This window comes from Eptesicus fuscus, chromosome 3 (genome assembly GCF_027574615.1).
Source record: "Eptesicus fuscus isolate TK198812 chromosome 3, DD_ASM_mEF_20220401, whole genome shotgun sequence".
NCBI lineage: Eukaryota > Metazoa > Chordata > Mammalia > Chiroptera > Vespertilionidae > Eptesicus > Eptesicus fuscus.
The window spans coordinates 91,161,711-91,285,627 of NC_072475.1; the positions used below are offsets into that span (position 1 = coordinate 91,161,711).

At 37.0% G+C, this 123,917-nt stretch overlaps 1 protein-coding gene across 1 annotated transcript; it reads left to right on the forward strand.

Annotated features, from left to right (window-relative positions):
• The first annotated feature begins 23,422 nt into the window (after positions 1 to 23,422).
• Positions 23,423 to 99,807, forward strand: LOC129147519 (mitotic spindle assembly checkpoint protein MAD2A-like). The gene is given in 4 exon segments (XM_054710016.1): positions 23,423 to 23,543; positions 24,536 to 24,670; positions 99,060 to 99,323; positions 99,326 to 99,807. Coding segments are annotated over 4 exon segments (1,002 nt in total).
• The last annotated feature ends 24,110 nt before the right edge of the window (positions 99,808 to 123,917 follow it).

Below are 123,917 nucleotides of genomic sequence, written 5' to 3' on the forward strand. Positions count from 1 at the left end.
ACTCAGTTCATAGTATTTGGAGGGAAAAATCAAAATATTTAAACCCAATCATGAAATAAGATCTGTACGTGCATAAGTTTTCTAAACCAGTGTATCATTTCTTTTATGTTAAAACTTTCAGAAAACTTAACCTCTCTAACATGTTCAAGATCCAACAAAGTATTTAAAAATGCATGGCATAAATATGTAGCATAGGTTTGGAAGATGTTAGGATGAATACCGGAGAGTGTTCTCTAATTGGGAACAGCATTTCTTATCTGGAGTGACATCAGGTGACACCGTGAATGTTATTTTTAAATCATTGGATATGCTTGTTGTTCAACTGCTCCAGCACCTGGTGAAATATGCAGCTGAGGGGACATGGAAATTTTAAAATAAGTGAATCAGAGATTATTTTTAATTTCAATTTCAAATGCTGTAATCACCTGTATTTAATATTAGCCATATTTAGACAAGCTGCCTGTCTCCACTTAAACGTATCCTCTTTACCTCTGTCATTTTGCAAGTCAACATTTTAACTGCTTTCTTTCAATATGTAGATTTATCTTCTCCCATGGCTGGGTTGTAATTAAAACTGTCACAAACTAATTATTTATGTATACTTATTATTACACCAGTAAAATCTTCACCCCCAACTGACTGCCTTTCTCCTAGGTCACCTTGTGAGAAAAACTTTGCATTTTTCAATTCACTGTTGGTTTCCTTTCCATCTGTGTGTAAATTAAAGCTGCTCTACTTTCCAATGGCAAGTCTTATCAGACTAAGTCATACACCTTTCAGTATTGCTACCCTTTTGTTGTAGTCTCACTATTGTACGTTTATTAAAACATTTCTAATAACATTACATAAAAGAGTGTTATAACAATCATAAATCATAAAATTAAATTTGAATTTTGAATATCTGTGAATTGACCTAGAGCCTAGAAAATTTAGGTCATATAGAGAAGGACATCTCAAAACCCAAGCATATCAGTAATGCAAAAACACAAATCACTCTTTTTTTGAAATGCTAATAGTCACTTTGGATGACATTTGTGTCATCCTACAACTAGAGCATAGACTATATGTAAGGCATTATGTGGTGGGCATTGTCAGGGCAGCAAGGATGACAAAAAACAGTTTATTAGAAGAACCTACAGTTTATTAGAAGAACTGAACATGTATCTAACTACAGTAAAGGTTAATAATAAGAGTAATGCTAATAGTATCGGAGATCCATTAAACAAAGTGGAGGAAGAATGGAGAGCTCTTATACCCAGGTTTTTAAAATGTCTTACAAAGAGATGTAGTTTACTAACTTCTTAAGTTGAGCTTATAATAACTACAATTATCAAATGTTTGTCAGATTGAATTATGCCAGTTGTTTTTCTTATTTTGAAGTGACTCTTTCTGTTATCCATTCCCTTAACTGGACTTAAATGTCATTATTTCTTTTACACATACTTTAAATTATATTCATTGTTCTTTTTCAGTCACTATCAAACCAGTAAGGACAGTGATTGGGAAAAAATGGTTGAGTATTCTTTATAATTCTGATTTATAATTTTAAATTTTAGAATTGATGGCTGCTCAAAGAATAGTAGTGAGTTTTGGGATTTTTCTTAGAATAATGTTAGTACCACTCAGCCGATATGAAATAAAACACAAAGACATAAGAAGCATTTCTAGATATCATATATGTATATATAAATATGTTTTACTTTAATAAACTATAGTTCTTATAAAAGAAAATGTCAGTTACCCAGTATGTAAAGCAGAGATGCCTGCAAAAAATGAAAATAAATATTCAGAAGATGAAGCAGATAAGCAAAGCTGGCCCATTCCATTCATCCATCTCCTGAGAGATTTGGAACAGCCAGATTGGATGAACATCATTGGGGACAAAAAGGGTTATCCTTCACAAAGGAAATAAAATACAACATTTGTCATTTTATTAAAAGGTTATGAATTTGCATTAAAATATGTGCCATATAAATATTTAAATAAATGGCATATAAACTCTCAATTTTGAAATAAACTGCTATTGTTTAATAAAAAAGTGATTATTTTAAATGATTGTGCGTGTGCGTGTGTGTGTGTGTGTGTGTGTGTGTGTGTGTTCCTAAGTGACTGATTCTGCCTATTACCCCCTTCTCTTTAATGTATTTTCTCTGCAGGGTCTTAAATATTTTCTTAGAGGAATTTAAGACAGTGACAAAATTCCATTTCAAATATTATGATTGTGAAGTTAATTAAAAAATACTTCTAGTCCAAGTTTTTTCTTTTTTTTAGCAACTTAATATTATATATAATCTTTAATAATTTGTATGTTCATAAGTCCTAAAATATGGAAATGTATTTTACATAATATGTCACCTAATATAAATTAAATTAGATTAAATAAAATTAAGAATATATAACTAGAAAAAGAACAATGAAAAAAACTTAACTTTAGAAAAAAAAAACTTAACTAATTAATTATGACTGGCTGAAGAAAAGCCACTTAAATCAGTTTATAAAATGACCTATATCCTTCTATTGTGATTTGATTGTGTAATTTGAGAATTTAAAATTTCACTTATAATAAATGACTTCAATAATCATATATCTATGTGTCTGTTTTTTTGTTTGTTTGTTTGTTTGTTTTTTACAGAGAGGAAGAGAGAGAGATAGAGAATTAGAAACATCGAGGAGAGAAACATCGATCAGCTGCCTCTTGCAACCCCCTACTGGGGATGTGCCCGCAACCAAGGTACATGCCCTTGACCGGAACCAAACCTGGGACCCTTGAGTCCACAGGCCAACGCTCTATCATGAGCCAAACCGGTTTCGGCTATGTGTCTGTTTTGACAGATGAGGAAAATGAGGTCAAGAAAAATTAAGCAATCTCATCAATAACGAAAACAAAACAAAATAAATCTGGGGCACAATAAGTGACAGAACTGAGAAATAGAAAATTGAACTAAAATTGCAGAAGTCTTAGACTATACTGCATTGAGATGTCAGTGTTTTGTTTTCCTGGTTTAGAAAGTGTTTATTTGTTATTGTTTCATTTGGGTTTTTTATTAGTTTGAGCTATTTCTTAAGGAAAATTATACATATTGGATATTAAAGGTCATAAGAGTCACAAGAGCTGTCTAAAGATGTGAAAAAACATCCAATTTCAATAATTAGAGGTGATCTTGATTTGAGTTGAAAATTAAATATTCATGTACTGTGTTGTTGAGCCTACAACAACACACTACATGAGGGCATTACAAATATATTGACATTGGAAAACATAAAGTTTTTAATAATATTTTACTAGAATCAAATTATTTTTATAAGTACTCTATTCCACTTGCTATAATATTTTAAACTACTCCTTTTTTTCTCTTTAAACATCCTTCAATTGCTAGTTCTAAAAAGATGACATATTGTAATATTAGTATATTTTTTCTTTAGATAATTTAAAACCTCCAGATCTCAGTGGAAACATTTTCATGTAAATTTCTACACAGATACCACAGAAATACACAGAAAACTCCTGGAGAACAACCTAACAAAATCAGCATTATATACAGTTTTGTAATAATGTTTGTTTATGGATTTAGGTAGAAATTCTGCTTCAAAATTTAGGGAGAAAGTTGGACACATAGATAAGTAGATATATATGAAAGGAATACATATATTTGTATTTTATATATAAATTTCATAAATAATTACACATGTATTTTAACACACTTTCAAAAATATGGTTAAAATTAAGTGTTCAAAGATATATGTTAATATTATCTGGGATATCTATGAATTTTATCATTGATGAATAAGTTATAATTGCAAGATTATTTATCAAATTTTTATTTTATTTTCAAAGTTATTTTTTGTCATTTGCTTTAAACTTGTTCTATTTTTTAATTTAAATGTCCCTATAACTTTCAACTGCCAAAGGAAAGGTCTTAGTCCAAACTTTCATGCTACCTCCAAATTTTTGTTAAGCTCTCAAAATATCAGAATAAGATTTAATATGCAAAATATAATAAAAACTCCAAGCACATTGTTAAGCACAAGTGCTTACTTAGTTTTTAAAATGCTTGATTAGAAGTTCAATTGGTGCCAGAGATAATTTTTCAAAATATATTTTTATTAATTTCAGGGAGGATGGGAGAGGGAAAGAGAAATAGAAACATCAGTGATGAGAGAGAATCATTAATTGGCTGCCTCCTGCATGCCGCCCCCCACTGGGGATCGAGCCCACAACCCAGGCATGTGCCCTGACCAAGAATCACACAGTGACCTCCAGGTTCATAGGCCAAAGCTCAACCACTGAACCATGCTGGCTGGGCAGTGGCACAGATAATTTTTGAATATTATGACTAGATTTTTCAAAGAACATAAAAGAAAAAAAAAATAGATGTTGTAGGCTAGTAGGGGGTCAGAGAGTTAAAAAATAAAAAAAAGAAAGAAACATTAATTAGAGCATAATGCAATTTTGTAAGTGACATAAATTGTGTAAATAAGGAAGAGTAAGGAGTAATTAATCTCCCTCTGTAGCTATAAAAATGATCTTCATGGAAGGTCCATATCACTAGAATGTAAACTATTAGCAAGGCAAATACTTAAACAGGAATTTATTTATTTATGTCTTAATTTGGCACTAAATAAATAAGATTTAATCAAAATGAGTTATAAAAGAAAATGCAACAAATTATTTTAAACCAATTTTCTTATATCTGTACCAATATATGTATATCCTATTTACATTGAATGCCAAAAACATTATTTAAAGAGTCATAATTTTTTTCATTTTTTTGCATGTATCTGTCAATTTTCCCAACACCATTTATTGAAAAGATTGTCTTGACTCCATTGTATGTTCTTGCCTCCTTTGTCAAATATTAATTGAGCATAAGGGCTTGGGTTGATTTCTGGGTTCTCTGTTCTGTTCCACTTGTCTATATTTCTGTTTTTGTGCCAGTACCAGACAGTTTTGAGAACAGTGACTTTGTAATATAGCTTGATATCCGGTATTGTGATCCCTCCAACTTTGTTCTACTTTCTCAGTATTGCAGTGGCTATTCAGAGTCTTTTTGGAAATTAGACCACCAACTTAAACCATACAGAAAAATAAACTCAATATAGATAAAGGATTTAAACCTAAGATGGGAAACCATAAAAACCTTAGAAGAATCTATAGGCAGCAAAATATCAGACATATGTTGTAGCAATATCTTTATTGATGTAGCTCCTAGAACAATGGAAACTAAGGAAAAAATAATCAAATGGGACTAAATCAAAATAAAAAGCTTCTGCACAGCAAAAGAACACAACAACAAAACAACAAGAAAGCCCACTGCATGGGAGAACATATTTGCCAATGTTATATATGACAAGGGCTTAATCTCCAAAATTTATAGGGAACTCATATAAGTTAACAAAAGGAAGATAAATAATCCAATCAAAAAATGGGCAAAAGACCTAAATAAACACTTTTCAAAAGAGGACATACAGAAGGCCAAGAGACATATGAAAACATGCTCAAAGTCACTAGTCATCTGAGAGTTGCAAATCAAAATGACAATGAGATGCCATTTCACACCTGTCAGAATGCATATCATCAACAAATCAGCAAACAACAAGTGCTGGTGAGGATGTGGAGAAAAAGGAACCCTCATACACTGCTGGTGGAAATGGAGCCACTGTGGAAAACAGTATGGAGTTTCCTCAAAAAATTAAAAATGGAACTGCCATTCGACCCAGTGATTCCACTTCTAGGAATATATCCCAAGGAACCAGAAAGGATATATGCACCCCTATGTTCATAGCATCACACTTTACAATAGCTATGATTTGGAAACAGGCTAAGTGCAGATGAGTGGATTAGGAAGCTGTGATATATCTACACAATGGAATACTATGCTGCTGTGAAAAAGAAGGAACTTTTACCATTTCCAACAGCATTAATAGACCTGGAGAGCATTATGCTAAGCAAAATAAGCCAGTTGTGAAAGATAAATATCACATGATCTTACTCACTTATTGAATATAATGAACAACATAAACTGATGAACAAAAATAGATCCAGAGACATAGAAGTATCAAACAGACCATCTAACCTCAGAGGGAAGGTGTGTGTGTGTTGGGGGGTGGGAGTGGGAGGGGTAAGAGAGCAACCCAAAGACTTGGATGAATGCATATAAACATAACCCATGGACACAGACAGTAGGGGGGTGAGGGCATGTGCTGGGGGATGGGAGCCACCGGGGAGAGGTCAATGGGGGAAAAAGGAGACATGTAATACTTTAAACAATAAAGAATTTTAAAAAGAGTCACAATTTTATACAACACTAGTTACAATTTTGTGCATGCGCGGGGCGGGCGGGGGTCCCTCAGCCCAACCTACACCCTCTCCAATCTGGGACATCCCTCTTACAATCCAGGACTGATGGATCCCAACTGCTCGCCTGTCTGCCTGCCTGATTGCCCCTGATCACCCCTAACCACTCCCCTGCCAGCCTGATTGATGCCTAACTGCTCCCTTGCCAGCCTGTTTGCCCCTAACTGCCCTCCCCTGCCAGCCTGGTCACCCCTAACTGCCCTGCCCTGCAGGCCTGGTTGCCCCCAAATTCCCTCCCTTGCCAGCCTGGTTGACCCTAACTGCCCTCCCCTGCCAGCCTGATCCCCCCAAACTGTCCTCAACTGCCCTCCCTTGCTGGCCTGATCCCTCCCAACTGCCCTCCCCTGCAGGCCTGGTCACCCTCCCCAACTGCCCTCCCCTGCTGGCCATCTTGTGGCAGCCATTTTGTGTCCACATGGAGGCAGCCATTTTTGACCACATGGGGGTGGCCATCTTGTGTGTTGGAGTGATGACCAATTTGCATATTATCTCTTTATTATATAGGATTACTTTAAATCAACAAACAAAATTATTAGGGACTTCCTAAAATTATTATAAAACCTACCATGATATAACCATGAAAGACAAAGTTTTTATTCATTTTTGTTCTAGTGAAACCCTCACTTTCCATTTTAACATAACCAAATTATTTAAAAATTTTAATATCAAAACTTCTTATAGGTGTTTCTAATTCCATTAGCATCCTTTCACTTACCTAGTGTTCCTATTAGATGAAATAGAAAAAAATGTGTTTTAAATGGGCTATAAAAATACTTTTATTAACAACCTCATACTTGTCTTATTACCTTGGTTTGACTTTGTTGAGGAGATGGAAGAGGGGTAGGTAGTCAGGAAGGGGAACTTGGGTGAGGGAAGAGAATGGGGAAATCCTAAAATAGCAGGACCTTGTAGAGGTGGACAAGATTCAGCTTGCTAAGTGTGCCCTGTCCCAAGAAAAACCACAGGCAAAAAACAAATTACCTAGATATGAACCCACCTAGGTGGGAGTTGCTAAGGCAACCCAGCTAGGTGGGAAGAATGACATCACCTCAGACCTTAAGTGGCAGTCCTCAAGCATGTCCTCCCCTCAGAGGAACTAGACCTTTAAAATGTACGGATATTGCTAAGTCAGAATTCTTTGAAATTACCAATCAGAAGCCAGAAAAATATATATCTACCCCTAGACAGAGAATCTTAGCAGGCAACCCACTTGGGCTCCCTCCCTGCTGCTCCCTACTGCAGGGTGTCCATATATTTATCAATAAACTTTGCTTCTGCTTATCGTTTTTGTCTGTGAACTCATTCTTCAAAATTTTGTGAGACAACAAACTTGGAGAGGATCGGAAAATTTGGAATCACTGTCAGGACTTTACCTCTTGATATAGCAAAGAGTCAGAAATTATTTGACTGATCTCTTCTAGAAAGACTTTCAGAACCACTGTTCTGTTATTCTTGGCCCAAGTGAGGTGCACATCCTCTCCTTATTTCTAAGCATTTCTCATTTAATCAGCCTTCTTAATCTCCTAACCAAAATGTGAACTCCAATTATCTTTAGCCCTGTGTCCTGTGTTACCAGTATCTGGTAAATAATAAGTACTCAAGATGCTCAATGAATGCGTGAAAATGTTTTCTCAGGAAGAATTACTTAATGACCTTAATGACTAATCATGGAAAATGAGTGGTTTTGCACACCACTTCCAATACTTTCCCTTTGATACTCATAATACTTATCTCAAAATGCCTTCAAAGTGATCCTTATTACCTTCTATTTTATAGATGAGAGACACAAGTTTCTAAGAATTTAGAGATTTGTCTAAAATCACATATCTTAGCTAAGGACTACACAGTGAACTTTACTACTACTCTCAATTAATGCTTGAAAAGAGGAATTATGATACAAAATAAATGTTTTATTACAACATCAATTATTTGCATGTATGTTTTATTAATTTTGAGAGACAGAGAGAGATATCAATGTGAGAGAGAAACATCGATTGATTACCTCCCCTATGTGTCCTGACCTGGGACTGAACTTGCAACCCAGGCATGTGCCCCGACTGGGAATTGAACCCACAACCATTTTTGGTATACGGGACGTTAGTCTAAACCAACTGAGCCACCTGGCCAGGGCTGCATTTTTTTTTTTTTAGAGTTTACTAAGCACCGATGCATGCATGATATAATTTTATATGCATAAGATACCAAGAGTTTGATAGATAAGATATCATAAATTTATCTATTCTTCAAGTAACTGAATGCTATTTCAACTAGACAATGTTACTGATTCAGAGTTGATCACATCTTCCTCTACAGTACATTTTCAATATTTACATATCTCAAACTTGGGCTTTTGAAGATTAATTAAAATTACTTGATTCCAGGTTTGTTTTTCCCACTTGATCATGATAAGTTTGATGTTAAGAATCTTATGTAGTTTCTTCTTGTTTTATCCAATTAAGAACTAAATCTGAGTATTGCTGTATTTATCAGAAAATACATTATGATTAAATTCCTTCAATATATATGCTAGAAATTTATAAATTTAATTCACCTGTATTCAAGAAAACATTTGCCATGCACATGTGCAAAGCTAGACACTGAAGAAAGCATAAGAATGAAAAATATGTTTACTTGTAATAGTTTGTAAATTTTATATCTAATAAAGATAAATTTTAAAAATATATAATAAAATCATTATTTTCTCTATGTTTATCAGTTTCTAACTATTCATTTTTTTTCTTTCTCTTTCTCCTTGTTTCTCTCTCTCTTTCAACACACACATACACACACACACACACACACACACACACACAGACACAGAGAGAGAGAGAGAGAGAGAGAGAGAAAGAGAGAGAGAGAGAGAGAGAGAGAGAGAGAGAGAATTAATTCAGGACACAGTTTCTGGCCCCTCCTCACTCCCACCCTGATAATCCATAGTTGTAAAATTACAGATATAATAGCTCACACATTATAACATCAGTATAAGTAGTCTGTCTCACAAATTGCTCATTGTAAATAATTTGATATTTTATGCACACTAAAGTGCATATTAAAAATGCCAATAAGAAAAACATATACAGTAGTTTGGTAGTAATAAATATAAGACAACATGAATCATAAAAAGACAATGCATTGTAATGGACCAGGAAATAACAAATGATGAAGAAAATCTAATGGAAGTTAAACCTATAAATAACGGCTTCCTGCAGTGGAGGAAAATTAAACATAGAGCAATTAAAGAAAAGTGGAGACAACATTTAATTCACATGGGAAGAAATAAGTGAACTTATCTAAATGTGGTCAAGAACAATAAGAGAATCAATACATTTTGTTGTTCAGAGATTATAGAAGTGATTAATGCCTACTATTATGATAGAAATACATATGTATAAATACAGATATAGATTTACTTGATAAAATAGCCAGTTAAAATATAAAACAAATGAACAAATTTTAAAAAAGTCAAAGTGCAAAATCATATGTGAACATTAAATAATTTTCTTGTAGTTTGTCATATGAAGTGAGCCAAATGATAATGCTAGTGTGTTCTGGGCCTAAATTAGGGTATGCTACTTATTGAGGGTTATTATGTAAAAACTAAAGAAATAAACATTACTAGTATTGTGAGTACATAGTAGATGTAAATAAGGTTGTGAACAGGCACAGAAAGAGGGTATATCACCATATAAGTAATCATAATTAGAAGAAATCCATCCTATACTGCACACCAATGGGCATTTTAATATTGCTAAAATATTATACTGACAATTATTTTGAAAATGTGAACTGATAAATAGATTATAAGTGTTGGTAACAATGTTAGGATATTTCAGAATATCATGGTTTCTCCAAATATTGGAAGAGAATGATATATATAAAATTAGAAGTTCTATGAATTAGACCAATTGCTTCAATATATGTGTTTTGAGTACTATTTGTACAAGGCATTGGGCTAAACACTAAACAGGATAAGCATAAAAAAGAAGCAGAGTCTGATAAGTCATACTGGCAGCTGCATTGAGGTAATTAAATAGGGCACATCAAGATATCAGGGAAATAGTTACAGAAATAAGCCCTGGGGAGAATTTATGAGAAGGGCATTGTATTCGGCAGTACTACCTGTCCTGAGACAAAAGACCTGGTACAAATGATGAATCTAAGACCTGTTTCCAGCAGGAGGAGGCCCTTCAGACATTGAGAATAATCACTTGGGCGGATTACACTTTTATCCATGTAAACATATGCTATGTGCTCCTAGGAGGCACTCTTTAAAAATAAAGCTAATATCTATGGTAGCATCCTGATAAGAAATACATAGACCTCATGACATTTGAAAAACATAATACCCGTTATATAATTCTCTTGTGCTGACTTGTGTCATTTACATTGGTCACATTGAATGGCCAGAGTGGAAGCATCCCTAAATAATGCATGTCCAACTTTAGTGTCTGAACAAATTAGAGAGCAGTATAATAGAGTCAAACATACTTGGATTAGAGTCTCAATTAATTAATTATCTCTATGATTTTAGGCAAGAAACCTAATCTCTTGAAGCTCTCATTTCCTTGTAAAATGGAGACAATATATAGGTATAATGTTGTCTCAACCTGCTTATCTCTCCTAAGTGTATACCTTCTGTGTCAAACAGTGGCCCAAAATATACACTAAATAAAAATTTTTGAATAAAAATACTTATAAAATTTTGGGTACATTGTTTCCTGCTTTGTAGGGTTTGAGGTTAGGTTAACCTTTTGAAGCTTCCATTGTACATTGCATTAATCACTGCTGTGATTATAAAACTATTCATGTAGCATTTTTCCTCTTCCTTTAAACTAGACATAAGTCCATGAGACCAAGATCCATGTCCATTTTTTCAGTAACTCAATAAAAATGTTAAGAATGTATAAGACAGACACTTAATACCTTTGATTCTGTGTTGTTGTTGTTTTTACAAGATTAAAAGACAAACAAACAAAAAGAAACAAACAGAAAATATTCCTCCTACGTTAGGGGTATAAGAATTTGTGTTATTGAAAAATACCAAGGATTGTCCTAACACATAGAGAAGATTTTTCTCTAGTCTGATTAAAATTTCCTTCTTCACTAAAGCTCACAAAATAAAGTTTTACTAGTACCGTTTGTACCTCACTTGCACATTTATATTGAGTCATTCATTAACAAACACTGAAGTACCTATTATCTAATAGGGAATTAAAGCAAGATGGTTCTTGCCCACATCATGCCCACAATTTCACAGGAAATTGAGACACTTGATTCTCAAAGAACTTGTGATATAATTAGGACAGCTATTCTTAGTTTCAAAGTACAGATTAGTGAACAAAATTCTAGAGATGTTTAAATGACTTTCCCCAGATGATAATTAATAGGTGTCAAGGTCTTCTAAGAATAGATTCTTCCTACACTTCGAGTTTTTCTATGTATTTTTCTGATTTTTCTGATCTGTCATCAACCAAAGCAAGCCTTCATGTACTTCAAATAAAAATCAATACACTGCTTTATTTTATCTTTTTTTTTTAGTATAAACCATTTTAAACCTGTAAAACTCTTTATAACTTTTCTATATCCTTTCAGCTTTGCCAAATATTATAAAAGTTGAACTATTCTTCTGATGAGTAATAATTTTAAAGTATAGGCATCTTATAGATTACTAGAGTCCTTGTGCATGACATTTGAGCACTAGAGGTGCGGGGCGGGGGGAGGGGGGCTCTCAGCCCAGTCTGCACTGTCTCCCAGTCCTGAACCCCTTGGGAGATGTCCAACTGCCAGCTTAGGCCCAGTGAACTCCTTTCAGCCAGAAGCCAGACTCACTGCTCCTTAGCACTTCCTTGGAGGTGGGAGAGGCTCCCGCCACACCCCTGTACTCAGCAGCCCAGCTTCTGGTTGAGTGGCGCTCCCCCTGTGGGAGCACACTGACCACCAGGGGGCAGCGACTGATCATTCTCCCATTTGTTCGATTTGCATATTAGCTTTTTATTACATAGGATGATAAAATGGGAATTTGATTACATTTTTAGTTGTAACTCACCACAAACTATAATAGAAGAGATTAAAAAACTACTTTTTAAAAATCTGAATATATTGAGCAAGCAATAAAAATTATACCTTATTTTTATTTTTCATAACACAGAAGAAAAGCTCGTACAGGGTGTTTGCCCATAAGAGTTAATGCATGAAACCACCTCATGCTTTTGGCATTCATTTTAAATCGTGTTCAATAGCAACATGTTTAAAATGAAGGCAAGCTGTCATAAGGCAACCTGGGGGTAAAAAGTGTTTGGCAATTAAAAAGCTCAAGCACATTTACCAATCTGAATATTCAAGAATTGAAAATCATTAATCATAAGTAAACCACCTGCTGGGGACACTCTAACCCAGCAAAAAGATTTTCCATGTGCATAATTGTCAGTTTCATATTTATTTTTTCCCAGGGAACAATAGTGTTCAAGATGATTTGGGTGCAACTTTTGTTAATTTTGAAAATAAAAATACTTGTATTTCTCAGTGTATTTCAAATATTGCAATAGCATTATTTAAAGTTACTATTGTTTTATTGTCCATTAAATGTTTAACAATAATTAGTTGACTAATATAAGTGATAAAACTATTTAAATGCTCACATTTTTTAAACAAATCTATTATTGCAAGCTGAAAATAAGCTGACTTGTTATAAACCTAAGAATTTTAGGTAGTCATAAATTTGTTAGTTTTCTTAGCACATATATGTAAATTTGTAGCCTACTTTGGTACAATCTTAGCTCTACTGACAATTTTGAATCAGTTACAAAGTGTGTGTGTGTGTGTGTGTGTGTGTGTGTGTGTGTGTGTGTTGGGCTTCATGGTTTATTTAAATAGTCAAAAATGCATACCTCTTTATAAAAAACTAGAAGCCCAGCACGCAAAATCGTGCATGGGTAGGGTCCCTAGGCCTAGCCTGCAATCAGGCCTATCTTCTGCCCACTCACCAATTCCCAGTCCCACCCCACCTCCACCAAAAGCCACCCAGTTCCTCTAGCCGGCCCCTCACTTCATAGCGACTGGTTGAGTGGTAGTCCCAGTCGTTATGCTTATGGTCACTGGCCTTTTATTATGTAGGATGGCTAAGAATTTCTGGGTGGTATTAACCACTTGAAAAACTTGAAATTGCAGTAGGAATAGAGGAGGAGAATCTCCTTCTTCGTGATGCTTTATGCGTCAACTCTAGTTTAAGTACTTCCCACATTACAGACGGGCATTTTGCTAACAGAGTGCAGAGGCCCCCAGGGTCTAGCCTCCCATATATTAGGTCTGAGCTTAGATCAGAGGCACAGAGGTTTCACAGATCTGACCTGATGGGACTCAGAGAGACTGGCTTTCCCCAGAGCTTCTCACAGAGGTGGGTGCAAGACCAAGAAGGGCATGGGGCATACTTTCGACTAATGAGAGACAGGAGACTTGAAAAAGCAATACATACATTCTTGATCTGAAATCCACAAAAGTTAAAGAACTCATAAAAGGTTAGTCAGTGAAACTATGCAGCTATGATCTGAAGTTCAGTCTGTCGAAGGAAAGGTTTCCCTAGGTTTTGAGCATGTACAATTTTTGATATGTGCTATACTTTAAACTTTTGACATGAAACCCACACTCCAGTGTGTTTTCACTATTTATCAATGTTTAAATTCCACTAAGAAGACTAATAGGACTTGATAAAAATGTGGTTCTCCAGATGGTTTTATGTTTGATGCTATCAATACAGGTAATTCTCAGATTAAACTTTAAGCAAATGTGATACAGTGCCTCCTGGAAAGAATGGGATTGCAAAGCTTCTGGCAAAGCCGCTAAGACAACTCTGATTTCTAGGTAGCAAGCAGGATGGTTCTTACCCACACCATATATACCTGGCATTTTAATACTTGTTTTGCCATACAGAATTGATTAGGAATATAGGCCATACTTCTTTATTTACACTAATATGATTCGTGGAAACTTGAAACTTCATCTAATGGGTGTGGATTCTAAATTTCCAGTAATAAGTTTAGATTTCTTTCTGCCTCAGCCTCTATGACTTTCCAGCTTCCCACTCATCTTCTTTCTGTCTGCTTATTTTTTTATCCTTATTCCTACTGCTTATCTATATTTTTCCTTAAATTTTGTCTAATGACTGCTACATGTTAGTCATCAGACAATAACTTCTTTTTAAAATTTTAAGATCACCACTATCATAGCTATTCTAGCAAGCACTCGCTGGTCTGTGCCGATTGATAGCTCCATGCCAATCCACCATCCTTGTTCATTGCTAAGTGCATTTCTGATCATGCCACCCTCCTATATAAGCTATTTCATTCGTTTCCAATGTTTCAGAATAAACTCACTCATCTACATATCCCTGTGGTTTCTATTCCCTCTTGAGCCTTATTTTGTGACATTTGGTCCACACACTCTCTGGTCCAGAATAACTGAAAGTTTATGTCCCTCTCACCCAGCATATTTCTGCATGCAACTGGACTGCAAATGCTCTTCTCCAAATAATCCTACTTATGAATCCCATTCTTCTCTTTTTCACTAAGCTATTCCCCAGTCTTATCCCCTAGCCCAGCGGTCACTAACCAGTGGTCTGCAGACCTCTAGTGGTCCATGAGACCCAAAAGGTTGGCGACCACTGGCTTAAGGACCTAGCCTATCTCCATAGGGCATCTTCTGGGACCTCCCCCTTGGGTAACATCCCTGTCATACAATCTCACAAACTCCTAGATGACACGGCTCACAGCTGCAGTTTTACATTTTTATGTGATTATTTGATGAGTGACAGCCTCCTCCACTGGACTCCAGGTGCCGCAGGGCAAGGATCATGCCAGCTTTAGCTTTCCCAAGCTTTCCTAGTGAGTGCTTGGCACATTTTAGGAGTTCAGTCCATACATTTGTTTAATGTATAAAGGATTTAAAAGGTGCTTTATGTCTCTCGGGAATGGGGAATTACTCTACGGACAAGAGGATAACAAATTTTGTAGGCTGGGCATGACATGACCAGATCTCTGATGTGGAAACTTATTTCACAGCAGATAGAGATTGCACTGGTGTGGAAATAGACTGAACGTAAAGAAAGAGGTCAGAGAGTCACCTAACCAGAGGTCAATCTAGGCTAGAAACAACGAAGGTCCAGATAAGGAGAGTGACTAGGGGGTACTAGGGTTTTAAAGAAATAAGGCAATAACAGGAATCATTGTTAAGTGTGTATGCAGAGACAAGGAGAGTGAGATTTCAAGAAAGTCTGTCATATAAGGGGAAGCAGATTTTTGGAGAAAAGGAAAAATTCATGACTAAAAACAATAAGTTGTCCACAAGAAGCTTTTACAATTATTATGGATTAGAGGCCCAGTGCATGAAATTCTTGCATGGGTAGGGTCCCTAGGTGTGGCCTGCAATCAGGGCCAATCTGTGGGGTGACCAGTGGGGTGATCAGGGGACCCCTGCTGGCACCTGCCTTGGCTGGCCTGGCACCGCCCGCTCACCAGCCTTACCCCCCACCATCACCACCTGTCACCTTCCTCTGCAGGGCGACCAGCGGGGCAATTGGGGGTTCCACTCGCACCCACCTTGGCTAGCCTGAGGTCTGCGGGCTGAGGGCAGCTCTTGCATTGAACATCTGTCCCCTGGTGGCCAGTGTGCATCATAGTGACCAGTCGTTCCACCGGTTGTTCCGCTGTTCGGTCGATTTGCATATTAGGCTTTTATTATATAGGATAGGTCTGCTGTTTAAAATTTAGCATCATCAGCCTAAAGTTGAACATTGAATCAAGGAAAATGAGCTATTATAACCTTGGTATCATCCTTCTTCTAACCATCCAGTTCAAAAAAAATGTAATCATACCATTAATTTACAAAGTCATATGAATCCTACAAAAATTGTCTGACCCACACCATATATACCTGGCATTTTAATACTTGTTTTGCCATACAGAATTGATTAGGAATATAGGCCATACTTCTTTATTTACACTAATATGATTCGTGGAAACTTGAAACTTTGTTAATTTGGCCATAAAATGCTGAAGTGTCTCCCTTTCTAGATAGCTTCTCAGTTTCTTAAGCCCATCATTCATTATCCTGCTAGATTAATCTCCTTAAAATACCACCTTCATCTAAAAAGAACTTACAATGGTTCTGTTGTCATCTACATCTAAGTCAAATTTGGCTTCTTTAAGGCCCTCAAACAATATACCTGTCTTAACTCTGTTCTTCACATGAACCCTGTTTAAGTTAATCTTATGGTCACTTGCTGGCCATCTTCCTTCCTCCTTTTGCCCAGCTTCCTGTCTGTTATTTCAGCACTTTAGAGCATGATAAAACCCATACTTCCCATCTCTTCCACAAATCCTTTCAGATTTTTCTATTTCACATTAATCCCTATGTCTCCACTTTCTATGGCACACTTTTATTTTGAAAGCTTTGATATATTTCACTTTTTAACCCCTTTGAGGTTCCTTCCTACTCCTCCACACTTTGACCTCCCACTGGCATGTTAGCAAGGCATGTGGAGCATGCCAGGCACTCAGTGTGCTCCCTTTGTGATGACTAAGGGAAGAGGAGTTCTTATGAAACAATGACACTCAAGAAAACAACGAAAACTCCAGGATTTGCCAAGTGATTTCATTTCAATGTTAACATGAAAGATAAAAATCCACTTTTTCATAGGTAGAGAACAGACTGGCAGCTGTCAGAGGGGAGGCTGGTTGTAGGGCTAGATGAAAAAGGAAAATGGATTAAGAAAAATAAAACATTGATAGTCACAGACAACAGTATGTTGATTACCAGAGGGAAAGGGAGATGGGGAAAGGTAGGAGAGGGTAAAAAGGGAATAAATGGTGATGGAAAGAGACTTAACTTGGGGTGTTAAACATGTAACACAAAATACAGCCCAGTCAGTGTGGCTCAGTGGTTGAGCATTGACCCACGAACCAAGAGGTCACCGTTTTGATTCCCAGTGAGAACACATCCCTAGGTTGCAAGCTTGATCTCCAGTAGGGGGTGTGCAGGAGGCAGCCCATCAATGATGTTTCTTTCTCATTGATATTTCTCTCTCTATCCCTCTCCCTTCCTCTCTCTAAAAAGCAATTAAAATATATACAAAATACAGATAATGTATTATAGAGTTATACCCCTGAAAGCTATGCAATTTTATTAACCAGTGTCATCCTTTTACTGATTGGGGTTACTGACTAGGACCTCCATACTTTTTATTGGCACAGAAAATATTTTAATGTCAAATGAAAGTAAAGCAAAGTGGAGTTTCTTAAAGATACATTCCAAATGAGGAGCAGGCTAGTCGAGAGAGATTAGAGAGAGAGAGAGAGAGAGAGAGAGAGAGAGAGAGAGAGAGAAATGATCCTGCTGCTTTAGCTCACTGAGAGGTCAGAGTAAAAGGGGACCTTGGAGACAGGTTCAAGGGGTTAGCTGGGAGGAGCTTCAGCTGCCCATTTCTCCCCTGGTTGCAAGTTTCTTGGGGGATATGTGCCTGTAGGGGAAAGGAAGGGGATAGGATATGGTATGGGTATGCTCCTTGGAAGTAGCGTGTGCATGCACAAGAGAGAGAAAGCATGGCCTCTAACTACTGGGTTTAAATGAGGAATTTTCTGGGTGGAGACTTTCATTTGCATTCAGGGATGATTGACAGAAACTATGTTACTTCCTACCCTTAGCATGCCCTTACCCAAAATGCACAAAGAAAAGACTATGGGGGATGGGGTCAAAACCAAAATGCAAATTTTATTAGACTTAGCCCAGGACCTAGTAAGGTATCATTGAGGTCATGTCCCTTTCCTCTGAGCTTGCACCAAGAACCAGCTCGCTCTGAACCTGCCTGCTGGGGGTCTGCTGGCTGCTGGCTGCCCACAGAGATGTGATCTGAAGGCAATGTTGGTCCCACTGCTGTTCAGCCCAGGGCAGGCTCCACTCCAGCTGCTCATGTCTTACTTCCTACTTAACAACCCTAATAAATTCTACCTAAAAATATATATATATATAAAGAAATACACTATTAAACAAAACAGGAAGATGAGTGCTGTTTTTACTGAATTCTGAGGCCTTTGTTTTAAAAGTTCATAAAGGAGCATTAAAATTTATCAGCAAAGAACTGCTTAAGATCTTGAAAATTCAATTTTGTGTACCATAATAGTACCATTTTTTACATTCTAAAGTTTATTTGATGGACCTCTAATTTCTGCCCATATTTCTTGACAATGTGATCTATTTTCCCTTATTATGAATGATCCTATATAATAAAAATGTAGTATGCAAATTGTCCCCTCCACCGGGAGTTAGTTCGGGAGTTCGACCAGGGGCCGGGGCCAGTCAGGGGAGGCCCTGGCAGGCAGCCAGCAGCTGCCAGGGACCCTACCAGTGCAGAGTTTCATGCATTGGGCCTCTAGTTTAACATAACTTGTCAATAAATATGCATTTTATAATTAAAATCCCATTTCATCTGAACAATTGAGTTTATGAGACATTGTGAAAACATGTTTGATTGAGTTGAGCTGTATGTAGCTGCTAATGAAAAATAGCAGCCTCATCTTAACATATCTATTCAGAATCTGCTCTCCCATGAGATAAATGTAGTGACTCTGCATGTGGAAGTTGTTCACAGACTACAAGTTTTTGAGCCAGTTCAACAGAAACACCTTTGGAAATTAACTAAAACAATTTTTTGATGACTGGTATTTGAGAAAATGGGACCATCACTGAGGCTACACATTTTAGCTCTTTACATACCTATGTTTTGACTCTCTTTTAAAGATCAAGTTCAATGAACACTAGTGATTTTATATGTACTTGACTAATTAATTTGAATTCAGCCTTATACTCCAGCTAACTACATAATATATTTATACATTTATTTATTTACTCATTCATTCATTCAACATCTATTTGAATATATACTTATATTTGAAACATGAAATGGATGAAGCTTCTGCCTTATGGGGCTTTTATTCAGAGCTATCAATTTACATTGGTCACTATGACTTTGTAATTAAATCACAATCTACTTAAAGCACAAATCTCAAACCAAACTGTATAGGTTGACAGTCCCAGCTGTGAGTAAATTACTGAAATTATTTGTGTCTCAGTTTTCTCAACTAAAAAGTGGGGATTATAACAGTATTTTTGTCAAAACATTTTTTGGAGGTTAAATAGACTAATATTATTAAAGTATTAAGAAAAGTTCCATCACATAGTATATAGTAAATAAATGTTTACTACAGTTATAGTTAAAATATTATAAGATTGTTATAAGCAATGTGCATTCATTATAAAAGTAAGTTGCTTACTGTTGGTGAAAAATAAAATATAATCTATATCAAAATATAAGAAAATGTGAGAAGAAATGAGACTTTGGATTAGGCTGTATAAAAAGAAAGCAATAGGCAAATATTGAAGAATGTAATTTTACCTAGCAATTATTTTTTAAAATATATGTTTTAGCTTCCTGGCCTACACCTTCTCCAAGGACTTCCATTTGCATATTCATGTTTTACCCATAAAATAACATTCATCTATACCAATTACAAGCAAAATAAACTATACATTTCCTTTTTCTAAAAACAATTTGAAATAAAAATAGTTGCTACACATTTTAGCTCTTTACATATCTATGTTTTGACTCTCTTTTAAAGATCAAGTTAAATGAACACGAGGGATTTTATATGTACTTGACTAATTAATTGGAACAGTTACCAATTTCATTGCATTTATTAAGAAAATTTTATGAGAATAATAAATCCTAGTTCATCAAGGGAAATTAAAACTTCTGGAAGTTGGTGCAAAGTAATAATCACTGCATGCTACAAGTTGAGGATGGCAGTTCATAGGAGGACACATCCCCTTATTACAATCAATGATTCAGAGCCAACTTAACATTAATTTGCTCAGTACTCTTCTACCATTTCTTGTTCTCTGCCATCTCCAAAAAAGTCCCGCACAATATTATCACCTGTCTTTTAACTTTCTGCCGGTGTTGATTTTGTGTGAGTTTGGGGAATAATAGAATTTCATGGGAAAATTTCATTTATTAATTTCCTTAATTCCACTTAAATCCACCTGAAATACAGCCATGACATTCAGACAGACTCCAACACTGAATAAGGCAGAGAGTATCAATTTCTACAAATGAATGTACCTGCTAAGTCTCACATTTAAGATGATTGACACAATGTGTTTATAAAACTTTATAGAACATGGAAAAAAAGGACATGGAGAAGGAAGAAAAAACTATATCCATTAGCGGGGAAAAGAACACAAACACAAAAAAAGAGAGATAAAAGAAAAACTTCAGCTTCGGAAGAGAACTGGCATCCTATTGAGAACTGGTCCTGTGGTGATAGCCTTTAAAATGACCCTCAGCGGTCCTTTCCTCTGAATATTCATGCCTGTTTTTGTAATCCTCTCATTCGAGTGTGGTTTGGACCAAGGGACTCAAAGAACACACTATGGCTAAAGTAATGGGATGTCACTTCCAAGATTAGGATACAAAAGCCTCTGGCTTTGGTCTTGCTCACCCTCTCTGGCTCTCTCTCACTCCTGCTGAAGGAAACCAGCTGCTAGGTGTGAGCTGCCCAATGGAGAACTGAAAGCTCTGGACAACAGCCATGGAGGACCTGAAACATGCTAAGAGCTTGGACGTGAACCTCAGCTGAGCCTTGAGGTGGTTGTATAGCCCCAGTCTACACCATGGTTGCAATGATCGAAGCTTTGCAAGAGCCTCTGAGTCACATATCCCAGCTAAGACTTGCCTAGATTGCTGACTCACAAAAGTTATGAGATAATAAATATTTGTTATGAATCCCACACTTACCTATGCCAGCACACATCCGTGCATTTTCTGTTAGAATAGTAACCTTCCGGAGGACAGGCAAAGCAATGCCTAAGCTTTGTACATTATTTCAGAGAATAAATGCATATCAATTATTTAATGTGTTCTCTTGATGAGCATAATAGGATTTTCTATCAAAATTAACTACTGATTGAAACTTCAATTACCTAAATAATTGCTTCAAATCTCTGGTTCACTTTAGCTCTGGATTATTAGTTATGAAAAATAATTTATCATGCTTCTGGTCTCTTTTATTTCTTACTTAAACACACACACACACACACACACACACAAACTCACAACCTAACTTGAGAAATGGAAAACTGATACCAAATCATCTGTGATCTGTCAGAGAAAAACATCTCCCTTTCAAATCACAAGAACCATAAGCATAAAATATCTTTCTACATGCTTTCACTTACTGTTAATTCCACAAATTGTGATTAGTTTGAATATATGTAATATTAATAGCTTACTTTCTGCATGAGCAGATTCAAACTAAAATTACCTTGTCTATTTGCTCTTCATTTTTAAAATGCTTGTTTAAAAGATATAATATCAAGGGCTTTCCATGATTAGAAAAAGATAACCAAAAAAATAAAAATAAAATTTAAAAAAAGAAAAAAGATAACCAAATGTAATCTATGACAATATACCTGTTCAAACCAGGTTATAATGATTGACATGTGCAGGAATTTTTGATGGATATACAAATGTGAAGGAAATGAAAGCACTCATTGAATACTATATATTCTGAAAATATAATGTGTGACTATGCAATTTACATATCAATATAGTAAATTCCTCTATTAATGAGATAAAAAAACAATAGGCCAAAAATATCCTGATCAAACACAAAAATATTTATAACTATGTACAGTATAGATATCATTCTCTTTTTTAAGTCAATACACTTTGAATACAGATAATATGTCAAAAACCACTATTGTAACTGAGAAATGTATTTGATATATATGGCATTAAAACAAAAGCAAAAGCATATAACTTGTAAAATATGACAGCATAAAAATGTTATGCTGAAATATTTTAGAAATATATCTATTTTACAGGCTTCTGCCCAGAAATAATATATAAAAGAAGTTACAATCAGCAATTAATATTATTATTTAAATTATGTGATATATGAGTTATTTCTAGGATCAAATTTTTTTAAATATATGTTTTATTGATTTCAGAGAGAAAGGGAGAGGGAAAGAGAGATAGAAACATCAATAATGTGAGAGAATCATTGATTGGCTGCCTCTTGCACGCCCCCTACTGGGATGGAGCCCAAAACCCAGGCATGTGCCCTTGAATCGAACCTGGGACCTTTCAGTTTGCAGGCTGACACTCTCTCCATTGAGCCAAACCAGCTAGGGCTAGGACCAAAATTTTAAGCATCAACATGTATTGATATGTTTTTTTTAATATTTTATGTTATTAAATCTAAATATCAATTGTAACTTGCATCCTTATTTTATGTACATATAAGAGAAAAATACCATCAATTAAACTCTGACACACCATGGATTTTAAGATGCTTCACAAATTCAGATATTTCAAATGAGAAAAAATGTTCATGTGATTTCAATGAAATATGATAATTACTTTACATGTCTATACAAAATACTGCAAAAAAGCCTCAATGTCTGCAGAGATTTGACAAAAGAATATGTTTATTCTTTTAAAAAATCCACTAAAATCACATTTTCAACTACCTTTTTAAACACAAAATTATCTATTTATGCACATGTAAAAATCTACATTGATTTTTAATGAACATCAATTATACTTCAATTTTTTATATTACTTATGAAAGAAAATAATTTAGACTCATTTTCAAAACTGCCAATTGCAATTTATATTGGCTCTTTCAGGCAAGAGAGAGTTCAGAAATTAGCAGTTGAACATTTAGTGAATGACAAACAAAATTACAAATATGTAATATAATCCAATATTTTTCTACAAATAATAAATTTAATATAGTTTTAGTAAAGAGCTTCCTACAAAATTATGAAGTGACATTTCTTTTTTGTACTCGAGTTACATTATTGTCAAGACTACCAAGAAAAACACAAAAATGTTTGGAAAATCATTAATATTAAATTGTATTAAAATTTCAGTGAAGGAAATGGTCCCAAACTACTGGGAAATCTTTAAAATAATAACAGTCAAGCTATTACTTTGGAGACCTACAAAAAGTAGACATGCCAGAATATTTTCTCACGGCTTCCTACACCATGCAGTATCAGTGTGGTGACCTGGAAAGGCTACCTGTTTTAATAAGAAGAGCTGACTCTGAGCTCTCGCTGTGTGACCTCCGACAATGTAAGTCCCACAGACATCAGCTTCCTTACTTGTGAGATATACATTCCATACATACTTGTTTTGGGGGAGATTAAATAATACGTATAAAAACTCTACTTCAGGGCCTTAAGTTTAACTGCTGTTCATTGTAAAAGGAACTTGCATTATTTCAAAAGAACACACAGAGAACCTCATTCAGTGATCGATCGATAAATATTAGAACAATAGCAATTGCATTTTTCAAAGTATATGAAAGCAAAGAAAGCTCACCTTCCTTAGCTATATCTTACAGAACTTATCTGTCTCTGAGTTCACAGTATAAACACACAACTAAACAGAACTACATACATGTAATTTATCAGTTAGCCTATTCGGTGTCCCTTAGGGGCCATTTGGCAATGCCCAGACATTTTTGCTCATCAAAACTAGGGAGGGCCTACTGCTGGCAGCTAATGTGTATAGGCCAGAGATGCTACTAAACATCCTGAGATGTACAAGAGTGTCTTCAAAACAAGGAACACCCAGCCCCTCAGCTGTGCTATGGTTGAGATATGTTGCCTCGGTGTTTCTATAGGCAGTCAGTATACCATGTAAGTAACTTAATTATAATGAATATGATGAAAGAAATATGTCTGCAAAGGTAAAAGTGTGCGACAGGTTTTTCTTTCTATTAGGAAAAAAATAAGCTTTTTTAAAAGTGGTTTGCTAGTGTCATTATGTTATCTGCTCATTAGTTGCGGAGCTTTACGATTGGATCCTAGTTTCTATTTTTAAAATCAAGTTTGTAACCAGCAACACTATTTCACAACTGTGCTGGAAGGCCATTTGCTATAGGCTCTTTCCTAGTTGCTTAAGACTTGATAATTTCCGTGGCATCTGTCTAATTTCCTACCCTGAAAGTAAAGAGAAAAAAATAACATTCATAATGAACCTAAGCAACTATTATAAGTTAGAAACTGTCGTATTCTTTGTTTTTGTTTAAAATATAAATTTTTAATCTTGCATATTGCCAGCAATTATGTCCCTGCAAGCATATCCAAATGCCTGTGTCATAACCAATTCCATGCTGAAGCGCTGCCTTGCTGTTGCAGGACTTCCCCCTACCAGGCCTCTCCTGAATGCTACACAGATCGAGCTAAATAGCCACAGTACCTTCCTTCTAAAAGCTCCAGCACGGCTTTTGTGGTTGAAAAATAATCAATTCCTTACTCAATTCAATTCAACAAATATTTATTAAGCATTTATTCATTCTTATATTTCCCTCCCTTGTGGGTTGCTATCCTTGAGAGCAGTTGAGGAGCAAATGACTTCCATTTATTGAAGACTTTATTTTTAAGATGCCTAAGTGCAGTTCACAGCTCTCCAATGGTTCTTCCTAAATCCCCAATGGCTCCACGGTAGAAGAAATTCATATGCCACCATACAGAAGCAAGAGTAGTGTGTTCCTTTTTCATATGTCAAGAAAATATCACTGTTATAACTGGGGAAGGGATGTGCAGAGTATGCATGGCGTGTCTAGATATGTTATACATTACTACTATGAAGAAGCTTACTTATATACACATACTAAGATAAACACTGTAAATTTACCCTTCAAAATGCTACATATAAGTGTTTATATTGCAGATTATATGCAAAAGCATATTTTGTTTATTACATGTCATTGTGTTTTGTTTATATCAAAGTTTAAACAATATAAAAACCTGTTATATTTTGGGAAACATAGGCTCCTATTTCTAATAAGTACCACCACATTTTTTTTCTTTTTCTCCTGAGAAGTAGAAAGAGTAGCTCCATGCCAATCTTAAAATAAATATTCTTTATTTGGATCAATATATAGATGATTGCTTCCAAGAACATTAGTCATAGTACTGCTGGGAACTGTCTCCAGATTCATCCCAGCCAAAAAAGATAGAGCATCCTCTCTTGAGAACCTTTGTGGGTTCTATTTTCCCCACTGTGGGACACAAACCAGTACTCCAATACATTCTCCCAGGAAAGTAAAAAAGAATACCCTATCTGTCATCTGTCTCGGAGCCAGGGTTATGCTTCTCTCATAGGAGGATTAACGCTGCAGCACTTTGTAAGGCTGTTTCAAAGTCAAAGTGCCAAGTCTGTCAGAAAGTACTACTGAGGATACCAAAAAGGGCACTCATTTCCCCTTAGTTAAGCACAGCCTAACTGGACTTTTTGGACAGCTCAAAGTTCTGAACAGACCTCAGACTCCTGGTACAAAAGGGCTGAGGTCTAGGATATATATCTTGACCAGTTCAATCTTTGTTCATTTTAATACCACCCACAGTGGCTGAGAATATAATTTGTACACAGTAGAATTGTATCAAATACTTTACAGAGTACTGGACATAAGTGAAATGAAATGAAATACATTGGTATATTATCATTACAAAAAAAAAAAACAAAAACACACAACAACAAAGAAATAAAATATTGATCACTTCTCAGACCTAAAAGGTAATCAGTAGCTGCAGGAATACTGACCTTAGGACAACAATCATTTTTCTGCATTATCCAATTTACCAAAATACATGCCTACTCCTGCATTTCTTTGCAAACTACTGACTTCTTAACTATTAGGAAACATGTTTATAAATCTATTGAAACTCTTAAAGCTAAGGTCACATAATCTCTCAATCAAAAATCCAAGTATCAGAATACTCCTGATCTTGTTTGATCTCAAAAATGCAAGTATTTTTCTCACTTCTCATACCTTTGTCAGTGTGCTTGCTATGTTTGCTTCTCACAGATACATATTAAACCACTTTCATTTCTTGGCTTCTGTGACATCGTACTTTCTCAAGTCATGCCTTCACTCTCTGATCAACCACTTGCTGTTTTATTCAGACCCTCTCATTTAAACATGAAAATAACTAGTTATTTTTAATTATTATTCTCATACCTTTTCCAGCTAACACAATATTTTAATTTATCTATTACTTTATGTAAAAAAAAAAAGGCACAGCCTTTATTGTTTCTAAAAGTCAAGTTCCACAAAGTAAATGTTTATTAAATTAATTTTACTGAGTGCATCATTCTCTTGTATTTTCTCTGTCACAATCATAAAACCCTCATTCCTTACTGGAACTGTGTTCTGCGAACAGGTCTCACATTATAAGCTCTGCAATCTTCAGGGTTTAGCTAGAACTAATATCTAATAAGTAAATATTTCTCATTTCAACTGTACAGCTCAATTTATATGAAATAGTGAGATTTATGAACATACACAAAATAGCCATTAATTCAAAGAGCTGTCTCAGCAAAAAGCTTTCTGGAGGCTCTGGTCGGATTGCACTAATCCTCAACAGGTTAGGAAGTGTCCCAGGCATGGAAATCACTGGGCAGCTGGCTTCTCCAACACACAGCTACTTATATATTGGAATGTAACATATTGCTTGCTCTTTTTATTTTTGTGAACTCTTTAAATAAATTTGGAGAAGATATTATCCTATCATGCTTTCTCATGGGATAGTATTTCACAACTGCAATTACAGATATGAGCAACAAAATGTTGTGCACAAACATGCTCTGTTTTTCTTGGTATTGATAGTCATGTGCAGCATTCATTTATACAAGTGAATTTTTCATGGAAAATAAAAATATATCCATGGTTCAGTAAATGAATCTCAGATGCATAACCACACTTGACAGGTTTTAGCCCTTAATGCCTTAATCCTTCCCCAGTATCACTGGTGCAATTTCTGAGAGGCTAAGTATTAATTGAGAGTATCATTTTTCTTTACATCATCTGGAAAGGAGGATTCAGAGTGCATCTTGTGTAAACTGCAAATATACATAGCATGCATGTTAAAGCCATTTTAATGTAACAATTACATAATTGAACTGTATTCACTATTTTTTACTAAGGGGAATGAATGATAAAGTCTAAAAATTAGTCACTAAAATTAAAATAATACAACTTGGCTTCAAAATAGCAACATAATGCTTGTAAAAGTTATCAGGGAAAGAAAATTCCACATCCCAGATTTCAAATAAAGGCTTTATTGGAAAAAATATATACAGAATTATAATTTTAACTAATTAACCATAGAAATTGCTAATTTTAAAATTCTTATTTTGAAATAATTTTAGATTAACAAGAGAGATGCAAAGTCAGTAGAGGGGGTCCCATATACCCTCTCAGCATTTTCCCTAATGTTAGCATGTTACATCTGTAGTACACAAATCAAATTTAAATTTTATATTCTTAGGCCCAAACTGATATGTTACACATAGTTTCACATTTTCTTAGTCTCTTCCAATATGATTCCATGTAATCGATACTTTTGAAAAGTAGAAAAGTAGTGGTCAGCTATTTCACAGAATGTCCCTCAATTTTAGATTGCCTGATGTTTTCTCACAATAGATGAGGCTCTGGATTTTAGAGAAGAATTCTACAAAGATGTAATGTCTTTCCCATCATATTATATTACTAGAGGCCCGTTGCACGAAAATTTGTGCAATAGGCCTTCCTTCCCCTGGCTGCTGACACTGGTTTTCCTCTGGCACCTGGGACCCAGTCCTTCGCTCTGGCCGGAGCCTTCAGTGTTCTCCGCTCTGGCTGGAGAGCCGCTCCTGTAGCTCCATCTGCCCCCCACCTTCTCCCTCATAGCAGGCGTCCCACGTGGCCCGGCCACTCCGTGCCTATGTATGCAAATTAACCCGCCATCTTGGTTGGGTTAATTTGCATACTCACTCCTGATTGGCTGGTGGTCATTGCGGAGGTGTGGTCAATTTGTGTATTTCTCTTTTAATAGTGTAGATAGACTGGTGCACAAATTTGTGCATGGGTGGGCCCACCCCGATAGGTGCTGATCGGGCTGGGCCGGCCTGGGGGTGGGGACATGGGAGGTTGTCGGGCTGGCCTTGCCCTTGATTGGGGTGGGAGGGCCGATTGGGGGTGGGGCTGTTGGGGGGGAGGGGCTGCAGTTGATTGGCTGGCTGGCCCCACCCCCTGGTTGAACTCCCGGTTGGTCAAACTCCTGCTCGAGGGGACAATTTGCATATTAGCCTTTTATTATATAGGATGGGTACACATTTCAATGTGACATTACTGTTAATTTAGATGTCTTGGTTAATGTGGTATCAGTCAAGTTTCTCCAGTGTAAGGTAATTATTATTTTTTCTTTTCAGACTCCATTAGAAGTGGGTCACTAAATCCAGCCCTCACTCAAGAGGAGGAAAATTAAGCTCCTCTTCTTGGAGGCAGAAGTGTGAAAGAATTGTGGACATATGTGAAAGCACCACAGTCATTAATAAATACTTTGGGGCAGATACTTGAGGCTATACATATAACCTGTTTTTCCTTATAGATTTGCCATGATTTAGCATTCAATTTACCATTTTGTTCCTAAAAATATTGACTTATATATGATATTTATTATGATGTATTATTTAATATACATAATTTATTATAAATAGTGATATTAAATATATATAAATAAAATATATATTACTTTAATTCTTTTATTAGCTATTTGATTTATATCATTGTATTCCCATATTTCCTAAAGAATTCTTATGTGGTGAATTGAGAGCAATGTTCTATATATAGAATAAATGAAATATTGTTAAGGAAATCAATAGAAAAAATTGTTTATAGAATTTTTGATATTTCTATCAAAGTTTAAGAAAATAGTGATAAAGTAAATGCAAATTTGCCCATGGAGGAACTTTAACCATCCTTCACTAAATTTACACTAAATATACCCTTATGAATAAAAAGGATTTCCCTAAGATTTTCAAAAGAGCGATTGATAACTTTACATTGAATTTTCAACTCCTCAAAAAGTTTCATTAATTCTTCAAAGTCACTCGCTCTCTATTGTCTAGCAATTATTACCTTGTTTAATTTTTATCTCAATGGAAGATAAGCTCCAGAAGACCATGGATCCTCTTTATCTTTTTCATCTTACCCCATAGTTGTCTTTCAATATATGTTATTGATTAATTGAATGAATTAAAGAACCATAAAATGGGTACCTTGGAAGATTTTTTAAATAAAACCTCCAGTTGCATTTTCATCTTATAAAAATCAACCTCTCTTTCCTCTGACAGCTGTCAGACTGTTATCTGTATCTATGAATCTGTTTCTATTTTGTTTGTTCATTTATATTGTTCATTAGATTCCACATATAAGTGAAATCATATTATATGTGTCTTTCTCTGACTGGCTTATTTCATTTAGCATAATACTTTCCAGGTCCATCCATGCTGTCACAAAAGGTAATATTTCCTTCATTTTTATGACCAAGTAATATTCCATTGTGTAAATGTACCACAGCTTTTTTATCCACTCATCTACTGATGGGCACTCGGGCTTCTTCCAAATCTTGGCTCTTGTAAATAAAGCTGCAATGAACATAATGGTACATATATTCTTCTGAATTAGTGTTTCAGGTTCCTTTAAATATATTCTCAGAAATGGAATTGCTGAGTCATAAGGAAATTATATTTTTAATATTTAGTGGTTGCTTGGAGGGCTGGGTAAAAATGGTAAAGGGATTTAGCAGTATAAATTGGTAGTTGCAGAAGAGGCATAGACATGTGGTTAGCAGTGTGTGGAATACAGTCAATAATGCTGAGGTAACTGGGTGTAGGACCAAGTGAGTTCTTGGGGCAGCAGGCACCACTTGGTAGAGTGTATGGTTTTCTGTCCATTTTCTGTATATGAAATGGTATTGAATGTAAAATGTGGTTGAAAATGAAATAAAATATCTTAAAAATCAACCTATATGACTTTTAAAGTGGATATGGCATGCTTATTTGTTTGCATATGCTACTTTGCCCTCGTAAAACTGTCAACAGGTTATTTCTTATATTATTAATCAGTGTTTCTATTCAGAATTACTACATTCATTTAAACCCTTCAAGTGAATTTTTGGTAATTCTTTGTTCAGTTACTGTTATTATTTTATGTACAACTTTCTCAGAGATGAAACATGAACTGTCTATTTTTCCTCTACTTAATTCCATGAAAATTTTCCATCACATTTTCATCTAGGGGTTAATCTCTTATACCCTGGAAGTAATAGTATCACAAGTTCCCCCAGTATTTGTCTCTATCTCAGCTAAAACTTTCTTTGGAATTACATTTCAAATATTAGATGATAAATGAAAATTTGGATTACATAAAAATAGCACTATATACTTAAAGTCTAAATTGTATTCTCATTATTTATTCTTCAACCAAACAATTTATATGTATCCACTCCAAAATTTTGATACAGGTATTGCCCAATGTTGCCCTCCTGAAATATTATAGCCCGAGATATTCTTTCTAATAGTGTATTAGAAATCCTGTTGAACTTTGTAAACTATAAATGGCAATAGTAAAAACTAAACATGTGAATTAGGGGAAAATGACATCGAAGTGTTTAGAAGTTGAACACTGAGGAAAGAGTAAGGTGGGCTCTTTACCTTCTTTTTTCAGCCTGAAGAAATTTTCCAATTCCACACTTGTTCCAGATATCAAAAGTAATCTTGCCAATGAGGCACTTAACCCTATATAATCTATTATTTTGTACTTTTTTATTATGCTTGTCTGTCTGCCCAGCTACATAACGTATAAGAGGAAAAAATATATTATTTTATTATGTATTGTAATATAATATTTAAAATGCATGCAAGATACATTTCTATATTTCCATGACCGTGAGATAGATAGATATATATATATATCTGCACCCCCAGTGCTTATGGCATTGTTTTTGCATATAAGAGTTGCTCAATATATTTTGGGGGACTGTAAATGCAAATAAAGCACTAAGGTGTTCTCTCAAATTATTGAAGCTGAATTTGTACATCCTATTAAATGAAAAAGTTAATCTCACATAACACTAAGATGTCTGATTTAGAATTATATATTCAAAACAGAAACCAAGTTTAGTTGTGGTTTTCAGGTTTTATTACATATGTTTGACCATTTGGTGTCAATTTCTAAGCATATGTGGAAGGAATCTATCCAAAGCTATCTTCTAAAGATTCCGGTATATGGAGTTGAAATAGATAACAACACCTTCTAACTATATCCTTCTACACTTAATCGATTAAGAAAAAATACTATCCTAATGACATGACCCTAGAAACTATATATTGGGAAAACTTAGAGCAAATTATATTTTTTTGCACTGACGTTGCATTCATGTTTAAAAAGCCATCTATTTTTATATCGCAAATGTAAGAAGAAAAAACAGAAAAGCATCAAAGAAAAACCCATTGATATAGTTTGTTATAAAAGTCATTTACTAAATATTATACTCATTATAGGAAGCCATGTTCTTACACAAACATATCTTTCCCTTAATTTTACTAAAGTCACACAAGTTTAAATATGTATATTCTCCATTCACTGATTAGAAGCAACATCTAGAAAGGAAAAGACGCTGAGGTAGATCATTTCATTTACTGCAGTTTATAGGGTCACTGAAAGGCGATCCAAAAAGCTTGAGAAAACAACTAAAATAGAACAAAAGTAGTATCCACACATTTTTATAACATATGGAGAAGAGAAGACATCAGGCACTTTCATAACTAGGTAATGCATCACTGCATTTTAAAAGAGCTCACTTACACATTAGTAACAACTGAACTATTAGGAAAAGTCAGATTATATGATTTAATTTTTTAGTCATGGAAATTTATAGTGTACGTATTTTAATTGATTGGTGTAAAAATTAGTATTTTGTATTCAAAAGTATAATTTAATGTTTTCAAAGTATTCAAGTGTAGCATTCCAAATATAAATAGTAAAATATGTGCTATGTTCCTTTTGTGGAAGTTATCACAGTATCACAGCATTTATTATTCACAAAGAAACATTCAGAGCTGAATTAGATACCTGAGTTTTAAATAGACTAATGGGTTTTTAGGTTTTTTTGTAACTAAAGAATGCTTAAACATATACAAATGGGATCCATTTAAATATTCAAAAGTAAGGGTCATTTTTAATTTTATTTAATCTTAATATTTTTTTGGTGACTTAAATAACGAACATTTGTTTCTCACAGCTCTGGAGCCTGGTAGATTCAAGATCAAGGAGCTGGCAGATCTGGTGTGAGGGCTTGCTTGCTGGACTGCAGATGGCTCAAATTTGTAAATTCCTTTGTTTCCATAATGTCCCAATGAAAAGAGATCGGTATTACATTAAAACTCTGGATTTAAACATAAGCAAAATAACCTTTTCTACAAATTTCTGCAGGCTTTTATTAAAAACCTCCAGAATTAAGAAATTATGTGATACACGGGTCTTTACTGTTAGAATTTTTAAATTTGTCTAATTTCTTATTTTTAAAAATGTATAGCATAATGTATTACTGATTAATAGGTAAAATGTTTCTAAAAAAGATATAGTAAAGAACATAATTCAGCAAATAATTTATTAATAACTTATAGTTATTATAATAATCTAAAGGTATTATTCCAAACAATATTTTATATATAAATGTTTAAATTATCTAGTAATTAATAACTCACACATATAATATCTAACAATTATGAAAGTCCAAGAAAAGTGCAAAATGTTCTTCGGGTTATAGTTGGTTGGACTCCCTAAGTCATTGAAATACACATTACACGAAGTGTTGCATTTATTGCTCAACAGCATATATAGAGGAAACAATACTGTCCTCTATGTTTATATATTATGTCTCCTAGTGTCAAAAAAAGCTTGTTATCATTCCCATATTATAGCAAACTAAATACAGAATATAACATTATGGACTTATCTGAACATTAATTAGTATTGTCAAATTATTTCAATGTCTAATATTAAAACTCTAATCAAGAGCACATAATGAAAACTTAGCTTGAAAGCAAAGGACCCCTAAACCCTGCACCACGAGGGGCTAATGAGGTCTTTCTTTCTCCCCCAGTGGTTTTAGAGTATCACTTGGTACATGGAACAACTGAAAAAAGGAAAATGATTGTATTTTATATAGAAGTGAGTCACAATAGATGAAAAAATGTTCCTGTTATTTTTAAAACTCAAGCAGCTCCTATTTCTCAGGACCTGTTAGATCTAAGCATGAGAGACAAACTACTGCCATGGGTAGATAAGGAGCACATACTGTCTTGTACACACAGGTCCTCCTTTAGCCAAAGTTCAATTTGTCCCAGATGACTATAGAGTCTGACTAATGGGCCATAAGCCTTTAGTTTTAGAAACATAGTTATCATACATTTTTAACATCAAAGATAGCTGTTCCCCTAACCTGTTTGGCTCAGTGGATAAAGCGTCGGCCTGCAGACTGAAAGGTCCCAGGTTCGATTCCAGTCAAGGGCATGTACCTTGGTTGCAGGCACATCCCCAGTAGGGGGTGTGCAGGAGGCAGCTGATCAATGTTTCTCTCCCATCGATGTTTCTAACCCTCTATTCCTCTCCCTTCCTCTCTGTAAAAAATCAATAAAATATATTTTTTAAAAAAGATAGCTGCTAAGTTTGCTCTCTATTCGAGGTAGCATCTCATTACTTCATATTCATTGGGTTTCAGAAAGTCATATCTTGCCAACTATACTCTTATATGCGTATCTAAAGAAGAAAATAATTTTTCTAGTTTTATCTTTTGTGATAGTTTCATCAAACAGATATCAGAAGCCTTCAAAGCATTAGTCAGGGACAGGGTGATTAGTTTCTCTCTTTATGATGGTTAATTAATATAAAAAGAATGGAAAAATCCTTAATCCCATTACACTTGATCCATCATTTAGCAATGCTTTTTGACTCTTCAAGGCAAAATCTGCATGTGAATTTCCCCAAAGCAATCAAATCATCAGTTTCAGAAAATTGTAAAAGCCCACAGCAAACTGCACATCACTGATAGAAAAAAAGTGAGGTTTCTGACATTCATCTAAGAGTATCTCATTGAATAAAACCGTCTCAAAGATACCCCTTTAAAATTATTCCTAAAAGAATTGACCTAATTTTGCTTTAGCATATATAATTCAAGAATAAAGGCAATACCTGCATAACAAAAAATATATAAAAATAACTAGATATAAATCTACAGATAGTCCTTATAAATTGTCAAGGGGTTGTGGCTCGTAGAAATACATGTACTGTTGCAAACTGACCAAGCAGCCTATTACACCACAGAGAAAAACCTTGCTCAGAACGCTCAAGACAATTTTCAAAACCCCTAAAAATGGATCTATCAAGATTGTGTATTGGCCTGACCCACAGTTTGAAATGTTATGGATTTTTTTTCTTGCCTATTTCCATTCTCTGATGTTGCAGCGTCTTTATAATATCCATCCTAAGGTGGTGAAGTGCTATCTCCTTATGGTTTCAGTTTGGATTTACCTAATTCCTGGTGATGCTGAACATCTTTTCACGTGCTTACCGGCCATTTTTATATTTTCTTTAGAGACGTATCTATTCAACTGCTTTGCCTGTTTGTTAATCGAGTGTTTTGCTTGTTTGTTTTGATGTTCTTGTTCTTCTTGAGTTGTAACAATAATCTCTTGAGAACAGAATCACAAAGCAAACTAACATAGGGCCTAACTGATGTACTATTGTCTCCGCTTTCTGGTACTGACACATCATTTTATTAGATGAAATCAACCTCTGTCTTCTCTGTTTCTTCATATTACATTTTGACGTGACTATGAAATATTACTCCAAATCTCATGTCACTACTGAAATGCAGTGCAGTTAAGAAAGAGGTGATTTTTATAGTAAATGTATTTTCATATTAAATAAAGGCTAATTAAAAGGCAAAAATAATAAATATTAGATGATAAATTCAATTCTGCTGTTTGGTTCTCTTAAATTCTCCATTATGCCTTTAGTTGAGTGCTAAAATAAATAAATAAATAAATAAATAAATAAATAAATAAATAAATAAATAAATAAGAAATGAGCCAGCTGGTGATAAGAAACTCCAGCAGAAATTTTCTTATGAGGAAAAACCAACCCACATTAGTGCAGTGTACACCAATAAAAGTTTTTTAACAAACAGTGAATCCCATTTTTCTGAGGATTTCTAGCTGGAAGGCAAATAAATAAGTAAGCAAAAGAAGACAAACAGCAAACCTGTCACTTTATCACTCACATGTACTATTCACTTTCTTCCAGGGCACTGACAATAGTCCTCAACAATTTGGAAGCCTATTATATAAAGAAGAACTAGACTCCTGTGCTTCTTGAGAAAGCAAAGAGCCAATGTTTAGAAGTTAAAATGAGGCAACTTCCAGCTCAATTAATAATGAACTTTCTAATCCTGAGAACTGCATAATAATGAGATGGGCTGGAATGGAGGGAGCTCACTGTGCATTTTCAAGGATAAACACAAGAATCAGAAGCCAGGAGCGTCACAAAAGGTTTTTATTAGCCAGGAGGTTGAAATAGATAACTTTCTGAGTTCCTTAAAATTCCCGTGTTTCTCGGATTCTAAGGCTCTCCAAAATATTGTGTGGAATAATAAAAAGATAAAGATTTTACCCTAAGGAACAAACAGTCCAAGTCAGATACAAATAAAATGATCGCTAACAGCAACACAACTAAAAAGTGTAGGTATGAATGCTACATACAGAAGAATCAGACACTATTTGGAAATAGATTTTAAGAACAGATTTTCCTTGTAGCTGTAGCCTTAAAAATGAAATTGTTTGTATTACTGCAGGGCTTAAAGCCCTCATTCCCTTATGCTTCAATAGATTTTCTTTAAATAATGTAAAATCCCTTACTCTTTAAAATGTCTTCCTATCATTTTTATTTGTGGACTGCCAAATATATATGTACATGTGTATACCATAGTCAAGAAATTTATCAAATTGTCAGTTACTCAATAAAAACATACTCAGTATCCTAAAATGTCACAGAGACTTACTATATTTAGTCAAGAGAAAAACTCAAGAATCCTTAACAGAATGATTAAATGAGGAACACTGAGATCAGAAAAGAAAAAGAAAAACTTGATAAAAAATAAAACAGTCTATCTTTTTACATGAATGAGTTAAAATCATTAGTTATAATTTATAATTACATACAATATTTATTTTAAAGTTTTGAATTGATTTTTATAAACATGATATAGATAGGTATAAACAGAAATAGAAATAGATATCAGAAGTTTCAAGGTTCAGAGGTTGAGTGGTTCAACTGCTGAGTATATATTTAGAGGCTAAAATATGTATATATTCAGAGGTTGAAAAACGTATATTTATATAGTCTTTCAACTCTTACTGCCATTGTCCTATTTCAGATCTTTAAATCTGAAAGCATGTTTCAATAGCAGCAACCCTATCCTATATAATAAAGAGGCAATATGCAAATTGACCTCACGCCCTCACACAAGATGACCCCATGTGGTCAAAAGATGGTCACCACAAGATGGCCGGCAGGAGAGGGCAGTTGTGGGCGACCAGGCCTGTAGGGGAGGGCAGTTAGGGGCCACCAGGCTGGCAGGGGAGGGCGATTGCGGTGGAGGGGGGGGACCAGGCCTGCAGGGGAGGGCAGTTAGGGGCGACTGGGCTGGCAGGGGAGCAGTTAGGTATCAATCAGGCTGGCAGGGGAGTGGTTAGGGGGTGATCAAGCTGGCAGGCAGGAGCAGTTAGGAGCAATCAAGCAGGCAGGCAGGCGAACAGTTGGGAGCCAGCAGTCCCGGATTGTGAGAGGGATGTCCCAGATTGGAGAGGGTGCAGGCTGGGCTGAGGGACACCCCTTCCCCCCAGTGCATGAATTTCATGCACTGGGCCTCTAGTATCAGATAATTATCTACATCCACTCTTAAAACATTCCATTTTTAGGCATTGCCTGGAAAATAACTTTTAAACTTTTTAGCTTGGTCTGTCTTCAAAGACTTTCACAATTAGTTTCAGAATGTTCTTTGCAATCCACACACCCCATCATTACCATCACATGTCTTATACTTGTCAGGTTCCTAGCCTTTGCTGATGCCCCACCACCTACATTCTTCCCCTTATCACTTCTAACAATCAATGTCCTATCATTTTCAAAATCTTCTAAATGCCACCTTACTTCCATTTACTAGTAGGTATATTATCTCTATTATCACTATCTTAAAGTTACCCCTGCTCTTTAAATTCTATAAATTCTATGATTTTATTAGAATAGTTGTTTTTATAATGAATTCCCAGTAGATACTTGGTCTCTTAAGGAGGTTACACTTTGTGTTCATTTTTATATCCCCGTTATTCCCTTACATTATTTTGCCAGTAAAAAAATAAAAAATATATATATATGTGTGTGTGTTTAATTGAACTCTATTTTTACAACTTAAGAAACAAAAGTGAAGACTGTTAAAAAGTCTTGAAGATTAGAATGGGCATTATTGGGTGATTCTAAGAATAGAAATGGGCTCACCCATGACTGCCGTCTGGTGATCTTGCCATTAGAGAGTACTCATCCCCAGGTAACCTAATTTTTTTTGACAGTAGGCAATGCTCCACAACTCTAGTACAAAAATAATACTTAAAGGCACACTAATGTGAGACTAGTTTATTAGAACAGTACATTTAACTTTTACTTTTATTTAGATTTCTATAAATTGCACAAGAAAGTAAAAATATTTGTAGTTTAAAATGAAAGTTATTGTGTAATGTCAGTTTAATTACATACTCTTCTTGGAATGTAAATTCAGACAAATCAGGGTTTTAGAGACACAAAAATAAGTTGGGTACTGTACACATAATATAGTTATGCAATCACCACTTGAGGCTCAACATCTCACAGGGGTCACCTTATACTGTTTGTTTTATTTTAAATTATATTTCAATGAATATGTAAAATATTCATATTTGTGTTGTTAAATTTTTGCTAAAATAATAAAAAGTTATAACCGCACATAAAGTATTCTTTAATCCCTAAATCGATTCATAAGGTTGGCTATTTAGATGGGGTTACCTAGGAATAAATAAGAAATAAATATAGATGATTAAACTGCACGCAATCTCTTCATCTGTGTCAATAAGCAGGTAGATAAACCATTCTGTGTCTCATCTCTATAATAAGGATTACTTCAGAGAAAGGTCATAAGGATTAATTAGTATGTATAAAGCATTTTAATTTTGAAAACCTATTTTAATGCATATATACTCATTATTTCATTTCTAAGAATAATTTGTATTTTAACATATACTATATAAAAAGAAACCCTTAAATATACAACATATACGAAAAACAATGATTCTCTTATTTTAATGGAAAAATCTCAACATATTTTAGTTAATTATGAATATAGCAGTCTCTCAGAAAACTCTTTCTAGACACGGTATGTTTCAATGATATTGGCTGGTTTATTTTTGACCATATTATAGTAGCTATTCAAGTTAAGAATCCTTAGGTGCAAGTCACCTAATGTGCCAATATACACTCACTCAAACAAACCACTAACATTACAGTGGAAAACGACAATTCCAATTTTATTTAAATGTAAACCCTTCTGACTTCAGGTTATTACCTTTAGAAGATATTACCTTTATTTTCCAATTTGAATAATATTGGAAAATAAAGGTAATATATATATATTTAAAACCCAAGGAAAACAATTGTTTCAGGGACCGAAACATTTTAACCTAAAGTCACTGCTGCAATGCTCTGTCTTGGTCTCACTATAACTTTTTGATTAGTTAGGGAAATAAATTTACTATACAAAAGTACAGGCTTTTGATACTTGAATAAAACAGTCAGAATGTTTACTAAATCATAGCAGGTTTGTATTAAGTTACTAGTGGCCTGGTGCATGAAATTCGTGCATGAGGGTGGGGGGTGTTCCACAGCCCGGCCTGCACCCCTCTCCAATCTGGGACCCCTCGAAGGATGTCCTACTGCCAGTTTACAGGGATCGGGCCAAAACCGGCAGTCAGACATCCCTCTCACAATCCGGGACTGCTGGCTCCAGCCTCTCACCTGCCTGCCTGGTTGCCCCTAACCACTCTGCCTGCCAGACTGCTCGCCCCAAACTGGCCCCTGCTGCCGGCCTGCTTGCCCCCAAATGCACCCCCTGCCAGCCTGATCACCCCCAACTGCCCCCTTGCTGGCCTGCTCACTCCAAACTGCCCCCTCCTCCCTATCCTGATCACCTCCAACTGACCTCCACTGACGGCCTGCTCACCCCCAACGGGCTCCCCTGCTGGTCTGCTTACCCACAATGGCCCCTGCCACCATCCCATCCTGGCCAGATCACCCCCAGCGACCCAAGGTCCCAGCCCCTCCTTTTTTTCTTTTTCTTTGTTTTTTCAGCACCTCCTTGAGTGGAGGCCAGGGCCAGCTGGAAGCAAGTATCTAGGATTTATTTATCTTCTATAATTGAAATTTTGTAGCCTTGAGTTGAGGCCAGGGCAAGCCAGGGCAGGCAGGAAGCTTAGCTTCCTCCATTGCTGAGGCAACCCAAGCCTCCTGCTTGCTCCAGCTCCGTGGCTGGCTGCCATCTTGGTTGGGTTAATTTGCATACTTGCTCCTGGTTGGCTGGTGGGCGTGGCTTGTGGGTGTAGCAGAGTGATAATTAATTTGCATGTTTCTCTTTTACTAGTGTAGATGGTCTTGGAAGCTGGAGATAGCATTAAAATCCGAATTTGTGATATAAAATATTTTAATGAAAATTTATAATCAAACTAGAGGCCCAGTGCATGATTGAATCATGCACGTGTAGGGTCCCCTACACACTTTTGCTTTTCGCGGTGGAGCTGGGTGCCTGTCCGCTGGTGCACCAGGCCTTTCAGAAGTCTCCGGCTAGGCAGAGGCTTCTGAAAGGCCTGCTGCCGGAGCAGACAGGCACCCAGCTCCCCACTTTTGATGGTCCGCGGATGCTGAGGGGGGCTACCCTGCTCTTGAGAGGCGCAGGGGGCGGGACTCCCGCCCCCCTGCGCCTCTCAACGGCCGCTGAAGGGGGCTGCCGCGGACACCTGGCTACCTTGCTGTTGAGAGGCGCAGGGGTCAGGAGTCCTGCCTCCTGCGCCTCTCAACAGCAGGGTAGCCCCCTCAGTGGCAGCGGATCTGTGCCTCTCAATGGCTGGATAGGCCACCCCAAGTCCCGCCCCCAGCCTCCTGCCGCCCAATCGTGGGCGTAGCGGAGTGATGGTAATTTACATGTTACTCTATTATTAGATAGGATATTAAACTTATTCAGGTAAATGGGCTTAGCAAGAACTGGGTGAGCCTAGAATTTTTTGCCCTGTAAAAGCAGACCTGTGCCCTGGAGAGGTGGTTCAGCTGATTGGAGCACTGTTCCATACACCAAATGGTTGAAGCTTCAATTACCAGTCTGGGCACATACCTAGGTTGTTGGCTTGATCCTGTCAGCGCACATAAGGGAGCAAACAATTGATATTTCTCTCTCACATCAACATTTATCTTTCTCCCCAATCTCCCCAATCTCTCTCCATCCCTCTCTCTCTAAAAAAAAAAAAAATAAAAAAAAAAATCAATAAACATATCCTCAGGTGAGGATTAACAAAAGAGAAAGATTTGCATCAGCTACATACAATATCCAATGTAAGCACAGATAAATATACAAAATACACTAAGCCTGAAAGGTCAGCATTGCAGAGAAAGGGCACAGAGAGTTTCTGCTGGAAAATAAAAAACAGGTGTTACCAATCTACCATCCTATTCATTGAAAAAAATCAGTATTTTACCCAGGATACATCTAATTTTTTGCAGTATAACTTACTCTAAACGACTATAGGGTAAGTTGATTGCAAAATGTATTACTAGGTAAATAAATAATTTGACCCATATGCACATAGATTTTGGATAGATACCAAATAAATAGCAGAAGAAAGCTAAAAACAAAACAAAACAAACAAAAAAAACACCTGGTTTTAATTTGAAGTATTTGATCTCAAATTATTATTCTGACTGTTTTTCTGTTGAGGATCCTTTAGTCTGTGGCAATAATACCATATCAGCACAGGAGAAAACACATCCTTAGAATTCTCTATGGCAAAGAAATATAACTTGCCCAACACTTTCTCTAAATGGATAATCCTGACCAAAAAAAAATAGTTTTCACAATAAAATAGTATTATCATAGTCTTATTTAATGAACTGTTTTCTTAATACACTAAAAGTCATTCTATGTTTTTAGTAATCTTATTTCCAATTTCTTTTGGTGGTCTTCATAGAAAAATATGAATACTGAGATGTTTTACTTCCCATAGCATGATCATCTTACAATCTAATCCTTATAAAGAGTGATAAGAGGTTGGTTACTTTTCAAGTTGTTATTTTCATCTATCACTAAATTGTCAATATATTTAATTTACTATAAAGACTGAGCTAGAAAAGGGGACTCTTAAAATAGCCCAAGCATAGACTTATGAACCCACTCTTTGAAAGAAACAAAAATATAATAAAATTTTAACAAAATTCAACAGTTAAGTAATACATTCTACATATTGTATTTGTTCATTTACTTTTCAAATATATATTAACTGCCTGCCACATGCCAGACAGACATAGAATGTATCCTGGTGTAGCTAATATTCCAGTAAGGAATGCAAGGGATGACAAATGTGATTACTTTTACAAAAGGAAAACCCAAGTTGCATTGAAAGATAGTGTGAGATATAGTCATTTAATCTTCAGACCCTATAGCATATTTATTGGAAACCTCAAGATATAATTGGGATAGTGAAGAAAGAAAATGATGGCTTGGGCATCAGAACCAGTAAGTGAAATAGACAGATTAGATAAAATTGAGGCAAAAGATACCGTTTTGAAGAATACCAAATAAAGTCAGTATGAATTTGTCTTGTTTTACACAATAAAAATGTGCTTTTAAGTGCCTGGGTTATGTTTTGAAATACTATATATATGGTGAAAACTTAGAGAAATGGATGTTTCAAATAATTAGAATAGATATATGTATTGGTGTACCATGTAAGTATTACCAATAATGTAAAAATTGACAATATGGAAAATGCTGCACATTATAATTCTTTCAAAAATCAACTTATAAACATGACAGTTAACATTCTCACTTGTATGTGAAACAGAAAGGTTTTATTCAATTTTATTGCCTTTCATTCTTTAGGATCCAGCTCCTTCTTAGAGGAAACCTACCCTTGTCTGTGCCTAAATGGACCTATCTGGGCCTACCATATGGAAAGAGTCCAAAGAATTTGTGGCTAATTAGTAAGTAAGTTTGAGGCAGTATGACTAGAGGTATTTAGAAAACTGTCTGATTTAATTTTCATTATTTGTATACCTTAAATATCATATGCTAATTTTGTAATAGGACAAACTGTTTTCTTTTATAAGAAAGGTATTAAATAGCATTTAATTTAAATAAAATATCTTTGTTAAGTAAAAATTTGGAAATGGACTTAACTTTTTAAATTACGAAATAAAATTAATGGAGAAACTGCAGCCCATTGGTTGGGGGTATGCATTTTAGAGATGGCTGATTTGGGTTCGAATTCCAGCTCTGCCCTCTCTAGGTTAGGATGGCCTACTCCTCCATCAAAGCTGCTGGACCTGAAATGAAATAATACCTACAAAGTATTTGCCATCATTGCTTTCAGAAGTTAGCTGGTTTTATTATTCTCATAAAATGGTATATTAAAAATTAGACTTCTTACACTTAAATTCACACCCATTTTCTTGTCTACTCTTTTTCCAACAAAGTAAAAATACTGCATAAATAATCATCTTTGGTGATTATATCATAAAAGATTTCTCAAATTATAAATGGAATTTAGTGCTAGGCATATTCACTCAAATTCATACTACATTTTCCACTGAATAATTGGAGAAAAAAAGTAAACTAACTCCCCTGTGAGGTGCAAAACTTTTCCTGGAAGTGACATTTTATACTATAATATTTTGAAACGATCCATTCCTAAAAAAATTCATTTGAGCCCTAGCAAGTTTGGCTCAGTGGATAGAGCATAGGCCTTCAGGCTGAAGGGTCCCAGGTTAGATTCCTGTCAAGGGCACATGCCCGGGGCACATGCTCCCCAGTAGGGAGGTGTACAGGAGGCAGCCAATCAATGATTCTCTCTCATCATTGATGTTTCTCTCTTCCTCTTCCTACTCCTTCCTCTTTGAAATTAATAAAAATATTTTTAATTCATTTGAAATAAAGGTAACCTATAGCCCCAACTATATTGACAAAAGCTTTAAGATTTTTTTTTATCATATAATTTCTACTTCTAAAAAAACTAAGGTGTGCTTTAATAGTATGAAAATCTGGTTTTCAATATTTAGTTACTATTTTCTCTTAGTTGAATCTTTGTTTCCAGACTATCATATAAGTAAATAAATTTATTTCAATTTTATTCTATGTGGTATAAAAAAATATTGAATCCTGCTCTGAAAAAAAAATGAGGATAAAATTGTATGGCATGATTGGCATTTTTACCTTCCAAATATCTAACATAATGGCATTCTTCAGTAATCCTATCTCTTTATGTATGAGGGAACTCATGTCCTTTAAAAATAATAAATTAATAATAATAATAATAATAATAATATATAAACATATTGATTTGGACAAAATGAAAGAAAGGAGAAAAAAAGAATGTTTTAACTTGGCAACAGTAAGCTACCATTTAAATTTAGAAGAATTTACTTTTCTATTTTTTTTAATCCTCACCTGAGGATATTTTTCCATTGATTTTTAGAGAGAGTGGAAGAGAGAGGGAAAGACAGAGACAAACATCAATGTGAGAGAAACACATTGATTGGTTGCCTCCTTCACAGCCCCAACCAGGGCAGAGGTGGGGGAGGAGCTTGCAACTGCGGTCCCTGACCTTGCCCAGAATCAAACCCGGGACCCTTTGGTCCAAGGCCAATGCTCTATCCACTGAGCCAAACCAGCTAGAGCAAGAATTTACTCTTCTAAATTATTCTTTTAAAATAGCCCTAAATCAATAGTATGTGAAAATTAAAGGTAGTTCTATTTTCAAGAAGTTATAAATTATTTCTTATTTATATTGTTCGATAAAAAAACTAATTCAGTAGAAATATGTATTTTGCTATTTATTATTCCTCAAAGGGTAAAGTATTTATTTTTCTTATGACTGTGAATAGAGCAATTATATTACAACTAGAGGCCCAATGCATGAAATTCATGCAAGAGTAGGCCTTCTTTCCCTCGGCTGCCTGCATCGGCTTCCTGCTGGCACCCAGGACCCAGGCTTCCCTCGCAGCACCAGCTTCGTCCATAAGGTCGTCCAGAAGGACATCCAGTCTAATTAGCATATTACTCTTTTATTATTATAGACTAGAAGCCCAGTGAGTGAAATCGCGTGGCCCCGCCCAACCACACGGCCTTGCAGTGCTCACAGCTCTTCTTGCAGCCCCGCCCACCCGCACACACCTAGCTGCGCTCACAGCCCCACCTACCCGCACCAGTCTTTGGTTGTTATGCATTAGGGCCACAGGCCTTTTAAATATAGACTAGAGGCCAAGTGCACGAAATTTGTGCATGGGGGAGTGTCCCTCAGCCCAGCCTGCAACCTCTCAAATCCGGGACCCCACAGGGGATGTCAGACTGCAGGTTTAGGCCCGGTCCTTGTGGGATTGGGCCTAAACCGGCAGTCAGACATCTCTCTCATAATCCAGGACCACTGGCTCCTAACCACTCACCTGCCTGCCTGCCTAATGCCCCCAACTGCCCTCCCCTGCCAGCCTGGTTGCCCTCAACTGCCCTCCCCTGTAGGCCTGGACCCCCCCCAACTGCCCTCCCCTGCTGACCTTATCACTCCTAAACCCCTGCCTGCCTGATCTCGCCCCCAACTGCCCCCCTGCTGGCTTGATCACCCCTAACGGCCTCTGCCTCGGTCCCTACCACCATAGCTTTGTCTGGAAGGAAGTTGGACAACTGGAATATGGCCGGTTGACCTGGTCTAATTAACATATTACCCTTTTATTAGTATAGATAGATTATATAGGATAGGATTGCTTAAATGGGCAAGGGGGAGCCTTTTTCAGCAGAAGAAGATGCTCTTGGCAGACAAAAATACATAACCCCTATATCTGGACTGATAGCCAGCCATATGCACTATACTGCCAAACTGGTCATTAAAAAATTGAACCGCTTTCTTACACCTTACACAAAACAGCTGTTGCCCTTAAAACCCCTTCTCAGCACCCACCTTAGGTTCTGCCTTCAAAGTTTACCCATATTAGGTTCTGATTGGTTGGTTTCTATGCCAGCCAGCATCAAAAGTTTCACCTCCTAGGCAGCCATTGGCTCCTTACAGTTCACCCAGATTTGGTTCTGATTAGTCAGTTTCTATGCCAGTCATCATCAAAAGCTCCGCCTCCTAGGCAGCCTTTGGCTCCTCTGGGAAATTCAGAACAGCTCCACTTTCACATCGGTGCCAACCCTTCAGTCACACCCCCCGTTCACTAGTGGGTGTATCTCTGGCCGCTCTGAGAAGCGGCATCTCAGGTCTGTACTGGTGGCAATTTTGAATTCTCATCCCTGACATAACCTTTTTACAGTGTGAGCTCCGTGAAGGCAAGCATTTGTCTTGTTCATTCTTAGTTCACTCATAGACTTTACCTGTGTCTATGCATCTATGCTAGCACTGCATGGTGACAGGTCGAATGGTCATTTTGGTTGTCACGATCACTGTCTTTTTATATATATATAGATACTTTTACTCTAGAATTTAGATTCTCATACATTGTACTTCCTAACTCATTACAGAATAATTGAATTTCTACGCTATGTACAAAATTTAAAATGTATTTTTAATAAGTAATCCACAGTTTAATATATTATATGTCTCAGTGAATTAAGGGTTCAAAATTTATAGCACATAGGATAGTGTAAGTTCAGAGTGTTTCAAATCTCTGTTCTGAAGATGAGCACATTCCATTTATATTGCTTTGCTACATAATTTAGAATTACAAAGGCAGACTCAATAGTAACAAAATAGAGCTTGACTAGGAGTAAAGCTGATTTGAATTCCAGCTCTGTAAATGACATTAAGATCTCAGGCCTATATTTCAAACTGTCTGTGCCTTAAAAAATATCTCTGGGCTATCTGCTGCAGGAGACTGTTGAGAAAGAAAAAATAAAAGAGTGACTTTACAGAAAGATACTAGATAAATTTAAGATATAATCTATCATAACTTAATTTTCTTTATTTTACAATGTAGCTACATGACCATATCTCAAATGCCAAATGCCCCAAGATAGTTGATACAAATCCACTGAGAATATTTCATTCAGAGTACTATAATTACTGGTTAGTAATTTAATTTTCCTAAGAGGCAAATAATGTATCAGTTACTTTCTGAGAAGAATAGCAACTGATTTTAAATAAAATGTGGACATTTTATAGACCATTGCCTCCATTTTTAAACAATGTAACTTCTTAAGTTAGCCTGAACTCTGTATTTTAAAAAAATATATATATTCTTATTAACTCAGAGAGGAAAGGAGAGGAAGAGAAAGATAGAAACATCAATGATGAGAAACATTGATAGGCTGCCTCCTGCATACCCCTCAGTGGGGATAGAGCCCCAACCTTGGCATGTGACCTCCTGGTTCATAGGTCAATGCTCAACCATTGATCCATGCCAGAAGGGCATGGACTCTGTATCTTACAAGATAATATATTTCACACATACTATTAGACAGACAGGAGCAGAACAAGGATGATGGGCCAGATACAGAAACTCACCAGGGCAGAAAGCCCCAGATGCCCAGCAAGGGCAAAACTGGGAAAATAAGAACCTCACCCCCAGGCCAACCTATCCTTCCCTAACATATCACTACTGGTCCTGTGGTTTGGACCCCTGATCTTTGATATCGCTGGTCATCAGGTTAGACCCCTGACCATTTCCTCCCTACAGATAATATCTAGGCTTCAGTTGTATTTTAGCTCCAGGCCCAGAAAAGCAGCAAAACCAGACAAGCAGCTACGCTGACTAATGACCCCTGCCCTGGCACCGACAATCAGTGGAGACCACGACCCTGAAAGAGCACACCTGGAAAGCTGATGAATTTCTATTAAGACCCTCCTCTGAGGTTTCCACCAGTAAGAGAGAGATAAACATGCTCAGGAAGAAGGACCCATTGAGCACTTTCCCTCCAAGGAGCACGCCTGTGTCATTCTCCCACTGGCACCTATCCCCCACCCTCTAAGGGACTCCATGAGACCTGCAACCAGGGGAGCAAGAGGCAGCGTCAGCTCTTCCTAGGTGAACCCCTTGCACCTGTCTCAAGACCCCCTTTCCTCTGACTTCCCAGTGAGCCAAAGCTGCCCAGCCCAGGCTATCCTGCTGCTTCTTCTCTAACCTTCCTGTTTCACTGTCCTAAGTGTGTTTTTGCTGCCATCATGGACCCAATACCATGTGACTCAGTGTTGTGCAGCCCTTCCCTTTGGATATTCCCATCGCCTTTTTCTTAAATTTTTCTTCATTCATCATCTGACATGGCTATTTAGCCCGACCCTGCATGCCACCAACTTTAACCTTTCACACACATCACATTTATTAAATACTTAAAACGTACAAAATCAAAAGGATCCTAAATATTTAGAAATGTGGGTTTTTTTTTGTTTTGTTTTGTTTTGTTTTGTTTTTTGCTATTAGAAGCATATGTCACTATGAAGAAATACATTAAAATTGTGTAATCATAAGCATATATGAGATGAATGTGAAGCACTTATTTCCTCTTGCAATTTATTGAGAGACACCTAAAGCAGTATAATTAAGCATTATAAATAATTTTTAAAATAGCTTGGGACTTTTTTAAAAAATATATATTTTATTGATTTTTTTACAGAAAGGAAGGGAGAGGGATAGAGAGCTAGAAACATCGATGAGAGAGAAACATCGACCAGCTGCCTCCTGCACACCCCCTACCAGGGATGTGCCCGCAACCAATGCACATGCCCTTGACCAGAATAGAACCTGGGACCTTTCAGTCCACAGACCGACGCTCTATCCACTGAGCCAAACCAGTTTCGGAGGGACTTTGTTTTTAAGTGAAGTCTTGCAGTCTTAAGTTCTTAAAATTTTCTTTTATCATTTTAGAAATAGTTAAGTACATCTCTCAAAAGATATGTGACTATAATTAGCTTTATTTATAAAATAAATAACCTTTGCAGAAGCAATATCATCTCATGAAAGGGGTGTAGTGTTTTAACATCTGTCCTTTGTGATAAACTTTGCACATATGCAGAGATAAATGTAATTCAAGAGTTCTGATTGTATGAGCTAGAAATAAATTTATTAAATTGGTGAGACAGCTTTTTACAGTCCCCCATTAGAAGATTAAATTTAAAAAAATACAGTTTTTTTATATTCTAGGACTTTTTATCATGTAGTTATTTGCCTTTGAACTTTTAGGTACTTTTCAATATCTTCCATTCAATGTGATATCACAGATGAATATTAAATATTTGTGTGTTATTTTTTGCTTTTTGGTGAGAAAGGATAGAGGTAGGGAGAGAGAGAGAGAGAGAGAGAGAGAGAGAGAGAGAGAGAGAGAAAGAGAGAGAACACATTTAATATTCAAGATAGCACATGGCTACTTATAAAATATTTTGTTGGAAAACAATCTCATATGTTCTCATAAAGTTTGAAAGCAAGATAGTCATTAAACCTAGAAATAAATATTCCATGTCAAATGCACTATTCTACAAAAATAATCTGTAAATATCATGTTTAAACATGAGAAAGATAAATCCCCAAGTAAGGGCATATCCTAATGTATCTATTCATTTGGAGCAGATTCTCATTTTAAAGTAAATAAAGAAGCAATTGCAGAGATTTGCCTCTACAAATCGAGGCATGCCTGATTGCAGCCTGAACAAGCCTCAGGAGATAGATCTCTACATCAGCCCAATCAGCAAAGGGAGGAAACCTTAAATACTGGAACTCAGTGAGGCCAAGCATTCCCTGGATGGACTGCTGTTGGGTATTGAGGATTTTGAAAATAAGATCTGTGCTTGATAGTTTATTGGGGGCAAGCGCTAGAGTCTGAAATGGACCCAAGCGGGAGCAAAGACCTACCCAAACATTTCTCACTATTCCTCACATTTCCTTTCTGTTGGAGGGAGAAATTCCGAACTGTATCTTTACTATCCAAAGCCCTACCCCTCTGGTAACCACCATACTGTTGTCTGTGTGTCTGAGATTCAGTTTTATATCCTACATATGAGTGAAGTCATACAGTTCTTAGTTTTTTCTGACTAATTTTGCTTAGCATAATATTCTCAAAGTCCATCCATACTGTTGCAAATGGCAAGATTGCATCTTTTATTATGGCTGAGCAGTATTCCACAGTAAATATGTACCACACCTTCTTTATCCAATCATCCATCAAAGGACACCTTGGTTGTCTCCATGTTGTGGCTGCCATGAACAAAGCTGTAATGAACATAGGAGTGCATATATCTTTGCGAATAAATGTATTTTAGTTTTGCCAGTAGATACCCAGAGGAGGGATGGATGGGTCATAGGGTATCTCTATTCTTAACTTTTTGAAGAACCACCATACTATAGTCCATGGTGGCTGTACCACTTTACATTCCCACCAGCAGTGAGTGAGGGTTCTTTTTTCTCCACAACCTCTCCAACATAGCTATTACCTGTCTTGTTGATAATAGGCATTCTAACAGATGTGAGGTGGTATCTCATTATAGCTAGGCCTTCCAGATCTATGTAGAATAAGACTGATGAGAGTGGGCATCCTTGTCTTATTACTGATTTTAGAAAAAAAGCTTTCAGTTTTTCACTGTTGAGTATAATAATAGCTGAGGATTTGTTATATATGGCTTTTATTGTTTTGAGATACATTCCTTCTATACCCATTTTATTGAGTGTTTCAAATATAAATGGATGTTGTATTTTATCAAATGACTAGAGGCCTGGTGCATGAAATTCATGCATGGGGGTGGAAGGGTCCCTCAGCCCGGCATGCACCCTCTCCAATCCAGGACCCCTTAGGGGATGTCTACTGCCGACCTGGTCACCCCCAACTGCCCCCCTGCCTGTATGGTCACACCCTAACTGCCCCCCATCGGCCCAGTCACCCCCTAACTGCTTCCCTGCTGGCCTGACCACCCCTAACCGCCTCTGCCTCTGCCACTGCCACTGTGGCTTTGTCCAAAAGAAGTCAGATGTCTGGAAGATGTCCAGTCGACCCAGTCTAATTAGCATATTACCCTTTTATTAGTATAGATTTTACTGCATCTATTGATAAGATCATATGATTTTTATCTTTTCTTTTGTAAATGTGGTGTATTACATTGTTTTATTTGTGTATGTTGAACCATCCTTGTGCTGCTGGAATGAACACCACTTGTTCATGATATATTATTTCATAATGTGTTGTTGTATTTGATTTGCTAGTATTTCCTTCAGGATTCTCATGTGTATTCATCAGAGATATTATTCTATAACTAGAGGCCCGGTGCACAAAATTTGTGCATGGGGGGGTCCCTCTGCCCATCTTGCACCCTCTCCAATCTGGGACCCCTCAGAGGATGTCCAACTGCCTCTTGCAATCCAGGACTGCTGGCTCCTAACTGCTCGCCTGCCTGCCTGCCTTATCGCCCCTAACAGCTTCTCTACCAGCCTGATCATCCTTACCTGCTCCCCTGCTGGCCTGATTGCCCCTAACCACCTCTGCCTCACCCCGCACCCAGGACCCAGGATTCCCTCCTCTGGCAGGTCACAGGCACCTGGTACCTGGGCTGGCTGCAGCCACAGGGGACCATGGGCAGGTGGCTTCACCCAGGCCGCAGCCACAGGTGCCTGGGACTGCAGGGCAGGTGGCTTGTCCCTCTCCCGGGCCGCAGGCTCAGGTGCAGCCACTGGCGCCTGGAACTGCAGAGCGAACAGCTTGTCCCTCTCCTGGGCCAGGCCGTAGGCACAAGAGCTGGTGCCTGGGACCGTGGGGCTGGCAGCTTGACCCTCTCCCCAGGCTGCAGCCTGGCTGGTCTCCATTCCTCTCTCCCAGTGTTGAGTGTCTAAGCCGTTACAGCATGATGGCATGAGGGTGTGATGACCATTTGCATATTAGCTCTTTATTATATAGGATTTTCTTTTTTTGTGTTATCCTTGCCACGTTTTGGTATCAGAGTTATGTTGACCTCACAAAATACATTAGGAGTTATTGCCTCTTCAATTTTTTGGAAGAGTTTGAGAAGAATATGTTTTAAATCCTCTTTGAATGTTTAGTAGAATTTACTATGAAGCCATCTGGTCCTTGATGTTTATTTTTGGGGAGGTTTTTGATGGTTGTTTCAATTTCCTCACTGTTTATCAATCTATTTTGATTTACCAATTTTTCATGATTCAGTCTAGGAAGGTTATATATTTCTAGAAACTTATGCATTTTTTCTAGAATATTGAATTTGGTAGCATATAGTCTTTCATAGATTCTAGTATGATCCTTTGCATGCCTGTGATGTCTGTGGTAACTTTTCTTTCATTTCTGATTTTGTTTATATGAGTATTTTCTCACTTTTCCTTAGTGGGTCTAGCCAGGGTTTGTCAATTTTATTAATCTTTCCAAAGATCATGCTCTTTGTTGTATTAATTTTTTATACTCTTTTTGTTCTCTATTTCACTCAATTCTGCTCTAATTTTTATTGTTTCCTTTCTTCTCACCTTGGGTTGCTTTTGTTCTTCTTTTTCTAGTACTTTAAGATGTAATGTTAGGTTTTTTACATAGGATTTCTCTTGTTTCTTGAGATAGGCCTGTAATGATATAAACTTCCCTCTTATTACTGCTTTCGCTGCATCTCAAAGGTTTTCATGTGCTGTATTGTCATTCTCATTTTCTCTATATATCTTTTGACCTTACCTTTTTTTTTTTTTGACCCAGTCATTTTTTAGTATTATGTTGTTTAATCTCCACATATTTGTGGATTTGTTTACTTTCTTTGTGCCATTAAGTTCTAATTTCAAAATCATGTGGTCAGATAATATGTTGCTATTATTTCAATCTTCTTAAATTTGTTGAGGCTAGTTTTGTGACCCAGCATATGGTCTATCTTTAAGAATGTTCCAAGTGCACTAGAGAAGAATGTATAATCTGATATTCTGGGATGAAATGTTTTGTAAGTGTCAATTATGTTTACTTGGTCTAATGTGTCATTTAACACCAATATTTCTTTGATTTTCTGTTTGGATGATCTGTCTAGAATTGTCAATGGAGTATTTAGTTCCCTAGCTATGATTGCGTTTTGGTCTGTTTTTGTGAGTAGCAAACCTCTAGTCCATGTTAGAAATACTCTTTACTTCTGTCAGGAGTTGCTTTATATACTTAAGTGCTCCCTGACTGGGTTCATATATATTGAGAAATGCTATGTCTTCTTGATGTAGTGTACCCTTATTATAAAATGAGCATCTTTGTCTCTTGTTACCTTTGTTATCTTCATATCTATTTTGTCAAATATAAATAGGTCTACATCTGTTTTTCTCTGGATGTTATTTGCTTGGAGAATCATTTTCCACCCTTTCGCTTTGAGTCTATATTTGTCTCTGCAGCTTAGATGTGTCTCCTGAAGGCAGCATATGGTTGGGTTTTCTTTTTATAGTTTAAATACACAGCTTTATGGTCTGAAGGTGTAAAGTCCTAAGGGTCCTATTTGTTCTCCCAATAAATTAAAAATTCTATACCATCAGTCTATCCTTAGCCTCATATCCATGACATATTGATTTACCTTCAGTACAGCTAAGAGGTAGTATTCAATATTCACTGAAATTTTCCTGCTTATGCATTTCAGTTTATTTGGTTTCTGATGTCCAAGATGCTTTTCACCACCACCACCCACCACTCTTTCACATCTTGCTCTATAAATTTTTTACCAGAGTTTTAAGATCTATCTCAAATGTCATCTGGCAAATACCTACCTACTCAGCTATGGATGCCAACAAATAAACTGCTTGTAAAGCATTCAATCTATAAAGCCTTCCAAAGTTTTCTACAGTATTTCTAACATGGACTAGAGGTTTGCAACTCACAAAAATGTAATAATATATCATTGGGTTTTGTTAATGTATACATTTTACATTTCATCCTATATAATAAAAGCCTAATATTCTAAGTGTCCAACTGTTTGTTTGATCATCATCCAGTCGCTATGATGTGCACTGACCACCGGGGGCAGACGGTCTGACCAGTAGGTTAGCTTACTGCTGGGGTCCGGCTGATTGGGACTAGGTTAGATGGGCCAGATACACCCTAGGGCCTTCCCAGGGTCCCTCCCTGGCCCTGATCATGCAACCTGGCCCTGATCATGCCCTCTCACAATCCAGGATCCCTCAGGGGATGTTGGAGAGCTGGTTTCAGCCTGATCCCTGCAGCCCAGGCCGAGGGACCCCACTAATGCATGATTCTGCGCACCAGGCCTCTAGTAATGTTATAATTGAATATGACACACAATAACATGACTATGTTGAATAGAGAATGACAATTGAATTACAATTATGTATAACTATTTCAAATTTACATGGTAAATTTGAGACTGAGGTTACTTGAATTTCCATTTGTTTATCAGAAAGATAACTAAATTGTATAATATGTTTTTTTCAGTTGTCCTATGCCTATACCTATTATTTTTACAACTAGAGGCCTGGTGCATAAAATTCGTGCACTGGAGGGGTGTCCCTCTGCCCAGCCTGCACCCTCTTCAATCTGGGACATCCCTCTCACAATCTGGGACTGCTGGCTCCTTACCATTCGCCTGCCTGATTGCCCCAAACTGCTTCTGCCTACCAGCCTGATTATCCCCTAACTGCTCCCCTGCTGGCCCAATCGCCCCCAACTGCCCTCTCCTGCCAGCCTGGTCACCACCAACTGCCCTCCCCTTCCAGCCTGGTTGCCTCTAAATGCCCTCCCCTGCCGGCTCAGTCACCTCTAACTGCCCTCCCCTGCTGGTGCGATCACCCCCAACTGCCCTCCCCTTCCAGCCTGGTCACCCCCAACTGCCCTCCCCTACTGGCCTGATTGCCCACAACTGCCCCCCTGCCGGCCATTTTGTGGCAACCATCTTGTGGTGGCCATCTTGTGATGACATGGGGCGGCCATTTTGTGACGACATGGGGGCATCCATCTTGTGACAAGGCGAGGGTGAGATGCCACCTAGGCTTTCATTGGTATAGATATTTCTATCTCCATTCATATATGTACTATTTTCAATATTACTATAGCACTATTTACACATAAATATACCACTGCCAAGAACACTGTCAACGCATGATCAACACGAAATTAAATCTTGGTAACTTTTTGAAAATATTTTTCTGTGCAATTTAGATCTGTAAGTAAAAGTTGCATTCCAAGATTATAATATGTAAAGTGCAGAGATAATACTGTTTAAAATACTATGGTGATAAATAAAAAATGTATAAATCTAATTGAAATTCTTCTGTGTTCTGTAAACAATCCTTTTGTGTAAATTATGGAAACACAAACCTCACCACAACTTTATTTAAATAGCGGGTATCTACCAAGTGATTTCCATTAGATTTTTAAAACATCAGAATAATGTTATTTCTAGTTAATTCCAGTGCTAACATATCCATTAATTTAAAAGCTAAAATAAGAAAGAATATTTAGAAGTGTGTACCTATACAAACATACATTAATTTTCTGGCATGTCTGTAGATATAAAAAATCCATTTATTCTATGATGTTTAGAAATAATTGGTAAGCACTCTACATAACTCTATGTAATCAGGATTATTAGCCAAATGCAAGCTTTACAATATATATATTTTCCTGGAGGAGCATTTCTTTAATCACACATTCTTCCTTCTCATCCTCATCATGACACAGATTTGAAGATCTACTAAAAGACTACACTGTAAGACCCTACCACACCTTAGAATGTAAGCAGGAACTTGTTTGTTATTTTAATTGCTAAATGCCTAACAGTTAGAAATTACCTTGTTCACATAATGAGCTCATTAAATATTTGTACAATAAATAGTGTTAATTAAAAATAAAACTACTTAGTTTTTCTATTTTGTTTTATTCATTATCCTGAGTTAGTATATCCATACCCATCTTTCTTGTTATATCAACAACATGACTCATAGAAACTTTCTAATGTCTTCTCTTATCAGCAAATACATCCCATCTGCAGTTTCTTGCCTCTATCCATCTTCCGATCTATCATCTATCTACCATATATCTATCTATTATCTACCTATCATCTATCTATCTATCTATCTATCTATCTATCTATCTATCTATCTATCTATCATCTATCTATCTATCTATCTATCATGTATCTATCTACTTATTTTTCTTCATTCAATCCAGATTATTGAGAGCGTATTCTGTGCAATTCACCTAGAATTTAGTAGGCTGTGTAAACCAGCTAATTGTTGATTATCTGAACTTAGAGGAATAGCATGCTAACCAAGCTTCATAAGTGGGAATCCAGGGCCTGATATATATCCCAGAGAAAATGAAAAGGCCAGGACATCTCTTTGCAATATGGAAACAGGAGGAAATGTCATTTGTGATCTCCTCCCAGACTTCACAGAAACACTCAATCTGACAAAATGAGCTATTTGATGCCTGTCCTTCTTGTCTTCCCAGTTAAATCCTTAAAAACTTATGTTCCAACTTTTTTCCATAGCTCTAAAGTAAATGTTTAAAACTGGAATATACTAACATTCATTTCAGCAAAGCCAATCAATAAGTACTGTGATATAAAATGTTTTCTGGTTCAGCTAAAGTGATCAATATTAGAAAATAGGAGAGCATTGTTTCTATAATAGGACAGAACAAACTGAGTTCATATTTCATCTGTTTTATATTTAATGGGACCAAGACAAAAATATGGCTTTACTGAGATACGCATCAGTCCCGCAGATTTACCAGCTCTCTTTGCCTCAGAGACAGACTTCTGGTTACTGATGTAGGGTTCAGGTCAAAGAAATGGTGCAAATTATTCAATCATTTCACTTTATATTCAGGACAGAAGTAATACTTATTTCCTCTATCTCCCACCAGATGTGAGTTCTTTCAATTATTAAATTCCTTAGCTAGTTGTGCAATTCCTCAGAGCCTTATTCAACTACATGGGAAGACTAATTATTGCATAAATGTCAATTCGTTGAGAACAAATTTGTAAAATGTTGTGCAAGCTTCGAGAAAATAACAATTGAGTATTTTATCTTGAAGTAATGTTTTTAAAATTTTTTCTGAAAGAATAAACAAGAGAAAGTATCCAAGAAAAATTCTGAGAAGGATCATGACTGGAAAGAATTCCATTTGTATATTTATAACTTCTTAAAAAAATCCTACAAAAATAAGCAACAAGAAGAAAATCTTAGAGGTGATCCTAGATGTGGGTACAGGTGTGTGTTCATTTATACAGAGTAAGGAAACTTGAAAACTAATGAGAAAAACAAAGTTTTATTTTTTATAAGAAAATAAATTTCATTTAAAAATAAAATTAAATCTTTATTTTATGTTTATTATAATATATTTCAGATGAACTATAAAGGATAAAATAAGAAAATTAAGCCAGAGAAGTGAAAATATAAGAAAAATATATAACTAATTATGTATTTATTATTTTTGTTTGTTTTGTTAATCCTTACCTGAGGATTTTTTTCCGCTGTGTATTTTTTTTTTTTTTTTTTTTTAGAGAGAGTGGAAAGGAGGGAAGAGGTGTGGGAAAAGACAGAGACAGAGAGAGTGAGAGAGAGAGAGGGCCATATTTTTGTCTTGGTCCCATTAAATATAAAACAGATGAAATATGAACTCAGTTTGTTCCGTTCTATTACAGAAACTATGCATTCCTATTTTCTAATATTATCACTTTATTGATGTGAGAGAGACACAGCAATTGGTGCCTCCCATATGCACCCCGACCAGGGACTGGGGTGCTCTATCTACTGAGCAACACTGGTCAGAGCAATAGCTAATGTTAAGACAAGAAAGAACTAAATAAGTGTGAGACTAAAGAAGAAATTCCTGGATTGATTTATTGGACACAACATAAAACATTGGAAGTACTGAAAACCCTCCTTCAGAATAAAGAAGAAATTAAAAATATAGGTCTTGTTCCATCTTATTAATAAATTAAATAATATTTTTATTCCATTTGCAGATACCAATCTTCCCACTGTGTATATGTATCTATGCATGTATGTATGTGTGAATATAGATATACATCTACCCATTTATACTTTGTCATGTTAATGATTACTTTAATGATGTGAAATTGCTAAAAATAATTTTAAATTATAAAACTTTCTGAAAAGCAATTTGGTCAAAGTTATGAAAAGTGAGTGTTTTTTATTCATGGATATAATTTTTGCTACAATAATTCCCCTTCTAGAATGGCACTTGGGATTCTAATGAACTATTTATATAAAATGTATAGTATAAATTTTTAAATAATATGAACTGTACAAAACACTAGAATAGTTAATAACAAGTCTTATTGCTATGATAGGCTATGATACATTCACAGCAAAATTATTTTTGAAGTATATTGATATGTGGACACATCAACAATACAAATTTATAATAATAAAAGCATAATATGCTAATTAGACTGGATATCCTTCCAGACGACCTTCTGGACGACCTTCCGAATGAAGCCAGGGCTGAAAGGGAAGCCAGGGTCCTGGATGCCAGAGGGAAGCTGGTGCCAGCGGCCAGGGGAAGGAAGGCCTACTCTTGCGTGAATTTTGTGTATTGTGCCTCTAGTAAATAAATAAAAAGTATAAAATATGTTCATGGTAAATTGTTACATGTATGTGTTTAGTTTGAATATAAACTATTTTGTATAAAAGCTCAAAATTAAATGATGTAAGAGAAGAATTTGTGCACAGTTAATTGAGCAGTAGTTATAGCGCTCTCCAAATCGGGGACATTGATTTAGAGATTATGCTGGGCCTAGAGTATAATTTCATGCCCATACTCATTTGTTCTTTGTACTATCCTTGTGTCCTAATCTATCATTGCTCTGTTCATTAAATTTGAAAAACGGCAAATTCCAGGGTGTGAGGTTACCCTCAATAAACAAAAGAACTATGCCCTTTCATATAATTAGACAGGTGTATCCACATTGCACTCTAGGAAGTTTCCTTGCCATCTGATTTATTTTCTTAATGGACTGAGTTTCAGCAAGTAAACTAATTTAAAATCCTAACTCAGGAAATTGGTAAGAGCAATTGTCACACCTATAGGCTAACTATTTTATAACTTAATAAGGGAAATATTTGTTCTTCACTGGAAAAATCTCTGATAATTCATGAAAAACTATCACATAAATACCAGTGGCTATTTTATCACTACCACCTACATTTTAAATGTCCTTTGAATGTGCGGTATTTCTATGTGTGTGATTTTAGTAATTTCTTTTGTACACCATTTCCCCGTGGCAGAAAGATCATATACTCCCACCTTCTTCTTCTAAATGCCCTTTATTCTTAGCAAAGACCCTGTATGAAAACCCCTTTAGTACTCCAGGGTCACTACTTAATAAGGTAAATACAGACAAAAAGGGCCTGTCATCCTTTAAAACCTTTCCGTTTCTGAAAGCTAAAATTTAATTCCCTGTGAAAATTCATATATAACTCAATAGCAGAACAGTTTTTCTATGTAGTTGATAGGATTATGACAAAAGGGTAGAAGAATTGATTTTCAACTGAAGTGAGAAATTAAGTTAACCTTAACCTTCACTCGGATATCCATGCTGGTGCACCAGAAAAGACCATGTAGCTTCTTTCTCGTTGTCAAAAAATTCAACCTAACCATATCCATTGTTAAGACATTGTGAAAATAGAGAGGAAAATAGTTTGTGTTTGGGAGAATTGTGATTCTAGATACTGAGGATATGAGTTGATTTGCTATTTAACATATTCAGGATTAATTATAAATAATCGTATGCAGATGATTAAACAAGGTGGATCAAATGGAGAGTTTTTTTTAATTTTTTTTTTTTCCCCCTGCACATTCCCCCTGGGGATTGAGCCCACAACCTAGGCATTTGCCCTTGACCATAATTGAAGCCAGGACCCTTCAGTCCATAGCACAGGCCCCAGGCTCTATACGCTGAGCCAAAACAAAGGTTTTTTTTTTAAAAAAAAAACATTAGTGATAAACATTTATAATGTCCTATTTATTAATTTTAGATGACTTACTTAAAAATATAATTAAATTTTTTAAAACTATTTGAAATATGAACATCTATTTTCAGCCTTATTTAACTACTAGAGGCCCAGTGCATGAAATTCGTGCACTGGGGGGAGGGGTGTCCCTCAACCCAGCCTGCACCCTCTCCAATCTGGGACCCCACGGGGGATGTCCGACTGCCAGTTTAGGCCCGATCCCACAGGCAGTCGGACATCCTTCTCACAATCCAGGACTTCTGGCTCCCATCATCTTGCCTGCCTGCCTGCCTGATTACCCCTAACCACTTCTGCCTGCCAGTCTGATCACCCCCCTAAACACACCCCTGCCATCCTGATCGACATCTAACTGCTCCCCTGCCGGCCCAATCGCCCCCAACTGCCTTCCTTTGCTAGCTCGGTTGCCCCTAACTGCCCTCCCCTGCAGGCCTGATCACCCACAACTGCCCTCCCCTGCCGGCCATCTTGTGACCACATGGGGGCAGCCATCTTGTGTCAGGGTGTGATTGTCAATTTGCATATTACCTCTTTATTATATAGGATGAGCTTTAAAGGATTGTCCAACTACCGACCCACTGCATGGAACACTTTTGGAGACACCACTGGTCTCAAAGGCTAGGGGAGTCCTCTGAGGACATAGTCATCCTCTCTTTACCCCACTTTCCCACACAGCAAAGCTGGAAAGCAGTGGCTGAAAAACAGAGCACAAGCTTCCCAAAGAATGGCCCAGACACTTCTGAAGGAGAAGGGTTCCTCAATCTGCAAAGGGATTATTCTTATTCTTGCAAAAATAGAACGCTTCAAGGTATCAAGTCTTTCTATGAATCTGTGGTATTTACAGCTTGTGGTACTTGGGAAGAGATAACTATACTGACCAACAAAACAGAATGGAGCCCAGAGAGAAACATACCCATGTTTGCAACTGGAATGTATGACAGAATCTGTACTGCAGCTACATGGACAAAGGGGAGCTGTTCACAAATTGAGCCTGGGGCAAGTGGTTACCCATGCATTAAGATTAAATTACAGTCTTACCTCCCACCTTATGCAAAGTATAAATTAAAGGGGGATTAAAGTCCTAATTGTGAAAAGAAAAATGTTAAAGGAAATATTAGAAAAAAATATCTTTCTAACAACTGAAATTTCTTTACCAAGACACAAAATAACACTAACCATTAAAACTCTTAAATTTGACTATATTAAAATTCAGAATGTATGCTCATCATAAGGAACCATAAAGAAATTGAAAAGACAGCCACAAATTGAGAGAAAATATATGTCATACAATTATTTTGTGGAATTTCTTATTCAGTATATTAAACATTCCTGTTATATACGCTGTTAATAGAACTAAAATGAAACACTATGTGATTTTAAACATTATGAATTTGTGTCTAATAATTATTATCTCTGTGTGTCACATCGAGAAGAGTGTAGTATGCCAAAAATTGCACATATCTCTGAAAGTTGTACATTTCAAAGTTACATTTTCTATTTGTTTAGCCATGTTCTTCAGAGCTCCTTGAGATAAGTTGCCTGCTGCCCCTCTTCTCAAGTAGTGCTGGAGGGGAAATCGCCCAGTTCCTGCCGCAGCTGCTGCTTTCCCAGCAGCCTGGGGAGCTCTGCTGCCTGTGGACTTGGCTTTGAAACTCATAGAGGGCTCAGCTGCCTGTGTAGCTGAAAGAATCAACCTATGCTGACCTCATTTTATGCTAAAGCTTTTTTGAACCAGACATGTCTACTCACACACTGTGATATTCATTAAATGACCTGTCTAGATGAGGTTGGATCAATATTATGTCTAACAATAAAATTTATTTTAAAATATATTTTATTGATTTTCTTAGAGAGGAAGGAGACGGGGGGAGAGAGAGAGAGAGAGAGAGAGAGAGAGAGAGAGAGAGAGAGAGAGAGAGAGAGAGAGAAAGAGAAACATTGATGTGAGAGAGAATGGCCCCTGACCAGGATTCAAACCTGCAACCTGGCTATGTATATTGATCAGGAATCGAACCAGTGACTTTTTGGTGCTTAAGACGATGCTCAATCAACTGAGCCACATTAGCCAGGGACTAACTTAAAATGTTTATTACTTTAAGTACAAGCATCACTAAAGCAACAGCAATTTGGGAAGATTATATATTTCTAAAAAAATTTCCAAGTTATGTAAACTAATAACAGTGCCATTTTACCACAATATGCATACTCTTACTAGTATTTATACATAGTGGTTAGTTATTATTATTAAAAATGTGAACATAGCCTTTCTATTGCAAATTTCATATCTTTAGGTCTTAGTTTTTTCTATATATATGTTGTATATGTATAACTCATTAAGTATAGGAATGGAAATAGCATAAATTGATCAACATAAATGAAAGGCTTAATCATTTAACATCCTAAACAAATTTATAGATAGATAAATAAATACTTTGATGCCATACTGATGCTACATTCAATTGATCTATGTTCTTTCACTTGGCAAAAAATTTCTTTTTTTAAATATATTTTTATTGATTTCAGAGAGGAAGGGAGAGAGAGATAGAAACATCAATGAAGAGAATCATTGATTGGCTGCCTCCTGCATGCCCCCTACTGGGGACCGAGCCCACACCCTGGTCAGTCATGTGCCCTGACTGGGAATCGAACACGGGACCCTCCGCACTCTGATGCTCTATCCACTGAACAAAACCAGCTAGAGCGAAAAATAATTTCTGAAGATTATAAACAGTTCAAACTGCAGGATTAAGAGAACAGTATAAAATATGGAAAAATCAACACGGATAAGTAAATAGTATTAAAGAAGGAAAAATTTATTAGTAGTAATTGTTATTAATAAAACAATAACTCATAATCATTATGCTTACCACCCTGTAAGCATAATGATTATCCCTGTAATTTACAAAAGGTATCCAAGTACCTGTACCTTATCAGAAAAGTTTAAATCCCAAGATCTACCTCTAGGGATCTCTCATAAAAATACCTCGTTTTCTTTCTTCCAATGATAGGCATTTTAAACACTGCCTAAACAATTCATTCACACCTTAATCAAATTTCTTATTCCCCATTAATGTTGTACTTCACCTAGTTCTTCATGCTTTCTTCCAGTCAATCCATTATTTTATTCAAGTGCAATCCCTTCCTTTTCAATGCCTTTATGTGGTCCTTGCTTTAAGGCATATAAGAAATAACAACTCACAAATCAAACCCTTGTGAATGTAAATTCTCAAGTATCCTATAATACATTCAGTCTCCAACCTTGTTGAAATAATACCTTAGAAACAACTCATTTATATTGTGAGTCTTTCTGACAGAAAATCTCACATAATTTATCAATGCTTCCACAAAAGCAATATTTGGAAATTTAACAATTTATATCTGAATTTTATTTTGATATTCCACTTGAAATAAATGAAATTCCAAATGCAATCATACATAATGTTACAATGCAATAAGTGTTTCTGTAAATCAAAGGTTACTTTGATAAAGGATATTCAACATTAATTATTCTAAAAATAACTTTTAAAATTTAATTGTCATAATATATGAATAAAGTCAAAGGAAAGTTAATAGATTTAAATTATTTATTAGAGAGGAATTTGCTTGGGTTTGCATACTCTACCTGCTTTTCTTTGCCAATGCATAAAACAAAGGCCTAATTAAAAACCAAATAAAGGAATGATGATGCTTTAATCAGACATTCATCAACAAGAGTCATCATAAAATATGTTAATTGATGTCCTGATATAAAACATAATGATACTACAGTACAATTACTATTAATATGCAAAAGGCCAGCAAGAAATGTACCTGGTTGTTTGTGTGCTGCTTAAGAAACTATGGCTGCAAAGTCTAGTTTTTGACATTGTACATGCCAGCCAATGTCCTAAATGTTTACACATATCAACTCACAGCAATCCTAAGAAGTATAAATATAAAGCTTATTTGTCAGATGAGGAAATCAAGGCACAGAGAAGTTAAAACTTGCCTAATATCATATAGCTACTAAGTAACAAAGCTGGACTCAAACCCAGATAATTTATCTTCATTTTCTATACTGAACCTTTTATGTCAAACTGAAATAACTTTTCTGTTTAATATTTGTCTAGATAATGTCCTTGGCACAAAATTTATATTTACATGTCAATATCAGACATTCAATATGTTAAGTAGATAATGGGGGAAAATTAAATGTTCATGTAAATTAAATTTATCCAAAATGTCATATATTGTGTAACATCCTACATTTCTTTATTTTTATGTATGTGGACACAATTAAAGGGTGCTAATTAGCCGAAACCGGTTTGGCTCAGTGGATAGAGCATCGGCCTGCGGACTGTAAGGTCCCAGGTTCGATCCTGGTCAAGGGCATGTACATTGATTGTGGGCACATCCCCGGTAAGGGGTGTGCAGGAGGCAGCGGGTCGATGTTTCTCTCTCATCGATGTTTCTAGCTCTCTATCCCTCTCCCTTCCTCTCTGTAAAAAATCAATAAAATATATTTTTTAAAAAAGGTGCTAATTATTACGAGTATATTCAATTGGATATAAGTCAATTTGAATTATATCACTCCATTATTTTTACTTGCCTACATCATTAAACATGATTGGGACAATTCTTTTGCCTATCAAACCAAAGGATGATAGACTACACTAATATAAAACAATTATGGTCTTTAACTTTAATTTTCTCTCTTACCCTATACTAGCATTTTTCAAATTTTATGATAAACATGAAAACCAGTGTTTTTGATAAAGTCCTACTAGAGGCCCGGTGCACGAAATTCATGCACTGGGGAGGGTGTCCCTCAGCCCAGCTTGCACCCTCTCTAATATGGGACCCCTCGGGGGATGTCCAACTGCAGGATTAGGCCCGATGTGGAATCGGGCCTAATCCTGCAGTTGGACATCCTTCTCACAATCCGGGACTGCTGGCTCCTCACCGCTCACATACCTGCCTGATTGCCCCCTAACTGCTTCCTTGCTGGCCTGATTGACCCCTAACTGCTCCTCTGCAGGCCTGATTGCCCCCAAATACCCTCCCCTGCTGGCCTGATCACCCCCAAGGCTTTTATTAGTATAGATATGACCCTGCACAGAAAATTTTACTAACCCTGCTTTACAATAAGGGCTTGAGGATTGAATCATTAGGACCAGACACCAAGATTTCCTTTCTTTGAATAGTGGAGGGAATACTTATCTTGTCTTTAAGTTGCCCGGAAATTAAAATGAGATAATGACTTAGAAAAGTATAAAAGCATCACATAAAGACAACTGTCTTTTTAATAAAGTGGCAAAATGAAAAACACTTTTTATTCTCCCCTTCCTTCTTTTACAGCTTTTATTTAATCTTTGAAATTCATAAAAATTTCACTCCAATTTTCATTTCTTTACATTCAACATTATTTTGTATTGGTTTCAGGTTTTATATTAGTTACAGAATAGTGGTTAGACAATCATATACTTTACAAAGTGTTCCCCGATATTTCTAGTACCCACCTGGCATCATACCATCATTACAACACTACTGACTATTCCCTATTTAAGTGACAATGGGTTTACAGGTTCCTTTCAATCTTTCTTTTGTGTTTTTTTGTCCTTCCTTTTCTTTCTCACTTCTTCCCTCATTTTCTTTATATAGTATCTCAATTGGCCATCAAAGACCAGTGAAGGCACTGGGACACGCTTCATCCATTTTACAGACCAGGAAACTGAGGCCAATTCCAGTTGGCTGTGGAACTTGACTCAGGAATCCCTCAGAGCACACAGGAAGCCCTCAGAGCCATGCTCTTTGCACTTCCTAAGGGGCAGCGGCCCAGCAAACAGAACAAACCTTCCAGTCAGGCTTCCCAGCCTCTTTCTCAAGCACCTCTTCATTGCGGATGCTCCACATTCTTTCCTCTCCCCCCATTCTTTACTGCCCCCCCTTCTCCGAAGCAGGTGGAAGGCTTCCCACTCACTGCCTAGGCATGCTCTGCTATGGGGCAGGGTGTAGCGAGCTTGCTTTTGGGTGAAGGCAGGAGCAGTAGTCACTGCCTCTGAAGTGTGAAGGCTGCCTGAGCGAGGCCCATTAGCACTGGGAGCTTCTCTGAATCACGTCAGTCAGTCCAGTACCCTGCAGTGCAGCACCCCTTCACTGAGGTGGCTCCACCCCTCAACCCCCGCCTCAGGGGTGAGGGTCCTTGCCCCTCTGCCAGGAGTCCTTCCATGCCCCTTGATCCCTGGCTGGGCCAACCCACGTCTTGGGGGCACTGCAGAACCTCTGTCTCTCTGCAGATGAAGCAGATCCCTGCCCTAGGTCTCCGCAAAGCTATAAATCTGTGGCCAGAGGCCTGGTCTGGGTCTCAGCAACGACATGCCTGCAATGTTCCCAGGGACCCTGGGAGGGGCTGGGCAAGTCCTGCCACGCCCCCCCGGGTGGCGATCGCTGCCTGGATCACCCGCGGAGCGCCTGGCTGGGCCCGGCCACGCCCCCCGGGTGGCGATCGCCGCCTGGATCACCCCGGGAGCGCCTGGCTGGGCCCGGCCACGCCCCCCCGGGTGGCGATCGCGGCCTGGATCACCCGCGGAGCGCCTGGCTGGGCCCGGCCACGCCCCCCCGGGTGGCGATCAGTGCCCGGGACCCCCGGAACTAAGAGGATTGGGCGCCGCCATCTTGCTCTTCTCAACAGCCGGAAAGGCCACCCGTAGTCCCGCCCCCAGCCTCTCGCAGGCCCAATCATGGGCATAGCGGAGGTGCGGTCAATTTGCATGTTTCTCTATTATAAGGTAGGATACTTCACCGTATAAATTTGAAAACAATGCAAGATTACTATATTGTATTACATGGAGATGAGGGCACATAGACTAGTGAGAAAAGAAATTTGTCTTTATTTCAGATAGACAGATGGGTGTATGAGACATATAGTGACTAATATGTACTAAGAATTTGACCAAAATCAGCCAATATTTTTTAAAATTATACAAGGAATTAAAAGAAATTGGATAATTGCAGTACTGATGTTCTTTCCCAAAGTGGGTGTCCAAATAAATGTTTATTGATGTAAATTAAATTTAAACTAATAAAAATACATGGTGCCCTGACCAGTGTCGGTCAGTGGTTAGACTGTCAGCTAAGCACCGAGGAGTTGCGGGTTCAATTCCCGATCATGGGCATGTACCTGGGTTGCTGGATCGATCCCAGGCCCAGGTCAGGGTGTATGCAGGAGGAACCAATTGATGTGTCTCTCTCACATCCATGGTTTTCTCTTTCCCTCCTCCCTCCTTCCTCTCTTCCATCCTGTCTCTAAGAAAATCAATGGAAACATATTCTCTGGTGAGGATTAACAACAACAAAACAAAAACAAAAAACAAAAAACATATGGTATATTAAAGCAATGCTTCTCAAAAATTTCCATAAAAGTTTCTTCCTTAACACAGAATAATAAACATTCTATGGGAATTAGAACTAGGCTTTAAGTGGCCCATTTTATGCAGAAAACCCATATTTTGGATTTAAATTCATCTCTATAGAAAGATGTGCAAGTTTTATTCTGAAGATTAGCATACTACTGAGACATGATCATGTACGCTCCAGATTACATGTTCTTGAGTTGAGAAAGTCTTTTATCAGTGGTAAAAAAGTTTGCTCCCTAATTATTATTCCACATCTTTCTATTGATACCTATTTTCAAATTTTTAGCAGTAATTAGGACATTTGCAGTTGATCTTTTAAATCACTTACAATAGACTATTTTTAATCAAATGAAAGAAACCTCCCTAACTCATTGATCTTTAAGCAAATGCATTTACTCAAGAATAAATAACATCTGCCAAGTTCTATTCCATGCACTGGAGATACAGTGTTGAACAAAACAGACCAACCAATCTTGCTCTCGTGAAACATACCTTTTTAAAGAAGTGAGAAGCACTGTGTGTGTGTGTGTGTGGGGGGGGGGGTGTAACATAGAATTTGTTAGACGGTCATAAATGCAATGGACAATAAAGTTGATAAGGAGAACAGGTGGTGTTAAATGTGTCAGAAGGGTTGTCTGGAAAAGGCTAACAGAGCATACTTTTGAATATGCCCTGAAACATTTTTGGTGGAGTGGAAATCCAATTGGATAACAAAATATTGAGGGAACAAACAGCAAGTACAAAATGCCTAATGAAGAAATAGCTCCTGGTGAAAAGGAAAAAAAAGCGGGGGGGAGGGGTTTGCAACCTAGTTCAGTATCTGGTTAAAACTGTAGTCTTACTTCCCTGCTCTGACTGACTTGGGAGGAAGTGCAGAGCCTAACCCCAGAGCCCCGCCACAGCTGACTTGGGCGGAGGTGTGGGGACCCTTAGGAGCCTGCCACAGGAGGTCAGAGCCTCCCCACAAGTTCAGTCCAGGCTTTGGATCCGGAATTCCCCTGCACTAGCAGATCTGCGAAATAAAGGTTAAACTTTCCTCCCTCAGAGCGCTGGCTGATTGTTCTCCTGTGCATTCTGCCACAGCACTGGCACAGCAAAGAGACCAGTGTGACCTGAGCACGGGGAGGCAGTAGGAGACCCAACTGGAGATGAGGTTGGGAAAGGTCAGACTGTGTATGGCCTTATAGGCCACTGGAAGGACTTCGGTTTTCTTTGAGTGGAATGGGAATCCTTAGGGAGCTTGAATGATGGTATTACAGGTTCTGACTTACATTTTATCAGAAAAATGCTGTCTGTGATTTTGAAAGTAAACTGAAGACAGAAAAAGGTGGAAACAGGGCAAGCACTTATGCAGCTATGGCAATACTCCAGGAGAGACACGATGACTCTTAATTTAGAGCACAGAGTTAGAAGAGGGTGGCCCTTGGACTTCTCTTGAAGCATAAACAATAGTTTAAGAAACACAGGGAAGAGCAAAAGTAGGTTTATGGTTGTGAGTATGAAAAATAGAGTTTATTCTTGGATGATTACTTATTAATTATTGTATAATTTTCCACATGAACAACTGTAAACCTACTTTTGCCCCAACCTGTACTTTATTTTTCAAAACACAAAGTTCTCATTATTCACACAAGTATCTGTGGTCCACCATTAGAAATTTCCACAACCAGAGCCTTTTAATAATTAGATGAAAATAATCATTGGAAAAAACCTCTCTCAAATAGATATTCATTTCCCAATGAAATTAAGCTTCCTTCTGTTTAATTTTACTTAAAACTTATTTTATAAAATTAAAACGAAAATGTTTTCTTAGCATTTAAGGTGACAACCCTTGCCCATATTTATACTTTTGTTTTGCTCATCATTAGCTCGTAGTTCTTGGCCTGTAATTGCAATCTCCTTCCTAAGATAATTTACAATATGTTTGCTAAGAGAATTTACAATATGTTTTTAAATACATTATCAAATGACATAATGAGATAGACTGGAAAAATAATTACTTTCTAAACACACAAAACACAATATTCGCCTTTACACTTCAGCGAACTCTGCTAACTGGTGGACAATCTGCTCATTACCGTCTCCGTCCTGATTTATACTGACTCTGAGAGCCTGTGCAGGAGTTCTCATGGCTGGTTAACATAGCCAAAATTAACAGATTGACTCTGCCATGCCCTATTCATTTTCCATGAAGAGATTCAGTTAAAAGGTGCATAGCTTATGATTCTTCATTTCCCAGGGATGAAAGGTAGATCATCACCTAAATTTGATGCAATTTTTCTGTACTTTAACTCACTAGGAATAATTAGTTCATTTTCTTCATAATAACTGTAAGTCTATGACCATTTAAACTATTTCAATAAAAAGAATCCAAAGATATCTTTGGCAATGATAGACATACTGTAAGCAGTGAAGGTAGGGGGAACTTTTCCCCTATGCATTCACAGTGCTAGGGGGCTCTCGGCCAGCCCCAAACCCTCTTGATAATTTCCACTCTTCATTCATAGTTTCATATTCCTGAGCATATAAAGCATGCTGAGTAAAGCAAATGACTATTAAGAAAAAATTTCATATCAAGAGTTGATTTGTTTTTAACTGGTTCATATTACATATTAATTTGACCAGAAAGCTATATTTAAAGGCCACTGGCTATGCAGCTAAGACCACAGTGAAAGAGAAAAGATAAGCTTGATCCTGGTCTGAAGGTCAGGAAGGCTAGTTCCAAAAGCCCTTCTTCAGACAGAAGGAGAGTGGCACTCCCGTTCCCCCTTTGCAGTGAGGTGTAGCTGTGTGATTCACTTTGGCTGGAGAAACCTGGGTAGAAATGATGTGAATTTCTTCTTGTCAGTAGCATAAGACATTCTCCTGCTTCACCACGCCCCTCTCTCTCCTGAGGTAATGGAGGGAAATGAACATACATGCTGAAGTGGGGGTTCGGGAGCCTGGATCTCTGAATGGCTGAAATAAACAGATTGATCTTCCAACCATGCTGAGCAACCAGGCTTGAGCAACAAATAAGCCTCCACTCACTGAAGCCACTGAGATTTGGGGGTTGTTCATAAATTTGGTGGTGATACACTAGTAACTGTACACACACAGCAAGTAACCATATCACCTACTAAAGAAAGCAGGTGGTAACAGGACTAGAGAAAGTAGTTATACTGAGATGTGAAAATGTGCTAAATTGCCCAAAACACAGGAGACTATGAGGCCAAGGAGAGTTTGAGAAAATTGTGGGTTTTATCTGATGGAAGTTTATACTATATTTACTAGTTTATCTCCTTTGATCCATATTTATAGAGAATATGCTGGGATAAAAAAAAAACAGTTGGAAGTTGATTACAGCTGTTGTTAAAGTCTTGGAGATAAAAGTATATTTTTTATGTTTGAAATATGATAGGTAATAGGGTTTATTCTTGAGAAACAATAAGAGGCTTTGGTCAGAGTATATCAGCAGCTTCCAGAGAGCATTTTCCCCAAAGTGAAACTACTACTATACTTAGTTATAGGGCAAATCTTATTATGGTGTTTCCTGCAGTGACACCCTGCTTTAAACACTTCACATGAGACAAGCATTTAATCCTCACAAATGGTATCCTCCCAGTTGGGTACTGAGGTTATGCCAATGTAAGAGATTTTAGGAAACTGAGGCATAAACAGTTTATGTAATACACCCAACGTTATACCGGTAGTAATTGGCAGAGCTGAGATTTAAATCCAAGCATTTTGGCTCCAGACTCTGTGCTTTTGAAAACTATAATCTACTGCTGCTCAGTAAGGATTAGCAGTTAATTTCTTTCAATGCTTTAAATAAAATAACCAGTTCTTATATGAAATCCAGGGTTTTACAGAAGATTGAGCCAGATAGAGGAGAATGACAGACCAAATTCTATGTAATCCATGTACCTAGTCCCTGACTAAATTTATCTGCATTTGTCAAGAAATCGGTATGACAGACATGGATCAGACATCATGGGTTTAAAGTACTAGTAAGGTGGTTTGCCCAGAGCCCAGGGGCTCTAGGAGGATCTGGGTTCCACACTCCTAGAAGTGACAACAGCTAACTTAGATAACCAGAGTCTGTAATTCACAAATTAAAAGGCAGACTGAGTCCTGCCAGGTTAAAGACAAGCTGGGATATTCTGCCAAACATATGAGAAGCAGCAACAACTTAACAGGGCATATGACCCGGAGAAACTGTTTGATTCTAAGTCCAAACTGTAGAAATAACTTTCTATTCGCTGGGTGTTTGAGTTTTAGCAAATGATTTAACTCCTTTAAGCCACTGAAACTTCAAGATAATAATACCACCTTTTAAGATCAATAAAGAATTACGTGAGCTGATGTTTTCAAAGCACTTGGAACACTTCCAGGCATTTTTCTAAATATGACAGGGTTTGAGGACAGTGTTAAAAACTTCTTGAGAGCACAGCTGTGTTTTAAATGCTTATTCTAACATATATCACCAATTTATATATTTAGGTTGAGTTACGCATGTTATTTGACCTGTAACTTCCATTCTCCCCCCCATTTTTTAAATTTTCTTTTCACTTACTGAATGCATGCTAAGTAACTGCATATAGCCCTAGCCCTTTTCACTCAGTGGATAGAGAGTCAGTCTATGGACTGAAGGGTCCCTGGTTCAATTCTGGTCAAGGGCACATGCCCAGGTTCCGGGCTCGATCCCCAGTAGGGGGCATATAGGAGGCAGCCACTCGATGATTCTCTCTCATCATTGATGTTTCTATCTTTCCCTTCCTCTCTGAAATCAATACAAATATATTTAAATAAAAATAAAATAACTGCATCTGCCCTGCTCTTCGAACCTCCTTATAGAAAAAGATATTGTTTGCTAATAAATAATTTAATTTGTATTAGCTCTTATTAACATTAACTATAATCTCTCTAGTTTTTACATCTCAAAGAAGATTAGTGAATCCCACCCACTTGCTCCGGATAAGGATAATTATGTTTAAAATGCTGCACAAAAAATACTTGCAATAATTTGTGTACAATCTTTTTTTTAACATATTTTATTGATTTTTTACAGAGAGGAAGGGAGAGGGATAGAGAGTAAGATTGATCAGCTGCCTCCTGCACACCCCCTACTGGGGATGTGCCCGAAACCAAGGTACATGCCCTTGACTGGAATCGAACATGGGACCCTTCAGTCCGCAGGCCGACACTCTATCCACTGAGCCAAATCGGCTAGGGCAGTTTGTGTACAATCTTATGCAGGTAAGTTATGTAAGTTATGGCTTCGTGGTTCCTGATTCTTAGCTATAATGCTGGTTTATGTCATTTCATCATTGGGCAATGGCTATGTGTTATATATCAGTTAATAGCCCTTCCTATCTGCTGGTTTTGAACCCCAGATTGAATACAAACCTATCACCTGTTCTGTGGAGTCCCGTTTCACTGTCCTCTTTCATCTCCAGATACCTGCCCCCTGCTGTTTTATGCGTTCTGCATTCCTCCCATCACTCCACAGGTAAGCTGTTTCTCCCTTCCCATAAGGTAATTTATCTTTGACAAAAACATGACATGTAGTCAATACCTCTTTTTTTCAGAGGAAAACTGAGCTCCCAACTTGTCTCTCAGTTTTTGCTAAAATTGCCACATGCCATAACAATGGGCTCAATTTCTCATTTGTTAACATTTGATATCAGAGCTCAACTTACATGTTTACTTCTATTGACTATTAATGAGGCTTTTTTCATTATCTCTGTAAGCTTCTGGTAGCTTATCTACATGGCAACCAATAGCTCTTATAAATAAAATATACACATAGTAAAACCTTTATTATTTGAACTCACAATATTAAAGACAAAATAAATCAATAAAAGTTTATCAGTTGTATCAGCTGGTAAAATGTAAGTACTTTGAGATAAGAAGTTAGTGTGTGCCAACTATAAATTAATATAATTATGAACAAAATATATTGACCAGTACAAAGAAATAACTCAAAAGCCAAAATATGACATTTAAATGAAACTCCTCATAAACTCGAATTATCTTGTCGCTAATGGTATATGGGAAGTTACGACTTTGGATAATTCAAGAAAATAGCAAGGATCTCATTCTCTTGAATGACAGGAGAAAATATATGGTGTGTGTGTGTGAGTGTGTGTGTGTGTGTGTGTGTGTGTGTTTGTTTTGTCGTTATTAAAATGTATATTCGAAAACAGTAACTTCATGCATTACTCCTTTGCAATGATGTTTTAAATATTATTTAAATTTGTTAGAGGGCTCTTATGGGAGTAAAATTTTAAAAGACCAATAGCAATTCTAATATTTTTTCAGAATGGCTAGCAGCAGGACTAATTCTAAGTGCTGTGCTCACACCTCATATTTGAACCTCACAGGTAATTGCCCAGCACAATGGAACACCAGTGGTGAGCATGGTACCTTTCCCCGTACTGAGCTCAAATTGCAGAACTCCAATTTGGCCTGTTGCTTCCACTTTTCCTGCCATTTGTCCATTTTCCCCTTAGTTTACTAAATGCAGATTAAAGAAACCACACCTAGCCAGACTATAAAATCATTATAAACTATAGCTTACTATTTGTTTACTTAGACAAAGCGATTAACCATAAGACAATGTAAATGCATTAGTCCAGTGATATGACTAGAGTCAATTCTAGTACTCAGGTACTCTATCATGTTGGGCTGTTACTTCCAGCATGGGGAGGTTAGTGTGAAGAATATGATACCTTTATAAAAAATAGTTTTTGAAACTTAGCATTTATTTTCACAAGTACTATTTACCCACTACTACTGACAACCCACATTTTTGTCCTTATGATTGAAATTGTTGGTTGAAATTGTCCTTATGTTGAATATTGGCATATAGTAAAATATGCCAATAAAGCAAGCATAAATTGCATCCCATATAAATTTAAAAAGGCCCTGAAAAGTACGAAATAAAAATACCTTGTTAGCTATTACAATTTCATTTCACTTGATATATTTGCCTAATAATCTATGAACTTTAAGTCTCTAAACCCAACTGGTTTTTAAAAAATGAAGTGTGACCCATTCGGTAAAATCATAAGCAAACAAATAAAAAACCCTGAAGGAAACCTCTAGGGAATCATTGAGTTTCACCCGAATTTTCTTATCATCTTGAGTGTTCTATGTCATTTCCAAAAGCAGCACCTACCGCCCCCCACCCTCGGTCAGAGAAAAGTCTCTGTAACCCATTACTAGGAATACATAATGAATAAAGTATAAAAATATATTTTGTGACACTGCAGATAAAGTGTATTGGTGTAAGTTTTCCCTGTTAGGAACAGAATGCAACAAAGAAAAGAATAGCTGAAAGCAATGGCATCACTCACTGAGGAATTCTGAGTGAACTGCCCTCCCCTGCTGGCCCATCCACTGAATTACCAGTAACCAAAATCCACCTCACCTGCTCCTTTTCATAAGGTAGAGGTCAACATAGAAAACCCCATCTTTTTTATCTGTCTATATAAATGCATATTCGTGTACAAAAAAAGAAAAACTTTTAGATGCATATTTCAGGATTAAAGACACTAGTAATTCTGTATTTGAATATTATAACAAAAAGTTAAAATATTTAGCCCGCTGGCTTGGCTCAGTGTTTGAACATTGACCTATGAACCAGGACGTCACTGTTTGGTTCCCAGTCAGAGCATATGCTTGGGTTTTGGGCTCCATCACCAACAGGGAGTGTACAGGAGGCAACTGATCAATGGTTCTTTTTCATCATTAATGTTTTTATCTCTCTCCCTCTCCCTTCTTCTCTGAAATCAATAAAAATATATCTAAAAAATATATATATGAGAAAAAAACCCAAATGTATAAGTAAAAAACTTCATGAAATATTGTTTGTGAAAGAATCTTCTTCAGCAAGACTTAGATACTATAATTACTATAACTGATCAATTTCTAGTCACTTTCTCTGTTTCTAGGAGCCAGCTGTTAGATTCTTATAAACTAACATTCTAAATCCAGTCATTTAAACTGATTGACACTAGTTTTCATCACCTCTAACAGGGGGATGGTATTCATCAATTTCTTATTACAATAATGAAAACTATATGTGGTTTTGGGTGTAAAAGGATTTTGAAATTATGCAGCAGTACACATTTGTAAGACAGCGATATTTTTAAATGTCTAAATTTATGTTTATATTACAGAATTATATTGTGCCAGTGACTAAGCAAATTTTAATAGCCCTCATTATATAACAGCATAATTACAGTTTATTGTTATAGATGGAATAAATTCTAGAGAATTCTGCAGTTGTGAATATATTTTTTCCAGAGTTTTACATGATCAATAATGGATAAAGGAATGTAATTACTGGCCTTTTGTAGTTTCTGGTCTTAGTTTGAAGGTGACTCTTCCTTTGAAAAGTTTATGGAATATGGCCCTAACAGTGCGGCTCAGTGGTAGAGCATCGGCCCACCCAGCAAAGGGTCACAGGTTCAATTTTCGTTCAAAGGCAGGTACCTGAGTGTCTGATTGGGCCCCTCCTGGACCATGTGCTGGAGGCAACCAATCAATGTGTCTCTGATATTGATGTTTCTCTCTCTCTTTCTCTCTCCTCCCCCTAATTCCTATCTTCCATTCTGTCTAAAACTCAATGGAAAAAATATCCTCTGGTGAGGAAAAAAAATGTTTATGGAATATAAATTTTATAATCCTATAATCCTATATAATAAAGAAGTAATATACAAATTGACTATCACTCCAACACACAAGATGGTTGCCCCCATGTGGTTAAAGGTGGCCACCACAAGATGGCCAGCAGGGGAGGGCAGTTGGGGGTGACCAGGCTTGCATGGGAGCACAGTTGTGGGGGACCCAGGCCTGCAGGGGAGGGCAGTTGGGGTGACTGGGCCAGCAGGGGAGGGCAGTTGGGGGTGACCAGACCAGCAGGGGAGGACAGTTAGGGGCGACCAGGCTGGCAGGGGAGGGCAGTTAATGGTGACCAGGCTGGCAGGGGAGCAGTTAGGCGGCGATCAGGCTAACAGGGGAGTGGTTAGGGGGTGATCAGGCTGGCAGGCAGAAGCAGTTAGGGGCGATCAGGCAGACAGGCATGCAAGCAGTTGGGAGCAAGCAGTCCTGGATTGTGAGAGGGATGTCCCAGATTGGAGAGGGTGCAGGCTTGGCTGAGGGACACACCCCCTCCCATGCACAAATTTTGTGCACCAGGCCTCTAGTCTGTATATTTAATATTACTGATAATTTTAGCCTTTTAAAATTGTTTTAAGTTTTACAACCAAATATTTATGGTTTGTTTGTTTGACAGATATAGAGCTGATATATTTAATCATATGACATTTTCTGAACTATGTATTATTTTGTATCTCTCTATATACATATTTACATTTATTTATGAATAAAAAATTTTCCTCAGCCATTGCTTATTTTGGCAAAATTGTTTAAGTTAATAATAATTTATTATGAATCAAACTAAATCATGAGAATCATGAATTCTAATATATTCAGAGAAATAAGAATTGTTTCTTACAACAATTTCAAAGTCACAAGATAGCAGCATAATAAGCAATATTCCAGGTATTAGAAGAACATATTTTGTTTTACTTGAAATTACATCCATGTTATGGAGACAAAGAACATATTTAGTGTTATTAAAAATAAGTGAAATATTTCAATAGTTCAAATATTTTGTTTTAAAAAGTGTTATAGAATTATGACTAAAACTTATTTTGTTATTTTCTTTTAAATTTACTTTAAAAATATATGTCAAAATTCTAGTTCATCTTTTTAGGACAATTTATTATCTGCATTTAGTAAGAATTCAACATGGTTACTCACTACATTTTCAGCAAGTAAGAGCTATTTGATAAGATTTGAAGTTTGACTGAAGTTACAACAACAAAAAATTACCAGATATTCAGTATTAAACAAGTATAATTAACCCTGCTAAAATCACAAAAATTGTGTTATAAGTATAAGCAGCTCATAGAAAAGCTCTTACCAATTGATATTTAGGATATTTTACATGACTAACATTCTTATGTACTATACCATGAAGGCTATGTTGAAAAAAATTCAAAAACATCTCCTAGTTAATTTTATTTTTATGTGTGGTTACAGATGAGCATTTTGCAATTTATGATGTTATCTTGATGGCACCTCCTTAATTAAGGCATAATTTATTATTGTATCTTAATAATTATAAAAGGGGCCTAATTCCTAAATGATAATATATACTACTTGTTTATATGCAAAATCACTTAAAAAGTAACTCAAAGAACTAAATTTACCCAAGGCACACCCTCAGAGGTAATTTTGTAAATAGAATCTGCTATCTTAAGCTCAGACCAAAGCTTGCCTGCCAGGTGCCACTTAATTAAAGCTCTTCTTATGAAAGTAAATATTAACCAACTCCTCAATGCTACTGAGCAATTGGTTCTCATTAAACTACTCCACTATATCCACAGACACAACCTGGGAAGTTCATTTGCAATGGATTCTACAAGCTGAGTTAGTTCTGTTATTTGGTCATAGAAGCACTTTGCTCTTACTGTTAGTGATTAGGTGCTATTAGCCCAAAGCCAAACTACAAGGAAAAATAAAGTTTTGTCAAGTTGCTAGAAACTGGAGATCAATCTTTCTTGACAAAAAAGACCAATGCAACTTGACTGTGACTTACAATTACATTCTTAAAAAAGTGTTTATAAAATAAATAGTTTTAAAATTGTCTACACCCAGCCACTGTAGCTCAGTGGTTGAGCATCGACCTATAAACCAGGAGATCACAGTTCCATTCCCAGTCAGGGCACATGCCTGGATTTTGGGCTGGATCTTCAGTAGGGGGCAGGCAGGAGGCAGTTCTCTTTGAAATCAATAATAAAAAAATTATTTTAAAAAATCACTTATATTTACCCATTGTCATTTAAGAAAAGCATGTTCATCATAATGTTTCTAAGACACAATAAAGTAATATTTCAGGTATTTATATACATACTAGAGGCCCAGTACACAAAATTCGTGCATGGGTAGGGTCCCTAGGCCTGGCCAGCAATCAGGGCCAATCTGCGGGGGCGAGCAGGTGGGGAGATCGGGGCCGCCCCGCTCATACCCACTTTGGCTGGCTTAGCACCACCCACTTGTTGGCCCCATCCCCTTGCGGCATGGGGGAAGCTCCTGTGTTGAGAGTCTGCCCCCTGGTGGTCAGTGCACATCATAGCAACTGGTCATTCCACAGGTTGTTCCACCTTTCGGTCGATTTGCATATTAGGATTTTTATAGTTAGCTGATATAGTTTACATTTCTTCAAACTGTTCTAAAGTAAGTATATGCAGGCATGGAAAAGCTATTATTTTGTGTGTCTCTACTGCCTAGGGTTTTTAAATCAACCTAATTGTTTATACCAATATCCTAGTTTTGTGTGTTTTTTTAATGTACTTCAAAAATATGAAAGTATTGCCCTGGCCAGTTTGACTCAGTGGATAGAGTGCTGGCCTACAGACTGAAGGGTCCCAAGTTCTATTCTGGTCAAGGGCACGTGCCTGGGTTGCAGGTTTGCTCCCCAATAGGGGGCGTGCAGTAGGCATCCAATCAATGATTCTCTCTCATCATTGATGTTTCTATCTCTCCCTCTCCCTTTCTCTCTGAAATCAATCAAAATATATTTTAAAAAAAAGAAAGTTGTCATCTTTAAAAAGTATGAAAGTGTCTGTGTATGCATCTTTCTATCATAATACATTAATTCAAGAGAAACATACCATCTTCCAAATAATGGTTTAAAATAAAATAAAAAATTCACTAAATAATTTTTTAAATCATCATTTTTCAAAAAAAGGGTATTATGGTATAGTGAAGAGACATGGTTAGCTAAGTTATTCATATTCTCTAAAATATTGAGACTATTAATGGTAATGTATGTAAGGTAACTAACACAGAACCTGGTATATAATATTCAATTAATTTATTTATTTGTAAAATATGTATGAAAACCTTTGCCCCCATCATCTCATAGAGATATCATGAATATTCTTGGAAGATGTTTCAGAAGTAGAAAGTAAATATAAGTTATTCTATTTTTAAGTAATTTAATATAGATCAGCAAATGATGAAAATGCAGTAAGCAATTTTTTTTTCAATGTGTCTTGTGTGGATATAATTTTAGGAAAAGAGATTTTATTTTTTCACATTCTTTTATCTCTCTACCTATCTGTTTATCTTGCTCCCTTAAAACTCAATAATTTCTCTTAGCATAATGTTCTCCCAGTCCATCCATGCTGTCACAAAGGGTAAAATTTTCTTCCTTTTTACAATAGAGTACTATTCCATTGTGTAAATATACTATAGCTGTTCTATTCACTCATATGCTGATGGACACTTGGGTGGCTTCCAAATATTGGCTATTCTGTATAATAAAAGGCTAAAATGCAAGTTGACTGAATGGTGGACAGACCGATCGCTATGATGAGCACTGACCACCAGGGGGCAGATGCTCAACACAGGAACTGCCCCCTGGTGGTCAGTGTGCTCCCACAGGGGGAGCACTGCTCAGCCAGAAGCAGGGCTCACAGCTGGTGAGTGCAGCTGCTGTGGCGGGAGTCTCTCCCACCCACCTCCGCAGCAGTGCTAAGGATGTCCCACTGCCAGCGTAGGACCAAATACCGTGGCTGTGGGTGCTGGGTACTGACATCACATAGCAACGCCTGGCTTCTTCCCCCTACTGACTAGACTCCTTGGAGTTTCTTCAGCCCAGGAACATGACTTGCTTTATAACTAGGTGGAAACATTTCACACTTTAACCAAATGTCTTTGAAGCGTTTTCCCATGCCTCATCTCATTTAATCTTCACAGAAGTCCTAGAGTAGGTAGAGAGGAGACTCGGTATAATCTTATTTTCTTTTCATTAACTGGAAAATGGGGATTTAGAAAGTTTAGAAACTTGACCCAACTGAAAAGAAGTAAGAAATGGTGGACCTTGAAAATGACTTCAGGTTTTCTCACTGCGCAGAATATAGTCAAACACTGCAGCAGTTAAATATTTTACCCTTTGTTCTCCCTGCATGATCTACAATAATAATCTGCTTCGTGATGATATTTACTGTGGTGTTGCTGACAATTACCTGAAAGAGAAGTTAGGGTGTTTCACTGGGCTGGAAAAAGTTTAGCTAAATCAGAAAGCAGTTCTAATTAAGCAAGTTTATTCTATATAGTAGTATATAAAAAGCTAAGTTGACGAGTATGCGCAATACACATAAAGCTCTCTCTGGTGCCAATTGCATGTGTGTTTCGATCTATCATTGTAGATTGTGAATTTGGTTGAAACTTCTATTATAGAGAAAGGGCGAATAGCAATATTAAAATATTTCTTCTAATTAATTTTATTTCAATGTGCACAAATTTGTGCACTGGGCCACTAGTGTATAAAATAAAGGAATATAAACAATAATTTCTGAGAGTCAAGGACATTTTCAACTTATCTTAAAATAGTATTTGAATGTTGTTAGTACTGTTTCTTGTAATTTTAACTGCATAAATTTTATTTTAATATGTAAATTAAATTCTTACTACTGTGAAAATTAGAATTAATTTTATACATTAATAACATTACATCTAAGAATTCATATAAATTCACTGACAAATTACAAGAAAATTTGTTAACAATTTTAACTTTCTATTGGTAATCTAAGATAAATGAGAAGATAAAAGTCTGCTTATGAAAATAATGGATTTCAGGAGTCTACAATTAATTTGAAACACCCTGTGATATTAGGACAAATAAATTATTTTCAACCATATTACTCCATATGACCAATTATTTTATACAGGGACATTTAATCTCTTCCTTTATCTTGAAAAATTTGTAGAAGTACTGCATAATAAATCACTATGTTGTATCTAAGTTCATCAATATTAGATTGAATAATTTTATATGTTTCTTAGGAACTGACCTTAATTAAAATCTTTGGACATTCTGTTAAATCACTGGTTGAAGACTTCATTGGTTCTATATTTGCAAATTTTCCTAGACTTAGACAATTTATCTTTGTGAGCATTAGATTTTTTTTGTTTTATAAAACAATAGTAATTCCTACAGTCAAAGTGTGGAGAAAACAATGCTATTTAGCAGTTTAAAATGAACTTTGTTTTAAATATATCTTGGTTCAAAGAAAGATATTAAAAGTTGTTTTCCTAATAGTTCTGTATTTTAAATAGAAGAGTAAATACCCTTGTGGGGTCTTTAAGGATCACTCAAGCACAGCTGCAGAAATGCCACTTGGAGAGGTATATGAAATTAACAAATTTATATTCTTTACAGGTCCTAGGGAAGGGAGGAGCTGCATGCCATGCAAGGGACCACTTGGGAGGAGCCCCAAATATTTTTATGGGGGTGGGGGTCAGAAGTTGAACAAAATGCATAAGAGGATTTCAATAGTGTGTTTTATTGTCACTAGGTCACAGTCACAGGAGAGTAAGAAGGGAGCTTTTGAGGCACCCGTCTTATTACACTGGCGTCCCTGGTCACTTGGGTCAGGTGGGTGCTCATGGTCTGTTCATGGGGATACTGAGATACCAGAAACATACAAAGTTTTAAAATTTTACAACACAAGTGCCAACTTGGTAAGTATTTAAAAAATAACTCTGACCATAGCAATAAGCACAGTTCTAGGAAAATATAATCCCTATGTTGTGATAAAGAGAATCCTGAATGTATAAGTAGAATAAAGGTTCAAAAATAGATCAGGCTCATATTTGGATGGATTGATGAGTTCAATATAAGTTTGCACATTCTTTCACCTTTTTGTTCAGATTGCTTTCACTGGATAATCAATCCTGCAAAATAAAAGCATAATATGCAAATTGACCAAATGGCGAAAGGACTGGTCAGCTGGGAAGGTGGGGGAAGGGGAGCAGTGAGAAGGTGGTGCCAGGCCAGCCAAGGCACTTGCCAATGGGCAGAGGGAGGGGATAGATCGGGGAGCAGCGGAGACCAGCAGTGGTGGAGGGGCGATCTGAGGAACAGGTTTGGCCACTCGCTGGCCAGCTCTGTTCCCTGATTGGCCTGCCCAATTGCCTCCCACAGAGGGAGGCCAGACTGTGGCTTAGGCCCACTCCCCAAGAGGAGCGGGCTTAAGCCATTAGTCAGACAATCCCTGAGGGCTCCCGGACTGCAAGAGGGTGCAGGCTGGGCTGAGGGAACCACCCAAGTGCATGAATTTTCATGGACCAGGCCTCTAGTATAAAATAAATAAGAACAAAGTTTATAAGTTGTATTCTTATGGAGGAACTATACATGCAATTATTGTAATAAGCAACACAGGTATGTTCTTCATATTTTTCAAAGTAAGAGATCTGAGAGAAACTTTGGTTAGAAGTTGAAACAAATAAGAGAAAACCCAGATGCCCTAAAAAACTGAAGTTTGCTAATCATATAAATAATCGAAAAATCAATAGAACACATACCAGGAGTCTTGTATATATAGCCTCGACAGTCAATAAAGTGGTAAAAATGCAGTGGTCAACAGAGATTGAAGGTTTACAATTTCACTGTATGTTAGAATATTTTCAAATTTATTGGGAAATAGTGAGGGAAAATATAAGTTGAGTTATATTCATTTACTTTTTCTTTTTTTTTGCATATTTTTTTAAAAATATATTTTATTGATTTTTTACAGAGAGGAAGAGAGAGGGATAGAGAGTTAGAAATATCGATGAGAGAGAAACATCGATCAGCTGCCTCTTGCACACACCCTACTGGAGATGTGCCCACAACCAAGGTACATGCCCTTGACCAGATTCAAACCTGGGACCCTTCAGTCTGCAGACCGACACTCTATCCACTGAGCCAAACCGGTTTCGGCCATTTACTTTTATATTTTAACTAGCGTTCCCGTTGCAGGAAAAATCCTGCAATAGGATTTCCTGCTGCACTCTACCAGCCTCCATTCCTCCCTTGTCACCCACCCCGCCCCACCTTCTCCACCAGCCCGCCCGCGTTTCCCTTCGCACATGGCCCTGACTTCGCTCCTCCCTTCTCCTCCCCCCACCCTGCTTGCTTGTTTCTTCAAAGCTTTACTCCCTTGTGCAGCTCTTGGCTTCTTTTGACGCTGTCTTGATATGCAAATTAGCTGCCATCTTTGTTGGGGTAATTTGCATACTCGTCCTGATTGGTTGGTGGGCGTGGCTTGGCTGGTGGGCGTGGCTTAGGTGTAGCGAAGGTGCGGTCAATTTGCATATTTGTCTATTATTAGATTAGATGTTTCTTTAAATTATTTCTTTTATTTTATGATTTGCATATTTAACATTCTATTCCCTACTGGCATAGCACAAGAAAAGTAATATTTGCCTATTAAGTGATTTTTAAAAGATTGAGTGAATGATTTACTTGTATTATAAGTCACTATGGAGTAGATGATAACTTATTTATAAGTAACTTTGTTACTTTTTTGCCTTTAGAGCATCATCCTATCTAATAAAATATTAATATGCAAATTAACCATCACTCTGTGACAAAAATGGTGGTGCCCATAGCCACAAGATGGTGGCACCCAGTCCTCTCAGCCCTGCTGGAGTCCTGCAGTCTCAGGGAGGGCTGCTGCTGAGAGCCTGCAGCGTAAGCAGCCTGGCAGAATGCTACCCAGAGGCCTTCCTGACCCTTTATAAAAAACAAAAACACATTCACTCCCCACGGTGCGATTCCCTGCCAGCAACAGCAGCCTGGGGTCTCAACCACTGAGTCACACCAGCCAGGCAGATATGGAGGAATCTTAAATGTTTCTCTTTTTTTTAAATATATTTATTGATTTTTTAACAGAGAGGAAGGGAAAGGGATAGAGAGCTAGAAACATCTATGAGAGAGAAACATCGATCAGCTGCCTCCTGCACACTCCCCATGTGCCCCCAACCAAGGTACATGCCCTTGACAGGAATCAAACCTGGGACCCTTGAGTCTGCAGGCCAACGCTCCATCCACCTAGCCAAACCAGCTGTCCAATATGTTAAAGAAAAAAACCCTATCTAATAAAAAGGGAATATGAAGGGGAGGGCATTTGGGGGTGACAACATTTAAGATTCCTGTTGTCAGGGGAGGGCAGTTGGGGACAATCGGGCTGGCAGGGGAGCAGTTAGGCATCGATCAGGCTGGCAGGGGAGAGGTTAGGGGCAATCTGGCAGGCAGGCGAGCAGTTGGGATCCAGCAATCCTGGATTGTGAAAGGGATGTCTGACTGCCTGTTTAGGCCCGATCCCTGTGGCATCATGCCTAAACAGGCATTCAGACATCCCCTGAGGGGTCCCAGATTGGAGAGGGTGCAGGTTGGGCTGAGGGACCCCCCCCCCCAGTGCACGAATTTCATGCACTGGGCCTCTAATATATATATATACCTACGCAACCAAACAAATGAATGAACAACCAAACAACTGGTCATCCAGTCACTATGATCGCACTGACCACCAGGGAGCAGACACTCAATGCAGAAGCTGCCCCCTGGTGGTCAGTGCACTACCACAGCCAACCTCCTGCGGCCCCTCCCCTTGGCCAGCCAACCTCTTGTGGCCCCGATTGGCCCCAATTGCCGGCCCGGCTGAGGGACCTCACCCACGCACGAATTCGTGCACTGGGCCTCTAGTTTCCTTATAAAAGCTACATTGTATTTTGCTTTCCTGAATTAGTTAACTGAACTAATCATCTTGTCAACTATAAACATAAACTTGTCACTGACTACCTCAGTTTATGGACATAAAGATGCTAAGATTTAGGGGGGAAATCTGTTTTTCTCAAAATCACATCACCATGAAAAATAAGGTCATTATGAAGGTCACATTTAGCTTCATTTTAATTATTAAGAAATTTAGGTTGAGAATCCTACAGATTTTAAATAATAAATTTCATTATGTTTTAAATAAAATCTGTTATAAATCCATAACTGGTTTAAAAATTCTAAAACTTTGTCCTGAAATAAATATGCCATTGTAGTATTAATTTAAAAAATAATCTCAATATATGTGCATTCAAACATGCAATCTTTACTCAAAATATGACACATCCTATTCAATGTCTTATACTATTTACTGGTGTAAGTAAATGCTATACCAGTAGCAGAAAGTGTAAGAGAGGGACAAGTTTAGCCATAAAAAAATTACTAAAATGTTAATAATTGTGTTTACAATGTTAAATTGACTTGATATAAGAGTATGTTTTAATTACTGCACTGTCTTTATATTTCATTACCTTTAGGGCTATATCCTGACTTATTTCCTCTTGAGATGGTATGATCATGAATAAAGACATCTACACTTATAAAACTATTATGGTAAAACCCTAGTCTCAACTGAGACAGTCCCTGAATAAATTGGCTATTTAATTCATATCACTGTAGAGATGAGAATAAATGAATTAAATTTAAAAATATTTTCTAATAGCTAACTTAAGCTAGGATATCAATTCTCATCCCTTTACTATTCAAACCAGACCAAACTGCATTCTGACACATGGATTAAATAATTGGAAGACACCAACAAAATATTCCTCTATAAACCTCCTGATAAAAAATGGAGATTTGTTATGGGTATTTCTCTAGCTATAAATTAGATTTGGAGTGACATAATAAAGCATATCAGCTTTGAAACAAGTACAATGTTTTCAATGTTCTGGCCAAATTATATGAAGTGAAGAATCACAGGGTATTTGGGAAAAATAGAGAAGAGCTGACAAAAATACATTATCATATCTTGTGTACAGATTTCTTACTTGGTCTCTGGGAATTTTCCAGCATCATTTTTCCCTGGTGCTCTTCAGTTGATAAGAACACATCTGCTGGTCAAAACCACTTGTGTGAAGAGGCTATGTGAATTCAGCACTGGTAGGCAAATAGGTGATTTCTAATGTAGGGTCACATGAATTGCACTATCACTATCATGGGATTTGAGTTTTTAAATATTTTTTATGAATTTAGTAAATTATATGGGACAAAGGGGGAAATGAAAGTTATTTTCGCTTAAATGTATAACTGCCTAAATACAGGAAATGAAATGGGGAAAATACATCAAATGGAATACAAATGGTATGTAAATAAGAGGGGCAAACAATCCATATTAAAATAAATTTAAAAAAAAGAATTTAAAGTTTATTGAATAAGCAGGATTTGTGATATATTCTTTCTGTATTTTGGCTAAACTGAAGAGGACAACCATTTCCAGGAAAAATAAGGCAGAATGCCCTATTTCCCAGATGCCATATTTAGCTACCAAACTTAATATTTTTGGGGGCCCAAACATTGAATGGTGTCCTGGCCCAGCGCCACTATTGCAGTACACATCACTTAGCATACATATATTTTGGTATATCAATAGGAAAATTATCCTAAGAAAGAAAAGTAAATTAAAACAGGAATCACATGTAAATAAGGAAGACCATTTCTGTTGGTGGGTAAATTCATTTTAAACTCTCAATATCTGATATGTACTCGCTGACAAATTACAATTGATTTTTGAGAAGGAACTGAATAGAAAATTATCTGTTTATAATGATAATTTCAGTGCCAGCGGTAAATTCATAAGTAAACAGATATAAATGGTCTTCTCTATAATTCTCTTTTATTTTTTAGCAATAAGAAGTTGTTTCTGCTGTGCCCTCATGATGAAACACTGATGACCCCTCACAGGCTTTTTTATAAGGCTTATATCTTTGGGGGTCTAATCCCAAACCTGACTCACAACAAGTTAGGAAGAGGAATTTGCTGGTATATATTTATGACCTATGTGTGATTTATCTAAATACCATTTTCCTCTGACTAGTCATAAAGTTTATAAGACTAACCTAAGGCCTTGAGACACAAATTAAACTTAGCCTGTTTTTTTATCCTACTATCTTTCCCCACTAAGCTTGTTAGACATATTAAACTATGCAGATATTTTAAAGAACACTATTGAATATCTAGTTCACATGGAACATCTAGAATCATTCATACATTTTTTTAAATCAATAATTAAATATAATTCCTGGAGCTCCTAATTATTATCCTCTTTGTATTAATGAACCTGACAACAAACTGTCTTCCAGGTTGCAGGGTAAACATGGGCTATTTATAAGAAACGTGACATTATAAGTAGCCCATGTTCCTAGACCAGCTGAACTCTCAAAAAGTTATCGGAAGCTCTGGAGTCTAGTTTCAGCTTTGCTATTCGCGTAGAATACAGGCAGATTTTTAAAAAATTCAGTTGCATTATTAACTAATAAGAATAATATGAATTAGCACTGTTCAATAGAATTTTCTACAATGTTGGAAACGGTCTGTATCTTTATGGTAACCAATAGCCACATGTGGCTCTTGAGGACCTAAAACATGTCTAGTGTGCTTAAGAAATTAAATTTTAATGCAATTAATTTTAAATAATTAAATAGTCAATATGGGTAGTAGATAGCAGTGGAAATATAGATAGTATTTGACCACATTTCTAAGAAAGAGCAAAAAAATTATGGATAGTTAAGATAAACGTAGTATTTTTTAATGAGTCTCTAATAAAAAACATGTTTTATACATAGGCATGTCCCTAGAAAAATGTACAACCTTAATTAAGCCTTAAAGGTATAAGGAGCCCAGGCTACATGAAAAATCAGAATAAAATTAATATTAAGGATCAATTTGCAGAGGAAAATAGAAGAAATCATATAGCCATGTTAAATGAAAGGAATTTTTAAAGGTATGGTTCAATTTTCTCCAGGTAGAATTATAAATTATTGAATGCATTATGGAATTCAGGACTTTTTAAAACTTAGCTGTCTCAGAAGCTTCCTTTTCTCCTGGCTCTGTCCCTGGTAGAAGTCAACATTATATGATGGAGAGCCACTCGTATGATATTAGTCTTTGGTTTGGGTTTGAAATTTGGCCTTTGGGTCATTTACAAGAGCAAACATTTCAAGAACTCCATAGATCCTAAAAACTCACATTACTAAAAGCACATGGTTTTATAAAACAAGATGGCAATATAAGGATCACAACTCTAACAAAATTAACTTAGCTTCTATTTTTAAAAAATCCCTAATTGGTCTATTCCATTAAAGCATACTGTCATTCAGAGAAGGCTTAATAACTGTAAATATATTTTAGTGCATGATTTCTACACATTCGGAAAAATAAAAGCTGGTTTTCCTTATTTGGTTATGCTTAGAAAATGGATTTCCTATACTGAATGCCAATATTAACTTTTTTTTATTAGTTAAAGGTTAACAATGTATATTATTTAGAGTTCATTGTGGATCTACTAAAAATGGTCCTTAAAAATAAAGTTATTTGAATCTTCCTATTCGTAATGAAATCATAACATTCTTGACAGATTCTTGCTATCAAAATAACATGCAATGCATGCACACACTATATAGCTATTTGCATAATGAAATTAGTTTTTAAACTCTTGATCCAGATGTTTTTTTCTCTACACACACACACACAAAAAAAAAAAAAAATGACAGAATAACTGACATCTAAAATCATCTAAAAATATCAACAAATAGGAAAAATAAAGCAACATATATAATAAAAATATTATAAAGTCTACTCATTTTTGCATTCATTGAATTTGTCTTAGAATGATATAAACTTATGGTAATAAACCATAATGTTTCATTATATTTGACATGTTACAAATTTAAGGAAAAAATACATGGTTATAAAGACAATTGTTGTAATTGTCTTACTTTTAACTATGTATGCCAGATATGATTAATACAAAAATAGATACATTAATAAAAATGAAAATAGTAGCATAATTTAAAGCATAACATAAAATACCTAAGCTAAAGACATTTTTAAAGACTGTGTGTTTTTAAAAACATGCATACAGTAATTTTGCAAAAGGAAATGTTAAAAATTTTACATTTCAACTTCTGAACTACCTAATTTATGATCCTCTTCTAAAGCACTTATAACCTTAAAATACACCATATTGTTTCTTTAATACTTTTTTCCAGACTCTCCTCACTAGGAATGAGAGTTGATCCTGTGTAGTTTATTGCTGCAGTCCCAGCTTCTAAATCAGAGCCTCACACATAATTAAGGAACAATAAATATTTTGAAGTTATAAAAGATAATTACTAACCACACTAATTCTATCTATTAAAGCATAAAAAAACACTACTATACACAAATTCTTAAAACTTATCAACAATGGAGCTATCCAAATGCAGTGATTTTATGTATAAAATTCATTGTATTAAGTACTCAAAGGTAATTCACACTATTCCTATTTATATTGTTTAAATGATAGTCTATGGAAAGGCATATTTGTTATTATAGACTCTGAAATTGATTACTTTTCTTCTGCAATTATTAAGAAAACAGGGAATTAAAGATTGAAAGATAATGCAAATATATAATTCTCTTAAAAGAAAAAGAATGGCATTTTAACCTATGGGTTAATTTTATATTTAAGAAAAACAGAAAGTTTTAAATTTGGGGTAATTTATAATATTTTTATTCTAAATTCACTTTTACTTATAACTAGAATTAAATAAATATACACTAAGCTTATGTGTGTCATGATTTTGATCCAAGATGCATGTAATTCATAGAGTAATACTTTTCAATTATGAAAATAATCTTATTTATTGTAAAATTATTTTTTTTCTTTATTGTTGATGGTATTATAGATGTCCCCTCCTTTTTCTCCCCATTGCCCCTTCCACCAGGTTCCTGCCCCACCCCAGGCCTTATCATCCTATTGTCTGTGTCCATGGGCAATGCATATAAATTCTTTGGTTAATCTCTTCCTGCCACTCCCTTCCCTCTCCTCCCCCCCACTCCCACTCATACCCTCTTTCCCTCTAAGATTCATCAGTCTGTTTCATGTTCCCATGTCTCTGGTTCTATTTATTTCATCAGTATATTTTGTTCATTAGATTTCACATATAAGTGAGATTATGTGATATTTGTCTTTCTCTAACTGGCTTATTTCACTTAGCATGATAATCTCTCCCACTTCTAGGAATATATCCTAAGAATCCCAAAATACCAACCAGAAAGAATATATGCACCCCTATGTTAATAGCAGTGTTATTTACAATAGCTAAGTGCCCATTAATAGATGAGTGGATAAAAAAGCTGTGGTACATTTGCACAATGGAATACTATGCATCTGTAAAAAAGAAGGATTTATTACCCTTTGAGACAGCATGGAAGGACCCTGGAGAGTACTGTGATAGTCTTATTTTCATGACACCTTAAATCAGTAGGATATAATAAATCAGTTTCAAAAACTGAAAGAATTCACTAATTGTCCTTTTATCTCACATAAAATAAACATTTTCTCTGTATATGTATATATTTGTTATAGGACCTTTCATTACTATAAAAAGAAAGTATCAAACAAATGGTGAAAAATAGAATCCACATAAAAAAAATAGATAAACCCATATGCAGAAGAATCAACTGCAAATTTCAGCTTCCCATTATTTTGAAACTCTCATAGATTAATTTTTTACAATTTAATTTTTTAATGTTCCTGCCCAATGTATGATGTAATTGAGTATGAGTATTAGAATATTTCATACACACAAAAAAAAAGTTTTAAAAAGAGATGAAGAAGATGGTGGCATAGGTAAACACCTGAACTTGCTGCCTCACACAACCACTTCAAAACTCCAACTAAAAGACAAAACAGACATCATCCAGAACCATAGGAAGGCTGGCTGAGTGGAAATTCTACAACTAGAAGGGGAGAGAAAAGCAAACTGAGACTCAGAGGAGGTGCAAGTGAAGTGAAGAGGTACGGAGGCATGGAAAGGGCTGGCAACTGAGTACGTGGTTGTCTTTTTCAATTGGGAGGGAGACACAAGCTCCCAACTGCTCTGAACTCCAGTTCCAGGCGAGACACTGGGGACCCAGATTCATACGGGGGGGCGGGGGGGGGACTGGACTATCTGGCATCGGGCCGGAACACGAGGGCAGCTTTTACTCAGAGGTTCTCGCAGCGATTACTGTGGGACACTGACACACAGGGGCCTCTTAGGGAAGGGCTAAAGGTTGGCCATTGCTGTTTGCTCCACCCTGTTGATTTCCTGCAACCCTGCCCCACCCAATTTACAACCCCACCCCAGCTGTGCGCAGAAACCTTTGCATATGAATGGCCTGGTCCTTAGCAATCTAAAATTACCTAACAAACTGCAGCTGGGTCAGAGAGCCCCAGAACGTCTAAAAAAAGGCCCAAGGCTCCACAGCAGCTTGCATTGCTTCACAGCTGGGCCTCATCTGGGCACCTCCAAACCCCAAACAAAGAAGAGGAATTTGAAGATCCCTCCATAGCTCCTGCTGGGTGGCCTCAGGAGAGCTAAATTAGCACTTCCTTGGAGATCCAAGAGCCAGTGTATCCAGTGGTCAGAGTGGGACCATCCAGATTATAACTCCTCAGATCCATAAGGGACACACTCAGGGAGCAGACTCAGTGAGTACCAAAGCCCCACTGAAGCAAGTTCTGCCCAATAAGGGTGTCTCCAGCACAGAAGTTCTCCCATAGTAGACACAACTGATCCTCACAGCCAATTGGCCTGGAGGTCAATTCCTCCCAGTGATACCAACAACAATCAAGGCTTAACTACAACAAAACTGTGCACACAGCCCATAAAGGGGTGCACCAAGAGTGTCCACCTCAGGTAACTGGGGAGGCTGAGCCACTGGGCCCTATAGGACACCTAGCACACAAAGCCATTCTATCAACACAGGGAAGCAGCCAAAATGCGGAGACAAAGAAACATGTCACAAATGAAAGAAATGGAGGAAAGCAAACTACTGGATATAGAGTTCAAAACCACAGTTATAAGGTTTTTCAAAAATTTTCTAGAAACCGCCGATAAATTTAGTGAGTCCCTTGAGGATATGAAAAAGGACCAACTAGATATTAAGCATACACTGACTGAAATAAAGAATAATATACAGAGATCTAACAGCAGACTAGAGGATCGCAAGAATCAAGTCAAAGATTTGAAATACGAAGAAGCAAAAAACACCCAACCAGAAAATAAAAAATAAAAAAGAATCCAAAAAAATGTAGATAGTGTAAGGAGCCTCTGGGACAACTTCAAGCATACCAACACATCTGAATTATGGGGGTGCCAGAAGAAGAGAGAGAGAAAGATATTGAAAACCTATTTGAAGAAATAATGACAGAAAACTTCCCCTACCTGGTGAAAGAAATAGACTTACAAGTCCAGAAAGCTCAGAGAACCCCAAACAAAATGAATCCAAAGAGGACCACACTAAGACACATCATCATTAAAATGCCAAGAGCAAAAGACAAAGAGAGAATCTTAAAAGCAGCAAGAGAAAAATAGCCAGTTTCCTACAGGGGAGTACCCATACGATTGTCAGCTGATTTCTCAACAGAAACTATGCAGGCCAGAAGGGAGTGGCAAGAAATATTCAAAGTGATGAATAGCAAGAACCTGCAACCAAGATTACTCTACCCAGCAAAGCTGTTATTCAGAATGGAAGGTCAGATAAGGAGCTTCACAGATAAGAAAAAGCTAAAGGAGTTCATCACTGCCAAACCAGTATTATATGAAATGCTGAAGGGTATTCTATAAGAAGAGGAAGAAGAAGAAAAAGGTAAAGATAAACATTATGAACAGCAAATACATATCTATCAACAAGTGAATCTAAAAATCAAGTGAATAAAAAATCTGATGAACAGAATAAACTGGTGAATATAATAGAATCAGGGGCATAGAAAGGGAGTGGACTGACAATTCTTGGGGGGAAGGGGATGTGGGGGGTGCAGGAAGAGACTGGACAAAAATCGTACACCTATGGATGAGGACAGTGAGGGGGGGTAAGGGCAGGTTGTGGGGTGGGAACCAGGTGGAGGGGAGCTATGGGGGAAAAAAAGAGGAACAACTGTAATAATCTGAATAATAAAGATTTATTAAAAAAATAAATAAAAATAAAAAGAGATGAAAATATTAACCCTTAACTGAATTTATTTGGTTACGATACGTTTTTGTTTTAAATCTTAATACATTTTTAGAGAAATTCTCTTTTAAAGAAATTTAAATGGTGCAACCCACTTTTTTAAATGTAGTTTTCTTTATTAAGCCACTGTAGGTTTCTTTCTCTTAATTTTAACTTTCCTAAGTAAGCAGCAGATAAACCACAGAAGCACCTGTCCAGGTAAGGTGACTTAAGAGTGCCCAAGAATATAAGATCATGCATATCTTACTATTCCTCCGAAATTCTTTCTTTTTGTTTTTACTTCTCATATCTATTATGGTGTCACCTATATTAACTTTCTAAAGGTATGCAAACAGGTTAAATGTGAGAATGCCATTCTTCATTAATGTAAACTGCTTCATCACATTGCTTTCTTCCTAACACGTCTTGAATTTTGTTTCTCTGAAGACTTCATAAGATGGCCTGAACATTTCCCTCAGCTTGACTAGACTTTAAGCCTGACCTCCCTTTCTGAGAGATTTTTCTTCAGAAAACTTGTCATTTTAATTTCTTTCTCTGCTCCTTTGATATATATGTAAATCTTTTTAAAACCCTCTTGTCAGTTTTAGTACCAAAAAGTATCTTATTTGAGGACCTGTGAGCGTCCCCTGAAATATAGTCATCAAGGAAGATAATACCCATATACCTGTATCTCCCAGTCTCTGTTGGAGGGTAGAAGCCTAACTTTCATAGTCTCCAACTAGCAAATGCAGATGGCCTCATCACAGAGGAAACATTAGCAGGCTGAAGAAATAACTCACTGTGTTCCACACATCCCATTGATCAACCTGCTGCCTACCATACTCCAGGACTTTTCTACCAGCTCGTCCCAACCCGCAGTGGAAAACCTTCCCACCGACTGTTTCAGCTAAATGGAGTTCAGATGCACATATGTCCCCTACTGCAACAGTCTTGGATAAAAATCTTTGTTTACCTAACTGTGTCCTTTCCAATTTTTACTTTGAAACCATCTATGTCAATAAACACAATAATTACCTGTAACTTTGGTAACATGATGTGATCATAGAACATCTGTGGGACAAGACCCAGGAATGTTTGAAAAATATGTACCTAAATATATAAAAAGGAATATATACATATAGACTAATATACATACATATGTACATGTATATGCATGTGTATATATGTGCATACACATACACACACACATAGATATGTATGCTACAACTTACATATTGGTGCCCCAAAATTGCTGAATATCTTTATAAGACTACTAGAGGCCTGGTGCATGAATTCGTGCATGAGTGGGGTCCCTCGGCCTGACCGGCGATCGAGGCCTATCAGGGGAGCTGGCCAGCTGTGGGAAGAGGCGCAGGAGGTTGGCCAGCTGAGGTGAGGGGCTGCAAGAGGTTGGCTGTGGGAGTGCACTGACCACCAGGGGGCAGCTCCTGGGTTGAATGTCTTCCCCCTCATGGTCAGTGTGTGTCATAGCGACTGGTCAACAGGTCATTCCTATCGTTCTGGTCGTAATGGTCACTTAGGCTTATATATATATATAGATTTGTTTCTTGATTCAGTTATATACTTCCTAGGAAAAAGGTTATTAACATTTAAATAAATGCCTAGTGGTGGGTACGCAGACACCTGAAACCTGTATGATCATATTAGCAAATATCACCCCAATAAATTTAATAAAAATAATAAATACCTAAATATACCCAATTTCTTTTAGAACACAATCACATCGCCTGGCTGATTTGGCTCAGTGGATAGAGTGTCGGACTGTGGACTGAGGGGTCCCAGATTCTATTCCGGTCAAGGGCACATGCCCGGGTTGCAGGCATGTGGAAGGCAGCTGATCAGTGATTCTCTCTCATCATGGATGTTTCTATCTCTCTCTCCTCTCCCTTCCTCTCTGAAATCAACAAAAATATATTCTAAAAAAAGAAAACCATCGCATCCATTTTTGAGCAATTAATATTTGAGAATTGCTCCTCACAATGGACTCTTAAAATTGGGGTGGGGAAGAGGTGTATTTTAACTCAAGTTAATGATATTCAACATTACCAATATAAAGAAAAGTAATGAGTTTTAAAAATATTTTATGACTATTCATTGAAAACAGACAGTACCCAGAATCAAAAAACAATGATTAATAATGATAAATTATTCAAGAAATCCCCTTTTCTTGCTTTTTAAACTATAAAGACAGATAAGAGCACTGTTTGTTAATTTTATTCTAATAAATATCATTCTGAAGCTTTTGACAAACAAACCAGATCCAACAATGCAATGTCAGTTAACTTACCCAGAAGCTATTTTCTCTTTTTATTTTTCTCTTTTAATGTTTTCTATTTAAGAAGAAAAAGACATGGAAATCATAATATTGATGGGCTGAATTCAGATCAGTTTTATAAACATTTGCTGATTATTAAAGCTGTGTCAGCCAAAGGTAGGTGCCAAGATAGCATGAATACAGCATCACTCTTTGTCCTGAAGAATACCCTCATCAGGTGGGTAGTCACATAAAAGACCATGATGTTTTATTGTGGTAAATGCAATGTTAGCTATCTATGGAATAATAGAGGAGAACACTTAGCTCTGTCTGAGACTTCACAGAAGGTTTTCTCAGATATATAATTCCCCAAAAGATCTAAATCTGTATTAAAAATGAGTTAGCCAGAAAATGAAGTTGGAGAGAGTTTTAACATGATAGCAAAGAATATTCTTGAGTGACTTTGTGGTGCTGTCCAATGGGATCTCTTAGGGTTGCTGAAGGAGGAATGCACGAGGCCAAAGTGGTGAGGGATTATGAATTTATTACATCATCTGCAAACCAGATGGGCTGAGCCCCAAAATGGCATCAGCACCCAAGGATGGGGAGTCAGATATTTTAAAGGATGCTGGCTTTTTTTGGACAGAGATTTCTCTGGGTGGGTCTGGATCCTGGGAAGGTCAAGAGGGAAGGATAATGGTCTTATCAAATGGAATGTGGTGTTAGCAAGTAGAATGTGGTCTAAGCAAAAGGGAATGTTCATTGTGAAATGGTCTAAATGTCAGTTCCCAGTAGAGGTGTATCCATTCAATTATTTGATAAGACCTAACAGGATCAGGCAAAGATTTTAAAAAACTAGGTAAAAGTTGATGTGTTTGAGAAGGCTGTGGAAGCTCCAAGCAGATATGCTCATTTATAAATCTACTAGAGACGCTGTGCATGAAAATTCATGTACTTGGGGAGTGGGGACCCTCAGCCCGGCCTGTGCCCTCTCAGAGTCTGGGAGTCCTCAGGGGTTGTCCTACTGATGACTTAGGCCTGCTCCCCCCAGGGCCTAAGCCGCACTCTGGCCTCTCTCTGCAGGAGGTGACCAGGCCAGCTGATCCGGGGATGGCGCTGCCCCCATCACCCCACCATTGCCGCCTGGCCTCCATCTGTGGTAGGTGAGGGTAGGGGATAAGGGGACGGCGCCACCCCCATCACCCTGCTGTTGCTTCCTAGCCTCCCTCTGTGGAAGACAACCAGATGGGTCGATCAGGGGACGGTGCCAGCCCCCTCATTGCCCCTCTGCTGCCACTGGCTGCTGCCCTCCCCCATCGCCATTCCCTCCCTCTTCCCGCTGGCACGTGCCTTGACTGGCCTGGCGCCACCTGCTTGCCGGCCCCGCCCCCCACCGACTTGTCATTCCACCATTCGGTCGATTTGCATATTATACTTTTATTATATAGGATATAGTCATGCACCATATGACCACTTTTGGGGCAACAGTTATAGCCAATGACTTCATAGTTATCATAATGTGGTACCAATGATACCATTATGAATTAACCCAGTTATTAACAGGGAAGGAACAAAGGGAAGGCAAACATTATAGGCATGCCCATTACAGTCTGGGTGATGAAGGGAAGGTCTGTCAGTCACACCTGGGAACAGGCCATTGGCCAGAGGCTACTGGAAGCACAGTGGCCACTGCAAGCACAGGAAGATTTCAGATATGTAATCCCCTAAACAAAAGAATTCCCTCTCTTGCTCTCTCGCTTCTTGCTTGCTAGTGTTCGAGTCCTGGCTTCCATAACTCTCACATTCCTGCATTTGTCACAGGGTCCACAGTCATGTGGACCCTATACAATGGACTGATGGATTGTCACTAGCCTAACACTACACCAGACCCCACTTCACCATAGAAAGGAAACTCTGGACACTGGCTTTGCTTCTAGCTCTGCTGAATTCCCAGCTGCACCTCTTCCAGGACTGCATTAAGGGACTGGGACCTTAGAAATGCAAGGATGTAATTCCATGCAAATAAAAAATTACTCATCCTCCTGTAGGAGACTCAGAAAAAAATTTTTCTAGAGCTATCGTAAGGACCTGACCCCAAGCACGTAAGAGGAAATGGGATACCCATTTCCACTGATAAGAGCATGATGCATTATTCACATGTCTGTGGTGATGCTGAGGTAAACAAACCTACTGTGCTGCCAGTCCTATTAAAGGATAGCACATACAATTATGATCAGTACATAATACTTGACAATAATAATAAGAAAACTATGTTACTGGTTTATGTATTTACTAGACTATACTTTTAATCATTATTTTAGAGTCTACTCTTTCTACTTAGAAAGAAAGTATGCTGCTATGTTACATAGGCAGGAGCCTAAGACTTCTTGTGTTCACCACATTCTTAATTGCAGCATTTTCTCTTGTGTTTGGCTTAACCCCCCAATGTCTTCCTCTTGTGTTTTTGTTGGTTTTGTTTTTCACAGTAACATGCTGTACAGGCTAGTAGCTTAGGATCAATAGGCTAGACCAGATAGCCTAGGTGTATAGTTAGGCTCCATCATCTGGATTTGTGTAACTACATGGTATGATGACCACACAACAACGAAATTGCCTAAGAATGAATTTCTTAGATATATCCCATCCTTAAGCAGCATGGGAAACAGGTCTGGATTGAAGATACAGATTTGGAAATCATCAAAGCCATCCTTGTTTCACGCACAAAACTTGAGAATAGGTGAGATAGCCCTGAGAAAGACAAGATTATTGAATTTGAGAAAACTGTGGTCAACCTTAACATTTAAGTGATAGGCACAGCAGAAGCTCAGAAATGAAAAGTATGTAGAGTAAATAGTAAAACAAATTCCAGAGAGTAATGAGTTCTAAAACATCATGCTTGGCAAACAGTGAACAGGGAGGTCCAATAAATTGAGTGAATATTCTCACTGGATTTGGCCATGCTGAGTCATTGTTGAACTCCAATTTAGATCTTTAATTGTAATTGCAAACTAAAACATATTGCAATGTATTGCTGAATCAATTAAATCTGAGAGATTAGAGTTTGTAAATATAGTTGGAGTGTATATCCTATATAATAAAAGCCTAATATGCTAAGTGCCCAACCGTTCATTCAACCATTTGATGAGTCGCTGTGATGCGCACTGACCACCAGGGGGCAGATACTCCAACCTGTAGGTTAGCTTGCTGCTGGGGTCAGGCAGATCAGGCCTGGGTGAGACAGGCTGGACAGGCCCTGGAGCCTTCTTACAGTCCCTCCCCGCCCCGATGATGCCCTGGTGGGGCCCCTTAGCCTGCAGGGATGGGGCCAAAACCAGCCCAGTGCACAAATCAAAACAGGCCGGACACTCCCTAGAGCCCTCCTACTGTCCCTCCCCGGGGGGAGGGGGGGGGCATTGGCTCCAATCGAGAAGGAGCGAGACCAGCCAGCCCCTTCGGGGATCTGGCCAAAACCAGCAGTCCGACATCCCCCAAGAGGTCCTGGATTGCAAGAGGGCACAGGCCAGGCTGAGGGACCCCACGGGCGCACGAATCTGTGCACCGGGCTTTAGTAGTTAATAAAGTTTTTGTTATAGGTCTGAAAAGGGTAATAGAAGAAGATTCTTTAAATATAGGAGGAGATAAGTGACTGCAAGAGTTAGAGGTCAAAGATAAGTGAAATGGAGGAGCTATTGATGGAATAAAGTCCCTGTTGCCAAGAAAGGGGATGAGATCAAGTATAAATGTGAAAAGACCGGCTTTGATCAAGGGAAGGAGCACCTTATGTGAATGAGATAGGAAAGTGGAGATAAATGAAGATGTCAATACATTTGAAAGAAGGAAGAAGAACACAAATTAGTTTATGCTTGATTAATTATAATTTTAAATTTGCTGGTATGCTGGGAGAAAGAAAAATACGGGTGCAGTGCGCCTGCGCAGAGGCCGAGGCGTGCTGCTTCGTTACTTTTGAAGCCAGTGGCGGGAGCTGCTGGGACTCGGTGGAAGCCTGGTGCGTGGGGCGCGCCGGCTGCGGGCCTAGCCGAGGCGCAGCAGCCATTTGGGGAGCAGGGCATCACCCTGCGCGGGAGCGCGGACATCGCGGCCGAGTTCTTCTCATTTGGCATCAATAGCATTTTGTATCAGCGTGGCATTGATCCATCTGAAACCTTTACTCGGTGCAGAAGTGCGGACTCACCTTGCTGGTCATGACGGACCCCGCGCTCATGCAACACCTAAGCAAAGTGGGGGAGCAGCTGAAAGACCGGCTGTACACGTGCTCAGTGCAGAAGCTGGTGGTGGTCATCTCGAATATTGGAGACGGGGAGGTGCTTGAGAGGTGGCAGTTTGACACTGAGGGTGACGAGATGGCCAGAGAGGACAGTGCACCCAGAGAGAAGTCTCAGAAAGCCACCCAGGACGAGATCCGCTCGGTGATCAGACAGATCACAGCCACAGTGGCCTTCCTGCCGCTGCGGGAAGCTTCCTGTTCGTTTGACCTGCCCATCTACACAGACAAGGATTTGGTTGTACCTGAAACGTGGGAAGAGTCCGGACCCCGATTCATTGCCAATTCTGAGCAGGTCCACCTGCGTTCCTTCATGACGTCAATCCACATAGGGAACAGCCTGGTGGCCTACAAAATCCCTGTCAACGACTGAAGGAGCCGGAGGCGTAATGGAATCCTATACGTATGTTTCCTGAGAGCAAATAAACTGCAGTTCTTGTTTTGTTTCATTGATCACTTTTGAGGTGGGGAAAACTTAACATTGTACTTCATTGAACTGTGCGTATAGTTCCATTTGTTGGTGCCTGTTGGGCTTTCCATAGGGTTGACATAATTTCCATAGGATTGACACGGTTGGAGGGAACCAGCAGGTCCCATCAGCACTGGAAGGTCAACTCCCTTGAAGGTGGAAACTGGAGATGGGAAACGTAGGCTATTCAGCTAAATGCCTTCCTAAATCAGAACTTTTGGTTAAGTAGCCTGGCTCCGAGTCTAGGTGGATATGGAACAGCAAATGAAATCTGAATAGTCAGAATCTTTGTTTCGTTTTAAAGTAACTGATCAGCCTCTGTAACAGTATTCCTAGCAGGTCCTTTTGCCATTTATTTCATTTGTATAGTTTCCATATTGAAAAACCCCAATTACTTGACTTCAATGTATATAATTTACACTTACAAACCCGTCACCATTTCTCCTGCTTCAATTCCACTGATACAGAACTCTTAATGTCTTTTTTGTGTTTTATAAAATCAAGCTTTAAATGACAGTGATAAATAAAGTTACATGTGCATGTTTTTTTAAAAAAATACATATGTGGGTGGATAGGAGACTCAAGAGGATAAGTAAATGGCTAATATAATCAGATGGGGAAATGCAAGAGTTGTCCAAAGATAGGTAAAATTATTGATGAATGGTATCGGAAACTAAGCAACACAAATTACATCAATTATATCTAAATCACTTATCGATGCCTGTCTTGTCCTTTCCATAGCTTAGGTCATTTGCAGACTTCTTTAAGTTAATATCTCATGAGTATATTTTATGTGGTAAACTGAAAAGTTATTCTCAGGTCTAAGCCCCCAACTCATCATTCTTCCTCATCTCTTGCAGACCTCTCTCCTCCTGCTTCGTGGTTTCTGTAACCACCAAGTCTACTTTGATGTTCTGTTTCCTTGAAGACCAAAATGAGTATGTGATAATTTCCTTCCTTGTTCTACCCAGAGACAGTAAACCAGTCCTCTTTAATTTTTTTTTTTAGTTTCACTAATAAAGACTCTGGAAAAACAGGCAGTATATAACAAAAGTTATAGTATAGACACACACGTCTCAGAATGACAGTAAATGGTTTGTAATTACTGATGGCCAGTAAGAAAATCTGAATGGATACCACCTAGCAGTTCTCCCTCTATCTTTGTTACCCTGAGGACAAGCTCATCAAAGGAGCACCTTTCTTCTGTTCTCTCATTTATTGAAATTGAAGCCTCAAGACATAATCAAGGCAGAACAACAGGTGCCCTCTTGTGTCAAGTGGGTCATTTGCATTTCCAAGTGTCTCTGGATTCTGTGTGATGACTTTTGTAAGGGGTTTAAGCTCCTTCCTGGAAAGATCAATTTTGGAATTTGCTTCTCAGTGTGTTTCACTAGAATTGCCTTCTATTACAATGAATGTTTTCTAAGTGGCTGTGCCCAGCTGAGATATCTGGATATGCAGGGCCATCTATCTTATACAGCTATGCACCTGCCCTAGGGAACCTCTCAACACAAATGCATAAAGCCGAAGTAAACAATTAAATTATTTTGACCCTTTAAAAGAATGAAAGTTAAGTCTAAAAATTAAGACAATGGAATAAGATATTATTGAGAAAAAGTAGTCTGCTTTGTATGGCAGTCTGTTACTATGATAGAGTCTAATAAGTTTTTAGATTGTAAGCAACTAAAAATTGTATAGATCGTACCAGAGGCAAGGGAGACTATTTTCATTTTTAAAAACAAATGGACATTATTAAACTTCTTTGAACTTTCCACGGAAAGCATGGTTATATTGAACACACTCATAAAACAACACATTTGTTGATTTATTATAAAATCAAAACATACTGATATTTTTAATATATCAATTTTAAATTAATATTTTATAGACTTCATGGGCATTTGCTGACTATGTATCTTGCATAAACATATATAAAATGTTGAGAAAATTAATAGCTGAATAGATTAAAATCATAATACTTGAAGAATTTATAATCTACGGAGGAAAAGTTTACATAAAGCAAAATAGCAAATGTTTTAAAAAGGGTGGAAATGATACTGAAAGGGATTTTTGAGACAGGATAGGCACTTAGGGTATAAGTGGGGGGCCATGGGAGAGGAATACATAGGTGAGGTCTTGGAGCTGCAGAATGCTTATCTTACTTTTACAGAGGATAGAGGAATGTTGCAAGAGGGAAAGAAGGGGAGAGAGGGGTTATGACCTTTGAAACTTATACTCTGCAAAAGATTGACCAATTAGGAAAGCTCAGGGGTCATACATTAAGGAAGGGTCCAGTTAGAAAGGGTCATGAAGAGACTAAGAGCTGCAGTCTTTATAAACCTGGAGACAAAGAGACTCAGAGAAGTTATTATTATTATTTTTTTTTTTCATTTTAGGGAGAGAGAGAGCAGGCTTTTCCCATTTGGGGACACCTCCCTAGAGGAAGTTTATAATATGCTTCCAATAAATGTCTACATTTTTATTTAAAAAGCCTTTTAGTCTGAGAATTTATTTTTCAAACTTCCTAGGACAAGAACCACAAGGAAGAGTCCACATCCCAACTTCATGTATAAATACCATTGTAATTAACCTAATCTACACTAATAAAAGAGAAAGATGCAAATTGACCATCACTCCGCTACACTACCAGCCAATAGGAGGGAGTATGCAAATTACCCTACAAAGATGGCCACATCCATAGTGGCCAGGCAGCCGGCATCCAGCAGCCCCAGGCCCCACCATGGCAGCGCTGAGGCTGCGGGAAGCGGGATCAGGGACACAAACCTGCAGGGAGGCCGGCACCCTGCAGCTGGGGCTGCAGGGGGCCAGATCAGGGACACAAACCCACAGGAAGGCTGGCATCCAGCAGCCCCAAGGCCTACCACTGTGGTACTGGGGATGCTGGGGGGGGGGGGAGGCAGTGGAGACACAAACCCACAAGAAACCTGTGGAAAGGGAGATAAACTATCATAACTTTATCTCCCTTTCCACAAGATGAGAAAACTGCCCCTGGTTTATTTAGTGATGTGGCCCACACCTTTCTACAAGCACAGGGTATGTTATGACCACTCCCAGGAAGGTCTGGTCAGAATACCGTCTACAGGGAATAATGCTACTGTGGCAAATCATCTAAAAGAGGAAACAAGCTTTTGTTGGGTTTATTCTGAAGGTCAGAGAACATGCCACCCCAACATATGATATGCTGTGTTGTTATACTGATGATCTTGAGCTGCAGATGCTTGAAAAATAGCAAATGCAAGGAGAGGCTTTCACTGAAGTCTCCTGATCTGCCTAAAATCAGGCCCCCCAAAAGGAGCTTAAATATCATAGATCCCCTTGACAGGAGAATGTCATCAGGCAGAGAAGACTGACTCCTGTCACAGGACAGGAGAGTAGAAGTTTACATCACACCCAAACTTTGTTACAAACTATTTCCCCTCACCCCCATTTATCTTTCCTAAATATCATTTACTCTCCTCTAAGAGGCCTACATCTCCCATCCCCTTTCCCTAGGAAGAAGGTATTTAAATCTGCATTCTAAGCCACCTTGGGGAGTTACTCATTTTTCCCTGGGATCTCCCACATATACACAAGGTACACATGTTAATGAACTTTTGTTTTTCTCTTGGTGATATGTCTTTCATTACAAGGGCCTCCACTAAGAACTCAGAAAGGTAGAGGAAAACTATTTTTCCTCCTCCATAATTCTATCTCGGGAAATCAAGTCCCCAGCTGAACAATGAGGTTGGCTCAAGTACCAAGCAGTCCCGGCTGATGGGAGCGAAGCTTCTAGGGAGAAATCAATGATATTGGCATCAAAGTGGAACGGAAGGCACACACATGGTTGCTGGTGGGAGTTTAAAGTGGTTCAACACTTTTGGAGGATGATTTGGCAAATTCTATAGAAATGTTCAAGGTACATCTAAGAGTCTTCTACTAGGAATCGCATCTGCTGAGATAAAGCACAAGCGCGTAAGCCCTGGTCAGAAGCCAGGATGCTACTGCGGGCTCCCCTTCCACGATAGGAAAACCTGGGAACAACCTGCATTTTTAGGAGAAGGTGGCATCTATACTAATAAAAGGGTAATATGCTAATTAGACTGAACATCTTCCAGGCGACCTTCCAGATGTCCTTCCGGACGTCCTTCCCAACAAAGCCATGTTGGCAGGGCCAAGGCAGAGGAAGTTAGAGGCGATCAGGCAGGCAGAGGAGAGCAGTTAGGGGGATCAGGCTGTCAGGCAGGCAGGTGAGCGGTGAGGAGCCAGAGGTCCTGAGGGGTCCCAGATTGAAGAGAGTGCAGGCTGAGCTGAGGATACCCCCTTCCAGTGCACAAATTTCATGTACCGGGCCTCTAGTTATTAATAACAGGAAAGGAACAAAGGGAAGGCCAAATATTATAGGCATGTCCTTTGTGCATCTTTGCTGGGAAGTGGCAGTTTAACACTCCCCAGGAAGCCACAGTCTATTCCCCACAGATCTCTGGGTGAAGAGATTGGACAGGGGAAGATAAGACGCATGCCCAGTAAAGTCTGGGTGATATAGGGAAAATATTTGTTTGTCGGTCACACCTGTAAAAAAAGTTCTTGGCCAGAGTAGGGGTGGCCACTGAAAGCTCCAGAAGATCTGAGGTAATCTAAACCAGGAGTGTGTTCTCTTGGTTTGTTCTCTTGGCTCCTGGCTAGCACTCTTTTGGCTCTCTTGCATTTGCCCACATGGCCCAGAGCCAGGTGGACCCCATAAAATGGACTAATGGCCTGCAACAGGCCTGATGCTGTGCCTGACCCAACTCCAATATGGAAGGGAACTAGACACTGGCTTTGCTTCTAGCTTCTACTGAATCCCCAGCTGCGCTTCTTCCAGGACTGGATTAAGGGAAATGAGATTTTGGAAACCCAGGGGTGTAATTCCATGCAAATAAAAATCACTCATCTTCTTGTGCAAGTCTCAGAAAATTATTTTTCTTGAGATATTGTGAGGACCTGCTCCCAGCACCCAGTGGAGAATAGGACACCCCACTTCCACTGATAACAGAATGGTTCGGGGACCAGAGTTTGAAGAGAATACTTTGGAAAAAGGGACTGATGTTCCAGTTGATGCCAAGTTTGAAAACAAATTTCAATTTTCTGGAACTATAAAGAGGCTCATGAGCTTTTTTTATAACAGAGTAAAATTGATTGCTTAGATTTGGAAAAATATACTACTTGATAAAAATACCCTAATCCTTATTAACACCCTATCAACACTTTCTTGATGAAAAAACAACTCATGAGTGACATCATGTTTGTGATGTGACATCAATTTATTAAAAATATTTCGTTTTTAGTAAATTGTAATGTCATGTTTAAATCTGACAAATATAATTCAGATTAAAAAAAAACACACACACACACACACACCCTAAAGCTTATTGTGATTTTCCAGCCTATACTAACTACATTTTTTAAAACTAATCCATAATTGATGGCTCATGACATTGCCATTTTCAAGCCATTAGTTACACAATAACAATGTTAATTGAGTTTTAATTAAGTCAGCCATATTCAAGCTTGAAATACTTTAGCTTTCTTTCACAGATAGATGATATTTCCTAGGGTCATTTTCATTTACATCTATTTTTAAAATATTCTTTACTACCTTTGAAGATTTACTGAGAATTAATTTTGACCGTCATATTTAAATAGAAAACATAAAATGTTTCTATCTTCAGCAATATTTGCTTCTAAAAGCATTCATACCACACCATACACCAGAAAATAATTTCTAAGGTAAAAGTTGATTGTTGGGATGATTATTTTCTAGAAGTTGGACACAATCAAATTTGTTCAACTCTTTTATTAATTTTGACTCATAATAGTATGAATTATCAGTAATCATTAAATGTATGAAAACTAACTTAGCTTTGTTATCTTAGCAGATTGAAGTTTATTATTCAAATTTCCTTATATTTAAACTAGTGCTACAAATTAAAAAAATAATAATCCCTCTATGTAAGAATATGTGCACATGTTTGTGAGTCGTCAATTACTTAGATGGTATTGCTAATGAAGACAAAGTCAAGAATGTGTTAGTGATGTTGTTTCGTTAATAGAATCATAATCATCTATGCTTCCACCCATATCAACAAATATTATTCTCTAAGAAGCATACAAGAGAGACCAGATGAGAGGGAGAGATCTAATTCAGCACACACTTGTTATTACCATGAGCCTACCGGTAACTATGGGTCACTAGCATTATCTCACTATGAAAATAAAAGCTTTATGAATGACATTAAGAAGATAAGAAGGGAGACACTGTGAAGAAAACAAGCATGCAATCATTACCAGGTACAAATAATCTACTACTAAACATTAAAGTTGCTCATTAATAGTCTTTTAAATTGGCATAATAAACTTGTGAGGTAGGCATTATCCTAGACTTTTTACAAATGAGAAAAGTGAAGGTTACAAATATTAATCACCCTTTCAAGGTCACACAACTGGTATGTGCTTACCTTGATCTTGAACTCTATTTGATTGCAGAGCCATGCTCATTTTACTTTTACTCCCAGGAAGGAGGAATAACAAAAGATACCAAGGGATGATAGGCAGTGAGAATCTGGTAATATACTTAAGTCTATGCTTCCAGCTCAGACTTGCTTTATAAATAATAGATATGCATTAAAAATATTAATGAACTTTCTACTTTTATGTCCTGACATAATTCAGACCTTAGAACAGTATTATTGAGGAAACAGTGATAATTCTAATTAGCAATTCATCTGCTGCTCTTGAGGGTCATTTTTAAATTCTCCTTATTAACTTGCAGCATTTCCCATCTCAGATTGACTGTCATTTCCAGGAATAAGTTAAGGTAGATCAGACCTTGTAGGGTTAGCAAGAAGTAGGACATTATTAAAAAGAGCATTCAAGTAGTTAAGGAAGGAGTAGAAACTTATCAGAAGTAAATTGGCTATTAAATCACCATTGGCTGTTCTCTCATTTGAAATGTTAAGCATTTCAGGTAGATATAAATGAAATAACATTGAAGACTTCATTAAGAGTTTGGAACATGTTTAAGTGTAATAAAGCGGCCTGCATAAAATAGTCCAGGGTGGTTATGCTAGGCCCCATTGTGTGAACAACCCATATAGGAATATTTCTGTATATGACCTAAGACTCAGGTTCCCTTAATCCTTTCCCTTTGTCATAATGAATGGTCACAGAACAAGCCCTGTGTTTTTTAAGAGCCAGACAGTCTATTAACCAGCACAGAAATTATTATCCTGATTTCACATACCAAGGAACTGAGTCTGGGAGAGGGTAAGGAACTTGCTCAAGGTCACACAGTTAATAGGTGGAAGAGCGAGTATTTAAACACAAACCTGTCTCACACCAGATCTGATGCTCACTGAACTATCTAAGCTAATTAATGTCAGTAAGTACTACCAAGATTTTTTTTTTTTCAATTCAACACTGAAAGAGCTAATTCATCATATTGTAGCCAAGTTATTTTCAGAATCAGAATTTTCGAGCCATGTCTGAGCTCGGTAATTACATATACTTCCAGTAACTTCCAGATCCAGAATCTATCTCTGAAGGTGGTTTGTAACCAACACCTAATTTTCCAGGGTCCTGACAGGATGACCAGGGTACCCACTACTTGCCTTTTAGCTAAACTCATAATCCTTCCTCATGCACCCACACCTACTCTGAGGATGTCTATCTCCCCTGTATCTCCACATAGAACTTCACCACAACTCGTATTTCCATCCCATCAGTTCATGTCATAGGGTCTCCCTATGCTCATTTGTTATTCACTCCCCACATCTCCCAGATATCCACACCCTGATGTAGGAAACATGCAACCCTAACTATACAGGGAGGGTTTTATTCTTAGAGTTCACACCCAAAGTGTTTGCAGATCCTACCACAGCCACTACTTAGGGATCCCACTCAAGCAAAAATAATATCACACAAATGTACTGCCAAGACTATTCTCTATCAATATCAAGATTAATTATTGAGTACAGGAAGGAATCTAAAGTCGAGAGGAAATTATGTATGTGTGTGTAACAAATTTTATTTTTCTCTTAGGCCATCACCCTGCTTGCCACAACTATTGAAACTCAAAGACTTGAGAGAAACTAACAATAAAGTGACCATTTTGCTACAGTATGTCATAAATTTTAAAAATGCTATATATACTAGCTCTTCTCTGCCTCTATTGTCATTTCCACAGACCAGAAAAGGGCTGGCCTCACATTAAACTTTGCATAAGTAGGGTACCCTAACAGCAACAAAAAAATTAAAATAAATAAACAAACATTTAAAAAGTTGTTCTAATTATATTGAGAAATATATAACACAAAACATTTTAGAGTACAATTTGAATATTCAACAGTACTTTGCGTTATCTTTGATTTGTGTTTAAAGTGATGTTCTTGTTCTCCTACTTCTAAGAATGGTAGAGTGTTACTTTGGTGAACTTCTTTTCCCTGCTGTATCCTCTCCACACCCAATGGAAAATATAGTGGTATCAGCTAGGTCTTGGATACCTGTATTTTTCTTTTGGTCCTGTCAATAACCCCAAGAGGAAGGTATTATTAACTCATTTTCAGTTAAATTGCCCAGATCGGTTAGTCATAAGTATGTCTGCAACCTGGATTTTATCTGCTATAAATTACTGGGGCAGCAGAGCCAAATCTCTTGGTATCTTTTGTTCCTCATTCAGTGCAACAGAGATCTATTGGCACTGTGCCCAAAACAAGTAATCACCTCTCAAATGAATGAACACTCATAGCTTTTTCCAGAAGATACAGGAGACATTAAGATTGTGGAAAACTAAGAAACACAGTGAAGTCTAGGCTGGAGGAGAAAGTGTCGGAGATGACTGACACAGAGATTTTGTATAGGGTTCATCTATGCATGAAAGGGTTGGTGAGCAATTCAACTTAGAACTGTAAAATTTAAGAAGTTATTGAATTATATACATACTAGAGGCCCAGTGCACAAAACTTGTGCATGGATAGGGTCCCTAGGTCTGGCCGGCGATCAGGGCTGATCTGTGGGGTGACTTGCGGGGCACTCGAAGGGGTCCCCGCTTGGCACCCGCCTTGGCTGGCCTAGGGCCTGCAGGCAGCTCCTGTGTTAGCATCTGCCCCCTGGTGGTCAGTGCACATCATAGCGACCGGTTGTTCCACCGGTCGATTTGCATATTAGGTTTTTATTATATAGGAAACAATACATATCAACAATGTAGTTTTCTAAATTGTTTGAACTATTACAACATATTAATTTGTTATTTTTAATTATTGAAAAGTATTCTAGCTACAAATAGGTATATATAACTTCAAAATACTCTAATTTTATTAATATTATTCATATTTGACATGTATGGATTGTTCAGAGGGCCTAATGCTATTAATATTGCTTTTTTAATAAAAATATTCATTCTGCAAAAAGTAACATTTTTTACAGTAGAAACCTTTTGAAATAAAATACTTCATATATAATATTGCAGAATTTTCCTAATAATTCACATAATAAAATCTTGTAAGGATGTAAGAATTACCAGTATATGTCAACTTTATACAAGGGGAAAACATACATGATAGTCACTTTTTCTACTTTTTGGAAATTTAGCCACACAAAAGTACATGAAGAATTCTGAAATGCTGGGGAATCCTCAACATTTTATGTCTTTAGTCAGAAAGATTATTTACACAATGTATTTTAACTCAGGTTTATAGCTCTTAAATGCCAAAGAACAATTTTATTCCCCAGCATTTTCAAATAAGAGGTAACATCCTGGAACTTTTATGTGTAAATATGGCCACTTTGCTGTCAACATGAGACACACCAGGCAGCATGTGTAAAGCTGGCCATTGGTTTTCAGTGAATGTTGATAAGAAATGATAAACGAGTCTAGGCATTTGAGTGTCTTGTGAAATAAGAGGCATGCTATCATTTCATATTGCCATTTTCCATCAAGAACCCTTTGCCCCTTATCTATAACTTTGAAACAGAACTTTTTGGATGTGTGGTAAAGAAATGCTTTTTGATTGGTAAACATTATTAAGAGCTTAGAATTTAATAGAAGACTTATACTTAGAAATCTATAACTATCCATTATTTTTAAATAGCTGTTTCTTCCCTTCTTATTCCATTACTATTCATTCTAGGCATCAATGAAGTACAGAATACTAAATAGGAAGTAGATATCACAATTTGGCTATTATTGACATGTTTTAATAATGTTAAGGTAAATTAAAAGTTGGAGGTATTTTGTGCTTTTTTAAATCTTTATGGTTGACAGTATTACATATGTCCCATTTTTCCCCTATTGGCCCCTTCTAACCTTCCCCCACCCCCCTCCCCAGGCCTTCACCACCCTATTGTCTGTGTCCATGGGTTATGTATATATGCATACAACTTCTTTGGTTGATTTCTTCTCACCCACCCAACCTTCCCCACCTTCCCTCTGAGATTTGACAATCTGTCCCATGCTTCTCTGTCTCTAGATCTTTTTCAGTTTATTTCATTCATTAGATTTCACATATGAGTGAGATCATGTGATACTTGTCTTTCTCTGACTGGCTTATTTCGCTTAGCATAATATTCACCAGGTCCCTCCATGCTGTCTCAAAGGGTAAGAGATCCTTCTTTTTTACTGCTGCATAGTATTTTTAATACATATTCTCATCAAAATACTTCAGAATTATCATATAGATGTAGATAATAGGCAGATTAGTATAATATAAAGATTACAAGATCTGGGGTATAAGTGTTTAAATTTGAACCCTGGCTATACACACTGGCTGTATCATCTTGAGCAAGTTAACTTTTCCAAGATTATGAAACTTATCTGTAAATTCAGGAGAACTAAATGCAATAAAGCAGGGGGATTATAATTATATATACATTTTCAAGTACTCTGTAAATTCTAGTTATCTAGTTGTGTCATAAATTAGGGATAAATTAAAAACTAAAAAAAAACACACAAAATTTGAAGAGAAAATATTAGTTTTCTTAAAAACATTTCTGGACCATCTCATAAGCATTTGGAATGTATCTGATTGATTTGAATTCTATTTTCTTTTACCCCAGATATTATAAGGAAGACATTTATACATGTATGAAATATTATTTCACACTATGTTATTTCAAATACTGAGAAGAAAGGTGAAGTTTTTCAAGAAACAAGTTGGTCTGAGAATTGGAATTAACATTATAAATCTGCCAGAGTGATCTGATGTCACAAAGAAGTTCCTCAGGCTAAGTTATCTATTTGTGAAAAAGGTTGGTTAGAGAAAAATGTGTGTGTGTGGCGGGGGGAGAGAGACACACTGATATCCTAAATAATAAAAAGAAAAAATATGCTCCTAGAATGTTAAGAAAGAATCATTTTGTATATTTGTAAATATAAACCAAATGGTCCCAGGTTTATTTGTTTCCTGTAGGAATTGAAAGAGACAGATCATGGCTAATGGGACAGTTTGGAAAACCATTTAAGAACAAGTGGCTTTGAGATCTGTCTTCCTCCTCTGCCCTCCTGTTATGCCCTTGTGCTCCTCCTGTGTCCACCAAGATAATTAGATAAGTAACTGTCATTCATATCACAAGGCAGATGAATGCAATTTTTTTGATAAGACATGAGTATGTATCTACAAACTGAACAAAGTAGAAAAGTCTTAGAATTTCCTGAAATACATATTTTTTATTTTGACAGTCCAAGAGTGCCACCTTTTTTAGTTAGAGCATAATCATTGATTTATTGAAAACCTGCTATGGATTTATATCTTTGCATTATAATATATGGTTTCTAACCAATAACTTTTAATTTTAAGGATTCCTTCTTTGTTTGCCTCTCTCTTCCCATTTCAACAATGTACGTATTTCAGCAAAGGTAACTGTAAAGGTACTGGTAGGTATCAGGTTAAGAAATGAAGGTATTGTGTGTTTCTCTCTTGATTCTGTTCAGATCAAACTTGGAAAAAAATTGGGGGAAAAATAATGGAGCTGGCAGAAATGAAATCTGCCCCAACTACTACTCTTCTTTTTTTTTTTTTTGAGTCTTATCTATTTGAGGAGACCTTAGACCTCCTAGTAAAAACAGAATAATAAGAAATAATTGGACCATTAGTCCCATCTAATTGTTGGTTTTTCTCCTCTTCATAAAGCTCTTCTTGCCTATATCATTTTTCTCTCCATAGCATAAGGGAAGCCCTGCTTAAAATGAAACTTATACAAATTGAAAACATCCTCAACAATGAGTACTTGTCACTTTCTCAATGTCTCAACTCCAGAATATTTTTATCATTTCAAACTGAAACTCTGTACCCATTAAACAATAATTTCCTTTTTACACTTCTTCCCAGCCCCTTATAAACTCTATTCTGCTTTCTGTTTCTATGAATTGGACTATTCTAAACATCTCATGTAAGTGAAACCTTATAACATTTGTCCTGGATTATTTCACTTAGCAGGATGTCTTCAAGTTTTATTAATGTTATAGAATGTATCAGAATTTCATTATTTGAAGGCTGAATAATATATCATTGCATATATATATATGTAAGGTATAACTTACCTCTTTGGCTACTTCTCTCTCCCTGCCTTTACTTTTGCTTTTCCTCCCCCTATATCTTGTACCTTATGTATATATTTCCATAGGATTTACCTACCATATTCATAATGGCCTTATTCACAATAACAAAAAAAAGTTGGAAACAACCCAAACATCCAATAGGTGAGTAAACAAAATGTTATATATATATATATATATATATATATATATATATATATACTGAGTGGCCAGATTATTATGATATCTGAATGCATAATAATCTGTCCACTCAGTGTATGTGTGTGTGTATGTGTATATATGTGTGTGTGTGTGTGTATGCATATATATATATATATATATATATATATATATATATATGAGGCCCAGTGCATGAATTCGTGCATGGGTGGGGTCCGGCCAGCCTGGCCAGGAGGGAGGGGACATGGGCGGTTGGCCGGCCTGCCTGCTGGTCAAGGGGACAATTTGCATATTAGCCTTTTATTATATAGGAGATACACTGAGTGGCCAGATTATTATGTGTTCAGAGATCATAATAATCTGGCCACTCAGTATATATATATATATATATATATATATATATATATATATAAAATTTTGTTTACTCACCTATTGGATGTTTGGGTTGTTTCCAACTTTTTTTTGTTATTGTGAATAAGGCCATTATGAATATGGATGTACAAATATTTGTTTGAGTCCCTACTTTATGTTAATTTGGGTGTATACCCCAGAGTAGAATTATTGGATCATACGGCAATTTTTACTCTAATTTTTTGAGGAGATGTTATACTGTTTTTCGTAGTCACTGTGGAAAAAATTTTACAATCCTATCACCAAAGCAAAAACACTCCTGTTTTGCCTCATCCTCATCAATGCTTGTTATTTTCTCTTTTATTTGTTTTTTAAATAGTCATCCTAATGAACATGAAGTATGTCACTGTGGTTTTGGTTTCCTAATGATTAATGATGTTGAATATCTGTTTATGTGCTCATTAGCATTTGTAGATTTTTTTTATTCTTCCTTTTATTACCAAAACTTACAAACTATTCATGTATACTCACTGTTCTCCATTTTTTTACAAAACATTTTCAACCTCTTTACCTCCATACCACAGTACACGTCGCTTTATTCCAGAGACATTTTATTTCAGAGTATTAATATTATCTTAAGTGCCAGTGGCAGTGGACATTATCAGGTGAGGTCTGTCTTTGTAAAAGGGTACACTGGTAGTAGGTAAATCAATATCTTCTTCATGAAAATCAGTTGGTAACTTACCTCTTTGGCTACTTCTCTCTCCCTGCCTTTACTTTTGCTTTTCCTCCCCCTATATCTTGTACCTTATGTATATATTTCCATAGGATTTACCTACCCTAAGTTCTCTTTTATCTTTCATAATTATTTCCTTAATAACATTATCAAAACTTAAGACTTATCTATCTAAACACCTAGTTCTTGGGACAGGTCAATGATTCCCCCCAACTTTGACAAGTTATTTGTTGAATGACTAATATAGACACTACTCTCCCTTTCCCCCATTTTGCTTCCTTTTACCCCTTCCTGCTCTGTCTAGTTAACTCTTATGAGTTCTTACCAGTAAGTTGCCTAGAATTTATTGCTAGAGCATGTTCTTTGATGGGCCAAGGCTGAGCTTCCCCAAACCTGTTTTCATTGAACTCTGAATTTCCACATCCTGACCTACACTCACTTAAGTATAACTGTCTGTTTAGATGGATATATCTAAACATCATATCACTGATAGAGAACACTATGTGTCATTAATCATAATTTCCACATATCTTAGTGTACTGCCTATCACATAATAGAGAAAAATATTTACTTGTAAAATAAGTGAATAGGGATCCGTGTGAAAATCCTGCCCCTCTTTGATAACTACGTATTGGCATGCTCATTCTGGATGCTTCACTAATACCTCAACCAAGATGCTATAAGAAGAAGAAAATGTCTTCTCTTCCAAACCTGTCCCTCCTCACTTAATGCCTTTTCTGCTCTTAGCTCTATTGCCCTGGAAGTGTAAGTTAAAATTCCCATTTTCTAAAATTGTTTTTATCTGCTCATTTCTGTTTACATGTCATCATTTCCTATGTCTCATCAATGTTATAATGTTCTTTAACTATATCACCCTCTCACCATTTCTATTGTCTCTGTTTTCTCTTCAATAGGTCAAATATTTTCTTTGAATTAATACAATGGCTTAGTTTTTCTTTTATATCCCACTTCTCTGACTCATCAGATCTCTCTTCTTCCAAAACTATTCTCCCTTGTTCAGAAACCATTTGTGGGCATCCCTTTATTTCTCAGAAATTATACAATCTCCTTAACATGTCACCCTTGTTCCCTTTCCCTTCTCTTAACGTGGTCAAAACTCTTTTCTTTAATGTGAATATATTACCACCTAAGTGACTTTGCTTATATTCAAATGGGATGTCTCTTCCCATGTGAGATGTCCAAAGTCTACTGGTCATTTCAACCCAACTCAAATATTTATTTTCTCTCTCAAGGACATTGCCCTGTTCCCATTTCAAGTGCACACTAGAAGCAATTACATTGAACTGCTGTGCAATTATTCTGTGTCTTCCTATGATATTTGTCAATTTATAGTTTGAACTATTCCTATTCCTGATCGTGCCATTCTCTTGCATATATTGTAAATTCTTTGCAGACAGGATCCTAGGATTATTTATCTTTTGCTCTCTCACAATAAATTATATAGGAGACTAGCACATTGAATTTTTTATATTTTTGTAGAAGCTTAAATGACTATTTCTTACACAGATGAATGAATGAACAAATGAATAAAATTTGATTTATGGTTGCACTGAAATCCTTCCCTCCTTATGTAATCTCCCTAAATCTTTTCTTACAACCTGCAAGGAAACACTCATCCTAAGTATCTAAAAATCGTCTGTAATCTTTGGTTCCCTGCTACTCTCTACATTATAACACAGACATTCCAAGCCAGTAGATAATTAAAATTATACATTAGGGATATATTCTTCTAGAAACTCGCACAAGTTTATTCATTATAAGGGCTTTTTATTTACACTCAACATTTCCAAGGTAGCCTTTTTTTTTTATTTAAGGTTTTGTTGCCTAGGAAATTTATGACTGTCCATGGTTGCCCAGCAATAGAATGTGCATAGCCTGTATTCTATATTTTGAATTGTTGTTCAAAATGAGTCTTAGGTTACCTTATCATTGACTTACAATGTCTATGAATATATTCTTTATTACTGTGGAAATGTTCAATTGTGCTTTTTTCTTGCATGTGTGTGTTTTAAGTAAAATACACTGGTATACAAGATTATATAAGGAAAACCTGTCAAAATCATGCAGCAACCTGAAGTCCCATATAGTTTTACTTATTGTATAAATTGAAATATAGAAATTCAGTTCATAGCAGCCCAAATGCCAGGTCAAGAATTGCCACAACATGAATTACTAAGGCAATACTTGTTTTTGAAGCTTGGTGCTTTTCTACTTAAAAGTCAGAGTGAGAGATCAGCATGTTTTGTTACTTGAACTTTCCCCCAAATACTATAGCTCTTCCTTGTTCCTCCAGAGAGAGGGCTTCTTTGAGATTGAAAAGGGTAGTTGCTCCCCATTGTTTCCCCGTTATACACTACAAGAGAGATGCAAAGATCAACTGGAGGGTGCAAGGAAAATGATCCTTCTTTTTTGTCATGATTATGCACATTAAATATCAGCATCTTTTCCTATGGTCTCTGAGCTTATAACTGAAGTAAATTATCAATTGCTTTATAAGGCAAATGCCTCATCAATTATTTTTATATCTCCAGTAATATTTACAAAATGTTCTCTTTATTCATTACCCATACATTTATTGCTTTAATTATACTCCAAGCAAATGTGGAACCAACAGAAAAGTCACAGTACTATATCTAAAAGGAGGTAAAGAGAATTATTTGTAAGGCCCATGGTATAGGAATGGTAAGAGTTGAAACTGGTAGCCAAATTCAGGTTTACAACAGCACCGGCTACTTATATTTCTGAATACAATCTAATGCCTCCTCAGATATTTTTTTTTTTCCTCATCCATCCTAGGAAAAAAAAAAAGAACTATGTCTTAAAAAAAAAGAATGTGAATTTTACCAAAACTTTGATTCATAAGGTAGAATAATTAGTATTCCTTATAACAGATAATACTGGGAAGATCTCAACTCAAGATCTCATGGTAGATCTCAACTCTGTCTTGCATCCAAAGGGCTTAGGTTCAATTGGAGTGCCTAAGGACAGTACATTATTCTGGAAACTGGAACGTTTTTGATTAGTTCAGCACAGTGGTTCCTGATAGAAATGGGGTGATATTTGCCAGTATTTCTAGTGCCTGGAACAGGCAGATGATGTCTCCTAGAACAGAAGGGCCAAAAGGCTACAGGCAGGACCAGGCATCCACATGAAATTCACAGAGACAATGTCAATAGAGATAATGGACACACTAGTAGACAATGCCAGGAAGGCAGGACTGGCTGAGCAGGTGAGCAAGGAACTGCAGGTGTCCCTGGCAATTAGAGAAATTTATCTTCAGCACAAGTGGTACATCTCCTAAGAACCTTCAGAAGTAACTGTTGTCAGGAACATTGCAAGGCCAAGGACCTTCTAGCAGGAAGAAAAGCAAGAGCCAGTGAAGGAAGTTACCATTAATAAAGTGACCCTATGTAAACCTGTGCTTAACTGTAGTAACTAGCTTATTCCAGGCAACTTGTGACAATTATTTTCTCATTTGAAATAAAATACAAGGGAGAGACAAAGTGAAGTAGATCGTATGTTATATTTATGTATGGCATCTAAAATCTTTCAGAAACTATACAGTTACCTATACAATCTTAAATATACCCAGTGATTTATTGGTTATAATAATTTGCTTCCCCTTCCATTTCCTTTTAAGTGTCACCATTGCTCACCAAAGCTCCCTTATTAGGCTGCCCTTTCTTGCAATATTAGGTATCTGCCAGCACCCTGACATCTATATGACTTTAAGAGGCAAAAGCATTCCTTAATCAGCCAAATCTCTAGGCAGGCCTGTCTTCCAGTATGGAAAAGTGAACTCCCAAGGAGGTTAACAGACACTGTGGGCCTAATCTTACCATTGCAGGGAAGGGGGAGTTATATTCCTTCCACCCTTTCACCATTCAGAACCTGCAGAGATTTCAATTGTGACTATGAACAACATTCTGAAGGACAGACTCAAGAGTCTGTACATAATGAAATGCACAATCCTGTTCACTCAATCATCACCTAAGTATCACATAATTAAAGTTGCCCAACCAAAGTAAAGCTTAAATATCAGATTATACTTAGGAACATGATTAAATTAGAATATAGCTCTCACTAACTTCTAAATAGAATTTTAGAAATGCAAAAGTTCCAAGCTTCAGTTCTGCGAGGTTAAAAACACAAGAGGTTTATTTTTAAAAAAGTAATTTTAATATTTGACATATTCATATTCTACATTATTATTTACTAGTGGCCTGGTGCACGGATTCATGCACATTGAAAGGAAATTAATTAGAAGAAATATTTTAATATTCGCTCTTCGCCCTTTCTCTGTAATAGGTGCCAACCAAATTCACAATTGACAATGACAGATGGAAACACACATGTGCGATTGGCACCAGCGAGAGCTTTATATGTATTGTGCATGCACAAGTCAAAATTTTTTTTAAATTGCCAGTGTGCGTCACAAGTATCAGTTGGTCGGTAGGTTGGATGGTCAGACGGATGTATGGTCAGTCACTTAGCCTTTTATATATATAGATTATGTTTGATTATTTTCACAAAAATGAAAATTATTTATGATATTAAAATGATAATTAATAAAGAACATTTAGTTTTAAACCCTGTTACAGATTACAGTTTAAGATACTTAAGTGGTCTGTGTATATCATACACCATATCCTGACAGAAGAATGTTATATTACAAAACAATGGCAGAAGACTAACAACATAAGATAACATTTGACTACTGTGTTGATCTGCATGACATTTATTCTGTGCTTGAGATTTTTTCTAATGTTCAGCAGTTAGAATTATACTTGACAAAATATAATAACCCTCTGATTTTAAGACCACTTTATAGAGAATCTAATTTCCATATGACATCATTGAAAGTAATTTCTGAATTACATGTACATACTATAAAAATACTGATTATGAAAATGCAGTTGATGAGGGTTTTTCCATTTGTTCTTATCTATGATAATTTTTATTTATAAAATGTGTGCAGCTGCAAGAGATCCATTCCAGAGTATGTTTACTTTTGCTGCATCTTGGCATTTTTAAGAAAGATAATTTACAATTACAAGTTATAAATACAAATTTATTTTTAATTCTTGACTATGTTTTTTATGCTTTACATGTATATAGGAAATACTAACAGAAAAGGCCTGATAGGAAACTAAATGTGATCCAACAAGATTTAGCCTGGTCATCAACTTTCCAATCCACCACATTCAGAAAAGCTAAATACTAATTTGTGTTAGAGGTTTTGTTTTTTAATCTCTAATAGGCAAAGTTTGAATATTCGCAACAATATAGGAAGCAAAAATGTTATAAGAAAATAATATACTGGTAATAGCCATACTAATTATTGCAAGCTTGAAACAGTGCTCTGCCTGCTTAATGTGGCAACCTATGACTGATCAGTTATATAGACAAGCGGAACTTAATTAGACATGTAGAAATAATGTGATTTAAAATGGCAACAGAAAACACTAGCTCTACAACTATTTCAGAAGCACATTCAGATCCTGGAGTGGAAAAAAATAGTATTACAAGACAACCATGAAGCCATCACTGGGGATTTTTTTAAATAGTGGAACAGCATTTTACCTGAAAAAAGAAAATCTAGAGCAGCAGAAGCCCTAGGAGAGAATGTGTAACAGGCGCTGAGGCTCCTGGAGAATAGAAAGCTGATTGCCTCAGGCGCCCTTCGTCAGCAGGAAATTGGGGAAGCAGAGCAATAAGAGAAACTGTAGGAAATAAATAAAAATGGAATTCTAAACTTCAGAGATGAGCAATGATAGCTATACTTTCATGTAAACTCCCTATTGCTCAGGTTCCCTCCTTTCCAAGAAAGCTTAAGAATCTGAAACCTAGGCTGTCTTTTTCATATGCAAATTTGAGTGGAAAAGAATCCAATGAGGAAAGCCTAACAAACTGGGGTTCAATGCACTGGCCTAAAATACTGTCTTTAGTAATCAGTAATAGAATGTACCTTATAAATTATTTAAAGAGAGGGAGGAAGCTGTGCTCAATAGTGAACTAGGTGAGGGAATGTTGGCCGGGTTGGGACATACTCAGGAGTTCACCAACTTCCAGAAATACCCAGTTATGGGTTGTGAAGCAGTGGGCCAGAAGATACAAGAATTCTTTGATACTGGTTAAAAGATATACTCAAGAAATTATATAGTAAACTAGTGGCCCAGTGCCGAAATTTGTGCACTTGGGACGGGGAGGGGGGGTCCCCCAGCCTGGCCTGTGCGGGAGCCCCGCAATCCATCGCCCCAAAGAGGTAGGTCCCACCCACCCATCCAGGGCTCCTCCATGGATTGCCCCAAAGAGGTAGGCTGGAGTCGGGGGAGGCCTGCAGACGCCCAGGCCAGGCCATGGCAGAGGCCTGCGGACCTCTGCACACCTGCAGACCCTTGGACAGGTCCACGGTGGAGGGGCCTCTTCGCATGCCTACGGACCCCTGAGCCAGTGCAGGGGGGCAGGGATGTGAGCCTCAAGTCCCCGGGGCTGGCACAGCGGGCAGGGATGTGCTCCTCATATCCTGGGCCCATTGCTGGGGGCGGGGATGTGAGCCTCACGTCCCAGGCCCGTTGCTGAGGCAGGAATGTGAGCCTCATGTCCTGGGGCCCGTTGCCAGGGTCAGGGATGCAATCCTAATGTCTCCGGGCCAGCAGAAGGGGCAGGGACACAAGCCTCACGTCCCGGGACACATTGCCAGCGTCGGGGACACGAGCTTCATTCTCCGGGCTGGCGCAGGGGGCAGAGACACAAGCCTCATGTCCGAGGCCCATTGCGGAGGGTGGGGACTAGAGCCTCACATCCTGGGTCCTGGGGCCCGTTGCCAAGGTCGGGGACATGAGCCTCATGTCTCCAGGCCAGCGTAGGGGGCGGGGACACAGCCTGCTGATCGGTTGTTATATGACGGTGTCCCGACCAATTTGCATATTATCCTATTATTAGATAGATAATATTATAAAAACTGTCTATGGTGCCAGGTACTTGAAATATTGGGGGGGGGTCACTTGTAAAGTATATGATTGTCTAATCACTATACTGTACCTGAAATAAATGCAAAATAATATTGAATGTAAAATGTAATTGAAAAATAAAATTTAGAAATAATAAAAATTAATTAGAATGAAGACAAAATAAGTTTGTCAGATTTTTAGAAAACTTTAAGCTGGTGTGGGATTGACTATAATTAATAAAAAATGATTAACAAAATTGAAACAAAAACATAAACTGGCTAGGCAACAAGATGAAATTTAATGTAGATAATGCTATATTTATATTTAATAGAATATTACAATTATAGAACAGAAGATTTATGGGAAATAAGGCCATCTGTAATGTCTCTTGTTAATGTGTAACAGTATGATAGAGGTACTGAAAATTATAAATCAGTGTCAGGCTTACATGAATAATTATTCTGGACCATGAAAAGTTAGAGAATTCCATTGTAGTTAGTTCTGGCAGAAGATATCTGAGTATTGTGTTGAATCTCACACATTCAATTTATCAATTTGATAATATTGAAATATTAGGACATTTTCAGATAATAAAATATTTTTTAAAAAATAAAGAGTTAAGAAAATTCTGTAGGACTATCAAATAGACTCATAAAATTAAAGTTTAAAAAGTCCCAAGGGAAGATTTAATGTAACAATTTTATTTATAGATGAAATGGGCATGGAAGTTATTTTCAATCTAGGAACAATGATAAGATGTATCTGACTTATACAAAAAGTTTCTAACATTTGAAAGTCTCTAAACATGGAAAACAAACTTTTGACTTTATCTTTGTACCCTCATCTACCTTGTGCATGATCAATAAATGTTACCTGCAATAACTCTTTAGGTGGGGCTTGAAATAAACAAATTGTTAACTTCTCAATACAACAGTATAGCAATGAAAAACCTCTTAGCTCTTAAACTTTCACTTTTTTAATGTGCTAATTAACAAGAAGCATTTGGGAAATCTCATAAACTACCAAATATCAAAGAAAAAATTTGAAGAAAAAATATAAATATACCTTATCTTTCAAGAGTAGATAAAACTTTATTCTCTTAACTAGAAATCTTATTGAGTTAATCTTCAATATGTAGAATGAAAGATGTTAGATACTCACACATGTTTTGTGCTTCAACAATGTGCATTTTATAAAAATTCTGAATTTGAAAATGTATTACTGTTGGACGATTTTGAAAATCAGTGACTAAAAAATAGATTTGAGAGCTATTTTGGAAACTGCTTTACCTAAATCTATAAAAGTTAAAAATTTCATTTCATATATTGTATATTATAAATTTATTTTGCCATGTGATTAATAAAGTTGTTATTTTCACAAAAGGTGTTCATTGGATGCCATATGAGATTGAAATTTGACAATAGATATACCACATTTTGCTCACTTATCTGATCAATAAGAAATGAAAGACAGATTTATATGCCAAAAATAATAAAAATTTTTAAAATAAATGACAAATTTAAAAAAAACAAACACCTGGATTATGTTTTTCTGAATCTTTTGGATATTAGTGTGTTTTTATATTTGGTTAATAACATTTTATTCATCTCTTTAATGAAATACATTGGGAATTATCATTTGAGCAAAACTTTTCTTCATATGCGGACTCAAACAATTTTCCTTTTCATGAGGATACTGTTTACCATCATAGTTGTACAGAAAGAACAACTTTCTCTGTAAAAACATCAAAAGCAAAAAATGCCATACCAATATTAGACGTAAAGCACATTCAAATATAATGTGTAGATAATTATGTAAACATGTTTATGCAATGCACATATGAATGTACATACATATCTTTAAAATGCTGTATAAATTTCTATCATAAATAAAACAAAGTACTAGAAATTATACTCCTCTACTTCTGCCATTTCTGTTATTCTGTTGATGAGTGTCCATCACTTATAATTTTAATTGTACCCTATCAGAATAATATTAATAATTGTATATTATACATTTATAGAATTTTATTTTCATATATATATTTTTTCATTTATAAGGAGGTAACACTAATATAGTAAGATAATTTAAGACAATCATAAAATATTAAGGGAATCTAGCATATTTATTCAGTGATCATTAGATATTTGTGAAAATTTTTATATAGAGATATTTAAAATTGTATCTTCATTGTTTAAAGTATTACAGATGTCCCCTTATTTTCCCCATTGAGATTTTTAAATTAACTATTGAAGATCAGTAGAGGATATATCTAAACATATTCATTAGAAGATATATCTAAACTTTCACCAATTTCAGTTTTATTTTACACTTGTTCATTAGATAGAATTCCAAATATTTTAATAGAGGACTCTATGTATATTTTAATAGAGGACTCTATCTATATATAGAGTCCCCTGGAGTTCGACCAGAGACTGGGAATTTAATTGCTTACTATGATGTGCGCTGACCACCAGGGGGCGGCGCAGAACGAAGGAAGGCCCTGGATGGCGGCCAGCAGCTGGGGAAAGGAGGCCCTGGGTGGCAGCCGGAAGGCCCCGATGGGCCCTGATCGCTGTCCAGGCCTAGGGACCCTACCCATGCAAGAATTTCATGCACTGGACCTCTAGTATAAATATATATATTTGCAGGAGGCCATAAAAATAATATGATTGGTTAGCAATAATATATTTTAGATTTAAATATTATTATAATTAAATGTTTCCTCTTTTTTATGATAAAAATTAACACCTCTTTTAAATTTCACATGCCACATCACTACTTTTAAGTATGCTTTGGCTTTTACTAAGAAAATCAATTCATGTTATACAAGTAACTGAAACTAAGGTAGATAGTTTCATTAACCTTTTGCACTTGGATGTCGAGTGTGACTCGACACAGTTAGCTTCGGTAGCAGCTCGTATGTTGAGCCACACTCGACACGTAGTTTCACCGCAGGGGGGGGGGAGGGGAATTTTTGTCTATTTTTTCAGTATCTTTTCTTGTTTTCATTAGCATGAAAGGACAAGTAAAATGTAAATGCCGTCTCAACTGATGCCAAAAAAGAAAAAATGAAAAACCGATAACGCATGTGAAATTTATTAGGAAACTAGTACATGATCTTGTTGGAGAATTCAGAGATGGTACACTAACTTCCAGGGGTAGATTATTATCCACTAACGTAGAGCAACGTTTAGATGGAAAGCTC